The sequence below is a fragment of the Lineus longissimus genome, chromosome 3 (assembly GCF_910592395.1).
Source record: "Lineus longissimus chromosome 3, tnLinLong1.2, whole genome shotgun sequence".
Lineage (NCBI taxonomy): Eukaryota > Metazoa > Nemertea > Pilidiophora > Heteronemertea > Lineidae > Lineus > Lineus longissimus.
The window spans coordinates 4,009,000-4,150,705 of NC_088310.1; the positions used below are offsets into that span (position 1 = coordinate 4,009,000).

Here is a 141,706-nt window from a genome sequence, read left to right on the forward strand (position 1 = left end):
CCTCGCGAATGACACTATGACACATTTGAACACATCAGACAACGAGGAGACTGGCATCTCTAAAGGCATGGCGTATGTGACGGCAATGTACTTCACCCTGTCGTGTATGACCAGTGTAGGGTTTGGCAACGTGGCGGCAAACACTGAAGGCGAGAAGGTCTTCACTATCGTTCTGATGATCGTCGGATGTGAGTTCACCATGATGTTTTTGTTATTTCGTCGTTACTTAACGTATTCACCGTGGCTGGGAGTAGGCCTATTTTCTATATAGGAATCGTATTGATAGTAAGCTTCAAGAAATTATGCATCAAATGCATAAATACCGTAAAAGATGGCGACCAGAGCCCTGAAATCAGCGAAGAGACCCTGCATCCTTGTTTTAACGTTGTTTAGTTTTTCCGTTTCTGAGTATTTCCCGTCTTTAGGGAGTGCTGGGAGATTGATTAACACGTTTTTCTGTGTTTCCCTTTATTGAAAAAGTAATGGTGTCATAATTGACAATTTTATATGGACACACCGAAATATTGGAACAAACCATAGATGTTACACCATCGTACCAACAGAAAAGTTCTTTTCTTCTGATTTGTTCTTTCATTCAATTTCAGCTCTGTTGTATGCCACTATTTTTGGTAACGTAGCGACAATCTTCCAACAGCTTTACTCCACTACGGCGAGATATCACGAGATGTTAAACAATGTTCGAGATTTTATGAAGTTACATGACGTGCCCAAGTCGTTGAGCGAACGAGTGATGGATTATATTGTGTCGACGTGGGCCATTACAAAAGGCATCGATACTTCAAAGGTGAAATTTAAAATATTGACCAATGTTAACCTATTGGCATAAGTTTAAGTCGTTGATTTGTCAACGATCAGGAGAAAATAACACTGAGTCATCTTACTCCAAAGAGCCAGCAATACTTACCCTTATGGCGGTCAGCGCCGTCTAGCGACAGCTGTTGTTTTGCTGGTTCGCCTATATGTTTCTGAGCAATCGTACCCAATATATCAAACCATCACATCATGGCTAAATTATTGAAAAATGAACACTTTAACTCGTCCTCCAATCACCAAGAGAACCAAGTAGATTAGGAAGAACCACTTTTAGCACCCTTTAATTCAATAACCGAACTGAAGGTTATCAATTATGTATATCATAGCCATGCATGAAATGGCCTGGACTGCGGTCCATACTCGGGTCAATGTTTGAAAGTCGCATCTCACAAGGGTGATTTGCATGCCTAAATGATTCAACGAAGTCAGTAAAGTAGCCAACTGGGGCATTGATTTCCTTGCGTACGGTGTTGGTAAAATGAGAGCTAGTTCGTTAGTTGTTTTCTTTAGTTAATTTTTTTATCTCAAGGATGCAATGAGCGCTACTGCTATTAGTTCAAGCAAGCTCTGAGAAAAGAACCACATGTCACTGTCTCATTCATAATCCTGTTTCACGAGTGCGTTTCTAACGAACGCCAAGGTTATGTACATGTACGCCAGCATTTTGATTACCCCTCTCCATTATCAAAGAAAAGCCAACATTGAGGAACATGCAGGATGTGTATCGCATGCAGTATCAAAGAACATGGTAAAAATTGATAGTACGTTGATTAAAAATCGGTAGATCTCTTTCTGGCAATGAGCATATCTCTCTTCTTTTGTGCCAATTTGGTCGACCTTTCCGAGACCTTTTGGACACAGGGGTTGGGGCATGCCAGTTGCCCGTTTATAATGAACATATGAACAGAGGCGTCTTTATTTTCTCTTTTAAACATATTTTCCTTTTACAATTCAGGTCCTACATTATTGTCCAAAGGACATGAAGGCAGATATATGTGTCCATCTCAATCGTAAAGTGTTTAACGAGCATCCCGCATTCCGTCTAGCCAGCGATGGCTGTTTGCGCTCCTTAGCCATGCACTTCAGTATGAGCCACAGCGCGCCCGGTGACCTGCTGTTCCACCAGGGAGAGAGTCTGGACTCCCTCTGCTTCATCGTGTCAGGGTCACTGGAAGTTATACAAGATGATGAGGTGGTGGCCATTTTAAGTAAGTTTATCATCATCATCATCACCAACATCACCATCAACATCACCATCATAACCTAGGCATTGTGACCCTGGTCAGTGCCACACGTAATGCCTTTTATGACGGACTTAGTTTAGGTACAGTACTGTACTGTACTGTCTGTACTTATCCTTCAAGATCTGTTACAGGTGATCGGCAGGCGAAAAACTGCAAAATCGAGCTATTCACGTATACGTAAGTGCTAGTGTGGCTTCGGAATCGAAGTGCATGAATTTTCATCCCTGATTTCTGTGGATGAACTATCATATATAGAAGTTCCGCGGCTGCAATATGAAATTGACTCTTCACAGCATCTCTTGAACTTGTAAAATCTCAAAATTCCAGGTAAAGGCGATGTCTTCGGTGATAACTTTTGGAAGGAACAATCGATTGGTCAGTCCACAGCCAATGTGAGAGCGTTGACGTACTGTGATCTTCACATCATTAAGCGAGACCGCCTCTTAGAAGTGCTTGACTTCTACCATGCTTTTGCCAACTCATTCGCCAGGAACCTTGTACTTACCTACAACCTCAGACACCGGGTGAGTAACTCAAAGACTTGCACCCACTGGTCAAAAGTAAGACTTTCTCCTTGTCGTGCAAGATATACAAGCTTGTCTGACCTGACCTGACGCAGTTTACCTGCTGCATGCTGATCGACCAAACTGTATTCTTGTCATCATCTGAGAAAGACGTTTGGTTGAAGTGAGGTACCGTATATGTACTTACAGAGGAAATACGAATGTTCTATGTTAAGGGATGTTTCCTTTCACCAATGTAGAGCTGGAACAGTGGTTTTCCACTAAAAAAGCTCAAGCATAAATTTGAAACCAACTTGAAAATCCCACCGCCTCTGAAGTCTAACCTGGCAATGACAGAAAATGGCGTGGGCCAAATCGATTTCATCAAAAAATTAAACAGTCACATAGGTAGATTTTATTGTGTCATGTTGAGGCGTTTTGAAATTCAATCGTTCTTTTTCTGTGGCCTGGTTGACGCCCTGGGTGCTAAAATTTCAACCCGAGGCCGGATATTATGACATGCGTATATGTCAAATCAATTTTAGATGAATAAATATAAACCAATCCGTTTATTTCCAGCTTATTTTCCGGAAGGTCGCCGATGTCAAAAGAGAAAAAGAGCTTGCTGAAAAACGCAAAAATGACCCACCATTGGATTTGTCAAGTGATCACCCGGTTAGGAAACTCATATCGAAATTTCGAAAAATAAGTGACGCTAAAGTGTTACAGGGGGGCGGTGATTCTGGTGGGGGTAGCACCCATGACGTTGAGAAGGGGGAACACACCCCGAACAATGCTCATCCGAATAACATTGAGGAACGTCCTCGGAGTGCCACGCGTGTGATAAACGTGACAGAGAATGCGACGAATGCGGCGCCGCCTAAACCTGCAGCTAGTAAATGGGGGAGATTCCTCGGTGGCGGGGGCGGGGGCGCGGCTGGGGGTGGAGGAGGGAAAAATACCAACGAGACCCAGGGGAAGCCGGAGATTGCTGCAAAGCCTGATTTAGGCACCCCGCGACCGCCCCCGAAACCACTGTCAAAGTGGGGCAGAGTGATGGGCAATAATCGTCAAGAGACGATACAAGAATCGACCGAGGAGGACGAACCGAAGTCGAATTTACGTAAGGCGAATTCCTCGGATAGTGGTATTACGCAAAGTGACCAGAAGTTGGATCAAATGGAGGATGTACATTTACACAATCGGAATATCGATCCGTCCAAGAGAGGAGAGAGTGGAAACTCAGGAAGCAGTGGAAGTTCCACCATATCAAACGCCGACCGCGATCAGTTGTTAACATCATTGGTTGATATCAAGTTAGAAATAAAAGAGGAGATTGAAGTCCTTAACCACAAAATGACGCGGATTGATGAACAAATTGGTGATATCTTAAAACTATTTTCACCGTCGTCGTCGCCGTACTCTTCACACGCATCTAACGCCTCGACCACCAGCTCGCGGGGCTGCTCGACCAGCAGCAGCTCCGACAGCAACAGCAGCGTCACTTCGCCGAAAACCTCACAACCGTCATCTCCGCATAGGACAAACTTAGAAACAATGCCACACACGAGCATAGGTCCAAGGACCACTACTTTACCGAGAACGAGTCAAAACAGTGATTCTGCTCCACCTAAAGCACCGACGCAAGCTTCTTCCAGTAGACAGGGGCCCACTGGGTCCCAAACCTCACTTAAAGACACGGACTTAGCTAGGCCTATGGGCTCAGACTCCTCAGGGAGGAACACCCCATCTCCCACCGGTAGTTCCGGTTCCGGTGTTAGATTTAAGGGCGGTAGGTCTAAACGGCAGGTTCGGCCCGTGGATGTTGAGGCTGCGAAAGACGATGACACAGTGCCTGTGAAGGATCGAGATTTAGATATATTATAACAGATTTGGATACATTGTTACAGATTGGAAATATATGTGATATATTAAAAATACATTGGATATATATGTTTGTCACTCAGTTACTGTCTTCGTATGAAAGAACTTAAACATGACCTCATTGATTTCTGATATCGTGGCATTTATAGATCTATTCATATCAACGATTCATGCTTTCTATGTGACCACAATGGTGAACTCTCATACGCAAGTGGTAACTTTAGAAGATAATTGTTAACATCAACAATTCATAAGAACATAATGTTTGGTAGTAATATTCGGCTAATTATTAATTCCGCTAAACGTCTGTGAGGGTTCACCTAGGAGGGACTTTGAACATTGTAAGGATATCATGCGAAATCTGTTTCCCTTTTTTCATTAATTTATGTGCTTTGTTCAGAGTTGTTACTACGCGATGCCTTTTTCAACAAAAAACAGCCGCGACAGATGCATCATCAAAACGTACATGTAAAGCATATCCCGGCGCTGTGACTTTGGTATCTTTGAGGTTTTTTTATATAAGAATATCTTCTCAATGCTGATGCTTTTTAGTAAAACTATGATTATTTGGTTTTGAGGCGAAGCACTATAATAAACAATGGTTATGCCCTTGACAAGTGTGAAAATGTCAGTTTGATATATAGCAGCATGCAGTTAAAATTGAAATTGTCTGTGATAATTTTAAATAGTATTGAAAATATTCCGAAACATTGCCCGGTGTGTCCTGTAAGAGTAATATTAATGTTCTCGGACATGTTTCTGACTCTCCTCTGATACTGCATCGAATATCAGATAGTTCGAAATATTTAATAGCGGCATTGGGAATACCTACGCTGGAATACTTTTGAATACTCTGGAATCTCCAGACTCTCAATCAACAAGCGTTTATCATGCACCCCAATGAGCGGTAATCACCAGACATTATTTATTAGACCTTACCCCGCGACCGGATAGTGTTTATCTTCCTCTCCACGAAACGGAAAATGGGTGTCGGTGGTTGCCATGGTGATAGGAGTTCTGTTGATCAGCGTTTTTGCTTCTCCATCAATGTATACGTAATTAGTACTTAGGCAGCCTTAATTAACTATCAGTAATTCTCATTGCATGAGGGAGTGAAATCGGGTACAAGAAAAACGTTCAAGAACGGCGGTCACTTTTACTGATTAGTCGAGGCCAAGCATTTGGCACGACTGATATGTTTTAGCAGGGATTGCAGCATGAGCTAGCAGTTATAGTTTTAATAAGAAAAATGGTATCACAAGCTACTTGACACTGCTTTAGGGTTGATCCTCTGTTGTGACATTAACAGCATATTTGAAGCGCTTTGATAATGCCAACAGGGGAGCCGCCATGTTGTCGTTTTAGGACGATTTTCTTTTGATGTGATTGCGAGAAGGTGTTGGTTATCCATTACGTGTATTTGCCCTAGCCAGTTGATGCCTATTGACCCCCATGAAAGCTGTTTTACGGGGTGAAAGTTATCAAGATTTGCCCTTATAACCCTTTGATAAAACCGGGAAGCAATGGGGATTAAGGCCTATGTGTGAGCAGGCTTTGTTTAAGGACAATAGACCGTGTATTGGGTCAGGCCTGAATTCTTTTTATTGTAAGGTAAGGGCCCAATAACGTAATGGTCAAATTTTTGTCTCAACAGATCTGCTGCTAACAAAAGGTACGCCGTTAGCCTAGCAGCTGCAAAAACAACTTTGGTCGCCACTTTATTGCAACCCTGTCGAAAATGTCGTCGTCGACACTGTTGGAAACACAATCTAGATTAAATTATTTATATTTTTAACTTGGCGATATGAGAATATTAAACATGACATTTCATTGCATCATCATCACCATAATTTATCAAAAAAACTTAATTCGAATGAATATAATTTTTTACTCCTTTCATGTTTTTGTCTTTCTTATATCACCGTGATGATTTTTATGCACATTTTTCAATTGTAAACAAATCTGCCACAGAGTGTACTTTTCTGACATCGGAATGGAAAAGACCGTTGTAATGACATGTCCTTACTATAAAGCCAGAGATTGTCTGTCTTACGTGATTTTGCTGCAATATTATGACCATTGCTTTCAGTTCGGAAATGAACATGAAGGGTAAGACCTTGTTTGCAAATGTCATATATTTCATGAATTTCGTAAGAGCCTACAAGTAATTGGCATGAAGTTAGGTAAGGCGTTTTATGCCCTCAGGTATTCAGTCACCTCAGCTTGGGAAGACATAATGCTGGATAGCTAACTGGCCATCCAGGGTAAAGTCATTTTTGCATGTGCTGACGTGGCCGATCAATGAAATCCCTTTAGATGGCGTTGCGTTGACATTATTCATCCGATTTTGATCTCTGATATTTTCATATTTTCAATTCTATATATGTGAGTGTGCGTCTGTATTTTTATAGAAATCTTGTTGATTTCAAGTTACACGTTTTTAACCCGTTGACTTGACTGTACAAAGACACTTCTGACCTGATATGTAAAATATGATATCTCTATCGCATTTTTATCATGAACATAGACTTGACTATAGTTCATGCTTCAATCAATGGAGAAAAGGGGCCGGAGTTCGCAGTCAAATTTCGGTTTTTAAAACAGCATGCAGTAGTGCTCGGAAAACAAAACATGCCCTTTTTAGGAATGGTTTGTTCTTCTATCTCGGATCTCAAAAGCTTTGTGGAATAAACTGTGATATTGGGCATTACAAAAGCAGTGGTTTAATGTTGTAGGCTATGATTGTTATTTGTTCTGTAGGGCAGCCATCTTTGATGTTCAAAACAAGAAGGTAACATTTGGAATTTGGAGATTGTTTCAATGACTCCCCATCCTTTACTCCATCAACCACCAATTAGGGCCTTATTGCTTTATTATTGTTGTTGTAAACACTGCAAATGTAGGTCAAACGAATACTATAAACATGCATATTTCGGAGCGTTTATCTTTTTAACTAAAAATTAATCGACGTAAAATCTTCTCGAACTTTAGCGCTGCGAACATTTGCTGGTTTACTGTAGCACGTTGGGTTTTCAAACCATTCCACGACACACGCTATGCACCATACGCGTTATGTTGTAACGAGCATGCCACGGGAGGAAGACGAGTTGCTGTCTGATAACCCCAGAAAATTTTCACAGTCAATACTATATGTATAATTTGATATATAAAATGTACGGTTACTACATGTTTACTGCCATTTTCACCATCACTGTGTCTGTCAAACCGTAAAGGAGATATACAGTATTTCAACAACATTTTAACATAAGCTCTCTGAAAAAAAAAAATTTAATATGCTCTCCAACAAGTTTAACTTCCATGCTATCTTACGCCAAAAAGTGGTCGGAGGTTCTTGATACGTCTTCTTCCCGTGGGTCGCTCTTAATTTTTTCAATATTTTTTATAATCTGTGATTAAAATTCCATCCACTCTTTTATGTACACCATATATGCACTAACATTTTAAATGTTATCCACCGTCAACTCGCATGTCTTCTCTACAGACACGTGTATGTACTAATGTTGCTCTGCTCCTGTAATGCATATTTTGAGGTGAGTGAATATTTACCTCTTCGGGCCAAAATGTGGCCAACCCTGTATAGTATTTGGGTACTTTAGGTTGGGTAGTTCCCTTTCTGCTCGCTTCCTTAATAAATATAGTTGTTTTTTCTCTCCAACGAATGCGTATTCCATTTGAACATGTCACATTCTCGGTTAGTCTCTTAAATCCTCATTTAGAACCGAGATGTCGCATCTTCAAGTAACCAGCGAGATCAAGGTCTACATTGTATGATCAAATCCTGAGAATGTACCTGCACCTTGATTCTAGGTCGGATTAGCAGAGTATTTATGACCAAGTTTAAGAGCAACCTCTCATTACGTGTACACGCTAGAATTTAGCAAGAGATTCTGTTTACCTTGATGTGGAATTAATCGGTTTTGTTATACATTCCAATGTATAAAATAAACTGAATAGTCTCATTCCCTTGTATCTCTCGATACCTACATTACAAGAGTTTACATTTCTGTGCCACTGTAAATACATTTTTGATGTTTTTGAAAGTATTTTAACACACTTTTCCTACATGTGCACCTGCCATACATTTCAATCGCAGCAGCAGCCACGCGGTATCGGCGGCCATGCGCTCAAATGACTTTTAATATCTATCTGTATCCTTGTTCTTAAAAATCACTCACGACTTTGTTATTATTCTTTACGTACATGTACATTTTAATACGATTATGCCCGTTAAAAACACGATATCGAGTACTTTTCTCTTGTTATCTCAAAAACGAAGTCCCGCACTTTTTCATCAACATTGAGTGTATAATGCTGGTAGAAAAAAACTCTGAGAAAAAAAATATCCGATGGAATATTTTGTGTTAACATGAGTTTTTGTAATTAGGCAATGATATTTCTTGATGTCAACAATCTTTGCGCCAGCCAACCTCTATTAGCCCATAAGGCCAGTTGTCCTGGTTATCCTTTTATCGAGTTTCGATTTTTCCAGAAAGTTGGTGTGTTCTTTCTAATAGCTAAAATTGCCATCAACGTGGTTTCATATGCCGATTCAATGAAAAGATGTGTAAAGTTGCATTTATCTAACATAGTCTACCTGTCCTATACCTACCCACCGTAATTCCAGGAAGCTCTCGACTATTAAGTGGGATGGGACAATCTGTATGTTATCTTATGTAGCATACAACAAATGTATTGCACACATTGGCAAATTTCTATAAGTGAATGTACAGTACATTCAACATTTCTATAAGTAAATGTATTGTACATTACATTTAACATTTCTATGTGTAAATGTACTGAACATTGTAGCATGTAAATGTTCTGTACATACATTCAACAAATGTAATGTATAGAGGTTCTTCACGTGACGTCCCGACGTGACATTTTGGCGGCCACCTGCCAATGCATTTCCTTTACGCTGAGACCACGTGTGACAGCCAATATGGCTGTGCAAATCAATTGGCAACGTCATCATGTGACGTCAGTGAAGAACCTCTATACATTGCAAAATTTCTATAGGTAAATGTACAATGCATGCAACATTTCTATGTGTAAATGTACTGTACATTTAGCATTCAGTGTGTATGTGTACTGAACACTTCAACATGTAAATGTACTGTACATTGCAGCGTTTAGTGTATGTTTTATCACTTTACTTAAACTATAGTAGGCAAATGTACGCCGTGTACCCTTCTGCTACATTCTTTTACCCTCATGAAGCTGTAACTTGTACAGATTGTGCTCAATTATGTACAAATGTACACAATAAATCATTTTTCATTATAACGTCTTCTGTCTCATTTTCATTCAAGAATTAGTTTTTGGTCGGTTGACAGTCGTATCAAGACTTTTTTTTTGAACGTGTTCGGAATTTAGTTTTTAAGTATATATTCACAAGCATTGTAAGAACATGTCAATATGTTCGATTTTAACAGAACTTTCTTAGTGGCTTTCCTTTAATTCCTTACCTTCCTGAGGAGAAAGGTCAAAAGCTACCATTTCAAACGATCTACCTGGCAAATGACTTCTTTACTGCTGTTTGGACCAATCAATGCCAAGAGTATGATGCATGCAGAAAGCTGGCCGTTAGGTGATGTTTACTTGTTTGAAGGAAGCTTTTTATGCCATTAGAATATGTAATGGTAGGCTGTGATCGATAACATTAATGTAATGATACGTCTTCAGGAATTTATTGGTTTCTTATAAAATTCCTCGCCTAATTTCTCAAGAGGATTTGCAAGGGGATCAGTTTTCTTGAGTTAATTAATATTAAGGTGGAGAAAGACTTGCTGCAAATGGGCTCGTTAAAGGCCTTCTTGTGGTCGGCCTTTCTGTACATTACTGGAAGTATCATCATTTATCAGGCCCTATTTATATCACCAAACGTCATTGCCATCTCGTGCTTCATAGTTTTAGTAATCAAAAAAGTGGCAAATATAACCACTGAACGGTTAGGAATTAGATTAACTACTGCTAATTTGCTGATAATAACCGTGGTAGTTATATTTTTTGGAGAATCGTTGGCATGTACGATATTATTTTGAAAGCAACTTGTGGGCCATTTGGCAAATATTTGTCCTCTTTATGTGACATGATGTACGACCGTAAAATGTGTCGAGTCTCAGTGTATTTGGTAACTGATCGTTCAATTCAGTTCAAATACTGCGATGGACAGATTTAGAACAGTTGACAATGCATTCAACGTCCCAGGCCGAAATATCATTATCATACTCATTCACGCCCCCAAATCTATGTTTAGTATTGTGCGGGTCGGAGTAGGCCTAGGAATGGCCCGAAAGAGCACTTTAATGTATGAAGCACTGGCATAACCACCATAGGCCTTGTCTGAGAATTGCAGGCGACAAGGCAGTGTGTTTCATTTTCGACTATCTGTGACTTTGGAAGAGTCGACCCCCTTCGAGGACAATTCTCGTGTTGGGCGAAGTCCTTCTAGTTACAGCACAATCTTGGGCGACAAGGTAAGTTTGTTTACTTACTTTTCAATACCACATACTCTGCACGTTCGAAGATTTACATCATGATGTGCCTAATATATGAGCATGATGGATTCTGTCGTTTTCATTATCGGAATCATGTACTACTGTGTATTGTCCCATATATGAAAAATACATTTCAAATGTATTCACCGGATGGGTGTATTAGTCTTTATTAATCCTTGGTCTAAAAAAAATAATTATTTATTGGCAATGACATTGGATTATTGACTGACTCTTCAACCGACAGCTGGTACTGTATATTAATATTTATCAATTATTGGTTTAACTAAATATGTTACTTAATTGTTGGGAGACTGACTGGCCTTAACTAACAGATAGTCCTTATTAATTCTTGGTCTAACAAAATATGATACTTGATGGGTGATTGTCTGACCGTTCATCGAAAACGTATGGTTGTACAAGTGTAGTTTGATTTAGGCGACTAGATAAGGCTTTAGCTTTTTCTTTAAATAATACGTCCGGAGTGTACCGGATTCAACGGCCGATATAAAGGTTGACTCAAGTTTGACTCAAGCCTTGGCTCTCTTGGGCAATAGATCCTTTACAAACTCTATATGAAGTCGAGGTGGCCTACCTGAACTTCAAAAGGTGAACACCGGGGAGGTCGGCTGAACATCAGGCCGTGACGGCAAAGGAACGGGGGCTTGTAGTGGGAAAGTGCACCACTGTGGTGGTAGAGAAACTAGAGATAAATTCAAGAAACTGAAGATTTCAATCGAGAACAACTTTAGATTCTTATCGGAGATTTTATAAAGCTAGGTGTAAGGTAGGTCTATTTCAATTTCGACTATTTCTTTGGGAGGATACTTCCCTCTGCGTTGTACTTTTCGTTTCTGTGATTTCGTCGGTGCTTTTCCACCTGGGCCTACATATACATGATTCCGTGGAGTATGCCAAACAGCGTAAGTTATTTTGAAAGTTGTAAAGGTGACTTTGAAGTGATTTTAAACATGTATGTCGAGTGTGTTGCACGCAGGAATCGGTTCTAGCGATGAGATAATTATCCAGGAGAGGGGGGGGCGGCTATGGATCCAATAGGATTTTCAGGGAAACCGCATACATGTATTTTTGAAGGGTCGCACATTATAGTATTGAAAGACATTTCTAATTACCAGGTAGGATAAAAAGATTCGTTTCGGGGGTTAACGGAAGCCCGGTGTCAGCGATCTTGATGAAATATAAATGCTTTTGGTATACTTCCCTCATTTGTGGAAAAGTGTCACTGTGGATTGTTTTTTGGTTTTCTGATATTCTTTCTCGTTCTGGTTTCTGGTTACTGGTTATGAGTTAATAGTACCTGTTTCTTGGTAGTCGACTCTTTCACTATGACATGTCACAGCGCTCCTCTTGGCAATGGTAAGGCACCGTAAACAGCAATTTGGAATAGGCAAGTGAAGTATGTGGGGAAGGAATTTGCCCCTAGCACTCCATCAACCATTGACACAAATTTCCCAAACACCTTGTATTGCATCCCTGAAGAGTTTACTAATTAGTATCCATTGGTATAATATAATGATCCTTCGTCTGTTTGCTCAACCTAGATGAGGGCAATGTTGTCCAAGGATATGTAAACCTTGATGTGACTAGAGGTTCTTGAGAGCGATATCAACTAAGCCATTGGCATTATTGGGCATATCTCAGTGAGAGGGATTCAGTGGACCTTCAGTTTGACTGTCCGGCTGTGTCAAGGTTTTGTTAGAAAAGAACATTTTTGGTATGTTAAGATCCAATTTATTTTAAGTATATCTATATCTTACAACATACATGTACATCGATTTTTTGTGGAGCAGGCAAAGTTTTAAAGCTTATACACAAAGGTATGGCTATGAGACACAGATGAATTTCACTTCTTTCTCAAATCGTGTTTTCACCATTTTTGTTTGCGTTGCTCTTGTTGTATCAATGCTGTCCCTTCACGACTGCCTTCGTCCAATGCTTTTACTTTCGCCGAGTAATCACCAGGAGTAGACTTTTCTTTTTATAGTAACTTTCTTCTTTACCTCGTTCTCTTCGAAATACTCTGGTTGTTTAGTGATGTTGCTTTGCAGGTAGTCACAGGCTAAGAATCGGTAATGTTATCATTGGCAAAATAGTCAGCATTTTAGACTATGTAAACGGCATGACGTATCGTGGGTTGCATGCGGTTCTTTGCCTGTAGTTCTGGCCGGCGGGCAGTATGTGATTGTACTATCAACTCGACTTATGTTAATTCCTGTGGTGTATTTCTTGTCACGTCATCTCGGAGAGAGGTTTTTCCGCTTTCAAGACCACATCATCTGGGTCAATCATTGTTGATGGATATAAATATCAAAGTAAAAACGCAAATCATTCAAATGCTCTGGTGTCCATGTATTCAATGTAGAGTAAAAAGCCGCACCGTGCATGACTGGAACACTTTTTTAAAGTTCAGAACATGCTCGGATCCCCGAACGGCTAGTTGTCGCCAATTCGGGCGACAACCCCCTCGAAACTCCATGGTTCGACTATGCCATAGAGTTAACGTTGTGGCTAGTTCACCGAAAAAGCTAGATCTGGCTGTTCCGACACGTGGCCGAATGTACAGCAAATAAAAATTTAATGAAAAAATGTGCGATACCGAAGTGTTACCGAGCTCATATGAAGCTCATTGCCTTGTTCCATAAATTGCACTTGATATTAATTGGGTAAATGTAAATTCATACTTCAGCGTTATTTATTTACTTCTTTTTACAATACTTGATTGTCATTGACATACATGTTAAGGTGGGCCCTGATTTGGTAGGAAGGCATATCATACATCTTAATAAGAGTACTTGATGTGGCTGAGGACCCAGATACTTCAAGTCAACCTACTGAAGTTCTTTATAAGCTGACCGATATTCTAACTTGAAAATGCCCTTCTATACGACGGGTATTTAGACAGATGGGGTAGCTGCATGCGTATGCAGGCCTGACATTTCAGCCTGTGATTGAGATGCGTTACCAGATATTGATGAGGCAGTTTTAAAGGTACCCAAGCTCAGTACACTCGGACGCTAGGGATCGGCCTCGTCGCTTTACCTCCTATTATAGGAAGACAATATTTGAGATGACGACTGGACCGCCCCGGGATTCTACAGATCAATCACAATCACCATCCGAGTATCGACTCATCTGATAAACACTAGCTCCAGTTTCCGGCTCCGTTTCCGTTTCTGCGAGCACAATGAAGTTGGCAAGTTTACACTCAAGCGAGAAAGGAGAGTATGAAAATGTTGTACAATGCCGCAGCGTTTCCAAACAGATGACACTACACTCCATGTCAGAATCTGCCTGCTCCGTACGTTCTACTATTTCGGCCCTGAGGACGCGTTCTTTCAATATCAGGTCGAATGGTCTGACTGAAAAGAAATATTGAGGAAATCCTTTACAATTTTTCATGACTGATGAAAGAAGGAATTTGGGTTTGTCAGAAAGGAACTTTTTATTTTTCGAGTGACTGGTTTGGTATTCGTAGAGATGAATGCATTGGACATCTATTGGCTTTGATCTTTAGATATGGTATCAATCAATCTGGGTGACTATTTATCATTTGCTAGACAAAAGGGTTTGAGGCCATGTTGGTTTTGTCGATCACATGATCACCTGGAACCAATCAGAACATTTTATGGCTCCCTGGTAGTGTATCCACCTACAATTCACCTATCTTTAAAATAAAGCCCGACCATTCGAATGTCGAAATTGTGATGTGTTTTATGGTTGCCATACGTACCTCTTAAGAGAAAATTGCATACTCACAAGCATTTGCATCTTCAGATATTGACCGCATACGATCATAATCCCGGAACATTCTTCTTAAAAACTGTATTTGATTTTCTGTCAGCGCTTTGTTGAAGAGCATCACCTTTGTGATTCTTCCCTCGAAGAAACTCTCACCCACAATGGTACCCGACGCCCTGCGTCCGATATAGATATAAGGCACTTCGGTTTTAACTAGCACAGGTGGTGTGCTGAAAGATGTGGTGTGCCCATTAACTGTTAGAAACAACTGCCTTTTCTCATAATCATAGCTAACCCCTATAAAGTTCCATTCACCGAGGGTAATGTCTTTTTGGGCAGTTATGTATCGATCATTCCTAGTCCTATCTCGGAGATGGACATAAAGTTGAGTGTCAGGATAATTCCATATAAATAATCCGTATTTCCCATCTAATGGGTTCCATTCAATCAGCGTCCCTTTCGTGGAAGTTGGAAATATGTAACTTGCGTAAGAAAATGACCCGTTGGCGCCAAAATCTAAATCTGGTGTTCGAGTGATATTCAGATAAGATGTCTCCCTTCCTTGGAATGCATAAGCAGTATTTGGGAAGCCATTTCCCCCAGTTGCAAGAGTAAGATCACTTCCGATTGCATCATGTCCGTTTCCGGTGTCATCGGCCAATTTTGATTTGCAGTCAAGAGGCCAAAATGCGACAGGTAACGGCATTGAAGAGTCCATGGTCAAAGCTTGAAATTGAAATATTTACTAAAAGAGGTTAGTTTCTACCCCTTCTCAACCTAACTTGAGATGTTTAGTTGCGGAATTATTTTTCTTCACATGATCCCTTTGAAGTTGCATCCCAAAGAAATATTAATTCCGTTGCCAGTCAAGGAAAAGAGTTATCCTTTAGGTCCCAGCATTAATATTTTCAGCCTCGTTAAAAATGTTGTCATATTTCACCAGAAGGGGAGAGTACTTTCATTTTTGGCTGCGTTCATTTACTTTTTACGGTCCATAACACTTCTTACCTGACGATTGTCCTATTGTAGAAAACAAAGTAAATGCGAGGAAACCGAAGCACACTGTTCCTGTCATACGCGTCATCTCGATTCCCTGTCTTCTTGCACCTTGCCACAAAGTCCTCTGCACTCTAGTCGAGAATCATATCATTCTGTAACGGGTTACGTCGTTACGTGACTGTTAACACAGGCAAATTGGTTCACTTACTCCATGATTCGTTGAGTACATCACATGTGTGTTGTCAGAGAGAATCTCTTTCGGTATGCTTCAGTCGTGCAACGGAATTCTTCCTCATTTAAGTCGTTGCCATAACGAGTCTCTTTTCTCGTTACTGTTTTTAATCACAATGGACGGCATTACTGATACCTGAGTAATAATTTCGTGTTGAATATAAAAACACAAAGTAGGGAGTTTGCGAATTTGTTATTAATAAGGTCTCTAGTAACACCCAATTTAGTACTAGAGGCGTTGTAATGAACGAAATGAGCGTCACCTCGACAAGGTATATGATCGTATAGAAAACTTAGCCATGGTAGAAATGACGATAGAATCGCAGAACTATATGTACGTCGTGGTACGTAAAGTATGTCAGTTAAACTGCTGATTAAACCAAGTTCATGCTTGCTTTGACTTGATGGATGACGGATCAGCAGGGGCTGGTTTGGGGTTCCAGCTATAAATCTTTCCCACAGGACGAACTCAATGACGATCGACGGAACAGTGTAATAGCAGGATAGTTTAATTTAAGGCAATTGCCTAGTTCAAATTTCTTAGCTCAGATGGCAGCACCTGAAGCGAGCCCTTTGATTATCAGCTTTTTTAAATTATCATAAATATTCAGTGTTTTACTTTGCCGTTTCAAAATCTGACGTTTATTTCGAGAGCATTGAAGTTCTAGTTGCATCTCAGCATACCTGAACGTGTAGAAATCACATGCATTCTGTAGCAGAACAGAAAAATTTATGTTTAAAATAGCAAGAAACCTGAACACTTGTGTTCACCAATCGCCAGTGTTTCGCTGTTGGCAAAATACCTGACGCAAAGGAGAAAGCTTTATAGTTGCATGGCAGAACCATGAAGGATGATCAGCAGCATTTTCCAGTTTGTTTTTTCAGTGTTCATTACTCATATTCTGTTTTTTCCTGATAAAGATATGGTACCATGCTTGTAAACATAAGAGCATTGATGCAATACTTTAGATGGTATCTTACGTTTTTCCTTCGTTAGTCCCATTCAAAAGGCAGGGAGAAATACTCCCGATGAGTGAGACTGTCTCGAAACGGTCGAAGATGTATTGTACATGTACATGTATAGAGATGTAAATGATATTTCATTGGTCTACCAGATATGAAGTAATCATTTTTTCAATACAAATAGGTTATTGAGAGACGTTTATGATGACATTAGCATATTGTGGTCAAAGTGAAACTCAAAGTCAAAACGTCGGCGTGTATGCATCGGTCCAATTTTAATTGCTTGAAGGTCAACAAATGGAGAATTTTAACACTACGCTAAAGCAGGTACAGTGACCACTGCCCAGATAGCCGCCTGGGTCGCCAAGTCCCCATGAAAACCGAATAAGAGGTTTTCAAGTGTCTTTTTTAAATTGACTTATTAACCAGTCATGCAAGATTCACCTATGCTTCCATCTCAACCATCCACTACACACTGGGACATGATCCGCATCACCCAAAATGAGTATGGACTAGTTATTTTCTAGTTATTTTCTGACCAATTAATTTATCATTGCTTCTTGATTGCGCTATACAGTCAGATACACCAGATAATTGCACGATTTATTTGTTGGTAATATGTTCAGATTTATATTTTTACTCTAATAGCATTGTTTGCCTCACTCATTTATCATCATCAAATGGGAATCGAGCAAAACCTTTTAAAAACTATAGGTATACTAGTATAGCCATTCGACTTTCGAAATTTCCACAACATTCAGTGATACTTTTCTGTTAAATACCGCCAACCATTATCGTGAAAAGTAGCCAACGATGGAATGTGCTTTTCAAAGGGTTTTCTGAACTCTCATCTATAAAAGAGACTCAACGTTGTTTAACTAACCATTTTCCACCCTTAGTTCAAGATCTGTTTCGTTTTCTGCTTGTAGGTACAGCAGCCGTCGTCGACGTCCACCGCGAATGAAGTAGAACACCAGCCCCTAGCACACGACAATGGAGAAACATAAGTCTGGTAAGAAATGAAATGTGTTCACATTCAGCACAATATCAAATAGGGTCATTTAAGATTCCCTGCAGCTGGTATCTGTATTGACCAATCAGAAGGCCTCTATCATGCTTCTTTGGCGAAAGAAGCATGATAGTTTGCTTATGATGGGCTAATGCATTCTGCCTGTGAAAGGTGGCCAATGGAATTGGATGATGCCCTGCATCTGAGTGTTAGAAATGATATGGCGATGGCAGGGAGGGTATTCGAAGAAGTACGATTTTCGTAGTTTCCACCTGATGAATGCAGTTTTCTCAATGTTTCCGTAAAATCACAGTCTTCCAAACCAAAAACACTGAACTCGTATTTCGTGTGAATCTAGTTGGTTGAACATGTGTTTGGTTGTTCGCCCGTCCCGTTGTTAGACTAGAAAAACTAGCCGAGGATAAATTATTACTAAAATACCTACTAGCATATACCTTTAAACATCGGACAGAGGAAAACCTATTCAAAACTGCGATATCATGATATGTTACTTGCAGTTTGCCGAAGGGCACTGTTATACACGACAGGGCAGGTGGTTTATGAGTCTATTCCGGCTACTTATCTCCATGTACCGCCGACACTTGAAGGTGATGAGAACAGGAGTATTCCGGTGTAGACTACGCTGGCCACCTTGCTGAAGATGAATGTTGAATAGATACAATGTACCTATCATATGATTTGTCAGAAAAGTTGTAAATTTGTTTTTATAAACTATGTAACAGTCCAAGTTTTGTATCACTCAATCTATGAGTAAAACCTGTCTAGGGACCATTTGGTACATGCATTTGGTGTCCTCTGTGGCAGATTGAGCTTCGACCAGATTCCTCAATTACCGCCTATTGGTTGCTTTCCGTCTGACCGATTTCATACTCCGCATGCTTGTAACAAAGCATAAATGCCTTCAGCTCGGCGTCTAAACCTGTAGGTAACAACATGCTCGTGAGAACACTATGTTCTGCCAACACTTCCACATTCTCAAGGTGAAAGGCGCTCTAATGTACAGAGCAGTCCGGCATCGCTCTCTAACTCGGCTCTTCAACGCATAATTGCTGACAAGCTATGTTATGTTCCGATATATTCAGATATGGTGGAGATACCTGACTGATTGTAACAAATACATGTACATCAGTGTACGTGTTCAGCAAACACCTCCTAGTGAAAAGTTATCAAAGAGTTCATGTAACTTTTATTCAACATGGCTGTATGCACCAACAGCTATCGGTTCACCCAATATCACCAAAAAAACGTGTTTTTCATGCATAATTATGCGGATTTTGAGACTGGTGGCCGAGGCCATAAGAAGTTGTTGCCAACCCCCAACAGCTGGTTCTTTATACCTTAACTTGACCTATTTGTTCTGCAGAGGCCACAGGTGGTGCACCAACAAGCAAGACCAAACACCAAGGAACGAGAGTGCAATACATCACCCACTATTTCACCCTAGGACAGGCCAGCTACCGCCTGGCCGTCCTAGAAACCAGCGAGCAGTCGGGACCTTCCGACATGGCTGACCTCGACGCCACCACAGTCCCCCCTGGAGAAGAGGTATGGTTCGTAGATTCTCAACTACCTGTCGACCAGGATGAGTGCATGATATGGAAATGGGCGCTGACAGATGAAACTGCCAAGGAAAGATCGTAAGTGATTGAAGTTATCTCCTGTCTGGGTCAGTGTGTCCGCTGTATAAGGATAGGCAATGTTGATGATCCACTAATATTTCATCAGAATGTCACATACATTGAAATCGGTTTCGGCTGACCCACCCCTACAGCTATAGTTAGAAAACCAAGTTAACTGACTTGGAACGGATATAATTACCAGATTAGGGGAACATTTTGATCTGTTACGAGAGGAATCGATAAAATTGTCTTTAAAATTTAAACACTGTCGATAAACTCATGTTTTCAGATTGGCAGAGACAAACCTTCAAGCAGAAAGGATACGTGTTTTAGACAGCGCATGGAGCGGTGGACAAGTTATCGTACATTCACGAGATTCAAGCCTAACAGGTGCGTGACATCTTTATTATGGCGGCGAGTTTTAAAATGGCGTACGTACATGTACACTAACGCAAGGCTGAACTGATGACGCCAACATCAAACTGCCCAATGCTTTTCTCTAAAACGCGATAAATATTCAGCGTTTTTAGTCTATATATCATAAACAGCTATAGTTACATATTGGAACCTTTGTTCAAATGACAGCGACGTCCATAAGTGATTATGAACTGCAATGATAATAAAAACGCCATGTATGTTTCAGAGTCCATCGAACCAGTTGCACTCATTGGGTTAGTTGGCCAAGATGAAGAACTATCAGAACCAGAAGAACAAGCCATCATCGAAAGTGCCAAGGCCGTGGTACAGGCAGTTACCAAGGCTGCGGTGGGTAAGATTACCATCGCGGAGGATGATCTCCAGGCTGGAAAGCGAGGTAAGAGTCCTTCTAGCATCACTCTGGAAGAGATGGTCGACAAGCAGGCATTCGCCACTGATGTGGCGAAGCGTGTGGTCAACCTTGCACAAAAGCAGATCAAGTTGGATGAGCAGGAACATGAGAAGGCCCAGGGTGACACTGCGGATACGACGCAACTAGAAACCAGACGCACCAGTATTAAGAATTTCGAAGACTTAGTTGGGGATGAAGACATAACAAAACAAGCAGTGCACCTAGCTAAATTAGAAATGGTGGCGGTTTCAATCGGTAGTGATGGTGATGGGGACAGTGCGGGTGGCGGTGGCAAAGGCAAAGGGAAGGCAAAGAAAGGGAAGAAGGGGAAGAAGTCTAACGGCACGCTGGATGAGATGGTGAAAAGGTCACTGTTCGCAGCAGGAATTGCCAAAAACGTCATCAAACTTGCTCAAATGCAAGTCTCCTCCAATGAAACAGGGACACAACTTCTTCAAGATACAAGTAATCAGGAATCAGATGAGGGAGTTAGTCCTCAGGAGGAGTCTGTCATATCCGACATCTTGAGTGGAATCAGGACGCTTAAGAGGCGCAAACAGGTCAAAGTAGAGTTTGATACAAGCTGGGATAAGAACGGGAACTTAGCCCCACTTTCGGACGATAGGGAGAGAAAACATAGCAAGGAAGAGCGAACTATAATCGTGCCAACTGTTGACAATAGATACATGAAAAGCAGGGGACTAGATCTTACTGAACAGTCTGTCGAATTGAAATTCCGACCAAGCTTAAAAGAGTTGACACCGGAGTCTGATTACTCAGGGGAGTACGATGCGGCGCCGATGGAGATTGAAACAAGAGCTTACTCGACATCAAGGCGAAAGAGTATCGTGGACGAAATACCAGATTCTGTTCAGTATCAAATCTATCGGCGGATTTCATTACAGGATCCAACCTTCGCCGCCACATTAAGAGAACTGAGAGAAAGTGCATCAAGCGATAATGACTCCGACAACAAGGACGATATTGATAGAATCATAGATCTATTGCCTCATGTTGATCTGCGGATGATTCACCGAAAGTATTTTCATCAGCAGGACCAGGTCGTGCCGACCATGAGACCAGTCCATAGCCATACCTTACGCTTGGATGGGACATACAATGAAGAGGAAGAAATGGAGACTGAGGATGTCAGTTTAGATGAGGAAAAGGCCGACGAAATCTCAAGGTTGGTGTATAACCTCTGCCGACGATACTCTCTGCACGAGGTTGAGAACTTGCAGCTGTACAAGCGTATGTCCATTATCCCCGGGGCGTCCCCGTTGTCTTTGGAAATCACGCCTGACATGGCATGCTTCACAGCTCACCCCGATACAGACGAAGAGGACTTTGCTAGACCAGAACAGGAAGAATCTTCAATTTCGATGACATTAGACCCAACTCCCACTGTCATATTACCAGCGCAGAATATTGAAACCCAGTTTGGCGACAGCGAAAATCGGTACAGAACGTTTCTGCTTGAATCAGACCCGGGGCAGGTCGCCGCCGAGACGGGTTTTGCCGTAACAGGGGAGGTGGAATACAAAGCAGTAGACCCAGGGGCTGGAGGGGTAACATTGCTCAGCCAACAAACAGAGACTATTGAGTTCCAGTCGCAAAGCGCCCCGGCTGATGCTCCAGGCGACTCCAAATTGAAATATTCTGCAACCGGTGCAGGAAGCGGTGAGGAAACCGTGAAGCCTATTCAACAAATGGAGATACTCGACTTCCAGTTGGAAAGCGCCCCGGCTGATGTTGAAGGTGACATCAAATTGCGATATTCTGCAATCGATGCAGGAAGTGGTGATGAAACCATGGAGCCTATTCAACAAACGAGGACGCTTGAGTTCCAGTCGGAAAGCGCCCCGGCTGATGCTCAAGGCGACACCAAATTGAAATATTCTGCAATCGGTGCAGGAAGTGGTGAGGAAACCGTGAAGCCTATTCAACAAATGGAGATACTCGACTTCCAGTTGGAAAGCGCCCCGGCTGATGTTGAAGGTGACATCAAATTGCGATATTCTGCAATCGATGCAGGAAGTGGTGATGAAACCATGAAGCCCATTCAACAAACGGAGATACTCGATTTCCAGTTAGAAAGCGCCCCGGCTGATGTTGAAGGTGATATCAAATTGGGATATTCTGCAACCGATGCAGGAAGTGGTGATGAAACCATGAAGCCTATTCAACAAACGAGGACGTTTGAGTTCCAGTCGGAAAGCGCCCCGGCTGATGTTGAAGGTGACACTTTCAACAGCACGATAAAATACCCCGCAATCGACCCAGGAACTGGTGATGAAACTATGAAACCTAATCAACAAATAGAGACTATACCTTATTGCTTTGAAGATGCCCAAGTCGTCTCTGAAGGGGATTCTTTAGACCACAGAGTAAAATATCCTTCAATTGACCCAGGAACTGGTGATGAGAGTGATGAGACCATGAAATCTCATCAAGAAGTTGTAACAGAACCGTATGGTTTCGAATGTGTTCAGGAGATGTCTGAAAAGGACGTTATGTTGAAGCAGCCAAAGCAATTCAAAGCTGTAGAGCCTGGCATTGGTGCTGAGATGGCCATTGACCAGGACTTGGAGACATTAAAATACGAAGTTGATAGCACTCAAATCGATACCTCGGGAGACACATTAACCCAGCTGGTACCGGAACAATCACAGGGAGGTCATGAACCGTCCCCAGCAAGAAGTGATGACGACTTTGTCTTTGTTCACCAAAACGCCGATCAACAAGTTCCAATTGCACACAGTTCAAGTGGCAGCTCTGGAGACGCAGATTTCGTAATGGTTCCTGAAGCTGAGGAAAGAAGAAACCAACAGAAAAAGGAGACCTATCTCTCGCAAAGTTTATCAGATGAACAGATGATAGTAGAACCTCAAATGGAACTCGCAGAGGGTGAGTTGCAGGAGGCACCACCATTGGAATTAGTGGCCATGGATGAGAAATCGTTAGAAGTGCCAGAAGCATCAGAGAGGATCAACCAGACACTTCCTCCGCAGGGAGCTTCACTGGAACAGACATCAGTGGCAGAACCTGTAACTGAGTTTATACAAGGTGACAGTGAACTTCCACCCGCGCTATTAGACCAAGGTGTCGTGGAGTTGTTCTTGCCTGACGCTGACTCTCATCGTGTCATCGATGAGGCCAGCATCGCAGATGTTCCTAACAGTGAGGGCACGCATGAAGATGCAGATGTAGATGAATATATAGAGGTAGGGGAAAAAACAACTTTCAGTTCTGAGTCCAGCATTGAATTTGAGTTTGAAGACGCTCCTGAAAGTGAAAGTGACTTTGAAAGAAATGTAATGGACGAGGAGGGGCCAGTAGAACAGACAGTTAGCGATGTGGTTAGCCAGCTTCCCAAAGAGTTCACAGAGGTTGACCAAAATCTGTCAGGAGAATCTATCAATTCCAAGAGTCCGCCGGCAACAATTGAAACACGACGCCTGGAGGTTGACACCACTGAATTAACTCCGCAGAAAGAGCGTGCAGAGGAGGACGTTGGGCCTCCGAGAAAGAAGCTGGCAACAGCTGATTTGCGTGAGCATAGCCCCGAGGCCGAGGATGCGGCTGAACGTGGTCTTCAAGTACAAATGGCAACAACTGAAGAGACTATCGGTGTCCCTGCTCAAAGTACAGTTGAATTCATTGCTCCCGAGTTGAACCAGGGCGTTGAAGATGGTAAATGTATGGACAAATTAATCACAGATTTGCATGATGACACAGCCGATGACGGAAATGTTGCTGCCTTGACAACAGACATGGATACAGAAACTGATATTCAAGAGCAAAGTCCAGCGGCAGATGTCGTAGCATGTCAAGTCGATAACTCACTTGAATTGAGTCCCCTGGAGATGGGTCACACAGTCGAAGAAGGTGGCGCAGTGGCAGCTAAGCAGCCAGAGTTAACTGCAGATATTGAGGGTGGTCACCAACTAGGCGTTCGATTACCGACAAATCTGGATGATGAGGGATTGGTAGAACAGGCAGTAGGCGATGTTGCTAGCCAGCAACATCTAGAGTTCATTGGGGCAGAACCAGATCTATCCGAACAGGCGATCGAATTGACCAGTCCAGCGATAGAAATTGAAACACGACGCCAAGAGGTTGACACCATTGAAATGATTCCGCAGGAAAAGTGTGCAGGGGAGTACATTGGGCTTCCAGAGACCAAGCAGGCAACGGATGATTTGCTTGAACGCGGCCCTGGGACAGAGGAGGCAACAGAACGAAGTCTTCAAGTACAGACAGCAGCAACTGAAGATACTATCGGTGTCCCTATCCAAAGTACAGTTGAATTCATTCCTCCAGAGTTGAACCATAACATTGAAGATGGTAAGAGTCTAGACAAACTTGTCACAGATTTGGATGAAGACGTTGATACCTTGACCCCAGACCTCAATGCAGAAACTGGCATTCATGAGACAAGTCCAGCAGCAGATGTTGTAGCATCCCCAATCGTGAACACACTTGAACTGGGACCCCAGGAGGTTAGTTGCACAGTCGAAGAAGGTGGTAAAATTGAAGTTACGCAGCCAAAATTAACTACCGATTTAGATGCAGATACTACAGGTGAAGTTGGATTGACTACGGACTCAGATGAGGATTTTCCTGAACAAGATCCAGCAGATCCAAAGATGGTTACGGCCCCAGGTGAAAGCACGATTGAACTAGTCCCTTTCGGTCTCAAGCAGGCCCTTGATGAAGATGGCAGATTGCAAGACAAATTGGTCACAGACTTAGATTCAGATATTTCAGAAGATGTTGATGATGAAGATGGGAGAATCCTAAGAACAGACCGAGATGAGGCGTCAGACATCCAAGAACAAGGTCCTGGAGCCATGGAAGGTGCCAGCCCGAACATTTCAACTACCATTCAAATCATTTCCCCAGAACCCGATGGTGTTAGTAAATTGATCGATGAGCCACTTGGTGGTACCAAAAAAATGGTAACTGATTTAGATGATGATACCGATGGCGATGTGATAGGATTGTTGAACCCAGTCCTTTCCAAGTCTACGGAAACTTTGACCACTGACCTCGATGCAGATTCTTCGGATGATGACGATTACGCATTACCCTCTGAGGAGTCAATACTCATGTCGCAAGATGCTGGTAACGAACAGCATATCATCCGAAGTTTAGAGGTCCATAAATACACGTCTGAAGAAGCTGTTTGCGTTCCAGATGTGGTTGGAACAGTATTGGAGGTCCGAACCATGGCAACAGGCCCAGTGACTGAGGAGCAGGTCTCAAAGGAAACTGTCAGAATATCAGAGGCAGAAGTTATTACCGTTGCAACGACCACAACAGTTACTGAAGCTACCAGTGCTTCTATCACATATGAGGGCGAAAACATTCCCGATGCTTTGAACTCTGTTCTCGAAGTACCGTTCCTTGATGAAGGTCCTGATACGATCGACCTCATAGATCAGACAGTGGCAACGCAGGAGGAAAGCTGTGACCCTGTACTTTCAGACGAGTCATTATCTCCAGATTTTGTCTGCCAATGTCCGTTCACTGAGGCTGCTGCCTCATCTCCATTTGGAACCCCTCTCACGACCATCTTCTTTCGGACCCACTACACGAACCATCGAGAGGGCGAATGTGTGGCATTGGCATGGAACAGGGAAGGTTCGAAAGAGACAGAGCTATGCCAATCATGCATGGGGGAGGAAATTCCAACTAAATCAGGTTTTTGGTATATGTTCAGCCGCTTACCTGCAGGATCCAAGATCAAGTGGAAGTTAGTCCTCTTTAACACTGACACTGGTTCACTAATCAGATGTGAGGAACGCCCGAATAGGACACTCGTAGTACCAAACGTGTATACATTAATTGATGCACTTTGGGCCTTTGATGATACCCAAATTGATGTCCATGACTGTGACAGGCAGTTAGAGTCTATTCCATTTTCTTACGATGTCCTGAGAGAATTTTCAGATTCCAGTGAAGAAGGACCCATAAAACTAGAATCCATATGCGAGGAAAAAGAGGAATTAAACGTAGAACGTCAGGACTCCTCTGCTAACTTTGACTCTATTGAAGCATACAGTGAATCTCTAGAAGAAGACATCATGAGTGATGCTACATTCCTTGCAGAGCAGCTGAGCCAGTTCATACCAGGTGCCTCAGGCGAGCTTCAGGAAGTTGAGGAAGAAATAGATCTGACAGAAAATCAAGTGGCCGAGTCAATGCCACTCGCTTTAGATGGAGAGGAACAAGACGACAGAATCAGTGCACCCACAGGAGTTACTCAGATACCCTCAGATACAATAGCAACAGTAATCGCAAGTGATGGTGCTCTTGTTCCCCATATGACAGATGTTTTCTTCCGGACACACTATCTGGTTCATTCCGATGATGAATACGTCGCTGTGATTGGCGACTCGGAGTATCTTGGTAACTGGAATGTCCACACAAGCATCGGAGAGGAGCTACCCAAGGGATCCGGCTTCTGGTATGTTTACTGCAAGCTGCCAGCAGGGTTGAAAATCAACTGGAAACTGATCGTTTTTGACCGACGCCAAGGGCACTTCTTGCGATTTGAGGAAAGACCGAATAGGCACCTGCTCATCCCATCTAAACCAATCATGGTCGATGTCTTATGGGCGTACTATGGTGAGACCCCAATCGAAGTCCATCCTGAAGAAAATGACCTAGAAAGCATTCCATTTTCATTTGAAGTCGATGTTCCAGAGGCCTATCGAGACCGACGTATGGCGTTGTTTGGAAAGGCATTGAATTTCCCTGCAAAAGCCCTGAAATATGACAGCATGCGAGTTGCTCAACCTGATGAGATTGTCCCAGAACAGCTAGCCGCTTTGGCCAAGGAGGTCCTATCAGATGACGTTGTTAGAGAGGAGCCCACTGGTGAAGATAAAGGCGAAGACGTTGCTAGACCAACGAGGCGTGTCTCTCGCATTCATAAAGCACCTTTCGATATTCAGTTAGCCCTCGTTCCCTACATGACTGATGTTTTCATAAGGACCCATTATCTGGTTCATTCCGATGACGAGTATGTTGCAGTCATTGGTGACTCTGACTTTCTCGGCAACTGGAAAATCCACACAAGTTTCGGAGAAGAGTTGCCCAAAGGATCAGGGTTTTGGTATGTCTACTGTAAGCTTCCAGCAGGACTGGGAATAAACTGGAAGCTCATCGTATTCAACCGTCGAGAGGGACGCTTCCTCCGATTCGAAGAGAGACCAAATAGGGCATTAGTCGTTCCTTCTCACCCAATAATGATTGATGCGTTGTGGGCTTTCGGTCAAACTCCTATTGAAGTCCACCCTGATGAAACTGAGTTGGAGAGCATTCCTTTTTCGTATCCTGTGAAGGTCCCAGAAGCCTACAGGAAGAGACGTGCTGCGTTTGCTGGCGTTGCCACAAATCTACCGCCAATTGCTCTGAAATATGAAAGCCTGAAAGTCCTTATCGATACTGGACCTATACCCGATAATCTGGGGGCCTTGGCTAAAGAGGTACTCTCAGAGGACAGCAATAAAGAAAATGTGGATGGAACATCCCATGAACCGGACAACAAATCTGTTCGTGAAAGACGGGTCTCCATTGTCCATGACATCACGCTCGGCTTTGAAAGACAGATTGACATACTGAATGAACCTAATGACAAAGAAATCGAAGAGATGGATACGGATGCAACAGTGCAGGCAAAGCAACAGGGGTTAGAACTACCAGAAACCAAAGCTTGCACTGAATCGATTTTAGCCTTCAGCCAGACATTGCAAGATGTCATCACGACAGATGCTGAAGCATTTATGGAGAATCTTCGACAGACACCATCTGATGCAGTTGAAACCCCTAGAGATGTTGAGGAACAAAGTGAGATGGCAGAACAGCAAGTGGAACAGTCAATCCCATCATTATTAGAAGAGAATGGCAAAGAAATCGGTGATAGCTTGGCACAAACGGCCTCCGAGGCAGATGCTACAGATACTAACTACGGTGCTCTTGTTCCCTACATGACTGATGTCTTCTTCCGCACCCACCACCTGGTCAATTCTAATGACGAATACGTGGCAGTTATTGGAGATTCAAAATACCTCGGCAACTGGGAAGTCCATACACGAATTGGAGAGGAACTTCCAAAAGGTTCGGGATTCTGGTATGTCTACTGTAGACTACCAGCAGGGTTGAAGATAAACTGGAAATTGATTGTCTTTGACCGAAAGCAGGGACGGTTCCTACACTTCGAGGAACGTCCAAACAGGAAACTGGTCATTCCATCCCATCCAATAATGGTTGATGTGCTGTGGGGTTATGGTCAAACACCTATTGAAGTCCATCCTGATGAAATCAAACTAGAATGCATCCCATTTTCATATGTGGTAGATGTCCCCGAGGACTACAGGAACAGGCGCATAGAACTGTTCGGAGATTCACTGAATATCCCAGCCATTGCTCTCAAGTACGAAAGTCTACGAGTAGCTCACGAGGATGAAGAGGTTCCAGCTGCCCTTGCAAAGGAGGTGCTTTCAGACGATGTTCCCACAGAAGAATGCCCTGATGCTAACCAGACCTCGGACGAGCAAGTTCCAGTCAGACCTGTTACACTTGTTCATGAAGCGCCATTTGAGATCAAAGGTGCTCTTGTTCCCTATATGACTGATGTATTCTTCCGCACCCATCGTCTTGTTGATGCCGATTACGAACATGTTGCAGTTATTGGTGAAGCTGAATTGCTTGGGGATCGGAAAGTCCACACAAGCATTGGAGAAGAACTCCCAAAGGGGTCCGGTTTCTGGTATGTCTACTGTAAACTGCCGGCTGGATCCAAGCTCAACTGGAAACTCATAGTATTCGACCCGGGACAGGGCCGCTTTCTTCATTTCGAGGATAGACCAAACAGAAAGCTAACCGTTCCATGCCATCCTATCATGGTTGACGCATTGTGGAGTTACGGTCAGACACCAATAGAGGTTTATCCTGACGAGAAAGAACTAGAAAGCATTCCATTTTCATACATTGTCGATGTTCCAGAGGCCTATAGGAACAGGCGTGCTGCGTCTTTCGCAGATGCCCTGGATAGCCCCGCCATAGCTCTGAAATTTGAGAGTCTTAGGGTTTCTCATGATGAGGAGGATATGCCTGAGAATTTAGCTGCCTTGGCTGAAGAAGTACTTGAAGGTGATGTGGGTGGAGAAGACGGTGCTGATTATTCTGAAATGTTGGGTGAGCCTGTACCAGACAGGCGGGTTTCTATAGCGCAAGATGTGCCATTTGAAATCCAAGGTGCCCTGGTACCTTACATGACAGATGTATTTTTCCGGACGCATTACCTTGTCAACTCAGATGATGAACAGATTGCAGTAATAGGTGACTCCGAGTTTCTTGGTAACTGGAAGGTTCACACAGGCATAGGCGAGGAACTTCCCAAAGGATCAGGCTTCTGGTACGTTTACTGCAAACTGCCAGCAGGGCTGGAGATCAACTGGAAACTGATTGTGTTTGACCGACGCCAAAGGCTCTTCCTGAGATTTGAAGAGAGGCCAAATAGAAAGTTGACCATCCCTTCTAATCCACTCATGGTTGATGCTTTGTGGGCATACGGCCAAACACCAATAAATGTTCATCCAGATGAGAAAGAACTCGAGAGCATTCCATTTTCTTATTCGGTTAACGTTCCTGAGGCATACAGGAAGAGACGCCGTGAACTGTACGCAGATGAAGAACCGAACACTGCAATAGCTTTGAAATATGAAAGTCTGAAACTAGATCATGGCGATGAAGAGATTCCTGGAAACCTTGAAGCCCTCGCCAAAGAAGTCCTATCAACAGAGGATAAAACCAGTCCTGCTGAAGTGGCTACACAGGAAATTAGCCCGCCAGTTATATTAACAGTACCAGAACGTCGTGTGTCACTGATAAACCAAGTACCATTCAGGTTGGGAGAAACTACAAATCCGTGTGTTGATGAAGAAGCCCAAAAATATATGACCCTGGCAGATAACGGGTCTGAAAGATTTGCAGAGGTTCTGTCTCCTGAAGAGGTCGAACCCTGTCATCCTTCACCCCCACAAATGATTGTGGATCCTACGGCAAATATCATCATCACCACACAGCAGAAACACGAAGAAGTGGCAGCAACAAGATTAGACACCGTTCCATTCGAACAAGGTATGGCTTTTGAAACATCTGGTGATGTCATTCAGAATGCCTCGCAGACTCCCAATATTGGCGAACATGTTGAAATGGAATTACAGGCAGCTCTTTCTCATGAGATTACCACAGTCGAGAAGACTGCTGTTGACTACACTAATACAGATCTTACACCACAGGATCCTATGAAAACTGTTTACATATCGCGCCAAGAGGACGTGGAACTTGAGGAGCCCATGACTGCAGCTGAGTTGAAGAAGGACCATACGGTGCCCACCCCGAAGGAGTATAGAGTCGTAGAGGCGCCTGCTCCAGGACACCAGGAACTCATAGAATCTTTTAATGATTCCTCTGGTAGTGGCCTTCAGGTCAATATCCAGCCAATTGATGTCTTTGAAGAGCAGAGAGAGTGCGTATCCCAAACGACAGAGAAGACTATTATTTCAGAAGGGTTGGGGCCAATTGAGCAGTTGACAGAAATGGTGACTGGGATTACACTGATTACGGAACTACAAAGTGCACAGACTTCGGAGGAGGTTGTTTCTATAGATCCAGAATCAACTGAAACGGCTGACGTCCTCATTATTGAGGAACCACGGAGAAAGATATCAAGTACGGAGCCACGGCAACTAGTTGCAGTAGATCTTCAGCAAGAGAGTTGCCAAGGAATTGAGGAAAGTATCGTCATGGAAAGTGCTGAGTCACAAGAAGCAGGCGTGCCTTTCTCTGTTCATCCCGACACAGAACACAGCGTAGCAATATCAGAAACTAGTTTAATGACAGAAGGGACAACCGAAAACATGGTATCTATTGCTGACATGCAAACTGAAGTCCCAGGGAGAACAATGGACTCGTATCATGGAGTAGCAATACAGGAATCAGCCTTACCTTCAGAAGGGGTACAGCCATACGATGTTGACAATGTCCAAAGTATTGGCGATGTTCCTCAAGTAACACTTCAAACAACTGAAATCCAGATTGTTGTTGGCTCTGAGGAAGTTGGCCCAATGGAACCTGAACATGCTTTGAATGTTACGGAAGAAAAAGCTCTTGCAATTGAAAGAAAGGTCTCAATCACAGCTCCAAGGCCGACAATGGAGATCGACCCAGTCTCCCATGAAGTTACAGAAATGGAAATATCCAATATCGGAGTCTCGGAGATCCAAGACATTGGCTATAGTGTCGAAGGTACTACTGGTCATATTGTAGCTTTGTCTGAAAAATCCGAGGGAGCAGAAGAAACAGTTCCATTAGAAGTAGAGCTTACCCTGAATCTGGAAGGGGTCGAATTAGCCACACAAGTTGAAGAAAAGATATCTGTCACAGCTCAAAGGCCACTTGCAGAGATTGATCCTGTGTCCCATGATGTGACCGAGTTCGACACAGCCCATATGGAAACCCCTGAGGTCCAAGTTATTGCCTATGATACAGTCCCTATGGAAGGACAAGTTGTGGCTTTGACAGAAAAGGCTATTGGTGTCGAAGCGGCCGTCCCATACGATGCAGATCATGTTGAGAGGCTGGGCGATGTTCCTGAAGTTACACTACAAACAACTGAAATTCAGGTTGTTGTCGGGAGCGAGGAAGTTGACCCAATGGACCCTGAACAGGCTTTGAATGTTCCTGAAGAAAAAGGTTTTGTTGTTGAGAGAAAGATTTCAGTCACATCCCCAAGGCCACTTACGGAGATTGACTTGTTAAGTCACGATGATCGGGGGACTGAAGCAGGACAGATTCCCGAGATTGAGTCAGAAATCGCTGGGTACAGGATGGAAGTATTTGCAGAACATACGGCCGCTTTGCAGGAGGCGACCGTACCGACAGAAGGAATGTCCGAGGATACACAGCACGTCAGCGAATTGGAGATTCCGCCTACCATTTCGATACAGATGACTGAGCGCGAAGCAGCTGTCGTCATGGACTCGAGAGCAACGGAAGGGGTGTCAGAATTGATGGAAGAAGCAACTATGGAGATCGCGAATGTAAATGAGGAACCTTGTACTGCTATTGAAGGTGCTGGTGGTCGGGACAGGCCCATAACAGAAATCATGGCAGTCGAATCAGACACACAGCGTGAAGTCACTTCGACTTTCACTGGTGAGCTTCATACCGAAGAGGTGGTCATCAACATTCAGTCTACAGGCGAAAATGTCGTAATTCTACAAGAAGAGATTAACATTCCAGAGGAAAGTTCTCTAGCAGCCGAACCAGTAGAAGTACACAAAAGTATAGGAGAAGTTATCATAGATCCTGAGAATACTGCACTTAATGTGAAGAACGTTACTGTTGTTGAGAAGGCACCATTCATACAGGTCGAACTCGCGGTAACTGCACCAGAGTCAACGATCGAAGTCACTACACAACAGGAAAATACTGTGAAAAAGAGGCCCATAAGTCAAGCCGAGTTGCAGTTGGAAATCTCCGAGCAGAGTAGTACAGAGGACATCTGTGTTACTCCGCTCGGGAGAGCAACCCAAGAAGAGATGGGTGAACAGCAGCAAACAATCACAACGGAAATCGCAATGCCAGTTGAGACGGTACATGAATCAAGTCAAATAAAGATGGAGCTGTCACAGGCGACGATGGAAGTTGAAGGTATAGAGGGACAGCTCACTGCAATAACGCAAAAGACCATCCCTGAGGAAGATGTTGCAGTAGACTCGCCGGACTTAGACTCTGTGGCTCTGATTTCTGATTATGCCACCATTGAAATGCAGCAAAGAGTGACCAAGGAAATAGCGGTTGTGGAGAAGACGGTGTTTGCGGAGAATGCAGCAGGTCTACCAGATGATATGAAGGAAGGCAACATTAGTGAGCTGAATACGATTATCAGGACATACATGTCAGGATTAGATGCAGACGATCGTTTAGGGGTTACTGGAGATCTGCCAGAGCTAGGGAACTGGAAGACCATCAAACACTTTGCCGTAGAGAACCCACCTGGATCTGGTCTTTGGTACATCCACTTGAGTCTTCCTCGAGGTGTGTCGTTCTGGTGGAAATTAGTCCAGGGCTCCCCTGATGGGTCAGAGATAAGGAAATGGGAGGACCGTGCAGATAGACAGTACATCGTCCCGAAAACTGGCGACAGCTTGATAGACGTGCTCTGGTCATCTGAGGAGAAAGTCATAGCTCTGTCAGATGTAACAACCGAGATGACAGAGATTCCATTTGATTACGGAGAAGTGAGAATCAACACGGACAATGGGATTGTAGGTGTGACAAAGGTTGATGGCTTGATGAATGGTGTCGAATCAAAAGTGGATACTTCAGTTCCCAGTTTTGAGTACAGGCTTCCCGAACCCAATGAGGATGTCAATGTTAACGTAAGAGTCGATGTCAAACAACCGCTACCTCGTGATTACTCATGGGAATATGGTAGTGAAGCAAGCATGCAAACGGCACACGAGTCTGTCGAAGATTTCGATGACGAACGTGGGGAAACCAAGAATAAACTAGGAAATAACGAAACCACCTTAGATTTTGATAATGAGGTAACAGCTGAAGTCCGGGAAAGGGAATTGCTATGGGTGTTGAAGTCGCAATCGGAGATCCAGGTATGTATTGGACCAAGGAGAGGGCGAGATGGAGATGGCCAGGCGTCAGTTCAGTCGACTCAGAATGTCCAAACCAATGGGAGGACAACAAACGGTGTAGCTAGCGCAATTGAACGATTTACTGGCGTACAAGATTTAGAACCAGGAGAATTAGAGGATTTAGCGGCAGATAGAACTTCCACACGCACATGGTTCAGAACGCATCGCTTCGTTGGTGAGGGCCTCTGCGTCGGTGTAACGGGGAGTTTACAAGAACTCGGTGCATGGGATCCCTCAGCGGCTGTCTTGGGCGTGGAACATCCAGTCGGGTCAGGATTTTGGTATATTGACTCTAGTATTCGAGTAGGTGAAGAATTCAAATGGAAATTAGCGTTAATCGACCGAAGGACCAAAGTTGTTAAAGAAGAAGAGGATCGAGACCGAAGGGAACATTGTATAACTTCGCGGCCAGTTCTGATCGATACAATCTGGAACGGCATAGACAGAGTGAATCTGGTCGAAGATGTTGCAGGCAAGTTGTTCCTAACGTTTCCACTGGATTTCCCCTAGCGCGTCGTGGCTTCCAATAACTGCAAATGGCTGTGATATAGACTCATATTTTAACAGATGTACATAACACTACGCCCATGGTAGACCTAGCGGTGGAGGTAACAGGACGGTAGAGGAGAGCACATAGGAACGTTAGATTAAAAATAAAACTGCACGAACCATAGAGAAACTAGTAACCCCGAACTAAATGTGGATTTATTTGTATACTCCAGATGAATCGGACCTCGAAAAAATTCCACCGCTTTCCGAAGACACGAACCTATACAAAAAAAAAATTAAACATATTCACGAACAGTTATCTAAATATCATCTATGTATAGACATTGAACGAGTTTCTGAAGGAACTGGGGACCAGGATATCAATGAGGAAGAGAAAGAAGGTCCCGAGCTGCCATATAGCGAGTTTAGTCGTGGTATCCATGTTTCATCATCCGAATGTGATTTCGAGATAAGTCCAGCCGGTCAAGTTGGTTTGGTCAAGGATGCAGTGGTACCTCCCGAAGAGGATCGGCAAATGAATGAAATGAGTAGAAAAGCTGCCTCTCGTCTTAATGCCTCTGATACAGCTTTGGAATTGTCGGCCAGTGGCAGGCAACACAGCTTCCCTCCAACACACAAGCTCAACCCTCCATTTTGTAGTCAGCTAGTCCAAGTAACCCCACATTCCCCGTCTCTCATACTTTCTGTAACCTCTGAGAGGCTGCGAGATGAAACAGTCTGCAAGTCATTGGATGTTTGCTTCATAGACTATGAGCAGTGTCCCGGGGCTATTTCGCCATCTAGCGTTACTCGCAACGATCTAGATGAGGAAAAAGACCTTCCTTATTATGATGGATCCTACTTGGAGTACGATAGCGGGAAACCCTCGGAGAGTTACGATCTTGAGCACAGTGAAGCCTATGTCATGGACTACGAAAGCCAGAAACCCACGCCGTTTCGTAAATACGCCAGTGATGCTGATGTCCGAAGAGAGAACACTTGCAGCAGCTACTCACTGTCGTTACCTGATGCAGAGACACGCGAACACTCTAGCCTATCCTCACAATCACTCATGGTCACCTTCGACGACAATGGACGATTACTGTCGTGTTCTGACATAAACTACTCAGAGGAAAGTGTGTGTTTTGTATCGTATGAAGTCCATAAAATGAACGTTCTGAACAGGTTAGCCGACAACGACAAGGCTTCATCGTGTCCTTTGATCTATGAAATAGGTGATGAATTTGGCCTTGCAAAAACTGCAGTTAGGCGAAATGAAAGTCGCAATGAAGAAGAGTTGTCAGAACCTTGTCGGAATAGAGTAGGTGATCAACAAGCACCGAATGTTGAAGATGCACGAGTCTGCGTTGGCAAACGTGGTTGGAGCAGTTCGAGTGACGATGTCTTTTACGATAGGTATCCAGGAGAGTTTTCTCGCGAATATTCTAATTCGACGGCAACGTCTGTCACAATTGAACCTGAAGCAGATATGACAAGAAATGAAGAAATCTGTTTTATTTCGTATAGTGATAGCGATAACCTGGAATCGGTGGGGAGCATATCGGGGGAGATAGGGAAGGAACGACACGAAAATGGCGCGGTTGTAGAGGTCCGCTTTCTGCATGAGACTCAAGACTTGGAACTAGATTCCACACTTGATGGGACGGGAACTCTTGACCGCGGGTATTCAACAGCAAAGAAAACTATGGAGTATGGCCAAGGGGAGAGTGTATTCGTTATAACTTATGCTGACCAGAACAAAGAGAAGGACACAGAAGTTGCCATAACAGGACCATCGAAGTCTGGCCAAGATAGGAAACGGGCTTATAACTTGGCAGATAGTAAAGATGGGGAAGAGATCTGCTTCATCACTTATGAGAAAGATCTGAAGAACTCTGTCTCAAAGCTTCAAACAAATAAAGGCACTGTTAACAAAGAGGACGATGTGTGTTTCATAAATATTGAGGAAGACTTGAAATATTCTCGGTCAAAGCTTCAGACAAATGAAAGTAATGCAAATAAAGAGAAGGTGGATTGTATCATAAGCTATGCGGAACAGACAACAAAGTTTTCGGATGATAAAGAGCAATCGCACGATCCTGACTGCGAAAGAAAATCTAGCAAAGACTTGAAGAATGAAACAAATGAGGCATTGACATTGTTGTCGACTGGATTTCTTGGTGATGATTACAACAGGAATACCAAGGGAGCAGGGGACACCAAGGTCTATTTCATTTCATATGATGACGAACAAAATGAACAAAAGTCAGATACTAGTATGGTATCCGGAGATGGGAATAGTGATAAATGAGGGAACTCTTTCAAACCGAAAAAAATTTCAGATTTTCAGGCACAGGATGAAGGTGACAGTGAGCTTTCCCAGTTGGTATTCACCGAGGTCAAGCTGGCCTCTGGTCTTCAAGGCATCGGCGAAGGAGCTAGGACGCAATTCGATTTCGCTTCTCATGACAGTGAGAAGATTTCGTATAAATCAAAACTTGACATTTACACGGAAACTGAGACAGTTACACGCTACTTACAAATTTAAAAACCTCGCAAAGCTACCGAGAAAATGGCTTCAAGTTCATCTCCATTTGAACACCTCCGTGTAATAGAAGGCATCTTGTTCGTAACGAAGCACAATTGTAACTACCTGAAGGTGTGTGGTAGGTTTGAAAATGATATTCTAACACGCCTCGATTATAGTGAAGCATTGATATATAGGCCTAAGCATGTCAGCGCCTCGTTTTCGAAATTAGCGTTGTGGATTTTTGTACACAAATACCAGTGCACAAACATGCACCCATTAAATTGTAGATAATTAGTAGTAAAACAATCAGGCTGGCATAACAGTATTCGAAATTCGGATAAAGCAATTAGTTCAGGTAAAAATCGTAATTTAAAGCTAAAATAAAATAGAATTAAACGATTGCCTCCGACGTACATGTTGATTTTGACGTCGTAAAGATTGATGGCAAATATGTAGGTTGTACGCGTACTTTAAGTTTCCATTTAAGTTATAAACCAATAGTCATTTAAAAAATCGTGCATAGTGTTGGTGACGCCATCACACATAAGTGCAAGTGACGTCACGCTAAACGCATTTTATTTGAGCGTTAGATTATTTTTTGTAAATGAGAGCTTAGGAAAGATGTTGTTTGTATCTTGTAGAAAAGCATGTTAAACACGAGAGACTTTGAAAGTTTATAAAAACTTCCATGAGTAAGATGTGGTACTGTTATAGCATCTGTGTACATGAGTGCGTACTGCCAGCTGTTTTCTACACTGTCGAGGCTATAGTTGTACTGGTCACACTGTACCTTAAATGTGTTATTCGTGTGCTAATCATTGTTATCCTTGTGAAATAACCCAGAATTATTTGCTTTATACTTATCATTTGTGTACATACCGCATAATTTTGTTTATGATTTATGAAAATATGCAATTTTTATGCTGCTTCAATGGCATAGTAAAGATACTTGAAATAATATGTGCTTGGCGTATAATTCTTTACTGTACCACTGATCCGCATGCCGGCGTGACAGGTCAGTGGACAACGACGTCACCACCAGAAATAAGGGATAAGATTACTTCCACTCCAGAATGTAATGATGGCTCGTTTCTCGTTGAGGAAAGACACAGATAAAAGCTACTCATAAACAGTTTATATTTCGTAATCTTGCCAAAAACGTCAAAATTATAATGGCATTACTTCAAAAACCCAATTTATGTACTGCATTACATTACATTAATAACTTATAAGATTTTGGTATATATAATTTACACAATATTTCCCTCATTAAAAAATATATAATATACAAATGTACAACGTATGAACTATTTGCTATACATTCATCATACGATATATCTACACTACCAGTATACGGTATATACAATATTCACCACTACCAATGTTTAAACTATAAGACAAGCCTCTCGGTGACTGGTTTCACAATGGAAATGATCAGGCTTTGGTGAAGGTGTGGACATGGAACTTTGATAATACATACGTCACACGTTGTCAAATCATGATGACCTCAAAAATACAGTGGGCCACATCAAAACGAATCCATCATTGACGGATATCTTGCTGTGAGTATAATTCCACGTTTACTATCTCATCGTTGACTAACTGGCTGGAGAACATCTACAAGGATAAATGGAAAGTAACCCCACTTCTTCCTGCCCGTGTTTGTGATCTTGAAACCGTACGCCAGTCCATCTTCGTTCCCACCGACCAGCATAGCCAGAGTACGCCCTGGGTGATAAATGAATGAGGTTAAAGGGACAGGTAGGGCATGAGATATGTTGGTTTTTTATACGAATTTGGCTTCCAGTTGGCTCGTGACTTCTCCAAACTGGAAGAGTCCATAAAGCGCAATAAACGTATACGGATTACAACTTCAAATTCGCAATTCACGTCTAAAGCTGTCGTGCAAAACTTGCGATAATCATTTGAAAGCGAGTGGTGATACATGGTGTGGTGCTCGGTGGCAAGCCAGGGCATTATCCTCCCAGTCACCTAAGTCACACATCCAAAATGTTCCTTTGAAGTGATGCTTCTTTAACTTACCCTTTCCGAAAGAGAGCTCAGTGGGCGCCTTGGCCTTATAGTCACTGACTGATTTCACTGCCTGTGGGGTTGGGTACGTACGACCGGATAGAGGACACTCCGGTTCATTATTCTGTATATTTGGCTGAGTAAAGGGAAGTGCTGTAAAAGAGAAAGACGTGGAGTACTAGTTTAATTCATGTCATCACCAAAACACCCAGATAAAGCCAACCTGTAAAACTAAACCGGCATTTTTTGGAGTTGATTCGCGTTGAAGGTTACCGGCTTTTTACCAAGCACCCAGTACATACCGTCGCTTGAGGCATAGTAAGAAATAGTTTTTTCCGTGATCAGGGGCACATATGACAATTCAACATCTTACTTTCAACAACGTTTGTTCCAACACCTAATGTATCCAGAGCCACACTGACGCGGTATCTCGATTTTCTCATGTCCTGGTCGCTCAATGCCACTGCGGCCGCCCCATTGTTCCTCGGACTCTGGTGATCCTTGCTCGACTTCGTCTGCCTCACGTCAACATCCAGGGTTGGATGGTGGGGCGGGGGACTCCATGCTAACCCTGGCGACTGCCGCATGACCCAAGTGCTGGTCCGGGCCTCTTTGCGCTTCTCGGGCCGAAGCGCGATGACTTCATCCACCTCCGTTCCGGCCGTGGCGTAACCTTTTTTCTGTATACCGAGGCTGGAAGACTGAGTGATGAGGTCGTCACTCTGTTTACACATATTGAGAGATCGGCCGCAAAGTTCTATGTCATTTAATTCATCAGCATCGGACATTTCTGAAACTGAAAAATAAATCATTGTTGCAATATAAGTCAGGTTAAGTCCTGATGAATATGAAATACAATGGCGCAAATACAAATCACTGATAATGATCCATGTCCGTGCCAATTTCTGAACGGAATGCCCACCAGTAATCACTTACGCATTACTACTGGTGTTTCTTTTAGTAGATCGCCTTTCTCGACATTCAGATTGGTATCTTCAGGACTCTCCTCCGGCGGGATTCCATCCTTACGGCGTGGGCTGCTGGACTCCTTAACCAGGTACGTCACGGCGTCACTGGAAGACTGCTCCGAAGTGTCATCAACAAGCTTATGGCTGCTCAAACCACCGATGTCAACAATATCATATCCAAATCCTTTCACTTTTGTCTTTACGCTGACATGTCCATCACCGTCGTCTTTCACGTCGTCTGCAGTTTTTCGGTTCTCTGCAGACCAGTTTTCAACTATTTCGTCAAGATTCATGTTATCTAGGTGAGACTCGATGGTTTTCAGACATTCCCTCCTATCAAAACTGAAGTGGAAGATTGGTAAAAAATCTATATGGTCGTTTTTGCCGCCAAAGCTTTTCCGAACATGCGTTGTCGATAATGCCAAGATTTGAACATCAGCTTTGGGCAGTTAATGGCATCCGCAGACTGATAACCGGTGCCTCTGCATGGCCGCCAGTCTGCTTGAGAGTACGCCGAATCTCGTTCTAACAATAGCGTGATTGGAAGAGTTGCATGTCATCGAAGATGTGCTGCATGGTCGCAGCACGACAGAAATGTCTCAAATGGTGACAAGGACAACCTTGGCCAAGACGGCGTAATGCCTCCTTCAGGGGACGGGGAAAGGAACTACGTAGTCGAGAGTTAACAAGTACGAGTAAAAGTACGTGTAAAAGCAGAAGAAAAGAACACAAAATGTTCTATATTCGAACCTTTCATGGTGATTCTGCCTCAGTATCCTTAGGTACGCTTTGAACTGACTGATAAGCATCGTCAGCCTCTTCTTTTCCTGGTCTCTCATCTCGTCCAGGAGTCGAGTCGTGTTCTAAAATTAAATTTTATCGCGTTTAACTGCGACTGCCAAGTATGTTCTTAAAGAACTAAGACGCAACCAGAAATTGGTGAGTCTGTGATGCTTGATATCTTTAAACATTGTGTCTCTTAAATAGCATGATATGGCCATATGGTAGCGGAAGTGAGCAAGCGCAAATACTGTATTAAAGTTTGCTGCAAGATTTACAGACGAGCAGAAAGGGGGGAAGCATCGTGTGAATTGCCCTCTTTCCACTGACTCCAGTCCCTGTGTTATGCACACTTGGTCTACGTGGCTTTGGGCGTGGAGACAACGAACACGACTGCAGATTGAGACTGCAGGTCCGGTTCTAAGAGACGTCTTCTCGCGATCCAGGTTGTATTTTATCACGGGCGCAGGGTGTACGGCCTACCTCTGATAATGTATTGGATATACGGCTTACTTGCAATAATGCTTTTCTTTCCTCCCTCTCACGATGGTGATGCAGGCTGTATTTCTTCTCGGTATATTCTCTCTGGTTCGCCGTAGCTTTATGCGAAGGGCGGAGAAACCATGGACGGGATCCTTGGGTCGATTTCTTCAATTCGGACAGTCTCTATAGGGATAGAAGAAGGTGCGTGAGGAAGTAAAGACACATATCGGCGACTCTGGGAAAATTAATGTGGTCCGTCTGTCTCCTGCCTATTTACTCCCTTTTTTAACAAAATATCGGAAGGCACGTTAAAGAAAAAACATTATTACGTCATGCACAAATGCAACCTTCATGTAGGACGTTTTGTTCTTGGCACCCCAAAGAACATTTTGTGTTTGACCTACCAGCTTCCACTTCTCAAATTTCGCATTGACCTGCTGATAAGAAACCAGAAGTTTCTGGAATTCTTCTTCATAGAAATTAATCTCCCTGCATCCTCGGCTATTGTCTTCCTTGTGGTAATTCATCTCACGAAACCTGAAATACACATAAATTCAATTTGTTATTGCGCCAGGCCCAGGTCGAGTTGAGCTCAATGGAAAGTAGGAACATGTTTAGGGAAGAACAGAATTTCTTCTTCTTCTTCTGGTATGCTTTGAGAGGCGGTGGGGTCTGGTGATGACCGCCTCCTCCAAACGATAAACATGAGTAGCTTTTGAATTGAGATAGATGAACCCCTCCATGGCACTCGCCTTTGGTAGACGACGTCGCCAACCGCAATAGCGTCTAACACACTCACAAGATGGAACACAGAAGAAGATGAAGAAAACTACCTTAGGATTCTGTTGTAAGGTCCATTGAAGTTCTTGGAAATATCATTAAAGACTTTGTAATGTTTGTTAGATTCCGAATCAGCCTCGTCCGCCATCAACATGTACGTTTTCCTCACTTCTTTCAAGTCTTGCACATCTGCAGTTAAGAGAAGACAAATTTGTCAATAGTGGCCCAAAAACGTTGCGGTTCTGAAGCAATAGCCAGTAAAAGACCTGCTCTATCATTTGCTTGAAGGGGTATCTGTATGGAAAGTTTAGTACTCAATATATAACAAGAATAACAAGAAGGGCACGTGTATGGAAAAGGCGATACTCATCTGACACCTCTGGTAGTTTCACCAGTGCAGTAGTAGGAGCAAAGGCAATGAGATGTTTTTGTACGCCCGTTTCATGAAATAAGGGGAACGTACCATTGGCCTGAATATGACTTCTCAGGGTTTCTGCCCATTCGCGCAACTTTGTGGAATAGTCCAGCTCCAATGCAGCCCGTCGCTGTAGCACAGATGCTTCAAGTTTAAGGTCACTGGAACGAGATGAAAATAATGCGAAAAGATTTTCTTCAGATCAAATCATGCAACCGACACGACCATGGCTGACGCGAGTTTACAGTAAGTTTACAACAGAAGATTTTAGGCACGAATTTGGCTTTGCAATCATGCCTTCATGTCTTATTATTCAGTTGCTTTTTGTCTCTATTGAATTCAGTTATTTGCCCCAAATCCAAATGGAGTTCAAACTCTACTCACTGCTTGCCTATCTTTAGGCGCTGGATAGCTCTTGCCGTCACTTCGGTGTCCATTAAATTTGCCTCATGTGATTTTATTTTGCCAAGTTTAGGATGTGACAATGTCGCCGGAGACAGTAAAAGTGCCCGCGCATTTGAAGACGTGGCGTCGCTTGCATCAACAATGCGCGAATGGCGTTGCGTCAGTGTGTGCGAAGTGACGTCATTGCAGCAAAGACGACACCGCTCGCGGGAACATCGCCTACGCAGTCACAAATAAAGTGCGGGAAATTCCCCGAGGAGCAGTAATAGCATTATCAACTAATAAACTGTCACAAGGATGTGTCTATCGTCGTCAACATCCTCTTCGTCTCGGCGGGAGATCACTTCGCAGGATGGAATCCAAACTTATAGAAGCCTGGAGAATCTGCTTTCCGGGTAGGCGCTGTGGGCCCACCGCATATACAATCCACATTATCCAGCTGCCTTGCAACATGCACACTCTGCCACGCCGAAGCCGGGCCGACACCGCTGTCTTTCAGACGCAGAGATTCCGCTGCCAGGATGTTTCTTATGAACCCACTGCCTGCTCCAGACTCCTATGTGTCTGCAGGACAGCGGTTAGGATCTCCATGAGTCAGGAGGACAGCAGTGGATAGATGGCTGTGCCCTTTCGTTTGGCCCTGGGCGGATGGGTCACAGCATGGCTGAAGATACAGCCTTGCGATGCCATCCCCAGGTGTCTGGGGACAGTTAGTAGTAGATCGGTTATAAAGGCACATCCTTGCAACAGAACCTCCAGGCGTCTGTAGGTCAGAAATTGATTGATGCTTGAGGGCACATCCAAGCATTGGGATCGATAGGTGTCTGGAGGACAGCAGTTGATAGATGGCCAAATGCACATTTATATCCTTTCCATAGGATTTACATGTTTCGGAGGATGGGTGAATGCACATCCAAGCATTGGGATTGCTTGTTGTCTTGAGGACAGCACAAGACAGATGGCTAAAGGTACATTGCAGTGGGAACTCCAGGTATCTGAAGTCGGCAGTAGACCGTTGATAGAAGGCTTAAACAACAGATCCTCATGACAGGATCGCTATGCTTCTTGTGGTCAGCAGCAGACAGATGGCTAAAGTCACATCCTCGAGACGGATGAAAGGGAACAATACCAAAACATGTCTTTCTTTCATTCCTGTTTATTTACAATTTACCCAAACTGAAAGTCTCTAAACTCTGTCTAAGGTGATAAAAACATCTATGGCTGGATTTAAATGTTGGTTATAAACATGTGCTAACAGCAAGGTGAACATCTGACCAGCAAACACACACAGGCTGAAAAAGTGAGCAGATTTTCGAAGAAGTGAGTGTCTATTAGACGCTCAATCATGAAGACCATTTTGTCATTCTGATCGTCTCTCGTTCCGGGCGACAGGACAAGGAAGTGAGCCTTACAAAGCCCTGAATGACAAAAGCGGATGGTCGTAGTGATATGGGTTAAAGTCAAAGATTTCAATGAGATTCAGATATTCCCATAAAAAGCCTAAGCTTGATCAGCTACATGCTACATGCCACAAGTGACAATGAAAATTCCTTTCACAAGATGCTACTCCACTGACCAATGTTTGCATTTGCCAAGTGGTTGCTAAGTTTTAAGTTCTCGCAAGAATTTATGAAGACAAGTCTTTATAAATTCGTGGTTCTAGGTCAAACTGATGAAGCAATAGCATGACCGAGGAACAGTTTGCATCAAAATTTAACAGAAATACAACAGCAGTTTGTTCACAATACCAAAGCACCATCTCCTCACTCACAAGAGAAACCCAAATTAGGAAAACAGAGTACGAATTTACTGGTATAATACACTCCATAGAACTAAGCACCAGTTGAGATGCCCTGCCTTTGTAACATAACCTTACATGTAATCAAGGACAGATTAGATCAACCATTCTGTATCCGTATCACATTCACATATGCACAAAGAAAAGCCTACAAAACAGTATATTGCGGCCCACTCGGTTTTTCAGCAACATGTGCAATTGCTAGTCTCAATATGGCTACAGATACTGTCTGGTGAGAAGGAAGGGAAACAACAGGCATCATCCAAGGCCCAGCTGCTCAGTTGGCATTAGGGACACTAACGCCATCCCCAGCCTAAGCATTATCTCCTGTAGAAAATATCATTTACAATAACCGCGTTAGGACTTAAAACCAATGTTTACCGATAGCGCAGACTGAGCAACTGGGCCCATAGCATTGTTCTTCTAGTCTACAGTACGCACACTTTATGATATATTACATAACATGGTATATTGAACATTTTTCAAAGATAATTTATCACAGACCAAAATTGCTCTAAGGTTTAAAATCCTGAAGAGGATCTCCCACGGTATGAATACCTGAAATGGTTTTTACACACCGATGTATTCTATATACTAGTACATCAACACATAGATTATACATGTAGATGAGCGATACAGTCAATAACTAAAGCTACAATACATTAAATAACGTGGGAAAGCAAACACGTGACCAAGGATCCAATTACCTTGCAGCATTACAGTCATTTCATTCAAATTAGGTGCATTTTTGAAAACTTTGATACAAGATCATTCCAACAGTAGTTTTGCAAATAAATTTGTACATTGTACTGTCAAAATACACGCATAAAGTCACTTCTTTCGTGCATTTACTTTGGTTTTACTCGAGCGATATGATGCCACAAAAATGTTTATCATGATGGTTTTTTCTTTGGTTATAGAACGGTATGATAAAACACAGAAATTAATCTTGGTAAAGAGACCAACATGATCTAGATTCTTCCATGTCAAAGATCAAATCCTTGAAAATAACTTTGAGAAAACTAAAGAGTTTACTTTATCACAAGTTCCTTCTTGTACTAGGAGTAAAGAAAATATCTGAGCAAAAACTCAACTGCAAAACCACAGAACGTAGCAGAAATATTATTACAACAAACCTCCATTGCAACTGCATTTCAGGTGTGATAGAATTGAAATTAACACTGCACTGGCGGGTCTCTGTGTGAAATCTAGACTGGGAGAGTGTAGCTAAAATGTAGGCCCAAACTGAGGCACTTTTTAACCAAGGGTGACCAAATGTGCATACATGTAGGTCTTTGTCAAACGCCAGAGAGTGTTAGAGCATACAATGATTTTATAACTTTCAAGTGGACTATTCCTTCAAAAACATGTATTATACACGAGGATGCGAGATATATTTCTTTACACCTAGTACAATTCAGCTCCATGCTAGTGTAATTTTCACCGGTTTTCATAAACAAACACATCATGTTTACAGGTTTCAATTGCCAAAAAAGCCTAACCTTTGAACAAGGGTTTACATGATGAAGTCATTATTCAATTTGATACACTATTTACAGGAATAAAACATATGGCAGTCCAGTCATTCGGACATTAACACACTAAGGACAAAGGAGGGATCCCCCCCCATTTCCAGGCCTAATGTTTCTGCATAACTCACAATCTACTATCATGAACCATGTAAACAAACAGATTACCAGTACATGCATGAATACAGAGAATTCGTCTTTGTAAATGGTAATTTGTCAGTAATGCAAAAACTCGATAGGTAAAATTGCCCAAATCTAGAGACTATACCTACATGTACGACCACCTCTTAGCATTCTGATAGAGCAAATTTTACACCCCAAGAATACCCACCCTCCCATTCCCTGACATACTGTACAAAAACAACCAGGCTCTTATTCTAAGCAGCTCCATCGTATATCATCTGCTCGACATTTTGATTCTGCTCCTCATGTTCTTCCATGACCACTGGATTCTCAGACTTGCTCTCCTCTGGGGGCGGGAGATACTGGGCAAGGGCAGACGCATCTGCCGGGGCTTCAAAGTGTACGCAATGGAACACCTGGAAACAATGAAGATGATATATCAATTGAAATTGGTAGTGATCATTTGACTTGGTTACTTAGTAGATATGTGGCGTAAAGCATAAACAGGATAGGAATCACTCTTGTTGACAAGCTTTTACAACAGTCTTTCAGTGTTTGGAAGAAACAAATTGTGCATGCTCGTTTTGGCCATCTCAACTGTAACGTCAGGAGGAAACCAAGTTTGAACTCTACGGTGATTGATTTTGGCCTTTTCTGAACTAGAATTGGCAAAAATTCCATAATCACCTCATTGGCTGTGTTGTGTGTGCCAACAATCCGCACGAATGTGACCGGCCGCTTCTTGAACACAATCGTCTGCCATGACTTGCACGCATCCCGAGACTTGTCGGCAACCATGTACCAGTTTTGCTGATCTGTTGATACCTCGACAGTGAAGCTGTAGCTCCTGTCGTCACAGTCCCACAACAGTAACCTGAACGAAATTAAAATGAAACTGTGAAATTAAGACATGGCACCTGGATAAAAATTTACTGGCAACAGAAAATGCTGACAGATGATACACTTGTTCCGAACTCGATACCAATCATCGAAAGGATGGAGCTAAGGCCAGAATTAAGGTGACATTGGTCTCTAGTAGTCTCTCTTGAGTTTAGAGCTTAAACAGATCTGAGTTTTGGGCCATTTTGGTTAGTTCTTGTAGTTCTTTTCAGTACATCACAGCCTCTTACCTCATCGACCCAATGATAAAAGGCTGGGCGAGCTGAACGACTATGGCCCCACTGCCAAGCTGATGGCACGTGTATCCACTGTCCCAGTCATAGTTCTTGGTGTCTTTATTGATCAGGGCATTGCGGCTCCGACTCACTCCCTCGATAACATTGGCACTTGCCTCAATCGTTGCAACATTATCTGTTGGGACTGAAAATACAGACACAATTTATCAAACTATTTTTATGGCATTATCTAAGAAGGCAATTCAAACAGTCTTCTCAAAGGATGTTACAATTATTGAAATGAGAGCAGTATGACAAATCACTGATGTGTATTGCTTCGTTGCCCAGTGCAGGTTTCCTATGGCACTCAGACAAGAACTTACCAATGAGACCATTTTCCATCTTGACCACCTTGTTACTGTACATGCATTCAAAGGCCACACAATGAAACACCCTATTGACCGTGTTGTGTGTCCCTACCACCTTGATGTATTTAGCAACCACAGGCTTGAAGTGGAGATTCTGCCACGACCGACAGAGATATTTCTGGTGGTCGATGACTCTGATCCAGTCCCGTTCATCCATGGACACATCTATGTAATATGAGTAGGATCTGTAGAGAGGAGAAAAGAAATGCTATTGATTATAGAGAATCATTTAGGAAGGACTTTTGGCAGGTGCTAGATGGCTCAATTGGTGGCCTCCTTGTGCCCAATATGCACAGTTAGGGAACTAAGACTTTGTGATGAAGTTATTCCTCAGACCAGCATGAAGAGTGTTGATGTACTTTGGATAATAGAGACCTCTACTGGCAACATTGATTTCTCTGATTTCACTACAATGAAGATGTGACACTCTGATCTCGTCTGACACACACTTTCATACATGTACTACACGAAAAAATGGCAGAACGTAGTCAAAAAAAACTTCAATCATCACAAAAAAGGTGAAAAGCAAACGGCATAAACTAACCTCATGTCTCTGTCCCACAGTAAAATTCTGATAGCATTTATGATATGTGGTGCACCGAGCTTGATAACAAGGCCTTGCCCGAGATTTTCATCAATTGGATGCCGACTGAACCCACGATCTAGGTCGTAATTTGTGACTTCGCCATCTAGCAGAGCTGCTTTGATTTCACCCTTGATAACCAGGGCACCATGGCGAAGGGTGGCCACGTTTTCATCAGGGACTGCAAAATAAAACAGATCTTTTAGCGCCTAACAATATGCAACATGCTGTCACAGTCACAGTTACTGTTACTGTCACAGAGTCATCACAGAGTCATCATCTTGGTACAAAATGTTTGGAAAGCAAAACCTAGTAAGACTTCTGTTCGTTTAGTCCAATTAGACTGAATCATAATTCTGCATCATCGGTGTTTGCTAATTAGAACTACTGACTAACTAGGAGCTACTTTTTCACAACCCTCACCTAAGAACCCTCTGTAATTCAACTCCATATCACGACATTCTGTTCGCAGCTTGATGGCATCTAATATTGCATCGGGACAAACAAGATGCGTCGGCCGAACAAAGTTCAACAGTTCTTTGATATTCATCAACGTTATTCGAACGGCCTGAACTATTTTTGAAATGTCTGCCTCAGGATTGTTTTCCCGCCAGGAACACACTGCTTGGAAGATATCAATCTCTGGTGCACAGAAGGAATCCCTTGATATGACTTCATACAGGGATGACTGAAAAATGAGATGGTGGGTTGAAAATACAGCTAAAACTCACCCAAGTCACACGTTTTGAAAACTGGACCAATTCATATCGGGATTCAGAAAGCCTGTTGTTTTGTACAAGAAGGGGTACATCAGTTATAAATTGGTTTTACCAAGAATAATTCTTGGTTTGGTTTCGCGCACGTCTGACAAATAGAAAAGTAAAGAGTGCGGTGTCCTTGAATCAGACTTATAATATAAGGGGTGTTTTTTTTAATAATGAGTATCGGGTAATTCAGAATACATCGTCTGAAAAAGAACATCTAAATCCTGGTCAATTACCTCGGATAAGACGAGAAAATTCTCTGATATGAGAACCTCTGCTGCATTTCTATCCATGAACTCAAAGCAAGTCTTTGATAACGACTGCAGCGTATAAATGTTGGCCATATCATAGATCAGGCAGACGTTTGTGATGTTCAAGATGTCCTTTAGATAATCAGAAATGGCAGTTTCCAACTCGATGAAGCCGTATTGGTGACTTAGGCCGAGCACATCCAACAAGTGCTCTTCCTGAAAACAAGAGGAAGCGTCTGATTTATAAGTTTTAAGGACAAGCGCAAAGAAAACCCAACTGTGGCCATAATATTGAAACGACCCTTTTGGTAGAAGTCATATTTACCATTTCAAAAGGACCCTGGCAAAACAACCTACAATTGTAAGTTCCATGCATTCACCATATGACTTAGGTAAATTTGCCTGACAGCCTTTCACTTCCTACTACAAAGGCAGCAAAATAATGGCCACAGCCCAAAAATATTCACCAAACATGGTTTATCGATAGTGAGCTAGATGACTACCACATCTATAATGGAGAAAAGATCTTTATCTTGATCAATGTAGAAGCACAACTACGCACCTTCATGGCACTCAGAGATATTTTGCCAGTGTAGATGTACTTCAGTAGAGACTTGAATGCAACAGCAGACTGATCAAGAAGTTCTATGTCAGTGCAATTCGGGTCAGACTCCTTCATCCCTCCAAACAACATCGCTCTGAAATAAAATAGACAAGATTTACATTGAATTTGGAATGCAAGAACAAAGGAAAACAGTGGAACAAAACACCCACTTGACAAAGAAATTGTATTTGCTCCAATTAGAGAGTTCAATATTTAACTTTGTACCAGTCGGAGAATGCCACTAAGAGCCACAACAAACCAGAGGCAAAGCGAAGACAGTGTTGTCACATACCATTATTTAATTATTTAATCATGTATCATTTACCTGAAATATTCTGATCTAGCAGCAAGAATGACCCTGTGAGCGTGGAAAGTTGTACCATCCACAATAAATCTGACATCGCTGTACTCAGAGTTTTCAAACAGGGCACCAATATTTTCTGACAATTGGCTTGTGTGTTCAATGTCTCCCATTGGCGTATGGGATCGGAAGTGATGGTGATCACACATGATCTTCTAGCCTTGTTGACTGGTTGAAAGACACCTTGCTGAGAACACGAAGATCTTAAGAAAACCTGGGAGTGTAAAAAAGGATATATTGTTAGGGAGAATCATTAGTGCCAAAGTGGGCCAGGGAGGTATATACAAGCAAAATTGAAGATGACATAGCCACTTGGGCCTTGAGCACAAATCGGCTATCAATCAGGAACTGCTTTCAAAAAGTTCCCTCTCTTCAGTACTTACTTTGAGTAAGTGACCTTCAGGAGGCAAACTCCTAAATACTGAAACTGAAAGTGGGTTGGCAGTCTCGAGTCGTTGATGAGTTGCCATGCCAACGTGATTGTGTCGTTGTGATGTGAAGGCAACGTCACCATATTATATATATACTACACTAAAATAGAACATTCTGTGACATCCCACAATAATGATGTCATAAACTTCATGTTGATGATTTGTTGATGATAATCGATTAATGGACATAGGGGCCTACTGGTGGTAAATTTCGAATACAAATTGACCCCTTGTTGGGGTTGTGCTTCACTTCTCACTAGTATCACTTTCCAGCCTTTATTATCATGCTATCAATCAGGTCATATATAGGCTACAACATGACGTCTTTCCAGTACGCAAAAAAAACAGAACAAGCACCCAAAGCTACAACAGTACAACGCTCTACTCAAAATATATGGCTGAAATTTGAATTTGAAATTGAATTTGTACATTTTTACATTTTTGGACTTTTCTGGTAGTGAGACTTTGGGTCAATAGTTTCGCGGTAATTTTACATTTTGCACATAAAAAGCTCTGTTTTAAATCATCTTAACATCATGTTCTATTATGAGGATACACATATTTACCTGATTATCATCAAGGAGCGAAAAGAAAAGTGTTTTTGTCCATCATTTTCAATGTCAAACAAAACGAACAAACATGGCAGCAAGGCTGAAATCCCCCAGCAGATGGAACACCAGAAAATCATGTCGAATGGACGAAATATACATATTTTCTATGTTCTTATAGCAAAATCCTGTTGATAACAAATTGTTTTAGTCATTATTTGTATAGATGTTTTATTTTTAAGTAATTATGGACAAACAAGTAATTAGATATGCCACCGATGTAACAGCTTAGGGGTCAAGGTCATTATAAATATTCAACATGGCTGCAACCGGTGTGAATGGAAATTCCTCCGAAAAACGTCCAGAATTACCCGAAATATCTGAAGAAACTAAACAAAAAGCTCAAGAGCTAAAGGAGAAAGCTAATGGATTCTTTAAAAGTAAAAATTACGGTCACTTTTAGTCAATTTAGAGCAGAAAATAAAGTTTGAATGAGGCAATGTAAAACTGAAGATTTTCCTCACTTTCAATCATTCCCTTTCTCTGTTCATTCATTCTTATAGCCTACAGCTTTGATATTTCTTTTGAAGAACAGGTTTGAAAATATCAGTTGCTCTCTTTTCAGATCAAGACTTTGGTCAGGCGATTACCTTCTACACTCAAGCCATCGAACTGAATCCAACTGAGGCCACATTCTATGGCAACAGAAGTTTTGCCTACCTCAAGACAGAATGCTTTGGATATGCTTTGTCTGATGCTTCCAGTGCATTGGATTTGGATCCAAAATATGTCAAGGTACAAGGTTTATTCAATAAACAAGCTGAGTAAAAGTCATTGAGACATGTAAAGCAAGTTTTGGCAAATTCAAAAATTGTAAAAGTTACATCCAGATGTGACGACGGTAAAACATATTCTCACAATATCATTTTACATTCTCTTCAGGCTTACTACAGGAGAGCGACTGCCAATATGGCCCTTGGTAAATTCAAACTTGCATTAAAAGACTTTGAGGCTGTAAGTATGTGTGAGACAAGCTCTGTGCTATTTTAAAGTTCCATTTCAGCAAAATGTTTCACTGACAGAAAAATCCATGATAAAATAAGAGGAAGTCAGTGTTCTGTTACAGTTAAGTTACATGAAGGCCTGTTGTAAAAGACTCACACTTGTATTTGTAAATCAACATCACTTGTTACTGCTGTTTGTCATGAGTTGAAACTATACTACTTTGAGAACCACCCAGAAATTCAAGTGTGTACTGGTAAAAATATTGTACAACTTTTTCAATTTTTCGTATACTCTTTTATTTTCCTTTGTAGGTGACCAAGTGCAAACCAACAGACAAGGATGCAAGTGCCAAGTATAATGAGTGCAAAAAGATTGTCACGAGGATTGCGTTTGAGAGGGCCATCTCCGTGGATGAAGCACATAAAAATATAGCAGATCAGATTGATATCTCATCTATGAGTAAGTATAAGACATTGCCCCTTAAATATTTATTGGCCTGATCAGAATTTGCACAAACTCAAAATTAGATTAGGATAAAATCAATTTAGAATGGTAGCAGTTAAATGAAGCAGTGCAATGAAACTCCTCAAACTGACAGCACCTGCTTCTATGGGTTCATTTTATTTTTGCTTACCTTTTTAGCCATAGAGGATGACTACAAGGGACCAAAATTAGAAAATAACACTGTCACTCATGACTTCGTGATGAGCCTCATGGATGTGTTCAAAAAGCAGGAAAAGTTACACAGGAGATATGCTTATCAAGTGAGTTGATCGCAATTCCAAAAATTTTTGTCTGGATACATATCTTTATAAATTGCCCTCTGGCACTGGGAAGAATGCTGATGTCCAGTGAAATCTTTTGACTTTGTCAAATGAAGATGTGTGTTGTTTGATGTTATTTTGATGTCTTTTTTTTCCAGATCCTCGTAGAAACAAAGAAAGTCTTTGAAAAACAGCCATCATTAGTAGATATACAAGTTGCTGAGGTAAGTTTGAATTAGCGTAACTAAATTATAGAATTCCAGTTTTATATTCAATGTGTATTTGCATAATTGAAAAGTCTCTTGTTAAATTTCAATTTTTGAATAAACGGCATAATAGGCCATAATGTGTTAGTTGCTTCAGAGAATTTGTCTGTTGGGACCTTTGTGCAGTCTCATCCCATTGCTCTAACATATACAGCTGTGCCTATACTTTCATTTCAGGGTAAGAAATTCACGATATGCGGTGACATCCATGGTCAGTTCTATGATCTGATGAACATCTTCGAGCTGAACGGATTACCATCAGAAGATAATCCATATGTATCCTTTTGATAAAATGAAAAGCAAAAACTTGTAAATTCTTAGAATAATATTCCTAATTAAGAAGCTGCATAGCTTAGTTGAAGAAACTGCGAATGTTTCTACAAGAGATGATTACAAGTTTCATGTTTCATTTTCCTTGACTTTCCATCAGTTATTTAATGGTGATTTTGTTGACCGAGGCTCATTTTCTGTAGAATGCATAATGGTTTTGCTTTCTTTTAAACTGCTATACCCGAACCATTTCTTCATGTCCAGAGGTAAGAAAACATTTTTTATCATGAAAAGTTTAGGCATTGCTGATTTATTTCACTGGCTCACTCTTCTGATGATAAGACAATGTATGAGGTTCAGTCAAATCTTATGTCTGGCACCAAACTGTGATTTGATGGCCACAAGTAAGTTTCGTGGTTTACAAATGCACCTGTCTGGAACTAACCTGAAGTTTTTACCACAAAAATCCATTATAATGCATTTTGATCCACTATTTGAAGAGTTTCTGTCGTGAAATGTGACCGTGTTTTCTTTTCTAGGTAACCACGAAAGCGTGACGATGAATCAGATGTACGGTTTTGAGGGTGAGGTGAAAGCCAAGTACACAGCCAAGATGGCCGAACTCTTCACAGAAGTCTTCAACTGGCTACCGCTATGTCACTGTATAAATAACAAAATTATAGTAAGTGTACCAGTATTTATTTAAGATTGCTGCTAAGAGAGCATTCCTGTCAGATTTATATAATGTTTTACATTTTGGTCATCAGGACGTTGTTGTGCCTCAGCCTGGTTTTAACCTGATTTGGATGCAATTGTAAAATTCCTTTTCATGTCTGCCTTGAACTAGGCAACTATAATAAGATATTCATCTCCTTACTTGTTTTTGCTATTTACTGATAAGGACTATGTACTGTAAAGGCTGTCGTATTCAATCATTTAATCGTTTTGTTTTACAGGTGATGCATGGTGGTTTATTTTCTAGCGACGATGTAACACTAGACGACCTTAGGAAAATTGAAAGGAACAGACAACCGCCAGAAAGTGGTAAGCAATTCATGTGTCAGCTTTAGTGTTGAATCATAACTCTCTTGTTCTTTGCACTAAGGTGATAGCTAATGTAGTCAAGTGCAGCCTCAAGCATAGCACTTGTGAGGCGATTGACTTCATGGTTCCCTAATGGGCACAACAGGTTCTTTATTTGTCCGCTGTGATATCTTACGGCACAGATACAAATGAGTTTGATTTCATGTCTCATTATTAAGACTGTGAGGAGCTTGGATTTTCAGCTTCTCAAAATCCATGGAGGTGCATGCTTGGATACCAGTTTGGTTTGCATTTTGAATCTGCCCTGCTGCAAGGTAGATGAGAAAGTTCACCCACTGAGATATGCTGCCCTGAATTTGTGAACGAAACTCATGTATTTGTTTCTACAGGTCTCATGTGTGAGCTGCTCTGGTCAGACCCACAACGCCAGAGCGGTAGGTCACCGAGCAAGAGAGGAGTCGGCATACATTTTGGCCCCGACGTCACGAAACAATTCCTGCAGAAGAACAATCTCGACTACGTAGTAAGGAGTCACGAAGTCCGAAGCGACGGCTACGAGGTGCTACACGATGGAAAGTGTATAACTGTCTTCTCTGCCCCGAACTACTGGTAAGTTTTTAAAAATTTCATACTGCTTTTCTATGTTTGTTTCATTCAGAGTTGGCTAGATACATTTATAGCCATGTATGTGTTCTGACATGAAGTAATTTGCCCTCTCTAAAATTTGTTTAATCATGGTGTCATACCAGAAGCAGTACAGTATTGTATTGTTGCTTTACAGTGATACTATGGGAAATAAAGGAGCCTTCATAACAATCAAGGGAGATGATCTCACACCCAAATATACAACGTATTCAGCAGTGGTAAGTATGAAGAAAACTTCCATACGCGGGTGACGTCACATTGACATCACATCAGATGGATATGGTGCTGCGCATGTGCAGTACCCTCCGCAGGAGGAATACCACACCGTTCTTGACGTAACATAACTTGAGCTCAAAATAGAGCAGTTTGTACGTCTTGACTGAGGCTGCGTCATTTTGCATTCCTTTGCCCTTCCTCACATGGCCTAGTTAAAAAAAGAAAGAGCCTGGATTAAAAATGCCAAGATTCTTATTTTGTTTTTCTTGACATCTGCTTTTCTCTTTTTCAGCCCCATCCAAACGTGAAGCCAATGGCCTATGCAAATTCGTTCCTGTCACTGTTTTCATAGTCTGCTCATCACCACGACCATAACCTCCTAGAGACTAGAGACTTCAACACATCCAAGCTATGGATGTCATCAATGATCTGACTTTATCAATCTGCAACAGACCATGTGTTGGCTGTGCAACGTCATGAAATACGTCATTTGAGTTGTGGCACTAAAAGCATATACAGATTTGCATGGTTGGTTTCCTGCTGTCACCTCTGTTTTTGCAAGAGCGGTCATGGGCGGAGTGAAGTTTTGAATGTGTTAGAACTGCAGGACAGGATGTAAGGATTCATTTATTCACATGTTACCCTAGAGGATCGTAGGGTGGCAGTTTAGTTTCTCATCAATCCCTTTAGCCTGAAAGCTAAAATGTCTTAAACACTTATAATCTGCACACTTTCATTGTCCTTTTAACAAGTACATGTGAAAGACGTATTGTGCTCCAGACACACAGCTCAGTAAAAGTGCTCAGTATTTTACAATGTGATATGATTGAATACCTGTAAATTTGTTCATACAATGTATCGCTCCCTTCTTTCTTGGTCGTCTGTCTAAGTACTGCTCCACAAATCTTAAACCTCACAGCTAATCGTTATCAGAAACGAAAGCAATTTTTTTCCCCTCAAATTTGCTCCCTAAACTTTTCTATACAGAATTGTAGTGTAAAGGTTGTCCATATGTGACTGACAGTTTTGCTAAATCAAGACACCATTGTCATTTATGGATAATGTTGGGAAAATAACTGCCAACAAGACAGGTTTAGTCCTTTCGGCCCTAAATTTTCCTTCATAAATACGTCACTACAGTGTTGTATAGTTCTAATGAGCCACCAGTTTTAAAATACAGTGAACACAAGCAGAGTACCAGTCGCAACCTTTTAGCGATATTCTCTCAAAGTACACTGGGCTTTTAGTGGCAATTTGAATGCTCATCAACTGGTGTAAATTGATGCTGGATAAGTGATCATGTTTTATAAGTGTGAATGTATTGTGATGACTATACGTAATAGCTGTGTATGTAGAGTCTGGTTCTGTGGGTGACATGTTCAGACTACTTCTCATCCTCAGTGATGCAGGGGTCAACATTCACTTTTAGAAAAAGCCTGTTGTGGTGGCCAAAAGTCAGGCTTCTCACAACTACAGATGTATTTGTACCGGTATACGGAAATTGAGGTCGCATGTGCTGCCAAATAGGGTTGAAGTTTGTTCTCTGTGATGAAAATACTTTTGTATTCTATGTACTTAATGTTAAGGTATTTTCTTTCAAATGTATGGCCAGAAAAAATGAATTTGTCTGATAGAGGTGTGTCCTGAGGACAGACCAAGTAAAATTGTTAACAATATAACAGACTGTCCATTTTGGACTGTTTCTAAATTCATTTCTTTGATTTCTGGGTTCAGATATTCCAGCGTGCTCAAATTTATTTCAAGTGTAAAGGAATGGTCTTCAGGAAAAAAACACTTCAGTTTCATGATGTGAACCAAAAAAATTGGGGCCTTGGAACTTTTGACAAAAAACAGATTTCAGGTCTGGTATCTACTGACAGAAACCGCAATCACTCCTTCTGTATTTGAATTAAACCCTCTCTTTCACCAAAGCTTCATCTTCTTTCCGTATCACACAGCATATTGTGAATTCTGTAATATGTGTCTGTATCAATTGTTTTATGGTTCATAAACATGATTAATTGATTTATGTTCAGATAAACTGAGTTACATAAAATTAAAAGAAATTTTTATTACATTGTCTCCTATTCCTTGATGTTTCTATCTTGAAAGCCGGAAAGCTCCTCGTTAAAACGACAGACACCTGGGCACCTCAAATGAATAGGAGTAAGAGACACAGCTGAGTGCTAAACATTCCGGCTTGCAGACACCAATGTCGAGGGAAAACTGGGGGAACGCAGCACGACCTGGAAATGACAAGCCACTTCATCCCCGCCATAGGACTGAACTTTAGACAGGTTGAACCGAGAAGAAGAAACAACCAATGCTCACTGGCAATCGCACATCGCCATCATGACACTGACTTACCCCTCATCAGCCTGTTCAGTTCTGGATGACTGTTTATAAGAACACCAGAAACAGAACTTTCAGCGGCCCAGTGGCAGTCTTACTCCTGCTCTAGGGACTGCAAGAGGAGCAGTGTCCACACTATACGAGAATGCAAGGCCCATATCAGTATCTTAACTGACTTACTACTCAAATTCTCTAGACATACATGTACTGTAGTCAGATAGATTGTCACTACATTTCCAAAGGTGACAAATCACAACCACAATCGTCCCCACCAGTATTTCATTGAAGACACTTTCATACCAGTTGGCACTTCTAATTAAATGAGAGAGTACAGTTTGATCACCATCATCATTCATCAAAGACATATTCATGACAGTGCAAGAGAGAGAGCACCGATTAAATAAATTCAGTGTTTTTCACTCGAAGACATACCGTTTTAGCATTATACATGTAGATATACATACGTATGCAAAAGATTGAGGTAACGTGGTGGGATACATGATAAGATGGCAAGTGGTGTAAATAGATTGGAACTGGAACTGCACTGCTTTTCATTACTGTAGCAACATTGAGCATTTAAAACGACCATGAAACTTCTGAGTGGATTTCAGGTTAGATATGGCTACCATGGACCCATTTATGTCTGGCTGGACATGACTGCAAAATAATCTGCACTGGTCCATTCAATTGGCTAACAGAGCAAGCAATGACATAACTCGTCTCACTTTGCCACATTTGCACTAAGAAGATGTACTTGCCAAAGTTGACAACCCAGGTGGTCTTTGCGGACTTGGCCCACAATATTCTGATCATGAATAGGTCTGCCAAGATGGACATTACATGTATGTATGACATCAACACTCGCATCATTACGGGAAATTGCGAGATTGGACGTCAACAACATCAGTCCTGAAGACGCCATTGCGGACAGTGGTGAAGCTGTGGACAATCTCCAGTCTATTTGAATCAAGTGAACACATTGAACATCATAGTGTTACTCTCCAACACCATTGACTTCTTCTAAAACATGTCCCAATGTACATTTCAGTACATGTAGTACATTTCAGCACAAAAAGAGCAACATCAAAGACACCATATTAATTTTTTCAATATAATTATTCATATCATTATAATTGAACATTTATACGGGATGGCAACTGGCTTATTTACAACACTAAAAAGTACATTATGAAGCACTGACAAATTCATTCCACAATCACAAAAAATACATATGACATACCCACAGCGCAGAGAGGTTTTGTCGTCACCATTTTACAACGACTTAATACTCTATGACAAGGTGAAAATCTGTCTGAATTCTGCCATAACATCTCCACAAGGTGAAGTCACCTACCCAGATGACAATTTTTTCAGTTTTTCCTGATCTACATGTAGAATAAAATCACGAAACAAGCATAATGTACATCGTACATCTAAATACACATGCAGCCGACTCCAAACTGCTTCATTCTCAAATCTGCTACACAATGAATGAGAGAAGCAGAATGTACATCATGGTAACAAAAGAAGGGATCTCTCTTAGCTGTCCTTTGAGGACACATTTATGACCTTCACATACAAAAATAAGACTGGTACTTCATGCCTTTCAGTCTTCAGAAGTACTTTCTACTTATCTTAAGTTATGACCTTCAAATGTGGCATCGGAGCCCTCGTGTTTTGGCAACCTGCGAACTGGTGAAAGTTTTCTGCACCCTCTTCCTGGTATGATCAGTCCTCAAGTCTTCAATTAAAACCACACATTCTTCCCAATGGCCTACATGATTACCTTTCAAACACTTTACACCTAAGATATCCTTCCTGTATGCCTGTGATTGATGCACTAGTCACAGTTATGACTCAAATTATCAACATACATGTACCAGTCACAGGCCACAATAGATTCGTTGTATTCTTTTGCCGAAATGGGGTCCTTTTGCCCCCTCACCCAATTTCACCAGCCACAAATATTCCAGTTATTATTGTGGCCTGCAAGTGGTATATTAATGGTGTGTTAATGATAAAATACATAAAATTTTTGCTGACTTAAAAGTCCTATGAGCCAAGATATATTCTGCTACACTGTCCAATCTAAGCCAGCTCACTCTGCTATGCCAAGTTCCTAACACAATGCTTCCAGTTAATAGGTTATTGTCTATATTTCACTCACAGTTGCTCAGCAACTGCATTAGTTTGTTCAAAGTTCGACTGATAAGCATCAAATAATATCTCCAGTATATTTCTGTGGATTTGGTCTCGATTCATGGTTGTCACCTGAAAAGACAGAAAGGATGTTTGATCAGGCAATTCTATGCAATATCCAGCCTCCTTTGTTCATAAAACATGGGACGAATACGCCGAACCCAAAGAATTGGAATCCTGAACTCAGAGCAACACAATGCAAGCCTAGATTCTATAAAGCATCTCATGCTCCTGAGGACCGTGTTCCTCAATCACATGAAGGGCTGCTTTTCCTAGACGTCCAATCAAGATTTTTGCATGGTTCTCAAATGCAAGGAGACACAATTGGTATGACCTTTACAATCAAACGTTTTTCTTAGGCATTTGTAGCAGGCAGAGACGAGCATCACTCTAGCTTTCAGCAGTGAGTTCTGCCAGTGTTAACTCGCAGCATGAAATATCAACCAACTCCTGATGAATACAATTTGATGAGATCCAGGTCTAACATAATACTTACATAGAAAACCTTAGAATTAGCACCAGATTTGATGTCCTCGATAAGCTGTATAGGTCTACCCCTCCCAATGGGTATTGTACACAGAACTGTCGAGTTGGGTCTCTGGAACACATCCTTTACGATCCCCTGGAAATTATTGCTCATCAGCTCCATCTTGCCAATTTCATCAATGATATAGACAGGTTCTGGCTGTCCTTCAATGGTCTGAAATGAAAAATTTGAAATTTGGGATTTGCCAATCAGAAGACATCAATCATGCTCATGCTCATTTCAGATAGGTTATTTGCCAATATATTTAGCTGAAATCCCATATTCTTGCTTGAGGAAAGTCAAAAGGTGGTTCCAAAACGATTTGCCATGATCAATGCAACTGTAGCAGACCTGTTCTTGTGAACTAAATATCATTTTAAAGACCCATTTGTATTATACTTACCAATCTCCTCAGTGATGGTATGGCAACAGTTTCAAAGGAAGGGATGTTAACATTGTATTTTCCAACTTTATATTCTCTTTTATAGCTGTGTGTGTGTTCATCTTGTTGTTCTTCTCTGTAATAAACAATGAGAAGTTCATCATCATCATCATCATCATCATCATCTTTGAGAGCCCTATGGGACTTCAACTCAAAACATCAAATTATGTGAAAGAATCAATCAATGTCAATAAATGGTTGAAATAAAGTAAGTCTAGTCTAGTCTAGATCTCAACAATTTTCAATCTATATCAGGTCATCAGAAGGGCTTAGAAGACATCTCAGTATTAGCTAGAAAGTTCTAAAACATACTCCAGTGACAGGCCTAGTCTTCTCTAGCTAGTAGAATTGATAATACTCAAATCTTACTGACCCAGTCCTAGCCAACGGTGCAGTTTCTCCATCCACAGTGATGATATCAAAGCCATATCTCTGCCCCTTTTCCAAGCATTCTTTTGTGTAGAAACCCTGGCATGGGACAGAATTTACTCGCAGATCATTCACAATCTTCTCCACAAGTGTTGTTTTACCAACGCCTGGAAAATATAATCATTTTATTGAGATATCATTTTATTGAGATTCTTTCTGTGTCAGAATTAAAAAACCACATAGGGCATCTGTAGGGCCGAGGGACCGAGAGACATCCGAAAAACTATAAATATCATACCAGCGTAGGTCTAAGTTAGGCCTAAGTAACAACAAAATTCATAATGCCTAACAAAAATAGTTTTCATTGCAATCATTTCTGACATCATCAGCATCACAGTTATTTTATCCTTTTCTTTGACTTTGTCAATGTCATTATTTTATGGTTACAAGAAAACCAGAGTCCCAGATGACTCATTTGTTATCACCTTAAGTCATGATCTGTCTGTCATACTGACAGATGTGTGCATTTGTGTACAGACACAGTCAATGTGTATTGCAATAGGGGGCACCATACATTATCATTGGGCTGAACCAGGAATAATAGGGGGCACCAAAACTGGCCGGTAAAATCGACGCTGGTGGGGCGAAATTAGGGTTATATCTAACTTAGGTGATATCAAAACGTACCTGGATGACCCAGGAGAACAACATGTCGAACATGCGCGTCCGATGCCATAGCCATTTTGGCGAAATTGTGATTTTTCTGAGAGTTACGAAGTGATAAAAATGAGAAAATCGTAGAAAGGAAGTAGCCAGCAAAAACATGAAAATCTTTCGTGCCCATGCGCCTAAGACCGGAAGTCTAAGATTGATCGATGAAAATTTTCAGTTTTTGCTGTTTTTTTCCTCGATTTCTGCTTCATTTTCTGTCCTGTTCGAGCCGTAAATACATCAAAGCGATCATGGGAAATACGATAAAGCCTCACATTGAACGAGCAGAGAAAAGTGGTGCCTGTCAACTGTGTGGAATGGGGATAACTGAGGTAAAAATCCCACACCCTGTTGACTTTGTTTACAAATGGGGTGTCTCAAAATAAATGCTGTCATTTGTCAAAAAATTAACACCAAGGCTTGAGCCCATAAGTTTAAGGTTTCTTCATTGTAGCATTGTTGTCTGTTTCTACGCGCGACTGATCCTCATCTTGGAGACTACTTTAAATTTGATGGTGTCATTAGACATTTTTTCCAAAATCCATCCATCTCGCAAGGCAGTACCTTTTATTCCTTCTCTGTCCGTCCTGCCCTTGCTTTGTCAAACTTTGTGTCTTTCTTTAGCTGGTTTGCTCTAAATCGCAATGCTAAGAAAGAGTAGGGATACAGATTTGGAAAATACAGATTTCTGGAATGCGCCTTATGAATGTTGAGAGTCCCAGAAGTAGTTGACATGTTTCAACATTTACTCATTTAGTACTCATTTCCTTTAAGTTCCCCATGGAGTTGAAGAGGTTGACAAAGAATCTGCGGACACTAGACCTCTCAGATAACAAATTACCTCTCCTGCCTCCTGACATCGGCCAGTTCACCATGCTCAAAAGTTTGACACTAACAAGTAATCGACTGAGTAAGTTCTTCATGAAGGAGATAAAGCTGTGTGTGGGGCAAAATATGATAGTGAAGTTTCGATTTAATGTCATACATGATGGATGAATAGCGGTGATGAATAAAAGATGAGATACTTGATATTACTGCTGGAGAAATGACAGATTTCGGTGCCATTTTGAACACTAGAGGCCTTTTGCTCGTGATTGACACAACTGAACATAGCGATGTTGGTGTCATTCGATGAGCATTGTTGGCTATCTCCCAAAGAACTTTGACTCAACATCTATTGGATTGTAGTAGATCAACCAGGGTGAATAGTATTTACGTTTTTGGCAAGTAAGTGAATGGTTCTGTAAAGTGTAACATATACACTTTTGCATTTGGCAGTGAAAGAGTGAATGAGCTGGTATTGAATTCGGTGTACGAGTACTTTTCCTGTATGTTTCAGCGGCGCTGCCTGAGGACATTGGCAAATTGAAGAAACTGGAAACCTTACTTCTAGCGACCAACCGTATTCCAAGGCTGCCAGCAACAATATGTAATCTATCTTCTCTGAGGACAGTGAACCTATCAAAAAATGGCATCCGTGAATTTCCAGCTGAACTTTGTGGCTTGAAAAATCTTGACTCTATAGACTTATCTCACAATAACATTGTGGTGATTCCGGATGGTGTTCGGGGACTGCAGGCTGTTGAATTAAACGTCAATCAGAACCAGGTAAGACTAAACGAGATTGACCAATTGGGAAGAGCACAACGTCACTATCAGCTTCAAAATCACCACTCACTGGTATTTGACTCAATGTTTTTAGTTTACCCCTTTGAATATAAATTTTATAACACTAACAGAAGTTGTGACAACAGGAATAAAGAATTTCTCTGTGTGAATATAATTTGGAGAGACCGAATTTGAGTCATGACAGTCAGAACTTGAAGAATAGAATAATGCCTATTAGTGCTAGGCCTTAAATTGATATTCTTCAAACTTGTTCTGCTTCCACTTTTAGATCAACACAATATCAGAAGCAATATCAGAATGTCCTCGATTAAAGGTGCTTCGCCTTGAAGAAAACTGTGTGGAGATAGGAGCATTCACTCCAAAAATTATGAAGCAGTCAACCATTTCATTGCTGGCCATTGAAGGCAATCTGTTCGATACGAAGGCGTTTCACCAGCTGGAGGGGTATGATGAGGTATGTTGTGTTTGGTTTTCGCAATCGCTCAGTGTGATTGTCAAGGTTGCAGCTAATTGGCTGGTAGTTGATGAAATCATGATCTCCTTCCTCATAACTTCCCCCATTAATGAAATTGACAACCTTAGTTGGGAAAAAAACTTATGTATCGTTATTTATATTTCAGTACATGGAGCGATATACAGCCACTAAGAAGAAGTGGGGATGAGGTTATTCCATGCCCTTTGCGATGATAAAACGCACAATTTGGAATCAAGACTCTACTTTACACTCACAGAGACATTTGTGTTTCATATGAAATATGTTTTATTTATCTTATGTATTTATTGTGAACTTCATAGAAGTGCATTTATTATGACAATAATCAGATGGTCTTGTAAATAGTAAGAAGAAAAACATTAGTCTAAAGTGGCCTGTAGCAATGGACACAGTTTTCAAAGGCAGGAGAATTTGTCTAAATGAACCACACTTGTAAATAGGCAAAGCCAGAATTCCCAGGGGGTCATTTTCCAAAAAATAATACATTGTATTTGTTGTTTCTTGGTCCTAGGTTTTGGTAGCATCAGATTTGTTTGATATCATGTACAGTATGTGTTGCATGCAAGTACGGTGCCAACTTCAAATATTTTAGCCGATTAAAAGAAATGGATGCCATCATAATTTATTGAATAAACCTCTTAAACATGTTAAATTTCATATCAGTGGTTGTGTTATTCCTCCTCTTTGTCACTTATCGTGGACTTGTGATGACTTGGTTGCCCTGTATTGGAGGAACTAGAAATGGTTGAGGTCTTGGCCACTAGGATGCAACTGAGCAGTGTGACCAGTCTATTCTGGGACTCCATCGATGACTTCAAAGCAGTCCATCTTGTGTGCACGTCGTCAGGCGAGATGTGTTGGGCCTAGACCAATGTTGTCTCAAATTCATGCATGAATGGGAAAAATATCCAACACCTATTTACAAATGAAGTGAGGGGTCAGCCTTTTGGTGTAACTCCATATAACTGTCTGGTGATTTCACTCTGAACTTTTGACACCCTGATCGGTCTGAAATTATCATTACCGTCCATCCATCCGTTTGCAGCCTGATTGACCAAGATGACAGAGAAATGACAGATGTCAAAGGGGCATGATGGGGGTTAAACTTATTGGCAGAATTGGGTGAAGGATATTCGGAAACCACACACACATCACCATGCTGCAAACAGGTTGATAGGGACAATGTCACAACCTATGGTTAGCCCATGCTCAAGCTGGTGTTGAGTAGGTTTTGACATCGTCTCTTGGAGGGTAATGAAGCCCTAGCCCTCAGTCCCCTCTAATACAGTAGAAGATCTAATACATTCATTTGCTTGGAGTGCTTAATTTTCATTATTATTAGCTTCAGATGCCCCATTTACACTCCAGACGCAATGGACAGACCTTGTCTTATCGCGTAGAGGAAGGATAAGCAGGATGACGAAATGGACTGTATTGGAGTCCCTAGCCTTGTTTGGTTTGGAGTGGCAAGTACAGCAATGGATTGGGGAACAAAAATAAAGGAGTACAGCTCTATCAAGGACACTCTTGGGACTGGCAAGTGCTGTCCTAGAGGTGTCCTGATTAAAGAGGTCAAATTTAATGGAAACTACAACTTTAGGACTAAAACTAGTGTTCTTAATAGGGAGGTGTTTGCTGAGGTAGGTTCCACTGTCAAAAAGTCTCACCGCAATTGCTTGGAGGTTAGTCCTAGGTTCCAATCCATCAATCAGCAACCGTCATCAAAAGTTTTAAAATCTTTGTCCTAGACATGAAGAAAATGAATAAAAATGGCAGATCTGTCGAGATCATTTGAAAGACTAGTACATGCAAATACAGCTAAAGGGCCCCACCCTGTGTCTTATGTCATTGGCAATACCAAAAAGTCTATTCATGCATGCTCAATTTCATAGGAAAGTGAGTTAGGCGACAGTGGTGCTATCTAGTAGTAGAAAGTGGAACTACGAGTTTTGGACGAAGATTTCAGTTCTCCATTTTGCCGCGGGACAGCGCCACTGTCGCCCAAGCCATTTTCATACTGATTGGTTTTCATGCCTTTGGAAGGTAGTCAGTATCAAACTAAGGGAATTTGATAGAGATAATGACTTGATTTAGTTGTCAAAACAGGTTCAACACAGCCACAACCCATCTTCCCTCACAAACGACAGTAGATATGATTACCTGATGGGATCAACGACAATGGACGAGAGTTTCACTAGTGGCAGGCTCAGCCTCAGTAGTAGACGAATACTTCGTTTAGGGCCAGGGTCAAACGACATTCTTGCTCAGTACTGCTCAAGACATGAAGAAAATGAATAAAAATGGCAGATCTGTCGAGATCATTTGAAAGACTAGTACATGCAAATACAGCTAAAGGGCCCCACCCCTGTGTCTTATGTCATTGGTAATACCAAAAAATCTATTCATAGGAAGTGAGTTAGGCGACAGTGGTGCTATCTAGTAGTAGAAAGTGGAACTACGAGTTTTGGACGAAGATTTCAGTTCTTCAGCTTGCCGCGGGACAGCGCTACTGTCGCCTAAGCCAATTTCATACTGATTGGTTTTCATGCCTTTGGAAGGTAATCAGTATCAAACTAAGGGAATTTGATAGAGATAATGACTTGATTTAGTTGTCAAAACAGGTTCAGCATAGCCACAACCCATCTTCCCTCACAAACGACAGTAGATATGTTTCCCTGATGGGATCAACGACAATGGACGAGAGTTTCACTAGTGGCAAGCTCAGTAGACAAATACATTGTACTACATCCCTGGGCTAGGGTCAAATGACATTCTTGCTCAGTACTTCCATCAAGGCGCCTCTTCAATGACTTTGAAAGTGGCCTGCTGTTTTGGACTTGCATAGGAGAAATACCATCGGGATTCTTCTGAGCTGTGCCAGCAATAGGACACGGCTAAATGTGCAATTCCTCTCAATACTGTGTCTCAAATAGTTGAAGTTCTTTTCAACTTTGTCACTGGATACAAATGACATTGGATAAAGAACGACAAAATTGGATGATTTTTTTTTCTTTATTGACAAAGTTTACATCTTCATCAGTCTATGTACAGGGTGCTTCTTGGAAGCATGGAGGTGGAGTACGGAAATATGTCAATCGAAAGTGTTACTGTCAATCAAAGTATGGCTGTTCCGAGCCTGAAACTCATCGTCTTAGAATGAAAGGAGGCATGTCCTCTTATTATATTTTTAGATAAAAGCTATTAGCATCAACAAGGAGAATTGTCTTGAGATAATGCCAGGCCAGCACTAACTTTAACTTCTGAGCCTCTGTATAGGGCAGTTCTTGGGATGCATTAGAAAATGTATACTTATTCTACAAACCATTTGTCTACACTTTCGAACAGCAGACAAACTAGTTACATGTATCAACTCAATTTGTGCAGAGCATTCATTGCTTATTTAGATATTTCAATGGGATGTTATAATAAGGTGCAGAAAATTGTGTTCTATTTTTCTGAAATCATAGAGTTTTTTTGGCAAAGAAAGAACTTCAAACTACACACTTGTATTTATAGTCAAATTCGAATAAGAGAAGTTTATATTTTCTTGGGCAAATATAATACATAAATATGAACAGTGAAGACAAACTTATAGCACCAATTAACTACATAGACTATATATACAGACCAAGTACCATATGCACAGTTAAAAAGGAAGAGAAAGCAAGACCTTCATAGCATCATGCAATTGGTACCGTATCCTTAAGGGCGTAAGCCATTCCTTAGAAATTAGAAATTTGTAACTGAAATAAAAAAATTCCACTTGCATGAATACTTAGTTCGAGCTATGTTGCTACACGACCAAGATTTCCCTAACTGTGCATATTAAGCCTTTCTAAACACAATTGTGGAGACTATTCCCTTTTCCCAGGCATTGGGGTAGAAATAGGAATGTTTTTGATGAAACACAACGATTGGGTATAAGCAAAAAACTGACAAGACATTTCAGACAGCATCCGTCATCCCTCTAAAGTTTGGTACTACCCACTGGATTCCTGCACAGGAAGTACGGGAAATGAGGACATGGAAGCCACAAACCCAAATCGCGTTAATCAATATTTACAAATTGTTAGGAACGCTGCTTCATTATGAGAAGGCCTAACAATCCTAATTAAACCCACACAACAATACTGAACTATTCCTATAATCAACATGGAAGAAACCACTGGTGGAGAAAAAGGGGTGGAAGGTTACTCGGACAGGCTCTCCTGTCAGATTTCTGTCTCAGTCGAATTTAGCCTTGGCCTCGAAGGCTTATGAATGTGCATGCTTCCATTACTACTGTAACTTGCATTGTCGGAATCTGAATCACGTCTTGTCAAAGGACGAATGTCTGCTTGTATTCCTTTGTCCATAAAAACAAAATCCCGCTTGCACTTATCGCAAATATAAATTCTCCGCTGTCTCTTTCTCGGTTCCGATTGCGTTAGCACCTTTGCGATTAATGTCATCGGAACTGACGAGTCATTTTGTTTCACTTCAACTTGGACAGTGTTCACTTTCTGATTGACTGAGTAAACCATGGCAGTGGGTGGGAACGTTGGCATTGGCACGCGGATCGTTTTCTGGGTGTCTTGCTGTGGCGATTGTGGTCCATCGTCCATGTTGATTATTTCCTCTCGTGTCAAGTGTGGACGTAATCGATTCTGGAGGTCCAAAGGCAACTGAAACAGAGGAGTGACACTTTATAGTCAGACACTCTAGTCTTAGGAGTTATAGAGACCATTTATGTTGAAAAATGCATCCACTTCTGCAACGCTGAAGCAAGCTTTGCTTAGGAAGTGCCAGGGCATTTTCATAACCAATATGGACAATCACGCACACGATGAAATGGATTCTCCATCATTCATGAATGATCTTCCTAAACATGTGGAGACTCTTCAAATCAGACAGCTCAGTATGTTATAAATCTTTTCTCAGTCAAAAATCATGAGGAATAGTACTTACTGTATTCAGTTTGTGAGCAACGAAGTTGTTAGGTTTACACTGCAAGAGTTGAACAGCAACGTTACAATCGTTCCTATACCGGTCCTGAAAGAAAATATAACCAATAATATAATATGAACCACCTGTCCATGCAAAGAGGGCTCCTCGGCTGGTTATTTCTCAAAATTTCAGGACTCAGTCACTTATATCTAGGAACATATGTCTGGGAACATGGTAGGAGAGATGGTGTAAGTTAGCGTACACATTTGTTTACCAAATATCTCAACAAAAGGAAAATAATGGTGTGATTTTTCATTCTGCAAGACAGTACATAAATACTTCATTCAGATTCACAGCCAGCTGGCACTTAATCTCCGATCTTATTTCCTGTCAATTTCCTCGATTTTAATCTTCAAATCAATACTAACAGAAGGAGACCACGTCATCAACAGTTCAACAACGTGACATACTGCAATTTCACCCATGACATCGATCCTTGATTGTGAGAGCAGGCAAGGAACCCCATCTTCTCCAAAACTAAATTGCAGAACATTTAAGACCACTTCCAGGTTTGGGTTCAGGTTCATCATATTCATGTGGGAAATTGAGGAAAGTCCCTCAGGCAAATGGAAAAGGTCATGCCTACACCTTGAGGCTGAACTAAGAGGCCTGCCCCGGTTGTCGCTTGTAGCCTTTGACAATGTTGGACAGGATTAGCCTGGAATCCAGAATCGGCTACATGAAGTCTTTACCTAAATGGACATGGTATTTCTTTATAGTCAGGCCTGAATGAAAATACATACGTTTTCTTCCTCTAATTCAGATATTGTCATCCTGGCCTCGACCATCCGTGACGTCAGATTGGCGATGTCTTTCTGGAGGGCAGTCTTCTCAACTTCAAACTTGCTCACCTAAAAGAAAAGGATAATTTGTAAGGCGTCAGTTGGTAACAGTTCAAGTGCATATCAGCTCCAATACAGTATTGGCAGCTATCTAAAGCCAGGCAGGAATCCCTAACAATCCCACTCCCTTTTCAGCAACAATATTCAGACTCTCATAAATCTATGAAGAATTTTGACACAGTGTTACCATGTGAAAGCATTGCATGCATTGCAGTGTTGTGGCCGCATGAGCATTTTCATCACTTACCACTTTCAGAAGTTTGTCCTCGAGGCCCTGATTCACCTTGCTAAGTTTCTTATGACTTTCATACAATCTGAAATGAAATCAACAAAACACTTCATTATTAGAAACTAAATCAATCAAATCACAAAATGAGAATTGTCCGACTCAGACTCTGAGAAACAGCCACATAGACGCAACCATACTTCTTCTAAAACTACACTTTTTTCCTCTAAAATTGCAGAACACTCAATTTTAAGATTAACAAATGCTGGAACCGATATATTTTACTGCCATGTGAGATTACTTCACGGATCAATTGTGCCATCGAAACATTAATAATTTTTTCTCTGCAGGGAAATTCATCAGAGAAAATACACCGGGGAGTAAAAACAAATATTAATATTAACGGAATTCGTCACCAATGGAAACATCAGATGGACGTTTTCATTGGAGTGTTTCATGAACAGATGATATTCTGAAGCCCATTGGTAGTATTGGTGTGACACAACACAAGAGATGGAGTACTTGAGATGGTCTCGTGATGATTCGTTACGTTGCTATTGAAAAATCATTGTTTCCAATCCAATTTGCCAAATAATTACCCAAACTGATGCTCCCGAGCAAACATCATTTCAAAGATTGCCTGAGGAAGACCTACCAGATATTGATTTGGTCCAGCTATGTCAATTTCTCCTCAGGACATGCCAACGCAAAGCAAATAGACAGTAGTGTCTTAGAATCAAGAGGTGTACAACCTTGGCCATTATCAAGAGCTTTTTTGCTGCAGTGTTGCAAAAACAAACTCAATAACACTAACAGCGGTTTTGTCAATTAATGTCAGGAGACTTCTAACTGACTGTCCTCAAAAAGTGCATGTGAGAGAAATCAGTGTGGCAGACTATCTGGGTGCAAATGACGTGAGCCCTGGCTTCGTGAACGATGACCTGAAGCATTTAAACTTTTATATTTGAAGCAAGTAGGTTTGCAACGAAATCTAGACATTGATCGAGTCATCCAACCTCATACTGCCTGAAAACACTCAAGCTTCAGAACATTTACACAACCAACCAAATTAAGCATGTCTCAGGTCATTCCTGTTCAAACTTGTTGATCCATCATCTGCCAAGCGTTTACATGGAAACCGATGACACATCCGACCAAGGTTTCTCAGAATATCCCAAATGATATCATTCTTAAGGCTGCTTTACACATGCAACTTTTACTGTATGGTCATGATGGTTCGCTAATCAGCTGACACCTGACCATTATGGCGTTGGTCATAAAGATCAACCACCAACAACCGGAATAAGCACTGGCCACTTCCAAGTTTTTAGTGCAAAGGAGTTTATAGAAAATATCAGGAACATTACCAAGAAGGGTTGAACTGAGAACATCAACACTGAGAATATCACCACAATCCATTATCACCACAGCATACAAGTACAATATATTTACTAAACACTTCCTTCCATGGCATTACATGTAAGTTATTTTAAGTGCCAATTTCGATGAGGTAAAATCCAATACACATCAGACTCAGATCACATACCACAGACTAAAATGTCTAAAGATGCTAATTTGAAACATTTTTTTCCAAATCAAATCATGTTTCAACCCAAGCGAGTGATTATACTGAATAGCAATGAGATAGAATACGCCACAGAGATCAATAAACGAAATGTACTCTTCACCATTTGACATTGCAAACATCAAAAGATTCATGTTGAAAGCAGTTAACAGAATCATGTAAAATAAATTTGATAAATACTGACTGACAGAAACACACACGTTTTTGCAACTGAGACTCTTCTGGCGAGAAAAAAAAGATGCGATTTCCTGTCAAATGTCTAACAGCGGATGTCATGAATTTCTAGACAGCTGGACACACCAAGACACACGACAACTTTTCCGATAGTGATCAATAACCACCAACATCATACCTGTCGTAGCGATCTCGTAACTTTAACAGCTCATCCTGGAGTTTGGAAATCTCTTGCTCGGAGTAGAGGCGACTGGCCTCGAAGTCCTTTTCCATCTGTGCGATGTGGGCATTGCTTTGTCGCAACTTGGAATTTAGCTCTTCAATCTGGTGGTGCAGGTCCAAGCTGAAATGAGAAGATTACAGAGACAGATAAGATTTATGGGCAGATTTGTTTGGCACTTAGTATGTTTGAGATCTTGTTTCTGAAAGAAAATAATTACAGATGAACGCCTCTATCCATTACAGAGCAACATACGCATGACCTCGGCTCTTCATGTCCAAGGCTATGAGCCTTTTTCAAGGAGAGCTACCAAGCACTGCCATATTCATCAGTTTCCGAGCACATTCATTCTCTCATTCGTTTCACCTGAGACCAAAAGTAGGCATGAGCCAAGAGATCCGTCTGCTCTTACCACTCATTTTTATCGCCAAAGGCACTGAGATAGCCATGTATTCCGACAGGCATTGTGGAGTTGCTTGAATTCCAAACAAGAAGACTGAAGATCAAACTATAAACTGATGAACAAGTCAAATCAGACGTTAAATACTGTTCGTTACACCCCTTTTAGCCCACTAATACCCACACTAGAAGTAGGCCCTATATCGTACTCAGTGAAAGTGTGAGCACAGAATTGGTTATGCAACTTAACCACATTTTGAACTCCCGTGTTTTTATTTAAAATCATTGTTTGGGGCAAACGGATTCTATACTTAGAATACAGCATTTCAATTAAAATTGGGGTTGAAACGTGGGTATTTATACAACAAGAATCAAGGCCTAGTTCACAAAGGCCTGGACAATGACTAGCATGCCCATTGCATGTACAAGAATCCCTAATTACTTTGAACTGTCTTCTGAGTTTAACCCTTCCTCTCCTACATACCTTTTTCAAAGAATTGGCATATGTCCGGTATATAGATAGGGTTTTTTTTCAGGATGTCACAAGATGGGTCAAAATTGACTGCAAGGATTCATAACAGACACCCTTCAGTTTGGCCCAGGGTTTGGAATGGATTGTGTATCGAATGTTTTCAGGGCAACCAAAGTCAATTCTATTAAACCACTCTCCACAGTAACAACTAAACATACTCATAAACATCATAACCTGTCAACTTATATCGTGCAATATTCATTTTCTTTAGAAAGTTTCATGCAATATTAAGGCTGTTATGGCTGAATAAGCATTAATCAAGACTCCTGCACCGATTCACAACTAGTTGAGAATAATGGATCACAAGTTGGCATGATTGCATTTTGTTTTCATACAAGGGGTGGCGGAGAGTTAGATGATTAGATTTCAACCCAGTACAAGTTATTCATGGCAATAGCAGCTATTTACACCTCATCTTTCAGAATTTGATGGCATGCACCATGACTCTGGTGGCCCCAATTTCATTCGCTTCCTTTCATTTCGTCTGTAACCAGCGCACAACCATATTTCAATCACACGTCCAACTTGATCATCAATGTATGACTTCACCTTATAGTTAATTAAGTAGTGAAAATCACATGAAATGTTTGCCTACGATAACAGATGATGAGCTGAAATCAAAATCAAGCAAACTAAAATTAAAATTATACAACCACCCACCCTTCGCATTCTAATCATCTAACTAATCCAACCAGGATATTCGATCTAACCATCTGTTGAATCCCAACACTACACATGTGTGCAGTTGCCTGTCCTAGCCCCAAAGCAAAGTTATTCAATTCAAATGTTCAATTTTGTAGAGAAAATGCTTCACTGGAAACAGATTCAATTTGCCATTATGACCACAAGGCAAACTCAAATAAACAGTTTTGATCAAACCCCGAAAAAAGGACTAGTTTTTTAAAGGGCACTTGCAGATTGAACTGAAAAGGCCAATCACTACCAATTTCTGCATCAGTGGGTTAGAAATCTCACATTGTCAGTTCAGGATCCAATCATCTTTCCCCACACATCCCATGGTTGCTATCGACCGGCGTGATTCCTGTTGTGATGATGCCGTGATTAACTTTGATTAGCCTCATGTATGATCAGAAGTCAGCCTTGGAGAATGCTGTCTGCTCTGAGAATAGCCAATCAATAAATAGTTGCATCAGAACCTGATTCGAATGGACAGTCTAGAGGAATCGTGTATTTCATTGAACCTGGTTTGAGGCATAAATGATAGGAGGGATTTGTTTTACTTTGACTGTTGAAGACCGAACTTGATAACAGCTGGTTCACTTTACAAAACCCACTGGGTCATTTGGTTTGGAGACCTGACTCAACTGATCCAGGATCCAATTCACAATTGTCTTTCCCAAAGAACAAATGCAGTACATAGAAGAAGATAAAGAAAACAACGGGCCGAATTTACAAAGGGTGTTTAGCTTAAAACAGCGTTTAATGTCTGAATAGACAGAGTCAGGGCCTTGCAGGGTTTCTTCATGAAAACCACATTAGGCCCTGAAACTGATTATGTAGAATTTACACGCGTCTAACTCTTAAACACCCTTCGTAAATTCGGCCCAACTTGTTTAGCAAATCTATCATACACACCTTCTTCCAAGGTAGCAGCCCGGTCCAAGTAAATAATTTGTTCATCAGATCGGTAATTTCCTGTGCATCCAGGACACCCCCTGATTTATTCATTCCCATGTCAATACAACAACAGCGGAAGAAACTGAGGACCCTGGCTAATCTTGCTACGGCTTCATCCACTGAGATGAGAGCTCACCATCGTTTCTCTGAACACTTGACACAGGATGTTGGCAGAAGACAGGAATCCTGATATTGTCAGGTAAATATTGTTGGATAGAATTCAAGATTGAGAAGCGGAGGCTGACCGTTGGTGACAGCATGGTATCAACATGGCAACATCTACCTGTGTTCATGGTGGTGATCAAGGAGTGAGTAAGGAACACCCTAATCTCCCTTCCCCCTCAATATCCAGAATCAGTTCAAGAGGATCAAAGAATCTAGAATACTGTTTGTAATGCAGACTTGGAAAATGACCCCTAACATGCCTAATCTGACCATATTGATGCCATGAATCCCCGAAGGTTTTATATGAGAACCAACACATCTTGAGATACGGACCATAGATCAAGCGAGTAATATCTCGATAATATAGATAATTGATCATATCAAACATAACAGTTGCCAAACTGCCCGATTAATTCGTCAGCCATATTTACCCGCTGTCTTCCATGGGAAGAAAAGATGTGTGCGGAGATATAGGCTGGCGACATTTAGATGAGACGGGCTTTATTGGGTTATGCAGAAGGACGCAATCTCCTTAGTTGATGAAATGGAGGAAGTGTGTTGATCAGTAGCTCACTTAAAGGTCATCCAAGGTTGAGTCAGTGGTGCTGAAGTACAGAGAAGGACGGGACAGGCGTTATTGGGTTTTCAAATGAAGGAATTGGGTTAATCAGTTGCTCACACGAAGGTCATCCAAGGTTGGAGTTGTTGTGTTTCAGGCTCCCCTGAAGTCTTCAGAAGGACAAGGCAGACGTTATTGCGTTATCGAATGATCAGTATAGCCCCTCGTCCTAAAGCCCGAGATAAGATTCGAGACAAGTGATATTTGGTTACGTGTGACACTTGAGTAGAATGTGCTGTTGCCATATGTTACTCTGGTAATAAAGGTTACTTTTGACAAGAACTGTGAGCTAACATACCTTGACATATCCTTCACTCCTAGAGTCTCGAACATCCTGATAAGTCCTCAATAGACAGAAAATATGGCTGATTAGAAGCAAAGACAAATAGGCAACACACTCCAGGACCAGAAGAGATGTTTATCGACTAGTAGGACTGGTATTCTTGTTTGTCCCACAGTAACATCACTCTGGCAAGCTGTTGTTTTAAACCATGGTTGCACATCACTAAAACGTTTTAGGATCTGATCAAACTAATGGCGATTGTATGTAATGTTGTTATATAAAGCCTCCAGCTATAAACTCTAATACTTAGTGTATCGCTATCCAAACTGAGCAAACAATCGATTACTCATGCCCCATGCAATCTCATGAATAATGAAGGACTGTCAATGAATCCAATACAGAACAGTATTGATACTGCAATAGGGCAACTTTAAACCTGTAGATTTTTGCACCTTCTTTCACACACAATCAATCAATCAATCAATCAATCAATCAATCAATCAATCAATCAATCAATCAATCAATCAATCAATCAATCAATCAATCAATCAATCAATCAATCAATCAATCAATCAATCAATCAATCAATCAATCAATCAATCAATCAATCAATCAATCAATCAATCAATGTTGGCATTGGTGAAGCACTCCAAGTCCAATTACTCAGCGAGTGGGTATTCCTTTTCATGAATCAAGGATATTCACGAATTCTGCTAAATTTGGAGGTTCACTGCAGTATCTTTTTCAGTGACGGGTTCTGTACCTTCACAATTGACAGTAAAGTTGACCCATTTCACAGAACGGGATACTGAACAAATCTCATTACTCAACGAATTTTTTAAATCATCAAGACATTTGAAAGATTTTACGTCATTTCTGAGGCAGACCATTTTCTCTTCCAAATATTGATAAATTGAAGAAGACATTGGATCAGCATCAAACGTGATCAATTGTTCTCCCCACGATCCATAAACAAACAGCCACACCTGTCAACAGGTGCCCAAGGAGAAACCGATCATCCAATATCAACATTGCCTGTCACGTTTGTCCTCATTCATTGTTACTGCAATCATATCAGACTGATTGCTTGGGTTCAGCAATAAACCATGCTAAATGATGAGGTGTCACTGAAACAAGGTATGAGGGATGTTCTGTTCGTGAATGTTGGCATTATTTTTCCATCCACAGGGCTAGAGATGCAAGCGACCATCAGGTGCACCACTGGGAGCAACCGCTCATCCAAGATCAACATTGCAGTCACGTTGAGTCACCACATCATTTCAACCTGATTGCTCTATTGATAGATAAATATAAAGTGTCAGTCACAGAATAAGGTGTTCTGATCATCAGTGACCCATCACAGCAAAACCAGGCACTTGTTGCTCTGGGGCAGGTTGAGATGGATCAGTTACCAGACTCAAGGAAGTGCACATGGAATCATTCGTGCATCCGTCTTCCGACTCATAGAGAAACAAATGGAACCATTCATGTGTCCTTCTCCTGACTCGTAGAAGAACAAATGGAACCATTCGTGCTCCCGCTCCATCTTTGGCACTCACCAGCACAAGTCCAGCTCAATAATGGCCTGACTGACAAATTACTTACACCATTGACAAACTACTTCTATCTGGGACAAGGCAATGATTAAAACTGAGAGATGTAATTCAAGATACTTGATGTCCTCCCCTTTGGAACCAGTAATCATTGTAACTATTCCCGTAATATCGGAAAAGCCATATTGGCAGGTCCCACTGGGTGTTGTGTTTCAAATAGAAGGAAAGACAGGAGACGAGAAAGAAGTGGCTCGGAAAAGACCTGGTCATACATGCAAATGTCATAGAAAGATTCTTTGAGGAATGTTTACCTGTCAATGAAATATTTTCCTGGGAGGCATGGGCGGTACAGAGACAGCTTGTCAATTTATGGACACGGATTTTAATAGTCTTTGGACCAAGAAAACCGAAAAACTTGCAGAATATTCCAATTAAGATGCGGCTGGGATACGACTCAGAATTCTTTTCCACTGTGACACAACGACAATCAATCATTTTATGAATCCCTTTGAGACATCCCAAACGTCACACCAAAAGCTGATCATTTTTGCTCAACTCGGGACAAAGGTGAATCAAATCAAATGCAAATGCAAAAGGCCAGCATCCAGATTGGTTTCATTGAATCAATTTCTACCATGACATAACAATCAAAGCTGTGCTACTTTGTGTCATCTCAAATGTCACACCAACAACAAATGATGATTTTTGCCGGTTCTGTGAAAAAGGCAAATCATAAGGCCGGCAACCAGATTACTTTTGTAGGACAAGGAAGACGGCAATTCCCAGAATAATCTCCATGTACAATAGGGAACAGAGACAGACAGTCTATACCAATTCTTATTCGTGTCTATCAATCAAATCTGTATCATTTCATCAGTTTGTGCCATCCACCATGTCACATCAGCAACAACTAATCGTTTTTGCTGGCAAAAAAGGTGAATCTCAAATCAAAATCTGCAACCAGAACAGTTTTGCTGGGCAAGCAAGAAGTTGCAGCAATTGGGTATAAATCTGGGAGTGTCGTGTTTACTGTCATCCGATATGATAATGGATGTGACTTCAGTGACACAAGATTTTCTATCTTTTCTTTCATCAATCTGGCCTAATGGATATATTATTGGGTTTTACAATGTTTTATGGCGGGAAGAAAAACAAATGATGATGCTTCTTGGATGACTGGCCGAATCTGATATTTATGAATGCATCTTTGGTAGCAGGATATTTTCTATCAGTTTTTTCATCTATCCTGTTTAATGAGTTGTACAATATTTATTAGGGGAAAGTTGATTGAAAGAACCAAATGTTAAAGATTTTTGGGTGACATGAGCGAATCTGGAAGTATACCAAAAAGTTTGTTACTTTACAAAGATTTAGGAGGGGAATACCAAGACACCGTGAAAATGGTTCAAAATCTTATCACCAGAAACATGGGGACCCAAATGAATAATCCTATCAATAATATGACATAATCTAATGGGTATATCAATAAAATTTCCAATACAACACCAGTTAGGATGACATAACACTGATGCCCAAATAAATTGCCATTTTGGAAGGGATATCTATCCAATAACACATAGCATGTCTCTTCTCATGGTTTGAAGTAACACATTGGGATCATTGACATTCAACGGAGATCCTTTCGCTTTTCATTTACAGACCTCACTGGACAAAAAAGAACACACGACACTGGCACACATCATCATCATTATGCATATTCTTGATAGCATGGACAATCTCTTGGTATATTGATCAGAAAGGTTCCCATTCCTTTGTAAGCTTCGCAGACACAAAACAAGAAAGGATCCTCACAGTCATGATCAGTTCCTTCGCTGTCAACCCTACAACATAGCTTCCTTGTTAGATAACCTGCCTCCGCAAAAAAAGTTCAGTTCACAGGCGTCATTTAGTATTCATCCCACAAGTGTATCAGAAGACGTACAGAACATTTCTCTGATTTGTTTCTCCGAGTCACGTACTGTAACGTGTTCTCAGTTTAATGTACGGTGCCTCAGGCACCAATAGTACATAGCCCCAAGGTCAAATTTTCCCAAGCGGCTGGTGGTACAAAATTGAGCCAGTCATGTCTGATATATTTGATTTCAGAAACTGAATATTGATCTGGCGTGGGAACAGATTGGGATGATCAAATGGAATTTAGTTTTCTGTCTTTACAGTAGGATCAGAACCACCCTGGAGAATCAACAGCACACGTTCCTTATGACATTCCTCGAGTTGACTTGTTTCGAGGCAGGATTTCCTGGAATTGTCATCCCGACCCTCGAGGTCATCTCACTAACCATAGAAATGTTAAAAATTTGCATCAAAATCACAATAACAAGCAACACAAAATACTGCATATATATACCAACAGCCTTGGTCAGCCTCTGAGATGATCTAAGTGGACACCATCCCCAAGCACCTTGATACATAGCAGTCACAATACAATGGACAGTATGATAAAAGACTTCCACGACTGAATTGGATCTTAATGAACACTGAGGCTGCATGGAATGATAATAGAAGCAAGTAACCGCAGGGTGGACACAAAGAATGAATTTATGACGAAAATAAATGGCAGGGCAATGGGAGATTCATTGCTGGGGAAGGTAGCTGGACAGGGAAATGAGGTAGATATACATCAGATCAGTACAACAGTGTCTCAGAAAAGTATCACACTTTTTCTCACAGTGTCGGAAAGTTTTTTCCGGCATGAGGTCAAGTAACGAGTACGACAGACAAGTCACACATCATGGGCTCCAACTGCAACAGCAAAACACACCACCTTCCCAACCTAGTGCAATCAATTCTTTTAGGGATTTAATTCGAATTGACTGAAGAGATTAAAACGTGTGGAACGGTCTCCTCGTCTGAGAGTGTCAATATCAAGATGTGTCAATGTAATTCATACCAACTCAAACACCGGGAGAATCGTTCTCAAACATCTGATAAAATTTCAATGTTTGACTAGGATGATGAAAACAGCTGCGATTCAACCCACAATGTAATAAGCTAATCAAATCAGAATGCGCATGCTCATCAAGTGGTAGACTTTTTCTGCCCTTGATCAAATAAGCTGTAAGTGAATCAGATAAGTCATTCTCCAAATGGATGATCATGCAGATTTAGATTCGTCCCACCTAGAAATGTTATAGACAAGATGGGCCATCTATGCTTGTGACAAGTGTTACTCAAAGTAACTTCATATCCATATGTCATCACAAGATATGCTTAATCAAATCTTGGACATGCCAAATCAGATTTCAGAGGAACGTAATAAACTGAGTCTGATTCTCATTCATCAAAGAACATCTCAACACTGGTTTACCAAAGGGCGGGCCAGAGAAGCTCATAAACATCACCTCGACCCTCAAGCTTTGGACCTCACTATGCCGTCACAGACTTTGAATGTTACACCAATGTCGGGAGTGAAGTGCAGACAGAAGTGAAGTTCTCGGACCTTCATATTGCACACAGTCTCAAACCGTGTTACATTCATTCTCCACCTAAACCAGAAAGCTTCAGGAGAAAGACTGGTGTGGATCTTTACCATCCCAATGGTAAAACCTCACAAGACCGTATCTACACAGCTAGCTTGAGCAAGATATAAGGCAGCAGAAGCAGGCTATTTCGCATCAAACAGATTTGAGCCCTTGGATCCCTTATACCACTCCCTCCTGATTTCAGACTTTCTCTGAGATCTGTTTTACACCCACACTATCCCAGTATTAGGATGACATATCATCAGTCTGTTTCAATTTCTCAAACAATACGATGGAAAGACTTTTATGATTGAGAAGTTCAACCATCAAAGCACCCCACCTTAAACACTATCAGTCTTGCACGAGAAACAACGTTTGTGAAAAGTTACACATCTGAGAGCGTGCAATTAAAACCATTTACAGTCAGTGAACACGACGTTGAAATATCAAAGAGAGTTTTGTTAGTTGTTTCTCACTTTGATATCTAGAACTTCGAGAACAAAAACAAACAGCAGGAAAACTTATGCAGAACAAAACACCTACATCGATATCTGTATCAAAAGAACTCTAGTAAGCAATATAAACGAGGCATAAGGCTTGGTAATTAACTTCAAGGCATAGAAAGAGTATATTTATGATACAGGAGCTCGCAACCACAAGCTTGAAAGTTAAGAGACCTTTTCTTGCTGCATATCTTTCTTTTCAGGATTCGAACCAATTGGGTTTCACCAATCAGTGAGAGACGCCGATGTTCAATTGATTCTGGTTTTTTATGTCAGCCAGTTACGCTTGATTTGATCGATTGCTTTCCTGATCATCCTGACTTCAGTGCGCTCTCTTAAGTGCTGGTTGAGTACAAAGTGGTGCAAAACCATGGGGGCCAGGATGTTGTTTCTCATACTGAAGGCTCCTGAAACCATAGTGGCCAAGCCAAATAGTTGATTCAAGTGAGGGGTCTGGAACCACTACATCAGTTACCTTGAGTTGAGCTGAAAACTGGAGTGGAACGCCCTAGGTATGGGATCTATCATGATCAGCATTTGAAACATGCTGATCTATCGGCATTGTGTGTTGGTTCCCTTCCTCCTGCGCCGACCAAATCCCCAAGATTGGGCGGCTGGATGGCTGTTGCACACTTTTGGTTTTCCCCAAAGTCTAGCAAAACGCATTTGAAAATGAAATAATCATAAATTTTTTGCAATGGTGGCAATCAAAGTCAAACTAATGAGAGTTGAGAGGTGTAATTTAGCACACCTAAATGAAATTACTCCACATAACCGCATAATGCATTTCTGTTGCTCTCTCTGATTCATTTATCCAATATCGCAGGCAATAAACCATATGAAACCTTTTCAATTCCTGCACAAATGAGGTTCCCAAATGAAAATTTAGACAAGATTATAAGGTTTATGACAAAATTAACAAGGCTGTTGAAATGATACTGCTACTACTACAACAGTCTCAAACTATTCTGAAAGAACCTTGTTTTAATCTGAGAAGTTTAGCACTATGTCAATGCCGATCTGGCATCATTGTGAATCAGGCCTGTATTAAAACTCCCCTGAATTCCCTGAAGTGATGCAAATCTGACAATAAGTCAATATGCACAGCTCAAGAATTTTGTACTAAAATCAGAGACTGAATGAAGGGAAACAACCTGTTTTGGTGACATCCCAATTATAAAGGTCATGCTGCTTGTCATCGCCTTTGATATTGAGGGATGGCTGCCAAGTAAAATAGCTGAGCAAAATGTTGTTATGCCTTACCTGTTTCCTCCAAAACAACTGTGACATGCACAACCACACTCCTGAAATGAGAAAGATTACAGTCAGAACACACGTTCAGTAATTTCATTCTTTCATTTCTAAGGCATGCACAATTCAGACCCTTTGATTGGACAAGCCACTAGTACACACTTTTTGCTTTCGGAAATCTTTTAGGCATCACCTTGATGGCATCTTTTGACTCTTTTTGGTCTTGAGCTAAAAATACCCAAGTCCTCAAAGTTCCTGTCTTGTGGGAACTTCGACACAGACTGATACATGTAGGCAAGCTGTTCCTGCCAATCGCTTGGATGCCTGCAGTCAAAACAAAGACAAGAAAATATCATGCTACAACTGGCGATGTCACTTTGATCTATCTTCTGGTGGTCTTTTTTTCAATGGCACATCCCATCCATTCATCTAAGAATTTCAAATGTTCATGTAATTAAAAAAAGGTTTCTCTCACAAATTTTAATTCCCTTCGTCAAAACAGATAAATTTCTTGAAACCAACAAGAAAAGATTAATCACATCAGAATTTTGAAGATAAGAGTGGTGGATTAAGATGCCAAGAGCACCACTTTGATGATCTATTCAATTAAATGAAGCATTGAAACCAAAGCATCATACCAAATTGCCTACACTTGATGTGTGTGATACCACAACTTGATACATTTTGTAACTTCAAGGTAAAATAATCAATAATCAATCCCTAATATGCGTTGATCATGAAGCAATCTGCAGCTTAACATTTCAAATTGAATACTTTATGCTTTTGAGATCATAAGGGAACTTGAGGATAAACAGAACAGAGACCAAATTGAACAATTTTGCTTTTGCAATCATATTGAAGGAAATTTGAGGATGAACAACAGTCCAGAGATCCAGATGTCCAGACATCTTGACACACAAGACTCCGAGATGGCACAGTTCCTTTTGACAAGCTCTAGAATACCTGCCATGAAGATGGGGATTTGTCTCATCGAGGTAAGAAGATGTCTGTATAAAGAGAGCTTGGGAGATTACAATGAATGAATGATCATTGTGAAACCACCACTCAACAGAAATAAGAACGCTGCATGCTTTTAGACACCGACTAGACTGACAGGTAAGTCCTTACCTCGATCATCATCTTGTAAGTCCAGTAGGACAGGACGAACCTTGGGAAGATTACGACCAAGGAAACCACCAATTGATCAATCACATACACATAGAGTTAGTATTCCAAAGTCTTGGCTGCACAATATCCTCATGTGATGACGTGATTAAACCATGGCCATTGACTCAGTTGCATCAACAGGGTCAAGAACGACAACAAGCTTGGTAGTATGTGCAAAGACCAAGAAATCCAGTCAGATACAAGCCCTGTAAGTTGCAGATGGTTGTCAGAGATGGCTACACTTTCGAATGCACTTGACGATCATGTGAATGTGAAAACTGCATAGCTTAAAACAGGGCCAAAAATGAGAACACCACGCAAAATGAACAGCAGGAAATCGAGGAAGATGCAACGCTAAGAATAATGAACGTTGGCTAGAGGCTCCTCTTTGAACAAGTGGATGCTGGCATTGTGATTGTCTTTTGGTGGGGCCATGACAATCCGAACAGTAGTTTATGTATTCCCTAGAAGCTTGTGAATAAGCAAAAGATCCCATCACTTGAAACCAAGCTACTTCAATGCAGCTCATGTAGCTACATCTGACTCAAAGATCTCAACTCCATCCAAACACCAACGTTGTCATGGCATTCCATCGTTAGCACTCAAGAGGTGTCCGAGCTAGCAGTGGTAGGTCCCGCATTAGCATGGGTCTGAATCAGCATGAAATGAGTCCATCATCCCAGCGAATCATCACAACAATGAGACAAACACTCGCCATGTCACATCCTCACCATCGGGATAATTATCAAATGGGCTTTCTCAGCAGTGGACAGTTAGCCATAGCCTAGCACAGTAGCACAGTCTGGCTGAAACCACCAACACTAACAACAAATGTAAATAATGCAAACAGATGTAGCAATGCAATCTTGGTGATTCATTTCATGATCAATACATCCTTCCATCTGAGTAATCAGACCCCTAGTGCACTGATAAATGGCAATTAAAAAAGACACTATTTCATCATTGGACATTCCAGTTTCCGCAATTGCATTCACAATCAGGAGAGCCAGCTAATGTGGCAATTTTTCTTGACTCGAGCATCTTGGGCACTGTTTATGGGCCATGAGGTGACAATGACTGAATTTATTTCAATTACAGTTATCGTTAGTGATTATCAATCATGTGCCGATTTTTACACTGTTGGCAGCGCACTTGATGACCCAAGTGGGTTGATGGTTGGAATGCAAGTGTCTCTTCCAGACAGAGACAGCATTTATTTCCTTCGGTCTCTGTTTTTCTCCTTCATCCCAATCATTTAAAATGTCTCCAACTCAAGAAATATGCAACAGCCAAAGCTTATTTCGTCTTGCTATTGACACAATTCAAGTCATTATTGGCCAATTCTGTTGTGGCCAGGCATGTTTTGTCTAGAACCATGGGCATGAATGACAGCCAACACGTAAAGTCCATTTCCTAATCGATACAGATCAGCTCCATCGCCATGACTGTCGGCCATTCATGAGAGTTCTTCAAATCATGGATTACTTTTTATAGCTGCAGTAAAAATGATTATTTCAGATAGCTAGATACATAATTGTTATCAGCAGATTCCTGAGGAAAGTCATCCTGAGGAAATCAGGGAATAATGTTCACTTCTCCGGCCATGCACACAAACCCCTGAGACATTCGCCCTCATTTGGTGAAGTACAGGCAAATATTTTGGTTATGTATATACCTTATACATGATACATGATCCCACACTGTGAGATGAATTTACCATGAAATTTGCTTTGGCAAACGACATACACTATTTCTCAACCCATCTTTTTTTCCAAACAACACCAAATTCGGCCAGTAATGCCCTCATCAATCATAGATACCATCTTTATTCCTAATCCCCAACGAAGCACCCTAAGCCACAAACACACTACAAGTCAAATGCAACATTTGTAGCCATCTATATAACAAGCATCCCACTGTATATATAAAGTACAATTTGGAGATTTCGATATCCGCCTGCCAGAGGAATGTCGAAACATGATGAATCATGTAATTTTCTCACATGTTGATAAGATATAAAATCAATCTCTCTGACATCTCTTGGGAATCAAATAGGCCGAGGTACTTTTTAGTATAAAGAGGACAAACATAGGCAAAGGGAACTGCACAGAAAACACGACATCCACTGGGTATCTTGAAGAAAATTTGGCAGTTACGTTTTGTTTCCTCAGTGACTAATATGATAGGGTGAGCTATCGACTCATTTCACATTTCTGTCACATTCGTGGGAAAATTGAATATGATATGGTGCTTCTGCCATGCCTGCTACTGTTAGGCCATTATAGAAGAGCGATGCATGTGCTCTATCTCCCACACTACCGATGCAGCACTGCCATCTTTATGTACAGATTCAGTTGACGAATAAAAACGGATGTGTTGATTTCATCCCAGCTTCATTATTTAAGATTGATTCCAGCTGCATTGTCTGCAGGGCGGTACCACCCCACAGGTTCAGGATGAAAGCGACAACACATTGATCTTTTTTCATTCACCGGATCTCTCTTCATAAAGATGGAAGCTCCTTTGTGGCGTGAGAGATACAGCACACTGCACCACTCTCCTTTTCTCCAAGCCCATTTTAACCCTCTTCTTTTTTTGAATTTCTGATGCGATTTTCGATTAAACTAGAGCACCAGTCCTGTTCCCCACCAGCACTTCAGCATTGAACTGCTCTCCAAGATGTCAGGCAGAAGCAATTTATTATCTAAGAAAATCAATTACTTACACTGCAGACTGGGTCCATTCTTGGTACCACCAGGAGCTGCCTATAATGTGGATCGTCTTTCCACATTTAGTTTTTGTGCATTGACCATGGGATGAGGATGTCTTCCCTGGTCCACCTTTTCATTACAAGTCTAAGACCAATTCCACTCAGGAGTACTGGTATTTCACACAGCAGAGCAAATTGTGTCTGAAAAATATAAGGCAGCATTGAGTAACAGAGTTGTGGCACAAAATAATGATAGAAATTTTGCCTCCAAAACCCTTTAATACCTTCCAAACAAATACGATACTTCGGAACTTTGGTCTCAGATATGACGATGTGTAAGCATTGCGCATAACTGACCAATAAGCTAACAAAGCCAGCATATGTGGAAAAGTGTTGAATCCGGAATGACTGCGTCCTCGCTTTGCCAGTTGGCAGATTCCACATTTTAATGTAGACTCCCATTGTCTAAACCGAACCCTCGCCACGTCCAGGCCAACTCTGTAGTGTAACAATGAGGTGGTGGTGGACGCTGTCGCTGTAGACAACGTCAACAACTGTCACGTTAGGATGACCCGTCTACAGATCATTGCACTTGATTGGGGACAATGTTTACGAAGACATCGCGTCACGTTACAGCAATGTAAAACTGTCAGAGCTGCAATACATCGTGACGTGACGACGGCCAACACTATGTAAACGTTGTTCCCAATAGGCCCTTATCCAGATTACGCCGGTATCACCTACCCAGGGACAGGGTCAGACCAACTAACTTAACTACCTTTACATTTAACATTATACAATAGATCTTCATGGTCAATGTCAATGATGCCTCTCGAGCCATTGTCTGGCGTCTTTTACCGTGAAGATCTATTGTAAAGATGGTTTGTTGGTCCGACCCTAAATTGTACCAGCGTATCTGGCAAAGGGCCTATCAAGTGCATAGGCCTACACTGTAGAGTATACATATAGGCCTATGCATCCATTCCATGACCGGCCAATGGCCATGCATCATCGTCATTGCATGCATATTGCATGGTCATGTCAATTGTCAGTTTAGGCTATATTAATATGCAAGAAACAAATACAGTTTTCTCAGAATATACTATGTATGTGACAATGAAATCGTACTCAAAGTTAACACAAGGATAAACTATTATGATGAGGTCGGATTCGGGACAAAATATCAATGTTTACCTATTCTTTACCGAGAATTTATGGGCTTCTTTTACATGTTTTACACGTCAACAGAGCGCGATTTGTTACATCCTCGATTTACACTTCGAGGGTCGCTTGTTGGCTGATGATCATCATGCGCATGCGTTGGCTTGTTGGCTGATTATACTTGGTCCCCCAATTCTGTGGTGAGGCCTCGTTTTTGGATTTGTCGCAAATGCGTCACTGGGGCTGAAGTCTATTAATAGATGGGGATGACCGGCGTGCATGGGTGGTGTAAAGTGAAAGATAGTCCCTAAATTCATGGTCCTTTACAAATATCTTAGATTGTTTATTGCTTCTCGGGACCTGGAGCATTGACGAGATAAACCATTCAATGTGAACTCAAATGATTGTGGCCATTTGAACTTTACGACATGAATTCATAGTCATACTGGTGAAAAACCATTCAATGTGAAAGTGATTTAGGTGATCTGAGAAATATGGATTCACAGGCCTACTAGTACTAGATCATAAACCATTCAATGTGAATTCAATGTAAACCAGACAACGCTTGTGGTCATCTGATAGATTTGGATTCATACTAGTGATGACCCATTCAATGTGTCACATGCTGAACATCTCATCATTCATTCATTGGGTCACCAGTTTGTTGGTTTAAATGCATGTCAATATTTAAAACAATGTCAATACTAGTTGAAGTGTCGGAGCACCACCAGGCAAGTAAAGAAAAAAAGCAAATTTAAATCATTTTCTTTTGAAAATTATTTATTGTTGCACATTCCAAGAATTATCCTCACATGGCAACTTCGAAAATCAGTGTAGGAGGAAAACCGTTTCAACGGGAGAAAACCTACGCAATCGGAGGGAGTCGTCAACTCCATCACACAGGTGACAGGCACAGCGCTTACGACCATAATGACTTCATACATGTCCATTACATCGATCATCATCTTTGTGCCACTCCAATGCCCATTAAAGGACGAGATGTGGTGATATTCGGCCATGTTCAGCGAACAATGGTTCAGGTCACTGCTCTCATTAATCCATGACTAAACAGGTTTTAGGGCCCAATTTGAATAACAAAAGAACCACATATTTTCATGGCCATGAACTGGACAGAGGCTGCCAACTGCAAGTGATTCCACTTTTGAAACTTACAACGGATCCTGATAAATTTACAGTAGGCCCAACTGTCGTACACGTGTCAGAACTTTAGTTTCATGGTTTCCCGCGAGAAGAATGAGAAGGTCACCTGACATAGGGAACTATTCAATATGGCGGCTCTGGGTACATCATACATACGGGAAGGTGTAAACTGTGGACGAAAGTGTGGACGCTATCTTGGATCAAAGAAAATGGCTCTGAGCAGCTGAGACAGTGAGAGAGGGCCAACAGTTTTTGCCTACAACTGAATGATATTGTCATTGTCATTCAAATAAAAGTAGTTTTTGTGAAAGAATATTATTTGGCCTAGTTAGAAATATCACAGTTTTAACAAATTCTTTGATAATTAGTCCACATTTGGACACTAGACCTCGCATTTCCCCACAAAGTCAAATGGCAATGCCACTTCGAAAACCTTCAAAAAAGCCCGTCCACTCATTGATCAAAATCACCCATCAAAATAATTTATTTTCTTTTTTTCTTTCGCTGACCCATTAAAAAGATTATAATGCATAATATACTGCAATTTCTTTTAAATATATAGAAAGACAAAGAAATGCCAGTCCACCAAACTTAGAGGGCCGCTGTCCACACTTTCGTCCACAGTTTACACCTACCCGCCAAATGTCCAACTTACATGCACCCGCTGAAAGTCCACTGTAGCAGAGACAGTAGGTCGAGTGAGACAAGCTTGGCGACGAGGATCACTATTGACGACACTTGGAGAATGGGAATTCTTCAGTCTGTCAACGCATGCGCCATGAACACTACCACTTACCACAGAATTGGGGGGCCAATATTATGATTAGGCCAAAAGGCATAAAGAAAAAGTAGGCCTATATGCAATAAACATGTCATCCCTTAAACATGTTAAAGATGTTGCAAAATTTGACGATATGCACAGAATCGTCAATACATCATCTGCAGAAACATTCCTATGCTATTCAAAATTTCTTAGTGCATCAGAGTCCTTGGTATTTGGAGTTTCTGATGGGATTGATGTGTGGCAGGTAGTCCTTGACAAAGCTGAATTGGAGGAGATGAAAGATCTGGCAAATATTTCCCATTTGGATGCATATCTTGGAAAGTTTAGGTACAACAAACTTAACATTCGCAGTATTGCATGTCAATTGTCATACAACACTTGTCTTCTGCTCAGAACTTCGCTGCTTCGGTCACGGATGACGATGGTACAGTTTGCGTAGCCTATTACATGTATTGGTCACGATCCGCTACTCTGTACTTTGAGCCTTATGACATGCTACCTCGAAAAAAGCCAGGAATTCCAGCCCAAACGCAGGCCATGATGAAAAACAGGAAAACCCCTTGGTGTAAAAATTGTTTGATGTCACAAGGCTAGCCAACCAATCGGGCCATTGTTTTGTCAACCAATCATTTTCACAATAGACACCTCGCACTTCGTCCCTTTTGGGGACAAAGTATTGGTCTACGGTTTGCGCATAACTGACTAATCAGCTGCGCTAACGGAGCCTGCAGATGACGTAAATCATGCATAATCAGGTGGACATGATATTTTGCTGGCTCTGTTACTATAGTGTCAGGCCGTCGTCACGTCACCATGCATTTTTACATTACTGTAACGTGACGAGACGCGACGTCTTCGTAAACGTTGTTCCCAATCAAGTGCATGGATCTATAGTGTTAGTGTTGGCTTACAATATGCACAAACTGTACCATCACCATTTATCCAGAACCGAAGTTCTTCAGTGTCGAATGTTTTGCGCAGAACTATGCATATAGAAAGGGTCAACATTAACAAGGTTTGTTTGGGCTCTGACCAATCATTGAGAGCATTTCACCTGACTAAATGGTCAAGGTGGCTTATGACATTGTCGAAAGTAAATTTACAACACTTTCACTCGAGAACTTGGGTCCCGGATGTCATATCTGCCTTTCTAATTGCCACTCATTATCTAACATCTCATATCATTTTCTATTTTCAGGTCCGCTTTTTTATCCAATCAAATTGATGTATCACAAGTTGGGACAAAAATTATATTGACTGTTGGGCAAGGGACAAGTGCTTTCTCTTACGACCTTTATGAGATGAAATCGGCAGAGAAGACAACAGAACTTCAGGCATTACTGTTTAAGTTTGCAGAAAAAGTGAGTTCATTGGAAACACAGCTAAAAAATGCCCAGCAGAATGTGGACACTCTGTCAAAACAGAACAAAGGAGGTTCAACAGGATTTTTAGACTTTGACTCTGGGAAAAAGACTGGAGCAAAAGTGCAGCCCAAAAAAGCTGGCATGAGTGTGATAAACCCTTCGAGCAAAAAACGGAAAGCAGCTCAGGGTGTTGTCTTTGACTGAAAATTACTTGTATGTAGGTTCTGGACCAGTAGGAATAGCAGTTATCAATGTGTATAAGAAGCATTTATTTGCACACAAGTAGAATGTAAAATTCTTCATCAAAACTGACTGTCGGAGCTTTGTCAGACCAATCAAGTTTCGGACCAACAGAGCTGTCATAAACACTAAGGATGCTTACCATGCTTGTGCAGCTCAGAAAATAAAGGTCTTGAAGATTGGTCAATACCTGAGCACATCTTGCTTGATGGGAGTGGCAAATGAAACCTTCCTTAGATCAGCCAAAATGTAGTCTTTTGTTTTTGATCAGAGGTATGATTAATTTCAGAAAACCGACAGGTAGGAAGATATTTTTGAGGATCATCGTATCTACTGTAAGAATGAGGTATTGGAAGATGTGTTTTCTATACAGAACAAGTTATGATGACCAACACAAGATCTTGGCAAAATGGGCCATTCTCATTTTTGTGAGAAAATAGTCTGAAATAATGTTACATGTATGTTGTCAAATAAACTTTACAATATTAAGTATATTCTTGTCTTTATTGACTGATGATTCCATTTAAAACATGTTTCAAGACCCATCTGTCTCACTGTATGAGACCGAGATGAATAACACTTTCTGTTCTCATCAGTTGTGATGACACTATCTTCTGAGAAGAGATAAAAGTTTCTCTGTGTCACTGTCTGAATCTGAGATGGATAACACACTCCGTTTTCATAAGTTCTGATGACACTGTCTTATCTCCGAGATGAGATAAATCTGTCTTGTCTCATCTGTTGTAATGACACTGTCTAATCTCTTGGAAGAGATAAAACTGTTTTGTTGAAGGCACTCTTATCTTTGAGGTAACACTGTCTTTTCTCGTGGTGATGATACTGTCTCTACCGAAGTGACCTAAGATTCTTGCCATTATCCTGCAGATGGCATGACACTTTCTTTGGGACTGTCTTTTGCACTGTCTCCCAGCAGTCGTCCAGTTTCAGTTACGGGCCATAGATGGACATAGGGCCTGTCACAGGGGCCTACCAACTGATGTGATAGCCAGAGACAGGAGACATAGGCCGGTATCAGGCTGTTTCGCTACATTGCCAGTTCGCTACAAGTCGTTTCGCTACATGTGGCGGTCGTTTCGCAACATGGTAGGTCGTTTCGCTACATGGGTGGAGACGTTTCGCTACATGATGGGTATGGTCGTTTCGCTACATGGAGGACGTTTTGCTACATGGGTGGAGTCGTTTCGCTACATGGATGTAGTCATTATTTTTACTCTATTTTACCCTACTATAATTCCCGGTGGTGACTACAAATTTATTATAGCACAGTTTGCCGGTAAAAAAACTTATACGGTTTGATGGCGCGCAAGGGGTTCTTGTCGTCCTGGCCTGGGTTAGGCCACATAAAAAAAAGAGTTGGTGATCGTCCCCGCCCGCCCCTACGAAAAACGCCCGGCCCCATTTTTTGTTAAAATCCTCATACACTGTGTATACTACAATGGTCGGGAGGACTGGTTCCCATGCCATCATATTTACAATATCTTGAAGTATTGAACTGTGAGAATTTTGAAAGAGATCAGTCCACCAACAGCTATACCCGTCGAACTTTGGGACATTTTTTTTTGGGACACCCGATATATATGCATTGAGCTGCCTCAAATTAATTGTTCCATCATTTGACCGTATATCTATATATACAGATAGATGATGAGATTTATACTTAAATTAACTCTCAATATATACCGTGCTTTGCGTGAATTTATTGCAAAAGCTGAGTTTGTCGATTTATTTCTTTATTTTTATTACTTGCTTAGAAATATCTGTAGGCCATGCACATTTGTCTCTTTTACATTTTTGAGGGCCCTGAAAAGGGCCGTATATTAATGCTGCACCAAAGGCCTAGCGCCTTTGCAGCGCCTTCGCGTTGGCTCGCTCGTCTCCACCCATGTAGCGAAACGTCCTCCATGTAGCGAAACGACCATACCCATCATGTAGCGAAACGACTCCACCCATGTAGTGAAACGACCTACCATGTAGCGAAACGACCGCCACATGTAGCGAAACGACTTGTAGCGAACTGGCAATGTAGTGAAACGACAGTAATTCCTTGGCTGGAATGAAGACGACATCGATGATGTCAATCTATGGGATGCCGCCGATGGACATGTTGTTGGTCTTTGACTGGAGATCATAATCACTCGGGACGGGGTAGTTCTGTGATCCTTTTTTATGATGTGAGCATTTGCACAAAGACTTAGTGGTAGATGCCGCAGGGAGGGACAATGTCAAAACGTCTGATGATGCTCCAGGGTAAAATAGATGTGGATGCATGAAATCTCGACCCCCCTACAAAATGAGTAGTCCTTTGTGGACCCAAACTGTTCAAGCGATGCTGCAAGGACAATGTTGCCACCTGTGGACAGCCCATGCTGGTGTTGAACAGATTGTGACATTGTCCCTGGGGGGTTTGAAGCTGAGAAGCGAACATTAACCCCCGATTTCCTCAGAATGAGATTTCGGGGAACACGATTATCTGTATCAAAACAAAGGGACTTTTTTTAGCATGACTAGGATTGTGGTTCGGGGCTTATCTTAAAATGAATGCCACTGGTTTTTTACCCAGCATGAAAACAGCTCGAGTGGTAGTGAACTACCATGCAAACAAATATTATGATCAATGGACTCTTCCCCTTGGGTGCAAAGGTCAGTATGCGCTTGTAGTCCAAGACAGTGGTTCTGGTCGTTGCAACCTTATGCATAATCCACTTGGTAAGATGACCTCGGGGGGGGGGGGGGGGATTTTTTATTTGACCAATTTTTAAGGTCAATATCTGGTAAGCACAACAGTGGCTCCGATGAAAAGTTTCGATTAGTGATGGTGTGTCAACAGGCAAGTCAATAAGAAAAAAAATGTTTCTCTTTCAAAAAAACTTTATTGCTGTACATTACAAAGAAAACAGATGACGATTTGGAATGTAGTGTAGGAGGAAACCCGCATACCGGGAGAAAACCTACGCAGTCGGAGGGAGTCGCCATCTCCATCACACAGGTGACAGGTGCTTATGTTTGAAATGACTTAATACATTGTATATTATAGTTCATACAATGATCGTAGTACATTATTTTTTGGCTGCACCACTCCGAAAGCCCAATACAAGAAGAGGACCGGGAGATATGATAGTTTTTCTATCCCTTTAAGACGTGGTCAACTTCTTTACAAGATGTCGCAAAGAAACACTGATAAGTGTCCTTGCAACACAATGCTAAATTGAGATCAAAAACAATAGACTCAACTACATGTACTCCACCACAATGGTTTGAGTTAGCACTAAACCTCTCCATGCATTCATCATGTTTATAATACATGAATAGCTATTGTATTAAAACCTATTGTTCATGCCTTCAGGTGAGCCATGTGAGCTTACAATAGATTTGGTCACTGCTGATGATTTGAATAACAAAGGAACCACATTTGTCATGGCCACTGGACAGAGCTGGCTGCCACTTAGCATAACAAAGGGAGCAGTTACGACATGTCGTTTGCATGACAAAAGAGGTGACCTCGACAGGGCAAAGATTAAAAGTTGGCTTTGCCATACTTTTTGCCAAGTCATGGAGTCTAGATCTCATTAGACATTTTACAAAATATTTACATGCAAGATTTACAAATACATTCATACAGGACAAAAGTTTTAAAACGTCTAAAAGTTGACGTTTTTAAGCTACACTTTTCTCAATCAATTCAGTATCATGTAAAAAATTGTCATCAAGGAACCATTGTGATCACTCATTGCCCAAGGTGATGTACCCATGGACAACATCATCATCAACAATTTGGGGTCCCTGGTAAGCCATAACAAAACATGCATGCATGCCACCATTGTCGAATGACATGCTTTGACAACGGCTCACAGTGTGACCACTAGGGAAGGATCAGTCTTTAAATTTCGAATAAAACAGTGAGAGTTTTAAATCTGACTGTTTTAGTTCAACTGGAAAGATGTTTTGGTATTTCTTCAAGGAGGAAATTCAAATTCAACAATTCACTGTTGGTCATTTGTCTCGAGCATGATAGTACATGTATTGAGCAACTGAACCAGCCAGTGTGATGTAAGGTCATGGGCATCAGAGCCCAGGCCATGTCAGTTGATTCTGTGGTACTGATGAGATTGAGAAACAGTATGAAAGGCCTACAGTTCCATCAGACACATGTGTTCTTGTTTCGTGGGGTCAGCGAAACAAGAACACATGGACCCCATGTCAAAAGTGATGGATATACCAGTAAATATCTGATGAATTCGGTGATTTTTAAGCATACAAATAACTTTTGCCTGAAAAGAATTTCAGGGTCCTCATCTGGCAGCTGTTGGCTTCTCTGGTAGCCACAAACAACCCATCCCCCAAATTGTTATTCCTTCTTATCTTAAGAACAAAACTTAGCTTGAAAATTATTTTGTTTGGGTTCTGGAGCGACTTATCATTGGCTCCCTTGTTAGCCATAAACAAGCCATAATGATAATTTCAATCCCTTCTTTGAAAAGTGTAAGATTTTGAACCATGGCACAAGTCATGATCATAACCAAACATAGATTAAAACAATCTATGCTTGTCATAAGCAGAGTAAATATTTGCCTTCTCACCATCAGAAAAATTTGAATTTTCATTAAATCACCTTTCAATCAGATATTTTGATAAAACGATAAAGCCTACGGTGACAAAATACAATCTAACCGTCGTACTGTTACTTAACGGCGATGGGAGCAAGGTTGGGATGTGCTGGGTCAACAACATCCTTCTCCCTTCTGTGGGACGGCTCATCATGCTGAAAAGAAAAAGACAACATAAAATTAAGGTTGTTCATTCATGCTCAAGTTGATAATTCAATGTCAAGGGGCCGGGCCATTGTGCTGACCATATAATCTTGTGGTAGTAGACAATTCATGCTGGTTAAGAAAAGTGCTATAGGTTTCAGACGAAGAACTTTTCGAAAACATCTTCTCTATTAAACCTTCATTTAGGACTCTCACGCTGAGCGCTGCTTTGGATGAGCAAGAGACACAAATCTGTGTTCCTCCCCGACATGCCTGATTTCATTACAATGACTAATTCTATGCTTAATCAGCAGTTTCAGAGGGAGGTAAAGGACTAGAATTTGGGAAGTTTTGTCAAAAGGGCGGTTTGGTTAAGGAGCATTTTCCAAGTCATTATTTTGAGCCGAAGTTTAGCTCCACCCTTGTGGTTTTGGTTAGTCAATCAATACCGACACTGCACCAACCCAAGCGGCCTAACCATAACCGCTGAACTCAAAACGAGGCTTTGTTGGCACATGGTGCATTTACACAAGTGCGGTTCATTCTAAATCCAGGTATTTTAAAATACTAACAACGCGATTTTCATCAGAATTGCACAGATGATAGTTTTAACCATTCTTTATATTGAGTGCAAAAAGGTGTTGCCATAATACTGCTTATGTAATAAAACAACACACTTTTACTTTTATTTAATACTTGCAACCAGACCCTGACCATCACTACCAAAGGGTTTCTACCGAGTCTTCAGCTATTGTTTATCAGCAACAGTTGATATTCATGCTCATTACAAATAAGTGCCTGGGCAGCTTTCCAAAGAGGAATCAAAAGGCAGCCGCAAGGTAGGCAAGATAAGTGTAACACAAAGTCACCAATAGGGGTCTCTCACCTCTCAGAGTATGTCGAAACTATTCACGCTGTATGAGGGATACATTTAGTGCTGAATATAACCTGACCCAGTGCTCTTACTTTGCATATTAGTCACCTGAAGATGGCCAATTTAACCCCCCCCCCCTCCTGCTTATAGTCCCCCTTCAACGTGATTAAAGCCTTTGACTTTGCATGTACATAACTAAATTATCCTGTTTACAACCAAGAACATTCTTTATCGTCCAGTTCTTTTTGCAACATTTTATTGTTTTACTAATTGAGATTGGTCCAAACTTTCATCACCGCGAGTTTGATGAAAATTGCACTGTAATTGGTGTCGCAAAAATAACATTTGAAAATTGTTCCTCAACAGAGAGCTCACGATCTCTAAATCAGGCCAATGGCTATACCTAAGGGCATTTGAAAAACTGAAATTGATTTGTTTATATTACCGTGTGATGGCATCCTTCCGTAGGTATGAGATAGGCTGTCCTCATGGTGGCTGCAGGGTATCATGTCAGGGCTCTATGTCCGTAGCTTTCTGTAAGTCCAGAGAGTCCCTTTCGAGTTAAGATTGTCATTCTAGTCAATTAGAATATTGTCATAATAGTCTATTAGAATGACGGACATTTAAGTGTCCTTCCCATCCACACAGTAAACACGTTCCCTTCTTCATCTTAGCGAAGGTTCTCCTTGAATTGGTCTGTCAAGGCATCGTTTGCTGAACTGTGGTTCATCAATCCTGCACATGGATATCCCTCAGCGCAACCATTCGATCCACTGAATCCACTCGAATCTCCGTCCTCTGCCCGTATCTGTGAGCGACTGGAAAACAAAATTTAAGGTTACTCCATTATTCTACCATGATTGATGCATGTGCCGTAGGGCCTTTCATTCAGTTTTATTGAATTTACCAGTTAATTTTCTAAAAGGCTTAGAATACTGACGACCACAACGCTAGAGTACTTGACACTTGATTAGCAATTCAATTCCAAACTGAGGTTGCTCGTGCAGTTTGAAGATAAAATCAACCATTTTGCGACTTGATGAAACGAACTCAGCCCATGGCGTGTTCACCCATTTACCGTCTTGTCATCTGTTTATATTTACCATATATGCATTGGATTCCTTTGTCATCCAAAATCGTTGAGAGTCACATCTACCATAGCACGAATTGTAGACTGTGGTTGAGTGGTTGGATCTTCTCGACAGCCATCATCTCAATCTGCAGAGGGCTAGATAACAGGAAAAATACATTCAAGGACCTATCTCAAAATGAATAGATTGAAACCAAAAGATATTCTTCTTTTCATATGGGCGAGATGGTTGTCAGTTGACAGCGTTTTATTGGGAATAAAATGTTGATCGGCAAACTCTTTGGCAGGCGTAATCTTCATGAATCCTGGCCAATTTCATTTGTTGAAGACATGAAGACAGAGTCTTCAGTTTTTAGTCATAATATTAATAAGGGGGTAGAGGGTTCACAGAAAAGAAATAATTTCTTTTGGCTTCAGTCTATTTGGGATGATTCCTATGTATAAGTTGACATTAATTTCAATGACACCCTTTAAGTTCTACTTCTTTTTTTATTATTTTTCTCTGATCGACTCCTAATTATTTGGTCGTCAAGATTCAGATCAAAATTTCACCCTGTAGACTGCAACATCGTCTTTTGTGTCCCTTGTCCCTGTGTCCCTTGTCCCTGTGTCCCTTGTCCTTGTGGCCCTTGTACAATGTTGGCTCGGGCTGCCTAAAAAGAATCATAAATTTTGTTGAGGGGTTTATCTAATTTCTGTGTGTTTCTACTGCATGCTGCGTTCACACTGAATCCGATTTAAAACTGTTTTCCAGAGAGCACTCTCCGGAATACGAATTGGCTACACCAGTTTCGAAACGGCTGCACCACACTTGGCCTAATGCGCAAGCAATTCGATTTGAAAAGTGCAACTCTTGCCACGTATTGTAGTAACGTGCCTTTCGCGGATGAGTGTCCCTGCCCTTTGTTGTAATTAGTAGATGATCAAGACAGAACACAAGCTTGTGTGCATGACCCCTGTCAACGGACTGTTTTGATATGTATTAACGCGCACACCACAAGTTTTAATGAGAATCAGTCAATACGAATTCAACAAAGCACATTCAATTGCATTCTTGAACCAAATTGGTTGAAGAGGTTTCAAAACAGATTGAGCAGAATTGAGTGTAGCACCCCAATACGTATAAAGTTGAAATTGTACGACAGATTGATACTTTTTTCAGAGTTATTTTGACATCTTCTTTTAATCCAGACATAACTGACGACTAAGTGATGCTTACCCTGTATGGCTCCAACATTGGCAGCAACATCTTCTTGGGGTCCATCCAGTGTCTTCTCGGCTGACGAGTTGGAGGCCGGCTCTCCTTCTTCATCGCCGTCTTGTCGATTTCAGGGGGTGTATATTATTAGCTTTGTGAGGCACAAGGAGGTGAAGAACACTGTTGTTATCCAAAGAGCCCAATGTCTTCGTTATTTGTACTAAACAGGTTCAGCACAAGTCCCACACGGACACGCCTGACATTTCATCCGACGAAATTCCGCAGGTTAACAACAGGTCTTAACCCCAGTCATTCCATCCCCCTCGAGATCAGGTAGGGGATCGCTGGCCAGCTATTGCTTACTATTGTTAACAGTCGTAAGACTTATCCCGCCAACACTCTAAAACAAGGGGACCAATTGAATGACTAGCGACACGCAACTGTTTATTCCCCCCATCAATCAACCACAATGACTCAAAGGGAACACGTACTTTGAACCTAAGTCCATGTCATCACCGTCGAAACTTAGATGAGGACCGCAGAACAAAGTGGCAAGCATGCCTGGGACCCAGCCACCGCGCTTTGGAAATGAGATGAGATAGACTCAAGTCGCCAGTCACGATAACCAAATACACCAAGCGTATAGCTTGAATCGAAACCCAATCTATCATCGTCATTGGTCACCTGGCCTGGCCTGGACAACTGAAAGCTGAATAGGTTCAAATAGATGATAAGCAGGAAACAAAAGAATAACAACTATAATAGCTAGATAACTACGATAGCTAGATAACTACGATAACTACTCTAACAACTAGAATAAGAACAATAGCTACAAAATGAGCAAGTCGGTCATCAGACACACTTCCAACTCTCACAACAGTCACCATAGTCTCTCCCCCCCGCCCCACATGACCTCCCGCACCCTTTTCCTATCCCGTCTCAAACACACACACACACACACACACACACACACAAAACATCTTACTATGGTTACAACTTTTGAATAACCCGCCTGATTTGGAGAGAGAAGTGTCACTGTCAATTCATTTTTAATTACATGACCAAAACATGATATGGAAAAATTTGTACCGAATTTATTACGGCATTTTATAAACATTTCTTGGTATAAAAATCTTTCATTTTGAAATTCAAATTATGGATATGTTGAAAGTTTTAATATCTTTGATTAGTTAGGAGAGTGCACATAACAAAGTTGCAATGGCGATAACAGTTAGAATGTGTTTCGTAATTTGTATTCTTCATGCCAAAATAAATTGTTTCATCCTTTTTCCATATAACTCGCCAATTATAAGTCTGGAATATTTTCACTGCCTTGAGGATCTGTGGGAGTCAAGTTACAAGTTTATTTTACCAACAATAACACAGATTTGACAGTATCACCTCTATTGACAAGGCAGACGAGTCATAACCAGATACTATACCTACCCTTCTTCTTGGAAATCAAACAAGAATCTTCGAATGCAATTGCGGACAAGGTTGTGTCATCTGAAATAATAAATTGGCACAAATGTGTAATAAAATTACAGCATTTCTGCTTGTATTTGTATTAGTACTTAGCAGTCATTATACTAAATGCCGAAAAATTATGGTTGAATCTCAATTTTTCACATGATTTGCTTTCCTTTGGCAGAGGTTGACCTTATTATGGAAATAAATGTGAGCTAGGTCATGGCATATCATGCCGATCCATCGTCGTGCTGATATACATACCCTTGCAAATCATACAAGATTCTTCAGTTGCAATCGCGGAGAGGGTTTTCAGCATCTGGAATGAGAAATTGAAACAGATACATAATATCATCAATTCTACAAGAAGTCATGAAAAAAGCAACTTTCAGCCAGATCCAATGAAAGTACCAGATTTTGCCTGATTCTCTCATGCAATGACTCCTAAAAATACATATTTTCCACAAAAAAATAATCAAAGGAAAGTTGGGCTCTCTTCCAAAATCCCTTTTGCCTGTAAAACGATATAATGTCAAGATTTAGTAGGTGACACCCACCTTTTGGAACATTGATGCTGAACACATGTAATTTGGCTATTTCATAATGTTGAAATGAGTCAAAGTGTGCACACCCTGCCAGAAAGAATATTCTGCTTGCACTGCATGCTTGAACCAAGCATTGGAAGGTATAAAATGTGACAGGTAGTGGTTTTATGTAACACACGCAAACTTTCCTTCAAGGTTGACTGAGTCTGTTGTTGGCTTAGATAACCAAACAAAGGTGTCAGATGTAATACACTAATAGGCCGTGAAGCCAGATTGGTAATGAGATTGGCCATAAGCCATGAATAAATAACCTTTTTGATTATTGTGGATTGGGTCTAATAGAAATCGTATGGGGTATTAATCACATAGTAGAGTTGCTAGTTTTTCCTAAAACAGATCTTGCAATGAAAACTGGTAGAAAAAAGTCATAATGGTGAACTTGGTGGATACCAACTTTTCAAATTCTGGTGAATTTAGAATAAAAAACCCATAAAAGTCCTGTAGTTTCATGGACGAGGAATTTCATCACATACAGATTTGAGAACGAGAAGTTGAATACACCCTTAGAGTTCATACCGTAGAGAATGCTATTATAGACTAATCGTAGTACCAAGCACTCAGACCAAAGTATTAAGAGGGCACGTCATCATTGCGTAAATTCAGGAAAGAACCCTTAAGATGGAATGACAACATTTTCATGAGCTCAGAAACAATTAATTTCAACTTAAACATGACTTAGCTGGGAATAATTTCCAACAAATATCTATATGATTATGAAATACGCAATGTTGGTGAACAGAGCGCCGTTCGAAACAACAGTAAAACTCGGCCCCTTTTCATCAAATTTGGTAACTCATGACAACGGAGCCTCAGAGGTGTCCTATTTATAGCGAATCCAGTCAGACTTTTAGCACATACGCGTACATTCAGGGAAGACTCCCTAACGAGACCCGAGGCGAATTGGCACTGTGATCAGTCGTGCTGTCACCTGATCACGGCAACACTGGACGCTCGTGACTGCGCCATTCATCATTAAAATCTATATCTTTACGCATCTGTTTGACACAAAAACATTGTTGCTGTTGTGAAAACTATATCACACATGCACGACATCCTTAAACTGTCTTTTATCTATCGAAACATAACATTAACAAGGAGGCTTTACATCCATGTTACAAGCAGCGCACTATGACTAGGCCTAGGGCCTAGGCCTATTAATATAGGCTACACTGGATCAGTGTGTGGACGATCAAACTCATGGATTGTAGTAGGCCTGGAGGGACTATATGTGAGAAATTCAACGGGTGTAGGCCTACTGTATCAGTGTATGTAATTTTCGACATTGTACGGACCGAAGATCGGGAGATTGTTAATTCACACATAACACACACACCGACACAGGTGACAGTGTGAGCACTGAGTGAGTGACACTACTGAAGTGAGTGTACTAACATAGGCCTACACGTCACGGTATCAGGCTGTTTCGCTACATTGCCAGTTCGCTACAAGTCGTTTCGCTACATGTGGCGGTCGTTTCGCTACATGGTAGGTCGTTTCGCTACATGGGTGGAGTCGTTTCGCTACATGATGGGTATGGTCGTTCATACCTGTCCAAACCTCGAGATGTTCGGAGCCGACTTTTTTCTCAGAAAAATTATGGATGCCGCCTGGTGTGAGTTTACTGATTTCCCGCAAGAGGGCACCACAGGAGAACACCACCGTCGCATAGCGGCCGACACACCGACATAGTTGCGCCCTATAAAACCAGATGTCACCACCGTCGCATTACGGCCGACGTGGAATCTTAGACAAATTATACCACAAAAAGACGATCACAACCATGATGTTGATTTGGGGTGATTTTGACGGGTTCTTGGTGCCGTAAAATGTGGCTACCGATGCCGTTTTTAACGGCACTTTGATTTTTGATAAAGGCCTCGATGCCGCAAGCGGCATCCACTGATTTTTTCCCGATGCCGCCAAATTATTTTTCGATGCCGCACGCGGCTCTCGATGCCGCATTTGGACACGGCTGTCGTTTCGCTACATGGAGGACGTTTCGCTACATGGGTGGAGTCGTTTCGCTACATGGATGTAGTCATTATTTTTACTCTATTTTACCCTACTATAATTCCCGGTGGTGACTACAAATTTATTATAGCACAGTTTGCCGGTAATATGTAAAGAGCAATCTCTAGTGAACTCACACAACTGTTTGACATGGGGGAGCCCCCCAAACCCCCGTCCTTCTGACATATATAGCCAGTACATTGGGGGATGAGTCCCCCAAACCCCCTCCCCGTTCTCCCAAGCAGACGATTTTTAAATACATGATGTCCCACACCCGCACTTCAGTGGCGCCGGTGTGAATAAATCTACTTGTGTGAATGGTCAATGGCTCATGACGTCATGAAACGATTGCGTCACGAGGAAGGAAACAATGGGAATCATGGTAACTGTGGTTGCGGTGCGTCGTGAAAGCAGGATCGGCCAGCGCGGCCCGTATGGAATGCAACAAACTGTACCGGAACCAGAATTGTCATGGGTCTGCACAAATTTTTTCAGATTCGATGGACATGATGGATATATGAATTTTGTTTACACTTTATATACATACGTAACCATTACACTCACTACGTTGTGTGAGTTAAAAAAACTTATACGGTTTGATGGCGCGCAAGGGGTTCTTGTCGTTTGTTCGCACTTGAATGGACCAGTAACCTCATAGACATCCATTCGCGTTGGCTCGCTCAATTACGTACTTATTATTGATTGACAGGGGTCATTCAACCGCACTTCAACGCAGATTTGGAGGCCTTTGCAAGGCCTTCGCGTTGGCTCGCTCAACCGTCTGTATCCGTGTATACGTACTTATTATTGATTGACAGGGGTCATTCAAACGCACTCCAACGCAGATTTGGAGGCCTTTGCAAGGCCTTCGCGTTGGCTCGCTCGTCTCACCCATGTAGCGAAACGTCCTCCATGTAGCGAAACGACCATACCCATCATGTAGCGAAACGACTCCACCCATGTAGCGAAACGACCTACCATGTAGCGAAACGACCGCCACATGTAGCGAAACGACTTGTAGCGAACTGGCAATGTAGCGAAACGACAGTAATTCCATAGGCCTACCCGGTACCCACCTAGTTATAGTCACAGTCAATGTAGCAATATTATAATGACCATTTAGATGCATAAAACAATAGTTTACTCCAAACTGATGAATTCTAGTAAAATATGGTTATTTACATTAAATTTGTATCAAAAAATACGCTAGGGTTAATGTGCAAAATTTAGAGAAAACCATATAATTATAATTTAGGGTAAAGAAACCGCTTTACTGCATATCTCAAAACCAACAAACGATGAGAATTCCTCCGCCGTTGCTATCACTCAAACTGATCATTTGCGATACTTGCTCAAACCTTTATTCAAGTTTAAATTATAAATATATTATTTTTATTAACTTTTCAGTTGTAAAAATTCCACTGACTTGGAAGACTTTCACGAAATACTGATAGAATGAGGCCATAATTGCTATTGTTGAAGGAACTCTCTCTTTTAATGATCTATAAATAGCTGGACAGGCGCTTCCCATTCAACCAAGATGGCGGAAACAGAATTTAATGTTGACAGCCTCATCGGGCGACTTTTAGAAGGTATTGACAGTTACTCTGGTTTTTATTTGCATCGTCTGCCTAATAAGTTACCTCTTCGGATATCACTGTACATGTTTAAGTCGAAATTGGAAGAGATAATTGCGTAATATTCAAATAAAATTGGTTTATTTGGTGGTTAATTTTTCTTGTGGTTGTGAGTGCATACAATACACAGTGACTACATTTTTGTGTACATTTGTATTGTGTATCGTATTTGCTGTACATATTACTTATATTAATTAGTAGTGTACATTCGTAATTTATTTCACTGTAGCCAGGTCTATCTGTGTAAAGATTGTTTATTGAAATACATTGTGTGGTTGATCATGCTGCCTAGCTTATACTTTAATTTACACAGTAGACTAAACTTTGTTCCTTTTCTTTTTTTTGGGTTTTGAGTGAGACTCGGCTCATCAGTCAATGACAATGAGTCATAGGCTAGGGCTGGTCAAAATCCTCTGCTGTGCCCAAACAGTAAACACCTGTCGTTCTATCTTTACATCAACCTCAATGGATAGGCCAAGACATTACCATCGCTGTTTCCACCATGACATGATGATCATATCCCATCTGAGGGGATCAAACAAAAGCTTGATTATAATGATTGATATGTTTTGGGAGAGCTTCATTTCAGGCTTGATAAAGATTTAATTTCCCTAATCATTTTCAGCCCGAGGGCGCCCAGGGAAGACAGTTCAGATGACAGAGGCCGAGGTGAGGGGACTCTGTCTGAAGTCCAGAGAATTGTTCCTAAGCCAGCCTATTCTTCTAGAATTAGAAGCTCCCTTGAAGATTTGTGGTAAGTTTAAAGTTTACCATTGTGGCATTGTTAAAAAAATTACATTGTGTGGAGCTCTGCCAATTACAGTGATGCATACAGAATCTACAGTTCATATAAAATCGGCTCAACTCACTGAATATACATTGTACTGTGAAGTTGTGGTCAACTGCAGGGCACCTCTGTATATGTACCGTATGCAATTGTAGATGGAGGAGTGGGACATTTTTAGAAGAAATGGCAAGTTGTTGACCTGTTTCTATTTTTCGACACAGGTGATATTCATGGCCAGTACTCGGACCTACTTAGGCTATTTGAATATGGTGGCTTCCCACCTGAGGCAAACTACCTCTTCCTTGGAGATTATGTAGACAGAGGAAAGCAGTCCTTAGAAACGATATGCCTACTTCTTGCCTATAAAATCAAGTACCCAGAAAACTTCTTCTTGCTAAGAGGGAACCATGAGTGTGCGAGTATCAACAGAATATATGGATTTTATGATGAATGTAAGTACTTTGTCTGTCCTCTTAGTCTTATGACATGTAAGTCTATGATCAGATTTTATACTAATTGCAGCGTCAAATCATAATCTTTACATTGGATATATGTCACATGCACAGCCCGAGATCAAACTCACATAAGCAGTCCTTTGTCTGACGATTATGACTACTGGCTTATATTTTTAAGTAGTGCATGAATTTATTGGCGTCAAGCCAACAGCAAGTATACATGACGAGAATGAAAAGGTGAAAATAATGACTTGTGTGTCTCTTTTTTCATACAAATTGTTCAGGTATAGTGGCACAGGTTGTGACTTAGATAGAAAACCAGCTGCATCCTTAGTTAGTATAACAGACAGATGTGATACCTTTCAAGGATTTGGAGTCTAAATAGCCAGCACTTTATTTTAAAGTTTCCCTTCTAAAATCATGAAAAACAATGTCTGTAGTGAGCACAAGGTGTTCCTATATAGTGTACCTGACCTCTACATCAATTGTGGCAGGGTTATTTTAGCAGTTTTTCTAGATAAAGTTTGTTGGTCTGTTATTTGTCCAATGATTAAATGATATTGGTATTCATTTCCAGGTAAAAGAAGATATAATATAAAGTTATGGAAAACATTCACAGATTGTTTCAATTGTCTTCCAATAGCAGCAATCATAGATGAGAAAATTTTCTGTTGTCACGGTGGTAAGTTTTCTTAAGTTGTTCAGGTCATTAGTGTGTTTTGCACAGTTTTGTTTGGTAGTAGTACTCAAGTCTAGTCATTCCATTGGTGATCAAGGATAAAGGTTGAAACCGAAGTTAGAAGCAGATTCACCCTGCATGCAGTGCGTTATATTCTCAGAATCTCAGTATGTCTTGTTATATCAGGGGATCTTGTGGACAGCATTTGGAATTTACATCTGAAGAAGCTGAGATTCAATCTTTGGCCAGTTGGCATGGCACTTCGGCAGCTTGGCAGTTGTAATCCAACTGAACTTTCCAGTACTCCCATTCAGATGATCCCTCGTAGCACTCAATAATAATTATACAAAGATAACAGACAATTTACTTTGAAACTGGGATGGCTCAGTTTACGTGGCCTAAACTATCCGCAGCACCTTAGCTTCTGATGTTTTGAGATAGTTCTTCCTGAATGGTCGTGGTCTTGATGGTTTCTATTTCCTTACAGGTTTATCTCCAGATCTCCAATCAATGGAACAGATTCGTCGCATCATGCGCCCCACAGATGTGCCAGACACCGGCCTCTTATGTGACTTACTCTGGTCTGATCCTGATAAAGATGTCAGTGGTTGGGGAGAAAATGACCGAGGTGTCTCATTCACATTTGGTGCAGATGTCGTAGCCAAATTCCTGAATCGCCATGATCTTGATTTGATATGTAGAGCTCACCAGGTAAGTTTCAATTGAGACATTGACAGGATCAGTGCCAAGGTTTGTGAAATTATGTACAGTGGTCTGACAAAATGGAGCAGTGTAGAACATTGAGCCTAAGATTCATGACTTTGACCAAGGCTGTTGTAATCCAAACAGAACATCCAACTTGATACTGATAGGGTCAGTAAGGGACAACTATCAGATTTCTCCAATGGCAATTCTGGATTAGAAACCTACCATTGGCATCTAGGCTTCCTCTGCCCCTTGTAGTTGTAGTTCCAGTAGCAGCTGACACTCACACTTGATGAGTTTTGTGAAATCATCAACACTATTAGAAACTAATCAAGAATGTAAATGATCCGACTAACATACAGTGATAACTCAAATTGTTTTTTGGTTCCAGGTAGTTGAAGATGGTTACGAATTCTTTGCCAAACGTCAACTTGTGACATTATTCTCTGCACCTAATTACTGCGGAGAGTTTGACAACGCCGGTGGAATGATGTCAATTGATGACACATTGATGTGTTCTTTCCAAGTAAGTCCGAGAAGTAGGTCAAGGGTTGTTGTTGGCTATGTTTGAAATCTAGTCATGATGGTCTTCTTCGCGTTCACTCGAATCAAGACTCAGTGGGCTGGACTATGCTGTCTACAGCATTGGCACCTTATCTCCACAGCCTGTCTTGTTGCTGTTGGTTGTTTTCATCTTGTTAGACACCCTTGCCATTGCCTTTACACTGGGAGAATTACATGTATATTGTGGCATACAAAAACGTTCATGCTGCCTCTGGGAGGAATGCTCCCTGGAGATTAATACCTTCAAGTGCGGTCAAATGCTGGAGAGTAGTAATTCGAATTCCCTCCCATCTCCTAAATTCTTCCAACCATCACCTTTTCATTCCAGATTCTCAAGCCATCAGAGAAGAAAGCCAAATACCAGTATGGCGGTATTCACACTGGACGCCCCATCACGCCACCACGTGGACCAAATCAGAAGAAGAAGTAGATAGTATCGTTTCCACTGATTGCTTCAGCTACTGTCAGTCATTGGTCACCTTGTCAGGACTAAGTGTGCACAACCAATTGTGCAAATAACAGCATCTTTTCAATGAGGCTTAAAACTCCAAATTTTCTGCATGCGATAGCACTCATTACTCTGATACGCAATATCAAACTGATTTCTATTGCATGTTGCAGTGATTACCCCTGCAGACCATGCAATAAAAGTTGCTTGTCTGCAGTGTGCCTGCGGACATGAAGGAAATTTGACATGTTTCCTTTACATTTACCTTTACCAGTAGAACCCCTCTCTATTAGGGACACCTTGGGACTGACGAATTCTGTACCTGGACTAATTAGAGAGATGTCCTTATTATAGAGTTGACCAACTTGGGACAAAACACTTCATTTGATTTTGTCCTACTCAGTCCTGGCAAGGTTTAAAGTTTTTGCAGTAAATTCGTTTTGATGAATCTCAAAACCAAATTCCTTAACAATGATAAGGTTAGAAGATATTTAGGTCATTTTCTCAGATGTAAAAAGCACTCTTATAAGGTGTCAACATTAATTTCTGGGTCTTTTTTCCGCCAAACTAGAAATATATGAAAGACTTATCATTTGTGCAAAAAGCTATCACTTTGCTTTGAAGGAATTGGTTTTTTGGTTTGTCTGAAGTTATTATGTCGCCTCCGTTTTTGCCAGGGTAACACTTTGTACTAGGCTGCTTTCAAGATCTTAGCCCCCACTGGTGGATCTGAGCTGTATTGTGGGGAACAAAAATGGTTGACTTGTGAGGTCAGTCTTTGTGATCCATATTTCAGCAAAGTTTACGTAGGCACTTCACCACAAGAGGTGCTCATCTGAAAAGTGGCAAATTCTCACAGAGTCAAAGAAACAGAGCTGTCTTCCTCTTCGTTGAATTGAACAATATTCTGAGGTTTGATTGGAAGTACTGACATTTCAGGCACTTGTGAGTAGTTTTGAAACTGATCAGTTTTTGAGGCTCTTAGCTTTCTGCATGACCCATTTCTCATCCATTTATTGGATCCTTGAGCCAACTGATGTCCCTATTTCTGATGTATAAATCTACTTGTTACCAAGTATTCAATCTTGTGTTAGCAGATAAATTGTTTCAAGACGTTTGTGTTTTTGTAGTATCTGTATATATAAAATTTCATCGTGACTATTGTTGCTGTCAGTTCGAGGGTTTCCACCAGGATTTATGTTTTGTAACCATTTGGTGATTTTGACCAATATAACCAACTAATAAGAAAATAATTTGGTATTTATTTCATTGCTTTTTTCCCATTACACAGTGTTTGTTACCAGTCTTGTACATTTACAAGTACAAGTATCAGTTGAGTTCATTGAAAAATTTAATGTCTCATTTTGGTACTGCAATCATGTGTTAAAATTTCTTGAACTTTATTTTAGATGTCCATGCTTTGTACATAGGCAAACACCAGTATCGCTCTTTAACTATGCAAGCCACTGTAGGGCATTGAGGGCAGGTATTGTCGGTACTATAAGTTCATGAAGTACAAGTTTGTACTGGGCAGTTTTTGAAACAGAAGTAAATTCTGCATTTGAGCTTGAGTTATAATGCAGTTGAATTTTAAATCCTGGTACAAGTAATTGGTAACCATTTAGATCTGGTCTATTGAAATATACTCTGTGAGACCATTTTCTGAGGTATTTTTAGCTCTAATCCTTATTCCAATCTTTATGTTAAACCAATGAAGAGAGAGTTGCAGTAGAATAGAAATTAAGAAGCGATGCCGCCACTGAATGGCTATTCCTTCCTTTGATTCAAGCAAACTTGAGCAGAATATGAAAAATCTAGCAAAGACGATTATAAATGATGTAAGTTTTCTGTTTTTACTTCTTAGTAATTTCATGTTGTATGTATACAAAGCCGTATACAATGTAGGAGGTGGGAGTCTCGTTTGAAGATAGTAGCTATTTATATTGTCGTGAACTATGCTAATGGTCACATTTTACTTTCTGGGGTTCATGGTGCTATTAGCTTGAACTCTCTCGGCATTCTGGATAAGATTCATCTGTTGCTAAGTAAAATAACCTCTTTGCAGGTCTTTTCTGAAAATCAAAGTCAGCTAAATGAAGAGTAACTCTGCCAATGAAAGTTATATTTGGCATAATTATTGTGCTTTGTTTCTCAAATTGTTGTTTTGTTTGTCTTGTTGTACTTAAATTGTCCCATGTCTTTGTGAGAAAAATAGTGGTGATCGTCATGCGGACACCTTGAAGGGGGAGTAATGGATATCTGGTAAAACCCATGAGCACCCAAGGTATTAAAGAAAGCCGACTTCATTTGCAAGTATAGAACATTTTTGCGACTTCTTGTAAGCATTGTTGGTCAATATGCACGCCAACGCACTTCAATCTTTTTGACATTGCAAGATTTTGTATTTGAAGATGTCCCAAAACGGTTTTGTAATCACTGTTTGGTTTGGTTTGGTTTTTGAAAAAATTAAATAAACTTGTTGATTTTGTGTAGTTTTCATTTGGTGCCTATGTGAATAGTTTTGAGATACAGGTACATGAAGGTCATCTGGAAACTTTGAAGTGTACAGATGTTTTAACTGTAAATGATTGTAGATTTATTGTTGTTAGAAGTTTTGTAATTATGCATGTTGCTTTGTAATGTAAATCAAATTTAGATTGTTTATTCTTGAATCTTTGTGGATAAGTTTATAGAGCAAAGGTTTTTGTTTTACTTGAACAGTTTAACCCTTTGAAGACTGAATAAAGGAAACATTTTTCTTTCAATTCAATATTCTAAAACATGAATTTAATAACCTTAATTTGTTTTTGAATCATTTATCCATTTCAATCAAATCCATCATATCAAGTACATGTATGTATAAAGAAAAGTCTTTATGTATTCTTGATGAAATTGATGATATACATGTACGAAAAATGGGTTAATCAAATACCTTTGTTGTTTTTCTAATGATACATAGTTTCTGGTGTTCTTCATTCATATTTATATCAGTTTCAATTGATGGTATCAATATTTCCATGTTACATCTTTTATTTTGGAATATTCTCAAATATGTCCCCTTTATTCTCCAACTTCCTGTCAGTTGTAAAATGTAAAAAATTAATGGTGTGGTGATGACACTTCTTAGTGATTCAGATCGCCTACCTGTGTTCCCTCCCAAAAAAGGTAATAGGTTTTTAATTCTTCACATTAGCTTGGCCTATGCAGCTGTAGTTGTGCTGAATGCATGCTTTACTTTAGGTTGCATGCATGCCATTGGTTCACAAATGCTATTTATAAACAACATATCCTCATAAAACCTGCATTGAACTACATGTACCCCAATGACCAAATATACAAAAAGGTATCTGAAATTGAAATTGTTTTTAAGAAAGTCAGTAAGGTTCTTTGATATGATCTCTTAGTTTTTCTGACTGAAATGATGGTTAAAATATTGTAGACATTAAAGTATTTCATGACAAACTTTGTCTCTGAGGCAGGAAAACAATTACAACTGTCTAAAGTCTCCCATTCTTGTTTTAAGTTGAAAGCTACTGATACACTACAAGTGCTGATTGGAGTGTTTGGAATTTTATATTGTTTAACTCTAGTTCAACTTTTTAATAAAAGTTTAATGAATGCATTTGATTTGTTAAAAGACTTATTTTCTTTGCAAATTCTTTGTTTGGAATATCTCTCCAGAGATAAACCAGTCTTCAGTCAAGGAAGTTCAAAGAGTTTGCAAAACCAAGTTTCATGCATGCAGATTACTGCCTTTCAGTTTTCTGATGAATCCCACTCTCCCACTGATGACCATCCTGAGATACAGGTTTTTGATACTCCTACATCGTATACAAAAGGGGAGTATATTTAAAACCAGTGATTTACGTTGGGATGACTGCCGATATCCTCTAAAGCCAAGTGACTTGCCCGAGGACAAAGGCACAATCATGGAATTGCGGAGGATGTGTTTCTGAGAGACTCAGGAACATTATTCTATTACTTTGAAAATCCCTCCAAGTCTGTCTGTTGACTTTGTTCCCAAGTAACTGTTTGTTTATATTGTTTGTTTATTCTATTGGTCATTGAAGAAAGATCTGGAACGAACATGCCCCAAAAGAGATGCGCGTTGTTCATTTGTTTGTTGATTTATTGCATTGTGGGATAGTTTAAAGAGCAAGTGCGCATGCGCAGTAAGATTGTTATCATGGCGTCGACGGAAAGCAGAACGAAAAACTGGAAAGATTTAGACATAACTCCCGAAGAAGTGGAGCGTCTGTCAACCGCTTTAAAGAATGAAGAGTTTAGAAAACTATTTGTCGAGTATGCAGAGGAGATCTCTGACCCTGACAACCGCCGTAAATATGAAGAAGAGATCGCTCAAATGGAGGGTGAAAGGGGCATGGACATCACGTTCATAAACCCAGAACCCGGTTATGTTCTCAAAACTACTGTCAATGGTGATAACAAGGCATTTATAAATATTTGTAGCAACGAGCATATTGAAAAGCCTAGCTCCACCAGTCAGGTTGGGCCTGATGGAAAGAAAGGACTCCAGTGGTCAATCCCGCACTCCTTTTCCCCTGTCCGGGATGACCTTGATAAACTGTCGAAAAAGTGCAAGGTTTACGATGTCGTGTTTCATCCCGACACTCTTCGGATGGCCAACAGCAATGAAAGGTTCCAAAAAATTATTGAAGACACTGCGTTTGATGGAATAATGCGGTCTTTTGATGTGAAATTGGACAAGAAGAATAAAAAGTTGCTAAAGATGAAGTTCAAAGGAACCCCGCAGGCTACCGTCATTCGCAAGAAAAAGTCTGAATCTTCGAATGAAACCCCTGCGTCGACGGAAACCAATGGAAACACAGATGACCCGTTGAATTTTCCCTATCCCTATGACAATTGTACAACAGATGAAAAGTCGAAAAAGATGCAAGAAGAAATACTGAATAGGGAAGAAGCGAAACGAAAGCAGGCTGAAAAGACCCAAGTCAACGGACAGAATGAAAAAGAAGATGATGATGATGATGCAGTGCCAAAATACAGTATTGTCCATCGTTCCGAACTTGACATTCAAGAATACAGAGATGCCCCTGATGCAAGGACAAGCACCAGACCTACTGAATTGGTTGTTACTGTTGACCTGCCTTTGTTGAAGTCGGCCGCCTCTGTCGATTTGGACATCATGGAAAAGAAGCTTATCCTGATCTCAACCAAACCAGCTGCTTATAAACTGGACTTGAATCTCCCGTACCCAGTTGACGAGGCCAATGGAAGTGCCAAGTTTGATAAGAACAAGAGAAAGTTGACAGTAACGTTGCCCGTTATCCCTGATGAACGAAAAGGTTTGACATTGGACATTGCACCAGATGAAAATGTACCATCGAAGCCGGAGGGTCTGCCCGATTTAATCCCAGTGAATGAAGACCTCAGTAATTCTAAACCGTTGATTGAGGTCTTGCATTCTGATGACTTTAGTATGCCTGCTCAACAACAATCAATCGATTCTGGTGATCTCCCAGACTCCTCAGGAGAGGGAGAAGATTACAGAGACGAAAAGTGCATTTGGTCCAGTGAAGATGTTGGTGATGAGAAGTTTGTTCCAAAGATCTCGTATTCTTTCCCGAACAGCTACGATGTGAGTCAAGATGATCAAACGGTTAGCTGTGTTATCCAGGTTAAAAAAGTTTCCATTGATAGCGTCAGCAAAAGTTTCTCGGCAGATAAAAGGACAGTGACTTTGAAATTTGTTACTGTAGGTGCAGGGGGATTTCCCTGCCATTACTGCTACTGTGTCCGGTTTCCTGAAAGTTGCAGTTTTGTCCCAGAGCAGGCTGGCGTGGATGTGATGGATGAGAATCTGGTGCTCTTGTTACTGAAAGAGAAATCCTGCAGGCAGGAGTGGAAAAGCTATCAAGTTGGCCTGGATGAAAATTCTTTTGAAGTGAGTATATTCTAATTCATGAGTATGAAGTGTTGAAAAGGACATGGATCTTGACATTCTAAATTCAGCCTCATTTTACTGGACGATGTTTATCAGTGGTCATCACTTGTCATCATAATGAGCGAATTATAAATTGAAATTAATGGAATCTTATCATTTAGCCCTATTTTTTTGTCTTGGAACCTCGGGATGCACAAATTTAGAATTTTTCAAATTTTCCTTGTAGAAAGCTTGATAATTACTTCAATTTACTAATAATTCGAGTAGAAAATATGTTTCTTTCAGTTACACTTTCCAGGCTATTGATATTATACAGACCCAAAGTGTTTTATCTCACTTTAGAACTGACACTGACAGCTGGGTATGATGAAACTACCAGTACCACTGACAGGTGGATGATGAAATCTATGCAATGTGTTCGTTCAAGAAACCAGCAGTAAAGGCTTAACATCCTGAATGTGCTACACATTGGAACATGTTCTAGTTGACATAAAATGCATGTGTTGTTGTAAACGTACATATTGAAGTATGGTTTTTAAAAAAATCAATGATTTGATCTGGGCCTCGGTCTCTGAAGCTCTGCTCAAGGAAACAGATGGCCTATGGTGGTCAATACTAAAACAGATAACAGAAGATTCATTACTGTTTGATTGTGATGTCGCTTGTGACGTGGATGACTGAGATTGATAATGCAACATATCTCCAGATATTCCAAGTAGGCAGTAGGGATATTCTTTCGACAAAATGATGTCCTTGTCTAAGGCATGGAAGGTAATCCATCCCAGCACATTCATAGTCTCTCAGTCTCGGACAGTGTTTTCTTTATCGCTTGCCTGTCTTCTTCTTTTTCCGGATTCTTGATCTTGAATGGACAGTCCTGTTTTACTGACGAATGCAGTCATCACTTTTCTGAACAAATGGAGTAACCTGTAACTTGTGGAGGTTTATTTTCTGTTGGGATTCCTTATAATGTTCAGATCACTGAAAGTTGTAACCCATCATCATCAGGTCATGCTGATGCACCGAACATGGCACCATGTCTTCTATGGTTCCACACTGCTTTGTCTTCAGTGATGCTTGTCTAGTATTCAAAAAGAGTTTACTGTTAAAAGCTTTGGAACGAAATTTCAAATTTAAAAAGATAATCTGCCAGGCATGTTTTGCCCAAGGCAGTGTGCATGTCAGTATATTGCTTGGTCATTTTACAGTTCAGTCAACCGTGGTGTTCATTACAGTAGAGAAAGTGTTCATTGATTATTCTGGAATGATCTGTTCTAATACCATTGGCTACATGATCTAGGTTATATCAATAATTGCGAGAATACTAAGAGCTTATGCCTTACAGCTTCCCTCCCTTCAGCCTTCGAGTGGTATGATCCAGTGCTGTGATTATAGCTCAAGTCTTACTGGTAGAGCACCTGTGGATTGTTGCAAAGATAAAGTACTATCTAACATAAGAGAGCTTACCTGTAAAAACTGTAAAAAAATACTTTCACCTCACGAAATACAACATGGTGCTCTGTGGATTAAGTTAATATTAGGAAACTGGCCCAGAAATTCTTGGGGTTGAACATGGAAGGAAAACTTGTTGGATTTGTGGTATTCTGGTGGAATTGTTTTCATCATTACTTCTGGAGTTTTCTATCATTGCCATGGGTGAGTGTTCTGGATGTAATTTTGTGCATCTTTTTTGCTGGGAGACCTGTGATTATATGTGTTCTTTAGATCGAAATGATCAGCCTCTTGCTGATAGTACTTTAAACTCAGCGTCTATCTGAGATCATTGTCCTGTTATGCTTCTTTGTCTTTCGATGCATTTGCTTCTGAAATGACATATAGTTGATGAATTTGAGTCCAATCATAATCAGATATCATTCACAGATCACAGTTATTGATTGTTCCTTGGTAACATAATGCCTGAAAGATGATGGTTACATCTCAGTGTCAGTTCGCTTGGGGCTATAAACAGACGAACAATTGTGTATTGTCTGTATTCACTACATCTTATTGTTCCGGCTGTGATTGATTATTTTACCCCCTTCTGGAACCTTCCTGACTGTCTTGTTTATATGATTTCCTGTGGTACTTGGTGAGCTACAAAACATGTCATGATATCCTTAGGTATTATATATGAACGTGTAAACCAGGAAAACCTAGAGTCCACGATCATGATGACATGCACAATACAACTAAATTTGGTCTAAACAGGATAAAACATGTGAATGGGGTTAGATAATGTTTGTCGAGTGCAAAGAAATGCAAATATGCTTGAAGGAACTGAGATTGCATTGGTGTCCCAGTTAAAATTTGCCAAGATCTGTCCCAACTTGTCTTGTGGATAAAGAAATCTAACAACAAGTCAATTCGAATATTCTCCAATGTATGACAGCTCTTTTATTTCTACAATTGTGGCTCACTCAATAAAATTGAGTATATACCAGCAGATATCAGGCACATTGACCGAGGGGCCTTTCAGAACATTGCATATGGAAGACTGCAGGTAAAAACTGTAGCAATAGTATTATTCAGGTTATTGAGGACTGGCAGAGAGAAAAAAGCTGCTGTCAATGCTGCATATGAGAAGCAACAGTCGAGTTATCAGTGGCGATCGTTTATTATTTCACTTATCTTTTCTAATGTTCTATCTCTGCAGGAGAAGCTGTTTGTAACAGAGGAAAGCCTGGGTGAGAGCCTAGACCACCTGACATCCGAGGCCAGTCACAGGGACACGACGAAGACCGATTCCCTTCCTCCCTTCAAAGTATCTGATCTGAATGAGGAGAAATTGGTCATAGAAGTTGGGGTAGGTATATACATGTATAGCTGATTGCTGTAGTGTCAAATGGATGATGATTTTTGTCAAGTTTGGCTGCATTCCTCCATTTAAGAGCTGCAGCTGACTGGATACAATACAATTGCAATGTATTCTGGATACTCCCCACTCATACAATCGCTTCAGATTTGTGGATGCTACATATACCATGATTAGCCCAAATTCATCAATCGGCCAAATTAATGCCCATTGATCCTAATGGAATTGTTTTGACTTGCGGCAGCTCTGATCGTGAATTATCAATATGTATTACGTCGTCTTGTGGTCAAATATTGTATCAATTGATAAGGTGTTGGTCATGTCCATACTTAGATGGTATTTTTGCCATGCATGGAACAGGTTTTTCACATGTCTGTCAAACTGCGTAGTCTGCCTCAAGCCTGTTGCAGTATAAAAGAGATCCTCTTTCTTATGATCCTACTTCATCTTTCAGGGTAATCCATTCCTCTCCGATTCTGACACTGATCACTCTCCACGAGAGATTGAAGTGGTCCACCAAAAGGCCACACCAAACATCCCAAGTATCCTGAGGCGAACTGTCTCTGAATCCAGCGCCAGTGATGACCTGTCAAGCAGCTGGAATGGCCGAATGGGAGGTGATCCTGCTTTCAGCCGGGAAAGTTCGCGCCAAGATTCATGGTCTGCATCAGAGACAGAGACTGGTGAAGGAAGGCTGCGTAAATCTGTCTCCTTCAATGAGCATATTGATATGACGACGTTCAGATCGACGCAGGCTGTCACAACCATGAAAACAGCACTGAAAAGTAAACGGCGGCGCCAAAGGAAGAAGGACCAGAAACAGGATCGTCGACGCAGGCACAGCAGCACAGGCTCCGAGTGCAGTAGCAGTGATGATACGCCATTTATCGGAATGCCGCCTTGTGGCAAAGCAGGGAACCTCGATACACTTCCTGACGAGACCAGTGATTTGAGTCTGCCACAAAAAGATGTGGATAGGACTATTGGTAGAGATGATGTACATGCTGGAGGGATTGCTAATAAAATTAGTGATGATGAGTTGAGGACTAGTGTGAGTGATGAGGTTGTTGGTGGAGATTCCAATGAGCAACAGGAAGGGGATAGTATGGAGAAGGAGGAGGAGGATTCTGTCAAACAGAGCTGGGAGGAACTCGGCGATGCAGACACTGACAAGCAGACGCCTGACAATGCCAAGCAGATGTCAGACAATCTTGTGGCTGACGGGTTTAAAGACAAGATAAAAGTATTGAGTAAAGAGGCAGCTAGTGATGATGAAGATGATGTTGATGAAAGGACTGGGGGTTCTTGTGATGGGGATGCTGCTAACTCTTTGAGTTGGGATGACAAAGCTTCCTCTGGTGTTGATTGCTATGAGAATGAACACAAGACACAATGCGCATTTAACTTCAGCAATAGTGTGATCTATGATCTTGATGTAGATTAATCTCAGGGTGTCTTTCACAAGTTGGTTACTTATTCCTGGTTTTCAAGTCAGTTGATTATGGCTCTAGGAAAATTCGTCCCCGGAAAATTCGTCCCCGGAAAACTCGTCCCCGGAAAATTCGTCCCCTAGGAAAATTCGTCCCCAGAAAATTCGTCCCCGAGGAAAATTCGTCCCCGGATAATTCGTCCCCGAGGATAATTCGTCCCTGGAGAATTCGTCCCAGAGGATAATTCGTCCCTGGAAAATTCGTCCCCGAGGAAAATTTCGTCCCCGGAAAATATGTCCCCTAGGATAATTCGTCCCTGGGAAATTCGTCCTCGAAGATAATTCGTCCCTGGAAAATTGAACAAAAGTTGAAAGTTTCTGACATTACTTTCTAGGAATAACTACTACTTACTACTTTTGACTTTTCTCATTCATTATATCTCTCTTTACCATTTAATACTACCCTACTAGCTAGTTACCTACTCCACTCCTTTCATAGTAGGTAGGGGTAGGCAGGTGAAATAATTTTTTTTTTTTCAAATAAGTATTTTTACTGGTCAGAATGAAAGAAAAGCTCTAAACTCTTCAATAAAATATTTCGCCTGCCTAACTCTACCTCCTATATAAATAGTGGGGTTGGTAACTAGCTAGTATGGTAGTAAAGAGAGATGTTACACTGAATGAGAAAAATCGAAAGTAGTAGTTATTACTACAGTCCATTCGACAAGACTTAAGAGTCTTAGAAAGTAAAGTCAGAAACTTTCAACTTTGTAAAATATTCTGGGGACGAATTATCCTCGGGGACGAACTTTCCAGGGACGAATTATCCTCGGGGACAAATTTTCCGGGGACGAATTATCCTCGGGGACGAATTATCCTCGGGGACGAATTTTCCGGGGACGAATTTTCCTTGGGGACGAATTATCCGGGGACGAATTTGCGGGGACGAATTTTCCGGGGACGAATTATCCGGGGACGAATTTTCCTGTAACCGTTGATTATACCCGATTCTCTGTGTAAGGGCTGAAGCAGTAATCCATTTGTAGGTGCACAAGTCGGTGATTTATGGGAATAAACGTCTGTCCTGGTCCCAACCATAATGTAATACTGACACACTACTACAAGCCCGAGTTTGCAGGGAAATTCCCTTTAGCTCGGTCGTAGAGTACTTGTCATGTCAACCTCATGGTTGTGGGTTCGAATCCCATAGGAGGATCGAGAATTTACTTGCACGAGAATCAGGAATAAGGAATCTGAACCAAATGCTACTGGGGTCACAAATCAGCTTGCCGCTGTTTTGTGTGGAAGGTTGAGACATGTAGCCTTATTTATCACTTTTGTGTTGAATTTCAGTCTTCTCGACTAACAGGGTTGGTTGTTCATGAATACCATGTCTATCTCCAAAATAAAATTTTAGATTGGCATGTTACAGTCCATTGAAAATTGGACCATCTATCAATTGTCATATTTTTGCAAAATGATAGGACATTATATAATTGATGCCCTGTTGACTTAGAGAACGACGATATTTCGGAAAATTTGAAGGACAATGTAGAAATCTGTGTGAAGTGTGAAAACATGATTGTTTATTCAATACAAATAGTTTGAGCATGAAATTGGGTAATGAATGACACAAGTCCAGGTTCCTATTGGGTTTCAATTCAAGAACAAAGGGACTTTTTAAAATCTGTTCATACTCCTTCTTTGGGAGTGGCCCTCCCGGACTTCAGACATGTCAAGGCCAGAGATAGTTTTGTCAAATAGGGAGGCAATCGAGATCGCAGATTTCTTGATGTTTTCATTTATTGTGAGTTTTTTTAATTACAGCGATATTTTTCACATAATGCACTGTGTTATTAATGACTAACACCTGTAACTTGTGTCTAAACTTGCACTTAGATAATCTTGGTGGGGATGTCTTTTGTAGATTAGAAACCGCCGTCCTACACACATTTTTGGTGATGATTCCATGTTGAAAAAAAGTACTGAGCTACAGGTACGATGTTTCGCCAGTGGTTTACAAGTTTTATATTGTTGGTCACTTTCTCAGCTCACAATTTTTTCACACAGAAGTTTTTCAAAGAGTGCATAAAAAAGATTTGAAAAAATTTGCTTTTCGTTGTTTTGTATGGACACAGTTTTTCACCAATTTTTTAAATGTTTATACATGAAATCGTTAATATGATTTTTTTATTGACTTCAAATTCAGTGAAAAATATTTTGACAGACTCTGGCATGGGTGTACCATTGTTGTTAATATGTTTTCGTGGTAATTTTGTCCAGCTATTTGGCGTGCGAAGCGTTTACTTAAAAAAGTCTTGATGCATGTATTTTGTTTTGAGTTGGTGAAATCATGCTTACATGCAGGTTACTTAGTTTGTGTTTTTGTTCAATTCATTTATGATTGCTGCTTGTACCGTGGTACCAATAACTTTCTATTAAAAATGTTGAATAACTTGGCAGGTATTCAAAATTGCATATTTTTGTTATTGACAGGAGTTTAATTTGATGGTCAGAAAACAACCTTCCCCACATAATTTGTCACTAAATTAGTGGTGATCTTTGACGAGTGGGGGTACCAGATTCATGGTGACCTCTGCATTATATTTTGACATTCAAGAAGTGTTTGGCATTTATAAAGAACTATAAAGATTGTAGTTTGAGAAACAGATCTTATAAAAAAACCCAGGTACATGTAGGCCTTGATACTATCATCCTACTTGATTTAGGAAGGGTACATCTATTTAATATGTACCGGTGACTTGTTATAAAGGAATATAAGGTGTATAAATGTGTTAGGTAGTGCCATTTTTTTTGTCCGATTGATTCAATTTCACTATTGGGCATTGTAGTTAACATGATTGTAACTGTGATATTCTAGTTATCAAGGAAAAACTGAATATTTCATCAGCTTCCTTGAACTATCAACAATCATTCACTGATAACAGAAATACTATTCTCAGTCAGTCTTAAGTGATGTTTCACGTTATTTCTGTATTTATGTAAAAATACACATACAGGCCAACCATAATTTGGGTACGTTACTTGATCCAGTGGCATATGTACCATGGTTTAAAACTAATTCATTCCAGTAGAGATCCACAGCTGTGGATTTACCATGACCAGCTACAGGTTCCAATCTTCAGTTTCATTAATTCAAGTGTAACATTTTGGGTTGCTCCCCTAATCTTCAAAATAGACACCTGGAGAGACCACGACTTTTTCTTTGGGGGAATAACCTGGAAAAACATGTCAATACGTCTTTCGGCTTTTCTAAACAATGATGGAAAACAATAAGAAATGGACACACCCAAAAATATTACACCTTTAAAATTGTTTAATTGGAAAGTTAAAATGTCATTTCATCTTCAGATATTTCCAAGGCAATAAAGATATACAAACATCAAGAGAAGTAAACCTCTGTTCAATATAAATTTGGCACAAAACAGAGCAGATGCTGACTTATGAATTGTACCCAACAGTAACTCTCATGATATAATGTAAATGATCTTTGGGGTTGTTTTAAGGATGTTACTGTTCCTGCCCCGAGAACTAGGCCACACTTTTTCATAAACTTATATTGTCTTTGCTAATTTGCCAGGTTTTATCTTTCTGGCTGAAAATGTAAATATATTTTTCTGACACTGCAGTAGTTTTGTAGTTTGCTAGCGCAAGGATGTATTTTGAAGCTGTTGTTATTTTTCTATAGGCTAGAGTTTTTGGTACTGTATAAATCAACAGTAGAGAGAGATAAAGGCAAATGACTGTCCATTTCTTTTGTTTGTCTTGGTCTGTGATCAACTAAACTGTCTGAAGATAACAGCTACTCCTGGTACTCACCAGGACCTGAATGTGAGACTGTCATATGTCACATTCGGGTCCTGGTGAGTACGAGTGATGAAAGGGTCTCTGGCTGAGAACATCATACTGTCACTGACAATTCGAATGTTCACTTGATTATTGGAAAATAACCCGATGACAGTTTTTAAACTGAAGACAGCACTCTGTAGCCTGTGTGACTTTGAGGTTGTGTTGGAGTAAGGCCCCGTTTTGTCACTTTCTGAACCATTGTGGGTACTCTGTCCGTTACCTCCCCTCATTGGTGAAACGGACTCCGGGATGGTGGAGTGGATACAAAGCTTGAGCATCAAGATGGTTGTGTCGGAGCCGGTTCCATTTCTTACAGAATAATAAGCAAGCAAGCTAAATTTGACACTCTTAATTCTGCTCCTGTTAAATTACATTCCTGATACTGAGAATGGAGCCTAGATCCTGTCTTCCTTTGCTATACTGGACACTGAACTTCTGGAGGGATATTTTTTTACTGTGTAACATGTTGGCAGTCAGTTTAGACTCAAAACAAAGGTCAGAAAGAAATATCTTTGATATACACCAGTAAGCAGTCTGATTTTGGGGAGAAACAGTTTTCTTGAATACACACATATGCAGCGACTTCAAATTCAATCCGCACAAACGACGAGATTGGCAGGAATCAAATTTCACTTTCAGAAAAGCCTATTTTAGGAGCACATTCAAGCAGGTTGCCCACAACTTCAAATGTGTGAGGACATGTGGTCGCATGTGCTACCAAATAGGGCTGGATTTTGATCCCTGAATGGCTACAGCTCTGTTGGTCAACTACAATACATTGTATACTGGCTGCAGTTGCATCCACTACTCAGTACACAGTTAAGTACATAGGTATTTCATTTCACACTGGCATTTAATACCAGGCCTGGCCAATACTCCTTTGAGGACTTTGGATCAGCGTTGTGACCGACAGGTTGGATCATAATTTCCCGATTTTTATCTAGTTACGTTGGCGCAACCGGATATAGAATCTGGAAATTTTGTTTCAACGTCTGCCAATTGTGGTGCCGATTCAAGTATAACAAAATGGGAACCTTTACTGAGATGAGCTCTCTGTTCACTTGATTGCATAAAAGTGCCTTCCGTTGGCATATCAGTCCATGTGGGGATCTTCAGAGTCTTGCACATTCCAGTCACCCACGGTTCATCGCAGTGCCAAACCTAAGTGGCAACTGCTTGATTTCTCAAAGTTTCTAGTGAAGATTCCTTGAAAAACACTGTAAGCAGGAAACGAAGTCCCTGGCAACAGCAAGCGGCATGTTCGGGTTCAAGTGGATCCGAATGAAGGCCCTCATACCCCAGGGAGGAAGGGTGACGCCTAAAGTGATCTCACGCTGGTTGTAGGCAGACGAAATGACAGTGTCTGAGCTCCACTGTTTGGTCCAATTACCCTGGATAAGATGGTAATTCAAAGGAAAAGATGGCTTTTTAAGTGTTGCAATAATATAACTCGATAGATGGGACTGTTAAACTGGACCTCCTTGCCAATTACATGGATGTGAAGTATGCATAACTACCGAAGAGGAAACGCAGAAGGAAGACTTTTGACTATCACGCCTCAAACTAGACTTGTTTCATTTACTTACTGTGCAGCATCTGCCAAACAATCCACAACACCATGGTGGTTTAGCATGGATGTTCACTTCACTTTTCGAGCCAGACGCGATATGCAGCTCGACGCTGTAAAAGCAGCTGAGTGGGATCGGCTTATAGTGTACAGTGTCTGTCAACAAGGTCTCCACATGGTAACCACCTGGGGTCTTCTTTGGGTTTCCAAACATGGAGAAACCAGCATCTGAAGAAGATACATCAGGAGGTGTGAACCCCTTACACAACCTCACCCGTGGCATGACGATTGAGATGACACGCTTACAGCAGCGATTAATTTCCAATGAATGAAAAAGATTCTGTTGAAAAAACCACATCAAAGACAGCCACAAGTATGCTTTTGCCGTCACCCGAATGGTATATGTGCAGAGGTAAGGCCACGCCCTTCATTGTTCTCTGATTGGGTGTGATGGTTATTTATCGAAAGGGTCAAATGATCCAGGTAGTGGAGTGCAATGAGTCATGGTCTGTCCAGTCCAATTCAGTCCAGTCCAGTGTTTCTCAATCCAGGGTTTTCGATTACCCCCAAAAATTACCTAACACTCTCAAAACATTGATACGCTACTTACTCATTCCTCTCTCAGCAGATAAGAGTAGCAGCCGTTGATCAGTTAGGCAAGCTTTTCCATTGGTCATTGGCGGAAGGACTACGTCGGTGCCCTTTTCATCCCGGAACTCCACACAGGAGTAATACAACCAACGGTTCTCATTCAGGACTTTCTCTCCTTGGAACAACAAGCCTAAAACAAAAATATTCTAATTTGGCATGAACTGACCAACTTGATCAAAACTTGGATCAGACCTGATGTCCATTCGTAACTGTTTTGTCCGCGCGAACTATTGATTGGACTTCTTTTAAGCGAAGCATTGATCTGTGTATAAATGCTTTTCTATTATCCTGAACCAATACGGCATTAGTTATGACGAACAACGTTCCCCTTTAAATCAATCATCAGTCATCTTACCTTGGAGCAGTTGGTCATAAGATAGACGATCGTGAAGTGATGCAAATGAATCAAGGGAGTTCTGCTGCAGAACGGCACCATGCTGGAGGACAACCCTGTTGAGGTCTCTGTGGCTGTAGTGGGTTCTGTATGTCGATTGCAGAATGCTCCTGGATGCAGGGTCAAAACTGGCCTCCGAGAAGTTGGTTGGATAGGAAAGGTCAGCATCTTGGACAGTGTTGACCATATTCACAGGAACTACATAAGGCCTGGCTGGTCCTGGCTGCGATTCTATTGGGTGATCCTGCAACTTAATTAAACTATGCATAAACTGGTAATGAAATCACTCACAAGAAAATCATTCACCATCTGAATTCACTGAAAGAAATACATGCACCTTTCAAGGTTTCATAATGTTTTATTTGACTGTCCTCTTGCCACTTATAAACACTACTCGAATACAGATATCATCAATGAATGTTCAATCTGGCATTTTTTCCCTTGTCACTTTTGAACACCAGGAACATCATCTAATCAATGCTTGTCCTCGATGTTCTCTTTGAAGGCACCGATGAACACTGTGGATAGCATCAATAAATGTCAATTATGATGGCTTTCAAAGTCCTGTAGGCCTACCTCTGCCTATGAAACTTTTGGACACTATCTCTTCATACATTCAATGTTCATGCAGTTAATGGTGGAGAACACTGAAGATTATGCTGATCAACCACTGAACTAGTGTCCCTGATAGAGAGGGTCATTACCAGGGAGGTGTCCGCTAAGGGAGGAGCCACTATAGTGTTCATGTAACTAAAAAAAAAAGGAATTTTCAATTTATATATTGGTAAATGGACAGGTATCCTCCATGAAACTGAACATTCATGCAGAATAAAACAAGCAGGAATATGCAGAGGAATGTAACCCAACTTACTCTAACGTATTGAGGTTCCTGTAAAATGAAGAGGATTACATTGTTTTAAAATAAGGCAAGTTAAAGCGTGCTGATCCCATTGAACGTGTGCAGAGTTCAAGATGGTGTTATTGTAAAATTGCAGGGGAAATAATACCGGGTACCTCTGTTAATTGAGTACACATTGCTGAAGAAATAGGGTTCCCTCTGAACTCCCCCACCCCATTGCCAAAGGAAAGTGAAGCCCATCAGGTCACTCATTCCGCAGTTACAGTCAGAATGTCACATCCTAGGCGGAAAATTTCAGGAATTTTCTCTTTGGTAGGTATGGGAGAATTTGATGCATGGCTGCCCTAACCGTAGTAACCGGAACCCCTGTGCAACCCCTGCCCACCCAAACCATCACCTAAAATATGAATGTACCCTTGGCCTTAGACTAGAGCAACTAGTTACGAAGGAAAACCTATACAATGGGCAATTTTTCTGAAACTCGCATGGATGACACCAAGCCCCGGCGATCTTTTACCGCAAATGCAACACGCCACACGCTAAAGGCCTTCGAGTAGCCTGAACCTTTGGGGCACTGTCATGACTGTAGTGTACATTTGTACAGGGACTTTCAGCCAATTAGATTTCGACAAATACATGACATCAGAAGTCTGAGAAACTTTGGAGCAGTTGGTAGAGCGCTCGTCAGAAGTGGTAGAATACGATGTTCGATCCAAAGGTCGTGAGTTCGAATCCGGTTGTGGACAACATTTTTCTTTTTTTTCTTTATATTTATTTTTATAATGAGTTTCTTTTCCCTTGTTATTTAGATTTTAGATATTTGTGTTATGCTGCCTTCAACATACCTACAGAAAGGACAATAACAATAGCCCATCTCCAAAATCCAAGGGATAGTCCTTCAGATATCATATTGAGTATGAATACACAATGAGACTTGTCTCATGTGAATGGTCTTCCTCCAGTATGAATATGTTTCTCTGCAATGAGACTTGTCTTTCGATACTGCCTCGTGTGTATGGTCTTCCTCTAGTATATATTGATAGTACTGTATACTTCAAATTTGAGTAACAAGCACAAAACAATACAAGCAAATGAGAGCGCGTGGCGCGAAGAACTAATTAAAGCGAACTGGAACCGCCAAGCCAGTTCGTATGATCTCGTTTTCATTTCCCGCGTATCGGGTGATCAGAGCGAGGCATGAATGAAACATGGCGCCTAGCTGTCAATCATTCAGTGACGTCACTACTATGGAATTTACTACGAAAATTCATGAATGAAAGATCGCATGACTCACGTGATTCTCACATGATTCTCAATAATAACAAATTGAACTGCGCATGCTCGGGCACTGGGGGCGGAGCTACAAATCTGAACTCGACTTTCTCGGGCGGTGAAAGTCGAAAAGTTGAATAAATCGCTCGGCGGTTCCAGTTCGCTTTAAGTTTCTATTATCAGCTATCATATCCCAACTCCCCAACGTATATCAGGTGTATTTGAGGAAAGGAACAATGGCACCCGACTTGAGAGGGGTGAATCGCGGCAGTATCACGGGAAATGAAAAGCTTGCCAGCAAAGGGGGTGGGGATTTCATATGGCTGTGACCAGCTGGAGGGGGTCTATTGAAAAGTCAGAGAACAAGAATGCTCTACAGATGTAATGGAGAGTGACCCCTGGGATAAAAGCTTCCTACTCAATCCCCGAGGCTGATGAGCAGTAGGCTTCATACAGGCACAGGCCTTCTTTGTTCCCCATGGCCCATAGACCAGGGCCATTGATGTTATTGATATTCCAACAATTCAAACAACGTGAAAAATTTCATACACTTTTTGTCCACTGTCTCGATCAATGGCTGACCTATTAATAAATAACCACAACGATTCCGGACATACCAGCGGCAGTACTATTCTGGTGTAAACCTTCTTATCATAAGCACAGATATGCAGGTTATTTTTTAATGTTTTAGAGCTTTAAATATAGTTCAAATATACGTTTTCTTTTGATTCATTGAAGGGGGGGGGCTTGAGTCTGGATAGGGTATAGCTAAGCTACAGGGCCTAGGCCCTAGGCTAAAAGCGAATGACATGCACTAGCCTTCTGTTCAAATAGCCAGGACTTTGTTGGACCTCCGACAGAGAAATCAACTCTAAACAGAGGCTGGATGAAACCAGCCCCTGATTTCCTCAGGATGGGATGAAACAAGGCAAGCAATACTGTACATATGATTTTATGGTTTGAAACCCACATCATGACATGGGGAATGCCTTTCTGTCCCTCCAACAACCATCCTGAGATTCTGGGTTGTTTCTCTCCTTCGTATGTTGAAAACCACTGGTAACATCCATAAAAATGACCCAACAGACATCATGATATCAAACTAATGAGCACATGGATAGGCCTAATAATAATATCACCAGTTTAATTGTGACTTGGCCAGGATGAGGATGGGGGTTGAAATATCAGGCTACAGGAGAACTTCCTTGGCTAGAGTTCCAGCAATGATAGCATGATAGTGTCTTCTAAGATTACAACCCGAAAAGTTATAAAGTTTACCTTCTGTGACGCCATCTCAATGGAGTCAAAAGTATCTTTGTCAGCGTATTTTCGGTTCGCGTAAACTTCCATCCGTGTCCGATCCGATGCTTCTTTACACTTAATATAATGCAGCGGGATTCGATGAATCCTATTCCAAGATATTTAGTTCCATCTATCACCACGATATGGATCCACTGTGTTTTGGGCGGGGTTTCTTTACACTTACAATATAATGTAGCGGGATTCGACGAATCTTATTCCAAGCAATATAATGTAGCGGGATTCGATGAATCTTATTCCAAGATATTTAGTTCCATCCATCACCACGATATGGATCCCACTGTGCTTTGGGCGGGGTTTTAGCAGACGACAGAATATTTCCCACTATTCACTATAGGCCTACTGACTAGAAATATGGTCAAGTGTATAGGGCACCACAATAGGAGGAACGTTTTGGTACGGACGCGGTCTTAACCTAAAAAGGTTTTGACAATCGGGTTCGACAAGATTATGGGGTCATTAGCGCGAAATTCGATCATGAGAGGCAATTCATGAGTGATGCGCTGATACTGATAGCGACAATGATATTCCCCGTCAGTGATGAAGTCAAAATAGAACTCCTTGGTTATAACCAGTTTCTTGTTGATGTACTGAAACTATAGCCTCAATTCGTGGGAAGTTAATCTGCTCTGTAAATTTTATTTTACACAGGAAGAATCCATACTAGGTATTGCAATATTTCATGTCTATTGGTGTTTTTGTGTACCGGAGCGCACCAGACAGTGAGGCGTGGAGATGTGCTCAGCGCTGGTGCTGTCAGTGGACTGAATCTGATTGGCCATAGCGATCAGTAATATGGGTCGTGATCACGTGATGTGACGTCACCGCGGTATCCTCCTTGCTATACACCTTTCCAGAAATGGGGCGCTGAGTGTCCGAAATAGTGATGTCATAAGGGGAAACTAGGCCTTATGGTGGAGGGACAAAGGAGATAGTCATGGTTGACCAACACACTTGAATGCCTTTAATGACGTACAAGGGGGAAAAAGTTAGTTCCAATGCAAGCCACCAATTTCGGGAAGCATGTATAACATCATATTGATACATTTTCTCAGAATATATGGTAACTACCCCTTCAGGATGAGGCCGCGTCCACTGCGTCCGGAGTGTAGGCCTACCAATAGAATGTCCAGACTCCCTGGGCAGTCCATCCGGAGTGTAATAACATGCCGACGAGAGGGTGAGGGGAGGGTGGGGGAGGGGTGGATAAGCTAATACACAGAGGCTCTGCAAACAGACTTAGTTGACACAAAGCTATTCGCCCTAAGAAGTCATGCACAGAGTGAGATTTTTACTTTACCTGTTACTTTATGGGGGTTAGATGACAAGGACATCCTGAGATTCAGGGTTTTTCCCCCTCTGTTATGCGAAAATATTTGAGAATATCGAGAGGCGGAGCAGGCCTATTGAAAACCACTTGTTAGTGGTTAGAGGATGCGGAAAGGGCCATGAAGTAAAATCTTCCTTTCTAAAGTCTGCCATCCTGACATAACAAGTGATTTTCAATATGCTCCACCTCTCGATAGTCCTGATGATGATTCGTTATTGCCATCCAGTTTACTCTAAGAGTTTACTAGCTTTTGGCGCTCCATACAAATTTTAACCTGTGCAGAGTATATTGAACACAACAAAGTGTATTGAACATAACAAATCGTGCGCGTCGGTGATGGAGATTGCTGATGGTCAAATAATATTCATGCGCATTCGAAGATCTCCAAATAAACCCAATCCTTTCGTCAGTAATGATTCTATTGACAATAATATATCAATGTGTTTTTCTTGTTAGTGATTAAAATGTTAGTTATTTACTTATCTTTGCCGAAATCAAAGATGTAATTGAGACCTACATTCTGTTGCTGTGGATACTCGCGGATGGATTTACTAACAATAAAAGTGTTGTTAGTCTTCACTTCCTGGTTCGAAAAACTTCACGTTTCTGGGGTTTGGTTGGTCTTTCTTTGGGTTTGAAGTGCTTCATAATCGAAAGATGGCTGGTAGTCTTGATGAAAAAGCAATATACGAACTTGGGGTATCGAGGGAATCCTGGTGCGCCGTTGAAATGAAGAAAGAACAGGACTGGTGCAGAGCAGAAAGAAAACACTACGGAAGCAACTTCCAAAGCTCTGTCTTTCAACAAAAAGGCCCAGAAAATGAAGAAAGATGCACATTTAATGTCAATGCACCGACCCATAGGGAAAGGAGACATTTTGAAGACAAATGTAAGTTGGAAAGATCAGAGATATTGATTGACGGTTAGAGTTTTTTTACATTTTTTGTAACATAGATAGTACTATTGTTGTAGTTCACAATAACGTTGTCGTTGGCATGTCCGATATGACCATGGTACAGTTTGAGAGCCTATTAGTATTAGCATTTGTTTTAATTTGTTTGTCGGTTAATGACTTTACAACAAAAATATTTCAATTTTTCAGATGACGCAAAGTTGAAGATTTAGACCCTCACAAGAAAATGCAAACCAGGGGGCAGATGTCAATCCTACTTGCTAGCAGTAACAAGATCTGAGTTCTGGCGTGTCCTTAAGATAATTCGTCTAGTCCCTTGAAAATAAAAGTCAAGCCATGGAAAGAGTATTTAAAAAGTCATGGAAGGTGTTAATAAAAAGATCATTTGATATCTCTTGTAGTCTAGTGTTTGCATTTATGATTGATTATTGTGTGTGATTTTGAAGCTGTCCAACAGCCCACCTGCACGATTGATGTTGTCATAATGCTCAGCTTCTTCCAGCCACAGTGAAATAATCTGTTTTCCTGACTCCTCTTTTTTAGTCGGTAGCTTTAAAATCTGCGTAAATATTGTTTGCAAAATATCAGAATTTTGTATGCTCAATCATTCTATGTTATTTTTTATAAGTTCTATTCATCTTATTCTATTTAACTGTGTATGCTGTAACCATGGTAACACAATTTTATTCTACCCAGTGCAGAAAGGGTTGAACATTTTGCAGTCGGAATGTCTACTTCGATTGATCCCTAATAGTTTGTTTCCATGCAATCAGATGAATTATATAAGTCAGTATTGTTCTGGTCAAAGAGCACATGTATCAAAACCAACTAACTTATTTTATCATACATGTCCATGTACCTTGTGTCAAAAGAAATGTACATGTAATTAATTTCCCTGTCTATCGGTTTAAGACTGTGATCATATTTGAGTTTGACATGAAAAGTATCGAGGACACAGTTACTGGATAACTGGGCCTAATATGTTAGAACATGACAGGTTCATGTAATAAATTTATACACATATGCTGAAGTACAAAGTATTGCTCACTGACCACATTGGTGTACATGTACATCTGCTCACATTACCTTCTGTTCCAAATGGCCTTTTTCAAGTTGCAGTAATGTACAAGTCATAGGAGTTGGTTTGGTTCTGTTTTTGGACAGTCCTTTTGGTTCTTTCTCCCAAAAACTTTGTATCTTTGGTGGTGGTGAATGCTTTCAGTATTATAAAGAGGATGTTCACCAATAATCACTGTATCAAGTGTCTTACCGTTTTATCATAAATCTTTCTACAATTTTCAACACTTCTAAAGAATCTGTACATTCTTTGTCAGTGACTTGTCTTATCTGTGTGTTTTTCATCAGTTTTGCATTTGTAAATTACTTATCTATTATTTTGAAATAAATAACTGATAACTTACTCAAGGATTTGTTTGGCCTCTTCGTTCATTTAGAATGGTCACAGAAAAAAAATGTTGTTATCAAGGATTTGCCAACATCCAAGGATGAATCACAGATGTGCAACATAAAGTCCAATGTTCTCATGGGTGTGCAACAAGAAAACCATCCTAGTTAAGGACATGTCACTATTGACTCCAGTCTCACAGGTCCTCATTGAGGTCATGCCTCATTACTGTGGTCTTTATCACACAGCCTTTTCACAGAACTGGTTGAAGACATGTCTCATGACTCCCGTCCTCATCATGGATCCTTATCCCGCAACTGTCCTAATTCAGGCCAAGCCACATGACTGCAGTCTTTCACAGATCCTAATTACAGAAGTGTCCTAGTCGAAGACACCTAACAATCATGACTACAATCTTCATTATCGATCCTTACTACATAACTGTCCTAGTTGAGGATATGTCGTGGGACTGCGGCTTTCATCATGGATCCTTACAACAAAGCTTGTAGAGAATATATTAAAGGACGCTAATATCCATTATGGAGAGGTAACCAGAAATCTCTGTGCTCGTTGGATGTCAACAGGACATCCATGCCTGACCTTATCAAGGTTATGGAACTTGAACCTCCCTGTCCTTATGAAGGATGTGCCATATTAATCATGGAGAGTCCAACAAGGATGTGCTAAATGATACCAAGTCCAATTGAGGAGTACAACATGGCCAACATCCCAATTCAAAACAAAAAAGTAAATTTGGTAAATTTACTGAATGTGGTTCAGTTCTATTGGTCGTCTCTGACTCACAACCACCTCTAAACAAAGCCTGTCACTAAAACTGAACTTGATCCAGGTCTTGCTGTTTTCGGATGATTTTGGATGATTTAATAGATATTACCTAGCCATATCAGTCCCACAGAACTCGTATCAGCTAGAGGGTGTGACACCTCATTCTTATGTTACTACATACATGTATGATCAGTCCAGTACATGCAACATATGAATTGCCAGTCCTTGATATGAGAACTAGCTTGAGTTCCCCTTTTTGTTTTATCAAAGATTTGCCATACATTGTACTAGTAGTAAACATGTAGTAGGAGTTAGGAAAACCCCATTCCTGATTCAATATGTGCAATCATACCCGAGCTCCACCAAAGCAAACCCTCTGTATAGTGTATGCCTTGCTCTGTATGTAAGTGTTGCACATTCATGTATTTATGTCCCCATTACAATCAAATGAATTAAGAATAAACCAAGCAAAGATGTCAAAAACACTACTTTATTTCAGCTTGAGCTGTCAATGATGTGACAAAGACTAGTCATCACCAATCACAAGGCGGTCTTTTTCCACGTTCACAAGACTGGTGTTAGAAAGCAGATTTTCACAAACGGAGGTATAAATATCGTTTTAGCTGCAGTCATGCCAAATGTTTTTACTGTCTTTTATGATTTGCTTTACCTCATATCTTGATGAATCGTTTAAGTTTGGGAAATAATTTCAATGCATTTTGTGTCGTCACTTTCATCACAGTTTCCATGTCAATCTTCTTAATCTTAGCGACATATTCACAGGCAATTTTTATATTGGCTGGTTCGTTTCTAACCTGAAAATAAGATAGTAAATAATGATGACCAGAGGAACTGGCTAAAGTATAATGTGCCAATTTGTTTGACTATCTTTTGATCTGTGAAGTCTTTCAATCAGCTACATGTAACTATTAAATTTATGCTCTCTGTATTTATTTCACAACGATGGCATATTTCATGACGGTGAACTCCCAACACTGGTACTGAAACTGTGCATTGTAGCACAAAGTAAACTGGATGTACCAGGAAACAACTAGATATGCACACGTACATTTCCAGGAATAGTTTGATAACATCCTGGGTGATCAATATTTATTTAGAGAGTGTGGATACGTTGGCCTATCTTACCTGTTTCTCGGGCCCAAGAGCAGGAGAATCAGTTTCTAAGAGGAGGTTTTCAAGAGGTATAGCCTTCACCAGTTTTTGCTTCTTGGGGGGAGATGAAAAAGGAATTATTATCAGGTGAGGTAAACTGCAACAGCCAGGTGATGATTTGTCAGAGGTTTCTTCATAAAAATAAACTGCTGAGTATGAATAAGTGTCCCTTGTTTTGACAAATTATGAAAGAAATGTTTAAAAAAAAGTATCCGGGGAAGTCTCGTTATATACTGAATTTCTTACAGTGGACATAATGTGCATTAGGGCCCTTTGAGTTGTTCTTGACAGCCTGGATTACATAAAAGTTACGACCACAGAAAACTGCTGAAAACTAACCTGTTCACTTCTGACTATGGATGGAGGTATAGAGAAATAATAACCACACTGAACGCCTTCCATGGCCACAGCTGCTCGGCCGTCAAATGCGTGGAGAAGCACATCTGTAGCACCTGCAAGGGAAGAGAGAGAGATTCTCTTCAATACAGATTCGTGAGTCAAGAGTTGACAAAGTAACAAGGACATTCGAGGCTTTTTTAAGGCTCTCTTATGAGATGAGCTAGATACAAGGTTAGATTGCCATCCATGATCAGATTTTGTATCAGGCTACAGGAGGATTCTGTCATTTGATAATAGTCCAGCAGACTCATCTCAAGGTCAGTAGGAGGTTTTTTATCAAGTTATATCATACAATGTTTACAATGTACATTTTTAAAGATTCTTCTCACCTTCTTCTTTTAGTAACTGTATTGTGGGTCGTCCAGCTGATCTTGAGTGTACATTGCTGAATTTCAAATGAAACCCCTTACTATTTTTTTAAATGAAAGGATCAATCAACATTTACTTTGAAATAGGCAAACTTAACACAGCTTTCTTTCTCAAAGATCAAACATCACCATAAATGGTAAGGCCATACAGCAGTGGCAAGAATCGACTGATTTTCAGATTGATACCTTTTTAAAATGACTAATTAGCACAATAAAATAATCACCCTGGGCAGACATGTGTACTGTGTCCAAATCAAATTTGATTTCAAACACAAATTATTTGAAGTACATTTGGTTTCTATCCAACAAGCTTTACAAGTAAAACTGGCCTTGCAACAAACACATCTGAAAATCTCCATACTTACACTGGTAAATTATACTTTTTGGCAAGCGCAACCTGGAAGACAATCATATAAACTTCATAGCCAGATATTGTAAAATGGCCGTCAAATAAACATATTCAGCCATAAACAAAACTAACACAAGTCTGCTGGCTATATATAGCCTAAGCAGGAAGGCTAGTCAGGCTGGAGCTGATCCTGGATTCCGTAGCATCAAGCAACCAAATATCATGGATTCGTCTGAGAATAAAATAAATTTGTACTTACCTGTCTCCTGAGGACCTCACGCTGAGCTTCCTTGGTTTCATCTGTTGGACAATTCCTTGGTACAAAATCCAGTCCAACCTGGAGGCAAAAGAATCAATGACGAGTAGATAAGCAGCCCCGGGGATAGCTTGTAGGAGCTTGCTAAGCATCTTGGAGCTGGCTCAACCAGTGGTCTACATAAGAGCTTCATACAGTGATGAACGAACACTGTATATGCTTTGCGGATGTTTTGATTGAGAAGTGAAATGAAACATCAATAATTTAAGAAAAGAATCATCCTCACCTCACCAATGGCAAATAATTGATCACTACTTTTCTCTATGAATGGCAAGGCTGTCTCCAGATCCTGAAAAAGAACATACTCAAGATTGGTCTTTGACCCTGGATACCAATGAGAACTCATGTCGTAAGTGTTTCCAGGGACTCAGAAATCACATTTGGGTGGTTTTGCTACTACTGCCGACAAAGCACTACTGTAGTCTGTTCCTTCTTTTGCCGTTGTTAAATACTGATACAAACACTTTTTTTCAGCTATAAATGATATTTATCATCTATTCTTTATTAATTCTTGATTTCATGTTTACCTTTACTGTCACACTCCTTTGCTCCACTCCAGGTGTTCCCTGAAATAAGGAAAATAATTTTGTCAATTCAATAAATTAACCATGATATCCTCAAATATTCACGGAATTACTTATTTCTGCTCTTCAACAAAGGGCTACAGCATATACTTCTTAAAGAGACAGAAGATCACATTTATAATCTTTCACCAATAAATACTGCACATCAAATACGTCATTGGGCATTTAAATCAGCCTGCTTGGTGCAAAAAAGGACATCAGATGAATTAGTCTGTTTTCCCTACCTGAACTGGATGCAGGCCTAAACAAGGAAAGGCAAAGTCTTCGTACCTGATTAGTAAAAAATATTTTAACCTAAATATGACAGAAGATAATAAGTGACATGACATCAACTAGAACATCATGAATGGAATGAAACTTTACACCTTGCAAAGGTGTGAGCAACTTATTTCCGTTAGGGGAGGGGGCAATATGGTTTGGGGTGATGCTCTGTCAGAACATCACTTTTTGTCTTAAAACTGTATGAAAACCACTTTTTTCAGATACTCTCCACTTACTACAGCTCTGGGGGTGCAAGGGGTTGAGCAACTTACTTTTCTGCTAGATCTAAAATTGACTGAAATTCAGTAAGCCCTTCAGCTACCACCAAACAACCAAGGACATTGGCCTGAAATAGATATTTAAACTCTCTCAGATAAATCATTTCAGTGTGTTATGAAAGATACCTGAAAGTTTCATTCAATAGATCAGACGAGCAAGAAATGTTTCCAAAAATCTTCTTTTTTTTACATTAGAAATATGTTTATATAGTAATATCATAGGCGGTCTGCTCTGTGCCTTTATCTTTTTTTCATATTTGTCTTTTTTTCATATTTTCCTTTGACAAATTTAACAATATGACTTAATGGGTAAATAAGATATCGAACAGCACATCTCGTGTCAGGTGGATGCAATAAACAGTCTCTAAATACATACCTCTTTTGCTCTAGCTACCACCTCATCTCTATCCTGAAATTGAAAGTTTATTCTTTAAAAAAATAGTCTCATTCACCTTATGATTATTAACACCGTCAGCGCCGAACCACGTAGATCTACGTGGCCCAAATCCCCCCTCTTTGAGCTGGTTATCGGAGTCTCATGGACTTCATGAAAGAACTATGCCATCGCCATCTTCAGGGCACGGTAGGAACTGAAAATACCGTGAAAATACCGTTTGGTATTTTCAGTTCCTACCTTGCCCTGAAGATAGCGATGGCATAGTTCTTCCATGAAGTCCATGAGACTCCGATAACCAGCTCAAAGAGGGGGGATTTGGGCCACGTAGATCTACGTGGTTCGGCGCTGAAGGTCGAATTGCAGTTCTACCAGTCCGTGTACCACACTGGCATGATCAAGCTTGCATGCAATGGACTGGACCAGACTACCTGGCAGTCCATTGCGTCATCCTAATTGGGTGGAGGCCGAGCTACTGCGTCCGGAGTGTAGACTGGACTGGAATGACTCGGAGACTGACTCGGTGAGTGTGACTGGCCACGCCCACCATAAATAATGCATCATAATATATTGTTTTCACTGCACACACCTTCGCTTTTGCTTACCTCGTTAAAGTCTGTTGCTACAAGGTGACAGTGAGCATCAATGAACATTTCTGGTTGGTGAGGTTAAAAATATTTGAGTCGATCTAACTAAAATCGTAAAAACAAAACAGCTCTTCGCATTTTCGTATCAAAATTGCAGCGCACATGCACTTTCAGTTTCGTAAACATCCGGTACTACCCGCATGCGCAGATTGCCCTCGCGGGATGTTCAAAATGGCTTCCGCCGGTTCGACTAACGATGAAAATGATGAAAATAACTGGAAAATTGCTTGCTTCAGGAGTAGAAGTTGTCGTTTAATAAGTAATCAAATCAATGAATCAATATTTGAGACCATAGCAAACAACGATGCATGGTCTGAGCAGCAGAAAGAACTATTTAAAAAGCGTTTCACGGAGGTTAGAAAATGTGGTATTATTGTTTGTTTGTCCGAAAATAGATCGTGTGGGCAATTGCATACATTCATTTTGTCGGATGCCTGTTCCTGACTTTTTGATCTGAACACAACAGAAGCCGTATAACGAAGAATGATGTTTATCTCAAAACCTGCAACAAATAACGAACGAGCTGGCCCTTATATACTACATGTACTAGTGCGATAGATTCGCCAATTTCTTCAAGCAGAAATTGGTTGGATTTCCTGTCAATTTGAATTTGTCATTTGAGGAATATTCATATTGGGATGACACTTTCTCTCTGACTCTGAGACTCTGGCAGTCTGGGTGTACTGTGATTATACAGAGATATGACAGGTCTCTCGAAACCTACAAGAAACAATTGGTTGAATCAGGGACCAGGAGATTTTTTCTTAACTCCTGGTTGAATGAACTGCATCATTTGTGACATTTAATCTTTTGTGATCGTTTTTCAGATATACGAAAATGACTTAAGTAACAGTGTTCTGATAAATGGGCAGAACTTTAACAGTGTTGATGATGATGATGGAGAAAATGATACAATGGGTAGGTTTTTGTCTGCTGCTAAATTTGTCAATTGTCAATCTAACCCCTAAGAGGGGGAGTGATTCACCAGTTGTATGGAGTCAGCTCTTTTAGGAAGTCATTCATGATGTTATCGTAATTCTAAGATTGTACATTTTTATGAACACATTGGCCTCTAAGATGGATGATAATATTTATATTGTATTGGTAAACTTTTCATCTTTATTTCACTGCCATTGATGCTTTACTATTTGTTCCAGAATTTGAACCTATCAATCAAGAGGTCCAGCATCAATTGGTGTATGACCTGCCACTGGGATTGAACGATGCCATAAATGTAACAGCAAAAAGAAGAAAGACCTATCCTCCAATCTGTAAACACTTCCTGAAGAAGGAACTCAGAATAAGGTGTAGATGCATGGTAAGTTTGCATGAAAATCTCAATAATAGTGAGGTTAAGTGGAGTGACTTTTCGTTGAGACTCAATTAAGATCATCTGGTGGCATTTTCAAATCAACTGTCATTCCTAATTACCTTTCATACATTGTGAAGATTATTGTGATGTACTACCACATCTACCAGTTTGTGGTTTTAACTGTGAGAAAGTTATCATTGTTTTTTCGTCTCACTTTCAGGAAAGATTAAAAGTTTCAGTGTCGAGTAATTCAAGGATAAAAGGTTTTCCTACACAACCAACTGATGACTGCAATGAAACAAAGGCATCACTCGTGTCAACCATGGGAGAAATGTTAGAACTTATGAAGGTACAGAATTTACATCTGCTGTCTATTATATAATGTATTTATGTGTATGATATTTACATATTCCGGTAGCTACTGTATACAGATTTAAAGTTTTCAGCTCAGCAGGTTTTTCAGTTACCGGTATAAAAGTGACGGAATTCACTCTTGGAAACTTGCCCTACTATCACTCCTTTTCTGCACATGTAATACCCATACCAGTAAGTGATCGTTATTTTGTCCTTGTTTCAGGATCTTCCCAGTTCTGTGGAAAAAGCTAAAGGACTTGAACAGCTGCAGCTTCTGGAATTAAAAACAAAACCTTCGAAAAGACGACGGCAAAGTTCGAAACCTAAACCGCTGATACCGAAATCTTTAGAGGAGGAAGTCATAGTGTCTGAAGCCAATAACAATACTTATCATGATAATGAAGGATTTTTGAAAGTGTGCAATGTTTTACTTGGCAGAAGTTGCTTCATATCAAGCATGTCTAGTACGTATCTGAAAGAAGGTTGTCCATCAAATCTGAGGAAAAGTGGATCACCTGGAGATAGCTGAGGTTTGCTTTGAAATATTAAGCAAAGCTATGTACATCTATTATGTATATTTTGTAAATTAGGGAGTGATCAAGAAATAAGATATTTCTTTGCAATGTAGAAAAGTATCAGCTAGAAAAATGTAAATTTTCATGTACAATATTGTGTGGAGTGTCTTTCTGGTAAACTTACTTCTAGTAAACTGTATTCTGTAAATAAACTTGTGTATCATTGTAAAAATGTCCTATCTTGTTATCTCTTCCATTTCTCTTGGCCATGTCAGCCAATGGCATGCTACTGATGTTACTCAGACAGTTGCAACATGTCCAAGATTGACAATTTAATAAGAGTGGCACTCCGCTTGAGTGTGTTTTGCAAGTTGTGTGGGGAATTCTAGCTCTATACAACAAACTGTGTCTTCACAATTGAATCTCTCCAGGAACACATGAACAAGAGGTTGCATCTGTCCCACCGAACCTCCGACTCCAGAAAGAGGGCTGACCATGTCTTGCGGTTTCTAGCACAACCAGTGAAGTAGAAACATCTTGCTCGCTTTTGCACAGCTACAAAGTGGCATCTTCTTTCTGGCACAACAACTGAAAGAAGGGCGTAATCTGACACACTTGCATACAGAAAGGTTTGTGTCATACTGTTACTGGCACAATCAATCCAAACGAGTGACACGTTGCTCTTTCTGGCACTATCACAAACAGAGTTGTGTGTTTCTCTTTCTGATACTACTTCAAAAATGATAATGTATTGCACGGTTTCAGGCACAGTCATCAAAAGGTAGTATCACCTCAGTCTTTCTGGTACAGCTTCAGAAAAAAGTGGTGTATCACTGATTTTTGCATATGCAACCACAAAAAGGGTGATTTCTGGAGAGCTGTGATGTCTAACAATTAAGAATTAACAATTATGGTGAAAAACATCATGTGCCAGTTTCCATGGTATCAGGGCCACGCTATACTGAGATCTTCCTTCATACAAATAATCTATGCCTTACCAGCATAGAATGTTAGGTAACAAAATAACTTGATACATGGTTGACTTACTGAATTTTTATTATCATTTGAAAAAGATTAATACATCTCACACAGCTGTATATGATAATCTGGGTGTAAATACATGTATGCACTATGATATACTGGTACATTTTTATACATGTACATGAATGGTAGCCACCACCAGTACATTACTCAGTTAGCAGTTCACATAAAATTGTGTCATAATCACATTTTAAACATATATTTATGTGGTTGAATTGCCTCTCTTTCTGTTCCACATAGCTCTGCTCAACACCTGTCCTTCCTGACCACAAACTGACAAAGATATCACAAGTGTTGCATGTTCTTTTCTTTCTTAGGCTTCAGCAATCTAAAAAAAGAGAACACGAATGAAAATTAA

The 141,706-nt window shown here is 40.8% G+C and overlaps 14 protein-coding genes and 1 long non-coding RNA gene across 25 annotated transcripts in view; 8 read left to right on the forward strand and 7 right to left on the reverse strand.

The window, feature by feature from the left end:
- The window catches only part of LOC135485422 (potassium voltage-gated channel subfamily H member 1-like), a 24,529-nt gene extending 14,787 nt beyond the window's left edge, over positions 1-9,742 (forward strand). For both annotated transcript variants that reach the window (XM_064767427.1, XM_064767428.1), the window contains 5 exons: positions 1-188; positions 606-805; positions 1,790-2,042; positions 2,406-2,602; positions 3,161-9,742. The exon at positions 1-188 is cut by the window's left edge and continues 218 nt beyond it. In XM_064767427.1, the coding sequence (XP_064623497.1) occupies positions 1-188; positions 606-805; positions 1,790-2,042; positions 2,406-2,602; positions 3,161-4,468 (2,146 nt within the window). In that variant the 3' untranslated portion in view covers positions 4,469-9,742. The remainder of the gene's footprint in view (positions 189-605; positions 806-1,789; positions 2,043-2,405; positions 2,603-3,160) is intronic.
- Positions 9,743-20,405: 10,663 nt separating this feature from the next.
- LOC135485425 (uncharacterized) lies at positions 20,406-38,114 on the forward strand. The gene is made up of 2 exons (XM_064767429.1): positions 20,406-34,615; positions 34,866-38,114. Exons 1-2 carry the CDS (start codon positions 20,431-20,433, stop codon positions 36,941-36,943), a joined length of 16,263 nt encoding a protein of 5,420 aa, XP_064623499.1. The 5' UTR covers positions 20,406-20,430; the 3' UTR covers positions 36,944-38,114.
- Positions 38,115-44,170: 6,056 nt separating this feature from the next.
- Positions 44,171-51,672, reverse strand: LOC135485426 (BTB/POZ domain-containing protein 9-like). The gene is made up of 10 exons (XM_064767430.1): positions 51,578-51,672; positions 50,545-50,794; positions 50,178-50,313; positions 49,601-49,831; positions 49,024-49,288; positions 48,562-48,781; positions 47,973-48,202; positions 47,605-47,794; positions 47,162-47,348; positions 44,171-46,890 (listed from the first exon to the last, which is right to left on the reverse strand). Exons 2-10 carry the CDS (start codon positions 50,727-50,729, stop codon positions 46,729-46,731), a joined length of 1,806 nt encoding a protein of 601 aa, XP_064623500.1. The 5' UTR covers positions 50,730-50,794; positions 51,578-51,672; the 3' UTR covers positions 44,171-46,728.
- A 206-nt stretch (positions 51,673-51,878) lies between these two features.
- On the forward strand, positions 51,879-57,844 carry LOC135484604 (serine/threonine-protein phosphatase 5-like). Its single transcript, XM_064766237.1, has 13 exons — positions 51,879-51,999; positions 52,185-52,354; positions 52,502-52,573; positions 52,876-53,023; positions 53,207-53,328; positions 53,487-53,552; positions 53,772-53,870; positions 54,025-54,130; positions 54,404-54,546; positions 54,821-54,908; positions 55,298-55,517; positions 55,690-55,771; positions 56,062-57,844. The coding sequence occupies exons 1-13, from the start codon at positions 51,879-51,881 to the stop codon at positions 56,119-56,121; spliced, it is 1,497 nt and encodes a 498-aa protein (XP_064622307.1). The 3' UTR covers positions 56,122-57,844.
- A 1,374-nt stretch (positions 57,845-59,218) lies between these two features.
- On the reverse strand, positions 59,219-62,460 carry LOC135485429 (cancer-related nucleoside-triphosphatase homolog). The gene is made up of 5 exons (XM_064767434.1): positions 62,345-62,460; positions 61,662-61,824; positions 61,250-61,364; positions 60,817-61,020; positions 59,219-60,392 (listed from the first exon to the last, which is right to left on the reverse strand). Exons 1-5 carry the CDS (start codon positions 62,397-62,399, stop codon positions 60,285-60,287), a joined length of 645 nt encoding a protein of 214 aa, XP_064623504.1. The 5' UTR covers positions 62,400-62,460; the 3' UTR covers positions 59,219-60,284.
- A 57-nt stretch (positions 62,461-62,517) lies between these two features.
- LOC135485428 (leucine-rich repeat-containing protein 57-like) lies at positions 62,518-65,147 on the forward strand. Its single transcript, XM_064767433.1, has 5 exons — positions 62,518-62,700; positions 63,143-63,278; positions 63,708-63,976; positions 64,266-64,451; positions 64,618-65,147. The coding sequence occupies exons 1-5, from the start codon at positions 62,533-62,535 to the stop codon at positions 64,657-64,659; spliced, it is 801 nt and encodes a 266-aa protein (XP_064623503.1). The 5' UTR covers positions 62,518-62,532; the 3' UTR covers positions 64,660-65,147.
- Positions 65,148-67,497: 2,350 nt separating this feature from the next.
- On the reverse strand, positions 67,498-88,086 carry LOC135484695 (brain-enriched guanylate kinase-associated protein-like). Of its 3 annotated transcripts, XM_064766331.1 has the most exons (8): positions 88,020-88,086; positions 86,841-87,026; positions 82,961-83,001; positions 72,482-72,646; positions 70,566-70,632; positions 70,220-70,327; positions 69,438-69,521; positions 67,498-69,154 (listed from the first exon to the last, which is right to left on the reverse strand). In XM_064766331.1, exons 2-8 carry the CDS (start codon positions 86,904-86,906, stop codon positions 68,702-68,704), a joined length of 984 nt encoding a protein of 327 aa, XP_064622401.1. In that variant the 5' UTR covers positions 86,907-87,026; positions 88,020-88,086; the 3' UTR covers positions 67,498-68,701. The 3 variants fall into 3 exon arrangements, with proteins under 3 accessions (XP_064622401.1, XP_064622402.1, XP_064622403.1); XM_064766332.1 differs by lacking the exons at positions 86,841-87,026; positions 88,020-88,086 and adding an exon at positions 84,077-84,878; XM_064766333.1 differs by lacking the exons at positions 82,961-83,001; positions 86,841-87,026; positions 88,020-88,086 and adding an exon at positions 76,175-76,249.
- A 1,725-nt stretch (positions 88,087-89,811) lies between these two features.
- On the forward strand, positions 89,812-92,024 carry LOC135484907 (uncharacterized). The gene is made up of 2 exons (XM_064766607.1): positions 89,812-90,258; positions 91,130-92,024. The coding sequence occupies exons 1-2, from the start codon at positions 90,017-90,019 to the stop codon at positions 91,497-91,499; spliced, it is 612 nt and encodes a 203-aa protein (XP_064622677.1). The 5' UTR covers positions 89,812-90,016; the 3' UTR covers positions 91,500-92,024.
- A 2,382-nt stretch (positions 92,025-94,406) lies between these two features.
- LOC135485430 (uncharacterized) lies at positions 94,407-103,167 on the reverse strand. Of its 3 annotated transcripts, none has more exons than XR_010446566.1 (8): positions 103,086-103,167; positions 101,198-101,252; positions 100,913-100,972; positions 99,488-100,175; positions 98,821-98,921; positions 98,282-98,406; positions 97,624-97,996; positions 94,407-96,315 (listed from the first exon to the last, which is right to left on the reverse strand). It is a non-coding gene; the product is annotated as an uncharacterized LOC135485430 (long non-coding RNA). The 3 variants fall into 3 exon arrangements; XR_010446568.1 differs by lacking the exon at positions 103,086-103,167 and adding an exon at positions 102,831-102,852; XR_010446567.1 differs by lacking the exon at positions 103,086-103,167 and adding an exon at positions 101,491-102,028.
- Positions 103,168-105,054: 1,887 nt separating this feature from the next.
- Positions 105,055-112,445, forward strand: LOC135485431 (serine/threonine-protein phosphatase PP1-beta catalytic subunit-like). Its single transcript, XM_064767435.1, has 7 exons — positions 105,055-105,140; positions 105,811-105,939; positions 106,194-106,424; positions 107,005-107,109; positions 107,594-107,817; positions 108,203-108,337; positions 108,704-112,445. The coding sequence occupies exons 1-7, from the start codon at positions 105,089-105,091 to the stop codon at positions 108,803-108,805; spliced, it is 978 nt and encodes a 325-aa protein (XP_064623505.1). The 5' UTR covers positions 105,055-105,088; the 3' UTR covers positions 108,806-112,445.
- A 564-nt stretch (positions 112,446-113,009) lies between these two features.
- Positions 113,010-119,371, forward strand: LOC135484605 (protein kintoun-like). Its single transcript, XM_064766238.1, has 3 exons — positions 113,010-114,749; positions 117,403-117,552; positions 118,016-119,371. Exons 1-3 carry the CDS (start codon positions 113,010-113,012, stop codon positions 119,003-119,005), a joined length of 2,880 nt encoding a protein of 959 aa, XP_064622308.1. The 3' UTR covers positions 119,006-119,371.
- A 1,850-nt stretch (positions 119,372-121,221) lies between these two features.
- Positions 121,222-129,031, reverse strand: LOC135485432 (uncharacterized). Of its 5 annotated transcripts, none has more exons than XM_064767436.1 (6): positions 128,882-129,018; positions 126,344-126,361; positions 125,434-125,722; positions 125,038-125,208; positions 124,447-124,655; positions 121,222-124,251 (listed from the first exon to the last, which is right to left on the reverse strand). In XM_064767436.1, exons 1-6 carry the CDS (start codon positions 128,951-128,953, stop codon positions 124,054-124,056), a joined length of 957 nt encoding a protein of 318 aa, XP_064623506.1. In that variant the 5' UTR covers positions 128,954-129,018; the 3' UTR covers positions 121,222-124,053. The 5 variants fall into 5 exon arrangements, with proteins under 5 accessions (XP_064623506.1, XP_064623507.1, XP_064623509.1 ...); XM_064767437.1 differs by having other exon boundaries at positions 125,434-125,716; positions 128,882-129,013; XM_064767439.1 differs by lacking the exon at positions 126,344-126,361 and having other exon boundaries at positions 125,434-125,716; positions 128,882-129,031.
- Positions 129,032-133,846: 4,815 nt separating this feature from the next.
- Positions 133,847-138,239, reverse strand: LOC135484680 (putative deoxyribonuclease TATDN3). Of its 2 annotated transcripts, none has more exons than XM_064766310.1 (12): positions 138,085-138,239; positions 137,462-137,494; positions 137,080-137,153; positions 136,771-136,816; positions 136,490-136,528; positions 136,189-136,251; positions 135,906-135,983; positions 135,663-135,694; positions 135,259-135,314; positions 134,870-134,982; positions 134,504-134,581; positions 133,847-134,172 (listed from the first exon to the last, which is right to left on the reverse strand). In XM_064766310.1, the coding sequence occupies exons 1-12, from the start codon at positions 138,130-138,132 to the stop codon at positions 134,029-134,031; spliced, it is 804 nt and encodes a 267-aa protein (XP_064622380.1). In that variant the 5' UTR covers positions 138,133-138,239; the 3' UTR covers positions 133,847-134,028. The 2 variants fall into 2 exon arrangements, with proteins under 2 accessions (XP_064622380.1, XP_064622379.1); XM_064766309.1 differs by having other exon boundaries at positions 134,504-134,584.
- On the forward strand, positions 137,860-140,475 carry LOC135484681 (uncharacterized). The gene is made up of 5 exons (XM_064766311.1): positions 137,860-138,002; positions 138,954-139,044; positions 139,284-139,444; positions 139,659-139,787; positions 140,016-140,475. Exons 1-5 carry the CDS (start codon positions 137,892-137,894, stop codon positions 140,319-140,321), a joined length of 798 nt encoding a protein of 265 aa, XP_064622381.1. The 5' UTR covers positions 137,860-137,891; the 3' UTR covers positions 140,322-140,475.
- Positions 140,476-141,359: 884 nt separating this feature from the next.
- The window catches only part of LOC135484698 (cytosolic endo-beta-N-acetylglucosaminidase-like), a 4,429-nt gene continuing 4,082 nt past the window's right edge, over positions 141,360-141,706 (reverse strand). Inside the window, exon 11 of the mRNA XM_064766339.1 lies at positions 141,360-141,676. Within this exon, the coding sequence (XP_064622409.1) occupies positions 141,662-141,676 (15 nt within the window). The 3' untranslated portion in view covers positions 141,360-141,661. The remainder of the gene's footprint in view (positions 141,677-141,706) is intronic.

Coding starts and splice junctions, on each gene's coding strand:
- LOC135485425 (XM_064767429.1), top strand. CDS start 20,431: ATGGTCGACAAGCAGGCATTCGCCACTGATGTGGCGAAGCGTGTGGTC. Junction 34,616..34,865: donor TCTGGTCGAAGATGTTGCAG/GCAAGTTGTTCC, acceptor TGTATACTCCAG/ATGAATCGGACCTCGAAAAA.
- LOC135485426 (XM_064767430.1), bottom strand. CDS start 50,729: ATGTGTGATCACCATCACTTCCGATCCCATACGCCAATGGGAGACATT. Junction 49,289..49,600: donor ATTTTCTCGTCTTATCCGAG/GTAATTGACCAG, acceptor CTCATTTTTCAG/TCATCCCTGTATGAAGTCAT. Junction 47,349..47,604: donor TTTATCATTGGGTCGATGAG/GTAAGAGGCTGT, acceptor AATTTCGTTCAG/GTTACTGTTGTGGGACTGTG.
- LOC135484604 (XM_064766237.1), top strand. CDS start 51,879: ATGGCTGCAACCGGTGTGAATGGAAATTCCTCCGAAAAACGTCCAGAA. Junction 52,355..52,501: donor TGGATCCAAAATATGTCAAG/GTACAAGGTTTA, acceptor CATTCTCTTCAG/GCTTACTACAGGAGAGCGAC. Junction 53,024..53,206: donor GATTGATATCTCATCTATGA/GTAAGTATAAGA, acceptor TTACCTTTTTAG/CCATAGAGGATGACTACAAG.
- LOC135485429 (XM_064767434.1), bottom strand. CDS start 62,399: ATGGCTATGGCATCGGACGCGCATGTTCGACATGTTGTTCTCCTGGGT. Junction 61,825..62,344: donor TGTTCTCCTGGGTCATCCAG/GTACGTTTTGAT, acceptor TATATTTTCCAG/GCGTTGGTAAAACAACACTT. Junction 61,365..61,661: donor GCACCGTTGGCTAGGACTGG/GTCAGTAAGATT, acceptor TGTTTATTACAG/AGAAGAACAACAAGATGAAC.
- LOC135485428 (XM_064767433.1), top strand. CDS start 62,533: ATGAAAATTTTCAGTTTTTGCTGTTTTTTTCCTCGATTTCTGCTTCAT. Junction 63,279..63,707: donor ACTAACAAGTAATCGACTGA/GTAAGTTCTTCA, acceptor TGTATGTTTCAG/CGGCGCTGCCTGAGGACATT. Junction 64,452..64,617: donor AGCTGGAGGGGTATGATGAG/GTATGTTGTGTT, acceptor TTTATATTTCAG/TACATGGAGCGATATACAGC.
- LOC135484695 (XM_064766331.1), bottom strand. CDS start 86,906: ATGTGGAAAGACGATCCACATTATAGGCAGCTCCTGGTGGTACCAAGA. Junction 83,002..86,840: donor GAATGGACCCAGTCTGCAGT/GTAAGTAATTGA, acceptor TTCTCATTTCAG/GAGTGTGGTTGTGCATGTCA. Junction 70,633..72,481: donor TTACGAGATCGCTACGACAG/GTATGATGTTGG, acceptor ATTTCATTTCAG/ATTGTATGAAAGTCATAAGA.
- LOC135484907 (XM_064766607.1), top strand. CDS start 90,017: ATGTCATCCCTTAAACATGTTAAAGATGTTGCAAAATTTGACGATATG. Junction 90,259..91,129: donor GCATATCTTGGAAAGTTTAG/GTACAACAAACT, acceptor TTCTATTTTCAG/GTCCGCTTTTTTATCCAATC.
- LOC135485431 (XM_064767435.1), top strand. CDS start 105,089: ATGGCGGAAACAGAATTTAATGTTGACAGCCTCATCGGGCGACTTTTA. Junction 107,110..107,593: donor AATTTTCTGTTGTCACGGTG/GTAAGTTTTCTT, acceptor ATTTCCTTACAG/GTTTATCTCCAGATCTCCAA. Junction 108,338..108,703: donor CATTGATGTGTTCTTTCCAA/GTAAGTCCGAGA, acceptor TTTTCATTCCAG/ATTCTCAAGCCATCAGAGAA.
- LOC135484605 (XM_064766238.1), top strand. CDS start 113,010: ATGGCGTCGACGGAAAGCAGAACGAAAAACTGGAAAGATTTAGACATA. Junction 114,750..117,402: donor TGGATGAAAATTCTTTTGAA/GTGAGTATATTC, acceptor CTATCTCTGCAG/GAGAAGCTGTTTGTAACAGA. Junction 117,553..118,015: donor AATTGGTCATAGAAGTTGGG/GTAGGTATATAC, acceptor TTCATCTTTCAG/GGTAATCCATTCCTCTCCGA.
- LOC135485432 (XM_064767436.1), bottom strand. CDS start 128,953: ATGGAAGTTTACGCGAACCGAAAATACGCTGACAAAGATACTTTTGAC. Junction 124,656..125,037: donor ATCTGCTGAGAGAGGAATGA/GTAAGTAGCGTA, acceptor TATCTTCTTCAG/ATGCTGGTTTCTCCATGTTT. Junction 124,252..124,446: donor TGTTTGGCAGATGCTGCACA/GTAAGTAAATGA, acceptor CATCTTATCCAG/GGTAATTGGACCAAACAGTG.
- LOC135484681 (XM_064766311.1), top strand. CDS start 137,892: ATGGACTGGACCAGACTACCTGGCAGTCCATTGCGTCATCCTAATTGG. Junction 139,045..139,283: donor TGGAGAAAATGATACAATGG/GTAGGTTTTTGT, acceptor TATTTGTTCCAG/AATTTGAACCTATCAATCAA. Junction 139,788..140,015: donor AAATGTTAGAACTTATGAAG/GTACAGAATTTA, acceptor TCCTTGTTTCAG/GATCTTCCCAGTTCTGTGGA.
- LOC135484680 (XM_064766309.1), bottom strand. CDS start 138,132: ATGTTCATTGATGCTCACTGTCACCTTGTAGCAACAGACTTTAACGAG. Junction 137,495..138,084: donor TAGCAACAGACTTTAACGAG/GTAAGCAAAAGC, acceptor TTTCAATTTCAG/GATAGAGATGAGGTGGTAGC. Junction 134,585..134,869: donor CCATAGTCAGAAGTGAACAG/GTTAGTTTTCAG, acceptor TCTCCCCCCAAG/AAGCAAAAACTGGTGAAGGC.